Here is a 144,179-nt window from a genome sequence, read left to right as displayed (position 1 = left end):
CCTGGTCACATTATCCACTAGATACTGATCAGAGCTCAAAGTACATGCAGGATTTAAGGAAAGGAAACAGCTGAAACTTCCCAGAAACCCCAGATAGACAGCAGCCTTCAGGGGGTCAACTGAAATACACAGAAGTTTCCAAATCAGCATTCCAAAGAGATAAATGGAGGAAACTCTCACATCTCTTGGGGAGGAATTATGACCCCCTCCCCTGCACCAATGGAGGCTTCTCTAATAGCAGAACTAGTGCAATTCTGTAGTGATAGGAATGAGATCTGACTTAGGGTTTGTCTACCTGGGCTGACTGTGGGGCTCAGGCTGTGGGGATACTTAATAGACATCCAGGCTCTAGGACCCTGTGAGGTGGAAGGGTCCCAGAGTTCAGGCTGCAGCCTGAGCTGGAACTTCTACACCACAATTAGCCCCATCAACTGGCACGGGCCATTTGCAGGTTGCAATTGCAGTGTAGACATATCCTAAGGGAACCTCTGCAAGAGTTATACAGCCCTTGCATGTTCTGAAGTTCAGTTCTATGGGAACTCCCTGTTTACTAGCAGGGATTTGGGGCAAGGCTGGTGAATCCACCATTATCTCAATCATCCATTTTCCTAGGGTTACCATATTTTAAGTGTCCAAAAAGAGGACACTCCACGGGCCCTGGCCCCGCCCCAACTCCGCCCCCTCCCCTGGACGCTTCGCCCCCCCCCGCCCCTCCCCCTCCCCTGCTTCCCGCGAACATTTGATTCGCAGGAAGCCTGAAGCAGCAGGCAAGCTGGGGCGGGGGGGCGCGGCCCAGGCCGGCCCCCCCGGCCGAGCGGCTCCCTTTGGCGGCCGGCCAGCCGGCCTAGGCCAAGAGGCTCTGGCCCCGGCATCTCCCGCCCGCTTGGCTCAGGCCCTGGGGCGCCGGCCCCCGGCCGAGCACCGCCGGCACCGTACCGCCGGCCCCTGGCCCAAGCCCCGGCCGAGCACCGCCGGCCCCCGACCCTGGCCCCACACTGCTGGCTCCAGCCCCCAGCCCTGGGCTGAGCACTGCCCGGCCCGGCACCGCCGGCCCACGGCCGAGCACCACCTGGCCCCGGCCCCCGGCTCCACACCGCCTGGCCCCTGGCCAAGCACCGCCCGGCCCCGGGCCCCGGCTCCCGGCTCCGCACTGCCGGCTCCCGGCCCAGCACTGCCCGGCCCAGCACCGCCGGCCCCCGGCCGAGCACCGCCCTGCCCCGGCCCCCGGCTCCGCACCACCAGCCCCGGCCGGGTGGCCAGCCCCCCGGGCCAAGCACCGCCGCCCCCAGCCGAGCACCGCCGGGTCCAGCCCCGGCCCCCAGCCGAGCACCCCCGGCCCGGCCCCCGGCTCTGCACCGCCAGCCCCAGCAGCTCCAGCCCCGGGCCGAGCACCACCGGTCCCTCCCTCCCTCTTTTCCCGGACATGTCCGGCTTTTGGGGATTTCCCCCCAGACGGGGATTTGAGGCCCAAAAAGCCGGACATGTCCGGGTAAATCCGGACGTATGGTAACCCTAATTTTCCCCACATAATGGAGATGCAAGCCACAAAGGTTACTCCAGTGTTCTAGTCCAGAGGCACTCCTTAATTACTCAGGTTGTTCACTGAGGCATGAGTTTTGGCCTGAGGCAGATATTTCAGGCAGTGTGTGTGTAGACTCAAAGACAATGCTGCCTCCATCGTTCTGTTCTGAAGATTATTTTCACACAAACATAAGGGCTACAGACATTTTTAAATGAAATCTGCAGAACCCCCACTGACTAGGCAAAGTTCCTATTCGCCATTAGCAAGTAGACTCAAGCCCTAATCCCCCAAGTGTCTTCCTTTATTGAAAATACAGAATTTTGAGCAAAGGCAAATCACTTCAGTTAGTGTGTTATAGGTTTACTTTGCTTTCTGCAAACAGCAATTGGTACAGCAATTTAGAAATAATCCTGTCACACAACTGGAAATGATGAAGACACCTATAAAATATGGCTTTGGGCTTCTACAAAAAGCATGGTATGAAATGCAATAATTGGACCAAATTTACTCAGGACAATTCTCAAGAGCTTTCCTACAAAAGCCAGTTTGAAACACTTCTATATTTTAGACCAAGCATAAACAAACATATTGCAGTACTGCTCACAGTATTCTAACACAAGGTGCAATTAACATAAATAGGTTGTAAATAGCATGCTACATATGGATGCAGAACTCTGGTGTTAACACAGGACGTTTTCTGACTTCTTACGTTCTGCTACCTCATGGCACCAGTACATGCCAATGTATGTAATGTATTCAGTGTTAACCCCGGGATATTAGAGTGACACGGTGAGTGTGGTAATATCTTTTATTGGACTAGAGTATGTCAGTGAGAGAGACACCCTTTGGAATTTACACAGCGCTCTTTTTCAGGTGAGACCTTCAGACCTGAAGAAGTTTGTCACGCTCACAGACAGAATTTGGGCCAATAAAAGATATTACCTCACCCATCTCATCTCACTAATTGTACTTAATGGGTATAGCTGATCCATCCCATAGTACAGCAGGTACATTCTAACTAGATGAAATGAACCTGGAACATCTGGAAGCACATTTAATAAAAGTCCCAAAACATACTCATAACAGACTTTTTCAAATCACCAATCAGACGTAGACAAGATTTTTTTGTGCTTTTTCAAATTTTACTTAGACTTTTTTTTGCCTCACAAAACCCAGTCTCATCCGGTTCAGACTTCACCACAAGACGAATGCTGTCTGTTTTCTTTTTGAAAGACACACGTCACTGTGCACTGAAAAAGGGGAACTTCCACAGCCTGTGGTTATGTTGCATGATAAACAGATCTGTTCACACCAATTCGAGAGGCGGCTTGGATCAATAAAAGGCAACAGGCACCAGAGGCAGCAAGCAGACATTTGCGGCTCTCAGGACTATCTCTTCAGAAGTCACATACCAAGACTAAGCAATATGCCAGGATTATTTTTTTCTCACAACCACCCAACCGAACTGAAAGAAGCAGATTGCAAGCTTGGAGAAGGCAAAGTTCATAAAAGGAAGCAAAAGGCTTTGTAAGTATATGTGACTTACTGTCAAATGAAAATGTATTTGGAGTGAAATTAACGTTAGCAAATTGAGAATTCAGAATTAGTGCCATTTCACAGAGTTCACCCACAGCAAAGCATTTTCTGCATAGCATGTTCAATGCTATAAAACGATAACATTATTCTAACAGGGCTTGAATGCCAAGGGATATTGCTTGTAATTACTTGCATAAGTATCCCATTGGCATCAACCCTGGAAGTGAATGATCTGGCCCTAAATGTTTACAAGTCGTAAGACCTTCATACAGAATGCTACCTAACTGTAACTGTGTTTAACCAGTATCATCCATTCATTACACATGTCTGATCATTGGTTTCAGTGGTGCAGATCTGAAAAGCTATTTGAAGTCCATGGTACCACATCTTGAATCTAGCAACAAGTCTAACACCAGAAATGTGACGTAAGTACTGGATTCTAGAAATACATAGTAATTATGAACTAAGGCTAGATTGCCATATTTTGTCCTCACAAACAAGTCTATTAAATTTTTACTCTTGTGTAAAGTATATGATGAATCATAAAGTATTTCTAAGATCAAGCTAATTTCAATTTCCTAGTTACAAAAAGGGTTTTTATAAACCGGGCATCACCACACAGAGGGTACCAATGGAGTTGAAATAATTTTTTATGTTTTCCTTTTTTCCATTTCTTTTTTAATTGTTTATGGGCAGTTCAGTGGTGCTCATCACCACACCTATTCATTAATAGGTCACTTATATTATTAATGAATTAAAGCCTGACAACACCCTTGTGAAGTAGAGAACTATTACTATCCCTATTTTAGAGATAGAGATAACAATGGCACACATAGGTGAAGTAACTTGCCCAAGGCCACAAAAGAAGTTAATGAGTTTTGGAATGAAAACCAGGTCAATCCAGGACTTTAACCACAGACCCTCCATTCTCCTTTTATTTACTTCAATAAAAGTAACTCTGATGCTTCTTATTTGTCCGAGTTAAGGGGCAACAGCATGCCACCAATTTCATGCAAAGTCCACCAAAGATTTTATGAGCAAGCACTGCATTTTCATAAAATTGAATAATCAATGGTATTCTTTAAGTATTCTTAAGAGGCCATTAATTAATTTAATTAAATAAAATAACTAAACAGTCAATATTTTGTTTCTTGTGTTAAGTATTTTTTCTTTTGGTCACCACAGGCTTTCTGCGGAAGAGGTGATGCAATGGTCCCAGTCTTTGGAAAAGCTTCTTGACAGCCAAAGTAAGTGTATTATTTTATCACTACTACTTTCTTATGTTAATCGAGTGAGTTTTCATGCAGACTAAACAAATCTATGCAGCTATAGCATTTTGTGAATAATGCTAAAAACAATGGCCAATAGCCTTTCAGTAATTCACATCTTCACTGTCACATGGCTACCTATTGTAATATATTGCCTTAACTTTATAGCCCATCCTTTCCATAGGAAATGGAAATAATCTCATTAAATTCAATCGGGTTGGATCAGATTCCACATGCCCACATTACTCCAAATAATGCAGATAAGAGTTATGTGTGCACTTGGAGCCAAAGTCAGACCATGCAGAGAAGAACAGACTCCCACTGACTTCAGTAGCCTTTGGATCAGACCCTTCGTTTGCAGTGCGCTGCAAAATATATATATATATACTGTATATTTCAGCAAAATCTTATTACTATAATAGGAGACTTCAATGTGACCTTTACCTTAATTGTATTTATTTTATCCTCCCCAATTTAAGTTATAAATATAACATTATAACTGATTAAGTACTTGTGTTTGCTATAGGCGGTCAAGTTGCCTTCAGGGAGTTTCTGAAGTCAGAATTCAGTGAGGAGAACATTGAGTTCTGGCTGGCTTGTGAGGACTATAAGAAAACCAAGTCTGATCACTTGCAAGACAAGGCGGAAAAGATTTATGAAGAGTTTGTTCAGATAGATGCAGCTAAACAAGTAAGTACAAAGTTAATCTGTACTGTGTTATATATGAAAGATTAAGGGAGTTGGCACGGGATAGAAATGGGGCTGTACCAGGACAAATACATCTTTAATAAAACAGGAAGAGAAGCCATAGGTTCTTATATTTTCATTAGGTCACCTTCTGCCATACTGCCTTGAGCTCGTCAGGTGAAAGTAGTGCTGGTGATTCAACAGGTGGCACTCTTCCCTCTAAGTCAGTGCTGATTTCAGCAAGATGTTAAGAGACAGTTCTAGAGATGCTGTCACTTGAATGAGAAATGAAACCAGCCTGGATCATTTATGTTCCTTAAAGATCCAAGGATACTTTGGAGAAAAGTAGAAGTGTTAGCATAGGCCATATTCCAAACTAGATACCTACATCCTACCAAAAAATCCTGCTGCAATTTTAATTGGATATTTTATTCTTCACTTTCTGTCCTAAATTGTTACTCTCTCTGATCCCAGAAGTGGCTGCATTGCACCAATGAATGGCAATTTCTGTGTATAGTTTGTATACCTTTTTTTTTTTTAAGTTCAATCAATTTTGAATGAAAGGTGCTATTTAAGGATAGATTAATTATTGTAGCTCAAAGAAACCTTGGACAGAGTTTTAAGACTGAGAGTCTGTGTTTCAGGAAGATAAAGTGACAAATACAGTGTCAAAAATTATTTTTTTTAAAAGATATTAACAAAGTTTGATTTTCTCTTCCTAGATCAATATTGACTATCATACAAGGAAAGCTACAGCTAAAAAGGCTCAAGACCCAACTTTCACAAGTTTTGATGAAGCCCAAAAAACTGTATATGTGCTAATGGAGCGGGACTCGTATCCTAGATTCTTGAAATCAGAAGCCTACCTTAATCTTTTAAACAAGCTTCATGTCAACGGTGTTAAGTGAGCTGTTTGATGCCATGGAAATCTGAGGGTAGACTATGCATGTCAATTAACTTACAGCAAAGAGTAGTGCAACTACTGTGCAACTGGGTCTCAGCGTAGAGAATGGAAACTTCAGTCTCTGAAGTGCTGGCGGAAGTGCAGATAGACAATCATACGTGATAAAACCCAACAAGATGAAGGCACTCAAGCTAGGTTTCCAAGCCTGATAGCGTGGGAAGGGGGCTGTGGAGGGGGAGACCCTCTTCTCCTTTATGCCACTAAACTGAAACTGGATACATAGTTATTAATTAATTGTATCGCACTGTGAATTCCCACAAGACAGACAACAGTTTGGAAGAGCTAGGATAATACCCTTGTATCTGAGTGTGATGGGTAAAATAATTGATATTGGGAGAAAAAAATACTTTTAAATTGTCAATTTGTGTACTAGCTACAGAAATGCATAAAACAGACCAAAAAGCCAAATGAAAACTTGTCCAGGCTATGAAATGTTAATAAATGTGTGCAGTTCTAATGTATTCAGTAAAATGTATTATAACTGTAACAATTGAGAATAGGTTTAAGTTATATAAGCTAGATATTACTATTTATGTATTAAGCAAGTAGGTATGTAGCACATTTTTACTATTTAATTTATTGCAAAGTGTGAAATAATGACAAGCAATTCCTAAATTAAAGCTACATGACAAAAGCACAGAAGTTCTATGGTCACTTTTCCTCTATCATAAGAAGGTTTTGAAACCTGAACTAAGGAGGTAAATACTGAGGCACAGCCATCTCTGTTATCCTCTGAAATCTTTTTGTTCTAATATTCTAATTCTTTCTAAATGCCCAATTCTCTTGCACCCATTTTACACTGGCATAACTCCATTTACTTCAGTGGAGCTTATCCTGATTTACTCAATGTAAAATCAGATTCAGTCTTAAAGTTCCTTTTAATTTTTGCACTTCCCCAATCTTAACAGTTAAGTCTTTCAACAACTATTGAAACAGAGATGAGAGAAACCATCTGAGCAGAACAACTGCAGAATTCATACCGCGTTTCACATTGTTGAATTGTTAAATGTTCCAGACCACTCATGCTTACTTATCAAGAGTGACAGTAACTGGTGAGGCTGACCAGCAAATCCCTGTAGTGTTAGTGCTACAGAGTCTTGGTCGATTTTGTGACAGAGTCTAATTTACAATACCAATATTAACAGTAAAGGTCATTTACATTTCATTCTGAATCTTGTGTTAAATTTGCTCTATAAAATGTGCCGTACTATGAACAGATGAACACCAAAGTGGGTAATGATTACTGGGGAGGGGGCCAAAGCAGAAGATCAAAATTGTAATGTTATTAAGTAATTCCAAAACATAATTACTATTGAATCCAGAGTTCAGAGATTTCATGATGGTAAAGTTTATAATGAAAATAAATAACCATGAAAACTGTTGCCAATGAGTTCTCTCTGTGCCCAGGATAAAATCTTGTGTTTCCCTCCCTTGCAGTTCTTTTTTATCTCACTGTTTCAGTTTTTCCGTTTTCCAAAACAGCACAGTCTGGGTTTGACTCACACTGTTGAGGCCAGGGGGTACACACCCATTGCCTGTGCCAAAGGGAGCAGAAATAATTCAGTCTTAGTCACACTTTTGGGGAGAGTAGACTGTGTTTACAGTACCACCCCTTGGGAAAGGGCTTTGGGGGTCCAAAGGAATAGGACAACAGGTAATTTTCAAAGTAAAATAACCAAAAGAAAAACAATTATCAAAATTGATAATTGGAGAAACAATTAGATAGAATTATTAATTACTCGCTTCTCACACGACTAGTTCAGGAAAACTGAATCAAAAGATGGAATTATTGATTATGTTCATTAACGTGACTGCACCTAAGGGGTAAATCACAAAATTCACCACAGATTCTTCTTCCTATACACTATGCCCCAAAATAAACCACTGAACTTGAAACACAGAAAATGTTTATTCAAGTAATAAAAAACGATAAAAGAAACCAACAATTAGATCACAAGGATTATGCAACTGAGATAACTATAGGGAAAGAAAGGTACATAAAATGAATGATACAATGTAGCAACCACTTAACAAGAAATTCTTAAAATATAAAGTAAATTAAAACTATATTGAATGGACTATTATAAAACTGAGTATTAAATTCAAAAAGCTATGAGCATCAACAACAATGGTATTCATTTAATTACTTAGGATACTAATAGCATCAACCGGTTGTTTACCCTCATTAAGATTCACTAGCAGCTAAACATTATTAACATAAATCAACAGCTAAACTTAAAGAAGTGTATCAAATATAAACTTCTTGAACCAGATTACAATAACTATAATTCAATTTCATTATTACAATATCTTAAATGAAGAAAAACAATTTTGATTAAACTAGATAGGTTGGTTAGGACAATATAATTGAAAGTCGTGTCAACTGAAACAAAATCTACCAAAACCATTACTAAAACTTTTACTTTTGGTTTAAGGAAATAGTACTTTGAGGGGTAAGCATGATTCTATAGCTTGAAATTAAGCAGTGTTTAGACATACATGCCAAATCCAAGTGTGTTACTGTGACAACTCTCCTTCTTCCTTGCCCTAATCCCATCCAATGCTGTTCGCTCTACAAGTGCTCCTTCCAAAGTGCGCTGTTCAGCGCTAGAATCTCTATCACACCACATATCAATAGGTTTTCCTTTATGACATGCCACTGCTACTTCTTGGATTGGCTTCTTTTTCCTTCAGTCTTGAACTGTTGGACTCTTATCCACATAGTTGTCAGGACAACTCTTTACATGACCAAATCATCTGAGCCTGCACTCCCTCATTTTTTTACTTATGGATGTGACTTTGAGCATGTCTCTAGCAAACACATTCCGCACCTGGCCTTTCTTGCTTATACCCACTCATCCATCTCAACAGTTGCTTTTCTGTGGAACAGACCATTTGCTCATGTTTCTTCTTTGTTATCCAACACTCAGCACCATACATTAAAACTGGATGAACCAACACTTTATAGACTTCCCCCTTTTAATCGCTGATATCTTTCTCTCTCTCTCTCCATCTGAGAGAGGCATTTATTATCTTAGCTCTAATTTCATCCTCCATTTCTGCATTTTCCTGGATTCTGGAACCCTGATGCTTGAAATTGTGTTACTGTGAAACTTGTTACTGAGACAACATAGAAAGCAATGATACGATAGCTACATGCACGGTGACTATTACAATAAACACTGTAGACTGAATAAGTTACCTATTGGTTTGGTGCAGTTAGGCTAAAGTTTAGAAATGGTGAAAGATAGTAACTGAGCCTAAACAAGTAGTGGTTACAGTTGAAGTTTGAATTCTAGGCAAAGTGAATGGTTTAGAAAAGTTGAGATAGATGTGAAGGAGGTAGGGTGACCAGATGTCCCGATTTTATTGGGACAGTCCTGATATTTGGAGCTTTTTCTTCACCTCCACCCCCGTCCCAATTTTTCACACTTGCTATCTAGTCACCCTAGAAGGAAATGCTTTTATCATTGAGTTAATTTGCATAAGAGACTTTCATATACAGATGGTCACAGACAAAGTCTGCATAATATATAAAAAAACAAACACTAGCAAGATTGATATGCAGAAAAGTAATTAAGGAACACGGGACTCTTAGTATTTGAAATAAGGTAAACCAGTAAAAATTTAAGTTATCAGACATCAAAATGGAAAGAGGGCTACTGTAGAGTGTAACATATCAACACATTAGATAACTCTGTAGTTTGAAGTGCACCGAGCAGCCAACTCCAATAGAAAGGTATTTTAACTGTTAAATGAAACTCTTTAAACTTGGAGTAAGGTTAGGAGATAGGGAACGGACTTTCTTATACATATACAATGTATAGGTTAGAAAGGGGAAATTTAACATATTGAGTGTAAGTCAAAACTCAGTTAAAATGGGAATAGAGTTTATTTAAAGAAATTAGAGGCATTTCTCTCACAGACACACAGAAGCTGACAGTCTCTTTGTAAAGGGGCAGAATGGAGGGAGATTTGCTAACTGTGTACAGTAAAGTCACTCTAGAACAGTGGTTCTCAACCAGGGGTCCGGCGCCCCTTGGGGGGGCCATGAGCAAGTTTCAGGGGTTCCACCAAGCAGGACCCGTGTTACACTTGCTTCAGCTTTCTGCCCTGGGTCCCAGCCCCACTGTATGGGACTGAAGCCTGAGGCTGAAGCAGAAGCCTGAGCAACTTAGCTTCACGGTGCCCCTTGTGGCATGGGGCACAGGGCAATTGCCCTGCTTACCACTTAATGCTGGCCCTGTCTTGTATATGCAGAAAAACAGTTATCGTGACACAAGTGGGCTGTGGAATTTTTATAGCATAGTTGCAGGGCCTCAGAAAGAAAAAGGTTGAGAACCCCTGCTCTAAAAGATTTAGACTTAGGAACTAATTTAACAGTATCAATTAAACAATGAATTTTCACAAAGATATGGTAACAATGATGGCAGCTGAAACTTAATTAAGTACTCATCAAACCAAAGATTTTAACATTAGTTCTTTTAAGCAATAAGCCAGATAATGTAGTAAGCCAAGTGAAGTGAAGCGAGCTCAACACTACACACAAGGTGTGAACACTAATTTTGGCAGTTACAGGTGACAGCTTGCAGTTTAAATTTACATCAAATCAGTTTTAGTTACAATGTTGTCAGATTCAAATCCTATAGCTTTGTCCAGTTATGATCTTTGGAGAGTTTTTTCCCATCCTTAAACTACTATAAAACTCTATTTCTTTCCTACTTCTAGTATAATCTTTCTTTGTATTCATATGGAATTAGGATATGTTAATATTATCTATGGATGTTGTTACATTTATTAATATGGGATTTCAACTCAAGGATAATGGTCTGGATTCATGGAACACAAATCTGAACTACAGAAATCTGAACTACACAAATCAGAAATCTAGAAAGGCAGCATTTTCGCTCTCCCAAGATGAATTCTGGCTTCCTTCAAAGTACAGAAATTCCCCATGGAATTCACCATTGCAGTAAATACTGACTTTAAAATCTTTCCTACACTTTAGAACAAAGTGGGAGTTCTCACCCTTCCTTTTGTTGTCTGAGTCTTGTGGTTTGGTGATGATTTTTTCTTAGTATTTTTGACCTTCAGGAAAGCACTTTCTTTCCTTTGGCTGCTTACATTTGGGATTTTTGGACCTTTTAAGGTTCCAAAACCCAGGTTCTTGTCTATAAATGATTTTAGTTAAAAGAAAATGTCTTGGAGAGCAAAGTCACTGAATACTGCTTACATGAATGGGAGGGCTCAGTGTTTGGAGCCTCAGGATTTATAGTGGAGACTGGCTCTCTCAGTTGAAGAGAATCAAATCTTTTAGTGGAGAGAGAACAAATTCAGAAATGGAGAGAGAACTGGATCTCACTTAGGGTATAGCTGCACCACAGCTGGAAATATGCTTCCCAACTTGGGTAGACTGACACACGCTACCTCTGTTCGAGCTAGCACACTAAAAATACACCAGCTACGCACAGGAGGTGACTCCAGATAGCTGCCTGAGTATGTATCCCAGGCTACACTGCAACTGGAATGATTTTGTTGACAATGCACAACATTAACTAGAATCTATGTCAGTCTCTCTTAGGTGTATTAGTTCTATAGGGCTAGAAAGAGTAAAAACTAACTTTTGTTACTAAACCTAGCAGAGGACTCTGAATACATACAAGGGGCATTTTCAGTGTCTTTCCTGACCATAACTGCATTTTAAATACCTTTGTAGGCTGTTGCTAACATAATTCTGATCCCAGTTTGGATGGGACAGACCTGTTATCTGTGCAGGCAAGTCACGTGTTGTTTGTGAATTGCCTTAGTAATAACTTCTGGGACAATGGTACACCATCTGTAGGCTGCATGCCACCAGCTGTCATGCAACATTTCCAGAAGGTTTATAGAGCTGCTTCTGGTCTGAAGGCAAAGCATTGTCAGTCTGCAAGAAGACACCTCCTTTCAACTGCAGCCCAGTCCAATAAAAATGTTAAAAGACTTGTATATTTGATAAGTGAAATCTGGTTATACTAGTGCTAATGTGGCTAGAACTTTATGAAATAAAACATTTACAATGCAGCCCCAAACCATGTGACACAACTGGTTTGGGGTTTTATTACAGACTCAAGCCTCAAATCAGCTTCATCAAAAGCTGACTATGGTTGAAAAAACTTTCAAACCAGGATGGGCCCACTCAAAATTTTATATAAAACCATTCAAATTTGTGGATTTGGTCACAAAACCAAGGAAAATTTCATCTCTGGGGTTTGAGCAAAACCCAAATGTTAGTGCAAAATTCTTACACAAACTCACAGTAAAAAGAGAAATGCTCAAAACCAAAGTAAACATTCACATGTGCCCCTGCTGACCAAGACAGTGTTACATACATTTCTAAATCCTTCACTTCACTTCTTATCCTTCACTTCAATTATTCTTCCTTTTCTTTTTCAGTTATTCTTCCCATTCACATGGGAGATTCATCTCTAAAAGTCTACTCATGCCAGAGATATTCCAGCCCACTCCAGTCTCCTTAGCAACATTGCCATGTTCTGGTAAGGAATAAACTCTGCAAAAACACAGAGTACTCTCTGTCATACAGTTATAACCCTTGTACTGTATTTCCGTTGCTATAGCAAGGCTATACAAAGCTGGTTGTTTAAACAAAGTCCGAGAGGCCTGAAATATTTTAATGTGATTTAAAGTTGCATCTATACTAACCTGTTTAATAAAAATCAAATGGCTGTAAGCAATAGTTAAATGGCACAATCTCAACAATTTACTAACAGTATGTTGAATTCTTCCCATACAAAGATCAATAGTTTACCAATATGCAGGGCATAATGTTTGCGTTTTGCAATTAATTCTTTCTTTGGAATACTGCCTGGATGGAGATCTGATACTCTGAACTTACAAAAAGGGAAGCAAATATAATTATTCAAAAGATTAAGGACTTGATTTGATTAAATGAAATATCAGTACTTTTTGTAATCTCTGGGTTTGTTTCTAACTGTACATGCATGGAGTCAAATCCATTCCATAATTTGTTACTAACCTCCTTCTGCCCGCCCACCCACACCCCCAACACAAGCAGTATTGGCACAGCTAGTGGTTTCACAACTGTGGGATGTGTGACACCAAGATGTGGCAGAGGCTTCCAAAACACTACGTTACAAACCAGAGTATGGAAACTGTGCCTATTCTGTACTATCCCATACTTAATGGAGAAGTTATCTACAATTCTTAAAAAGTACTTTAGCTCTTCTGCCATAGCAACTGGAGGAAGGGTCAGATAAGTTAGACTAAAAAATACGTCAATGCAAAAGGGCTCTGCAAGGTTCTCAGCATAAATTTTAGCCTCCCATAGGGGATTTACGTGGGTTGGTCCTCTGAATTGGTGTGAATCTCACTCTTAGCATTTAAATTATAGCTAGCTGGATATACAAACTTAGGCCAGAAATGACCACTATGATAATATAGTCTGACTTCCCACATTACATTGACCAGAATTTCTCAACCGGTGTCGGGAATGGGGGAGTGACTCACATCTTTAGCGTTCAAGGTCCAAATTCTCTGTCAACATCTTGGAACACAGTCAGGTAAATGATATAGGCTTATCTTTGATACAATTTTTACATATGGTATAACAGTAAGAATATGTGGGATTTGCAATAATTTATTTTTACTTCAAATAAGGAGTCACTAACCAGGAAAAGTTATGAAACACTGACACGGACAATAGAATTGCACCCAGTGAGTCCTGTAGAGGAGGAAATTAATCCACCCTAGTACATAAGTGAATGGAAAAATCCACTATGAATGTAACATGAAGGAAACCTCTTGCCCTTAGAGCCAAGCTTTCGCAGGCCTGTACAAGAGGTGAGCAAAGACGACACGTGCAACCCTAGTGCCTGCAAACATCTACATATACACACAGAAATGCATGCCCACACACAAACACACACACGCACACATACACATATATATATATTGGGGAACTGCAGGCACAGCTACCCACCCTCATGGGACATTTACCAACCTATGTATCAATATACCTCTTTGCGCGCACACACAGGGGGGTTTACAGGCATGGCAGCCTACTTATTGCATGGGACTTTCAAAGTTTGACTCTAAAATGACCAGAGTGGAATCAATTTTTAAAGAGTATTTCAACATATGACATATTCAGAGATGTCAGGTAGAGCTTCTTTGTCACTCTGTAGAAAAACTGTTAAGGAAATGACACTAAATTGGTGGCTTCCATCACTGTAACACTAAACTTACAAGAGGTATAAAGCAAGGTAAAGATTGTGATTCAATGGTTAGGACAGGGCACTGGGTGTCAGGAAATAAAGGGTTCTGCGTGACTTAGGCTAGGTCTACACTACCCGCCTGAATCGGCGGGTAGAAATCGACCTCTCAGGGATCGATTTATCGCGTCCCATTGGGACGCGATAAATCGATCCCCAAATCGACGCTCTTACTCCACCAGCAGAGGTGGGAGTAAGCGCCGTCGACGGGAAGCTGCAGAGGTCGATTTTGCCGCCGTCCCTACAGCGGGGTAAGTCGGCTGCGATATGTCGAATTCGGCTACGCTATTCGCGTAGCTGAATTTGCGTATCTTAAATCGACCCCTCCCCCCCCGTAGTGAAGACCTGCCCTTAGAGTGAAGCAACTTCTCTATGCATAAGTTTAACCAATTGTAAACTCTGTAAAATGGGGTTAATAATATTTGCAGGCACCCACCATGCAGGATTGTTATGAAGTCCCTTTGTGTAGAAAAAACCCACGTGGGGAAAAAACTAGTAATCCAAAATACTCCCTGGGGGTAATGTGGGCAAGCTAAGGTTACTAAGGGAGTAGGGATCAACATTATTTTCTGAATAAGGAATGTTTACAATTTTAAGGTGGAAAAGTCATACTCATGATGTTAATGTTACATAAAAGTTAATATTAATTTCAGTTTTGAATTTAATTTCCATATTTTAAGGAAAAAAGACTAAACATTAATCTGTCCACAGATTTACTTATGACAAAAACGTAAGCAATTATAGAATCCACAGGAAAAGTAGTGCAAAAAAAGAAACCCTCAATAAAGGATTCTTATTTCCTTTATTACTAGTCCATTAAATGGTAACATAAATCTACAATTAGTGTAACTGTTTTACTGCACAGATTTTAATTTCATGTGCTAGTAACTATTTTTTGTTGGAGATGTTTGAATGCATCTCCAAGTTAGAGTGACAAGAAGTTTTTAGTGATGGGGGAAAATTTTCCAGCATTGTACTGAATGGATTTTGTTCAAACTTTCCAAGACTTTGGGCTACATTCAACAGAAGTTTTGTCTAAATAAGGGCTGCAGGATCAGGCCCTATATCTAACCTGTAATAAGGTATTGATTTTGTAGGTCAAAAATGCTGTTTTGATTTTTAGGATCAGATTTAAGCTTCCAAGTTCAGAACATAAATATATCAGAAGAGAATGGAAACCTCCAGGTCTACCTGTGGAATCCAGTTATAGTCACTGAATCAGGTTAGTGGTCAGCCACATTTCCTATGAAGAAAGATGGTGCAGTGCAAGAAAAGACTCTGACTCAAACAATGATTATTCTTAAACTATCTTCCCAAAGTCTGCTCTACCACTAAAGGAAATATTTTCATTGTTTTCAGAGTTTCTGTAGAGAAACTAATTGTCCTTTTGATGATGGGAAGAACCATTAAAGTGAAAGAAGTGAGGCTACTTCAGTAAAAGCAGATTTTTACAATATGGGTGTGTCACCAGGGCAAAAAGGAAACACTCCCCAGCTCCAAAGCATGTGTTGCCACACCCAGACTTCTCAAGGAGGGTTATTTCTTTAATCAAAGGTTATCAAACAAAACAGAAAATAGTCTTAAAACTCTATCCTTAGCCCCAAGCTTCAGGACCACCCTCGCAGGGGTCTCTGGTACTCCAGCTCCTGGCCTCAGCCAACTCTACTCCCTTCCTGGAGCAACAGCCACAGGGCTGCTTTCCTGAGTCCCAAGCCCCTGGCTCCACAGATCCACCACAGGGCCTAGCTCCAATCCAGTGTGGCTTTCCGACCCCAGGGCTCAGCCTGTCTCAGTCCTTTCTACCCAGCTGCTTACTAGCAGCCTTTTGTAGGCTCAGGTGTAATCTAGCCCTCTTTAGTTAGCTAGACTGGGCTCAACTGCTCTGGTCATGGGGAACTGGGCTTAGTCTAGTGACAGAGTGCTAAATATACCAGTTTTGCAGGATCAGGGCCCTAAATGTGGATTTTGGAGACTAACATTAAGCATCCAAATTTGAAAACTTCATCTGAAAGATTGTTCCCTACTGATTATCAATGGTAATTAGAACAATGTAGCACATTACAAGCATGTGCCAGTCGTATGTAATGAAAAGGCTGCCAACAGAAGCATAATATTAGAGGCATCACAATGTTATGTACAAACAGGAAGGCAATTTAAAGGTCAGTGCACAACTGCAATGTTAGAGCACAGTGTAATTTATCACCTTACCAAGCCAACAACGCTCCCCTCATGCTTGACTGTGAAGCAATGGGCTTTGTGACTATCACCCTTCCTTTGTGGTTGCACAGTGGGTGTGAAAGACACCAAACAAAGAATATATGACAAATGGTGGAAAAATTAAACATTCTTTTCTAAAACTTCCCCTCAGAAAATGGGGGTTTTAGTGTGGGGTGGGGTGATACCTACAAACAAAACTTTTTAGAGAGGAAGTCTTCAGTCACTAAATGAGGAAAGATTACAAAACAAGTTCCTGCTTAATATTCCATGCAATTAATTTGCTGAGGGCTGCTGAAACACAGAGAGAGAAAAAGAGATTTGTGTTTTAGCCCTTTATTGCTTTTTTTTTAATTGCGCAGGACTTCAAAGATTTCATTCACAAAGTTGTTTCTGCAGCTTTTATACATTGAAGTATCAAGTATTGCCGTCTCTCATTTTAGCGGGAGACCTAAGAAGGATAATGACATCACAACAGACTGAACCCAAAGTGCACCTTTCAGAGTAGAGGGGATGTTTATAGACCATTTAAAATATGTATGATTGTCTGTTTAGGTTAAAACCTTTTTAATTCAAATCCCAAACAGTTGGGAGAAAAGTGCTTTCTCTGAAAGATTCAAAATTCCTTCCCCATCAGCAGGGCTTCAGGAAGAGCATAGTTCAGTGTATTTCAGTGTATTTTCTGATCCCTCAAGAATACCAGGAAACCAAAACTTTATATTCCTGATATTTATTTATTTATTTATTTGAGGGGGGAGAAGGTCATGAAACCACTTTTATCATAAAGAAGCAGTCTAAAGGCACTAGTAAAGACAGACCTCTTCTTTGAAGTTCATTTTTAACACGTTAAAGAATTCTTGGGTCTCTCTCTTTTCCTTAGGGAATATCTTCTTGATAAAGCCAAGGAAGGAAGTGACTCCACCAACAACCATCACGTGTAAAAGTTTAACTGTTCGTTATAATGGCAAATTGTCAAGGGAGAAAAAACTGTTTATTTCTAAACTATTGTGAGAAATTTTACTGTTCAAAAGATTCTAAAGGAGCTGGGTATTCAACTCCCTTAAGTTTTGAAAAAAGAATGAGGAGTACTTGTGGCACCTTAGAGACTAACAAATTTATTTGGGCATAAGCTTTCATGGGCTAAAACCCAATTCATCAGATGCATGCAATGGAAAATACAGTAGGAAGATATATATACACACACACAGAACATGAAAAAATGGGGGTTGCCATACCAACTCTACCGAGACTAATCAATTAAGATGGCCTATTATCAGCAGGAGAAAAAAAACTTTTTTAGTGATAATCAGGATGGCCCATTTCAAACAGTTGACAAGAAGGTGTGAGTAACAGTAGGGGAAAAATTAGCATGGGGAAATAGTTTTTAGTTTGTGTAATGACCCATCCACTCCCAGTCTTTATTCAAGCCTAATTTAATGGTGTCCAGTTTGCAAATTAATTCCAGTTCTGCCGTTTCTCGTTGGAGTCTGTTTTTGAAGTATTTTTGTTGAAGAACTGCAACTTTTAGGTCTGTAATTGAGTGTCCAGGGAGGTTGAAGTTTTTTTTATTGTTATAATTCTTGACGTCTGATTTGTGTCCATTTATTCTGTTGGGTAGAGACTGTCCGGTTTTGCCAATGTAAAGTTTAAGTTTTGGGGTTTTTCCCCTTAAGCTCCTTTGAAAATTCCACCCGATATGTCTAGTTAAGAAATCCAGCTGAACTGCTATTGTGTTGTAACTAACAGCCCCAGATTACTGATAAAATTGAGCACCATTTCTTGAAAAAAATACTAAAGCCACTGAAACATAAAACCATTCAGTGCCCCTCTGTGCGAACAAGATAGAAACGCAGCAGTTTTGCAAAGCTTGTATTTAAACTTTAGTTCACATTCAATGCACTAAGGTCACTTGTAAATCAAGCTCCTCTGAAAATGTCAAAAAGCCACGAGGATTGTTCTTAAATTGCAGTGGTTGAAGCATTTTTGCAGAATGTGAGGACTCTATCTGCAAAACATGCCTTGTACCTAACAATAGTAAGTTAGAGCCCCCACGCAGTCACTCTAGTGGAAAAAGGCTGTACTATATTTAGTGCAACAAACTCCTCATCAACAGAAAAGGTCAAGACACTATCCTTAAAGATGCACGGAAGTGATCAACAAGAGAGGTTGTTTTTTAACTCAAGTTAATTGCCAGCTAACACGTTAGTACACGTAGTCTGGACACTCCACGTGTGTGGTTTACTCAAACTAAGCCCTAGGATAAACCAGATGTGTTTGTATCCTGGAACAAATGTTTGTGGAGCATCCCATTTAGCATGTAAACTCAGGTAAACTAATACAATTGAACTGGCAGTTAAGTAAAAAAAAACAACCAGTGTAGACATACCCTACTCATGTTCGTAGTATATTTAATCGCAAATATGTTGCATTGACAGTAGCTGTTCTAAAAATCCAATCAGTTGACACATTTAGTGTCCAAATCTTCCAAACAAGTAAAAGTTTTGTGGTGGGAAAAATGGTTGGTGTGTCTCTTTTTCATCCCTGCTTCACAACTCTTCTACAGAGAGTGAAGTAATGGCAGAATCACTAAATTAATTTAAGGGTATGTGTAATTTCCAGCTGATGTAGGCATACCCACGCTACTTTGGTTGAGCTAGTACACTAAATATAGCAGTGTAATTGTGGCTGTGTGGGCACCAGGATGGTCTAGCTCCCCAGAGTACATTCCTGTCTGAAACCATAGGAACTTACTCATACAGAGCTGGTTGAGAAGGAACTACATCAGCAATTGGTCTGGAACTGTCCTATATACTCTCAGTACATGGCAAGAGGATAGCTGGAGCACATGAGTGGACCATGTGGGCAGTGCTGACACGAAGTGAGAGGAGGCATAGCTCAGTGGTTTGAGCATTAGCCTACTAAACCCAGGGTTGTGAGCTCAATCCTTGAGGGGGCCACTTAGGGATCTGAGGCAAAATCAGTACTTGGTCCTGCTAGTAAAGGCAGGGGGCTGGACTCAATGACCTTTCAAGGTCCTTTCTGGCTCTATGAGCTAGGTATATCTCCATATATTTTTAAAGGCACAGGGGGCTTATGCACATTTGAAATGGAATGCCCATAAAGACTGTCACTTGAACTGACAATGGGTGTCCCAGCGGTTAGTCTCCCCTCAGCCTCAGGTAGACTTTCCAGGCACCTTTTCCATGCTCCTGGTTGCATGCACACATACACACCCCCCAACAGGCTTTGCATCAGGTATGTAGGCATGAAGGAGGCAGGCACCAGTGGAATAATAGAGATCATAATGTCTCACAGGTGAGGGATGGGAGATTAGTATGAGTGTGAGATAGTAGGCTGGGCATCAGTGAACACATTTATCCGTGTGGGTGGGTGTGAATAGAGTGGGCAGCAACATGAGTGAGAATCTGAGAGGGAGATGGGGGCAAGTGTGGGTGTGCACTAGAATGTGAGTGGGGGAAAATGAGAGAGGTGTACATTGGGCAACAAGGGGATAGAGATTAAAAAAAGAAGAGGGGGAAAATATTGAGGCAAGCACATGAGAAAAAACAAAGGGAAGGAAGGAAGAAGGAAACTGAAAAGAAAGTGGAAGCAGGAAGAGAAAGAAAAGTTATATTAGGGAACAAAATGAGATACCATATACAACAGAGGAGAGAAAAAATTGGAATGAAGGAACAGAAAAGGAAGAGGAGGAGGAGAAGCAAGAGAGACAGAACAACTTAATTTTATAAAATACTTTTCACTGCCAAAATGCTACAATAACAAAAAGACAAATGTTTGATTTACACATAAACAGTCTCTTGAGTGGCCCATAAAATTTTGGCTGCCACCTCTTTCAGATTCTCAGATCCTGTGTAGGATCGCTCTCTGAATAGCATACACAAATGGTTCTGAGACCCTAAGGGAGTCATAGCAAGCCATACAGAAGATACTGCCTGGACTACATCTGCATCTCCATCAAGCCTGGAGAGAAAGGGACAAAAGGAGGGATAGTTGGGGCTTGTGAAGAGGAGCGAGAGCAATGTCTTAGAGGGGAGGCAAAGTCACTATGTCCATATCTGGTCAAAATAAATTTCATAGGCTACTTTGTATCTGCCAGTCCAGCCCTGGAGGAGGCAAAGTCAATTGATGTATCAGCTATGACATAACTGTATTTTCCCCAAAGGTGTTCTGTTGTGGTTCTTCTACTGTTTGTTTTCTTTGAAAATTTTTGCAGCACCCCAAAAAATCTGTTGACATTTTCTTCTACTGAATACTTAAAGCCACAATTGATTTCTTCATGGGACTTGGCTTCATGCCATTCCTGTTCCCTTGCACCTACTAGGAGAAAACATGGAAGAAAGGACTCCAATGAACAAGACTATATTAAAAGTTATGCGGACAACAATGTTCTACACATGCTTCAGCTATAAAAAGCTCTGGGTAATATACAAGAATGTCTCTTTCAGGACTGAATTAATGAGCTTGTTCATTATAATCAAGTGACAGAACTTCTCTAAGAAACTCGGAGCACTGATTCTAACCCCATCACTGACCTCAGTTTAAATTAATAACTGATTGACAATTTGTCTGCTCTCATTTAAGATGATTCATGATGACATCTAGTGGTGCATTTGTGTAACAAAAGTGAAAGCCACAGTGTAATTTTACTTGATCACATTACCTGTCAACTAGGGAAGATTTAGTGCACTTATCACTCCTGGTAAAGGATCAAAACTCAAACTGAGTCCTGTGAAAGGACATGGAAAGGCTACATTATGGGTATCAGACAGTCTAGAAAGAAGGGACGAGGGTTAAGATGAGCACTCTGCAAGAAACAATTTTAAAATATTATGTAATAAACTTTAGTGAAATAGCACTACATGCAATCTGTCAGCAATAATGTTTCTCTCAGACAAATGCAAATGAGCATGGGCGGTGCCAAGATGAAGATAATCAATGGTTGGGATGGGGAGGTGGAAGAGTTGTGCAACACATAAGTCTACACAAACTGGGAATTTCCCCGTTTTGGAGAATCCTCGGCTGAGCAGAGGATCCTCTGTGTACTTAGCTGAGGTCAGGATCTGGCTGGGATCAACAGTTCAAAGAACCTGTAGTAAAGTTAAGCTGCACAATGTACTGCACAGTATAACAATTCTGGCTGCACAATATTCTATGCTATGGCATCTACCTGGCAGAGCCGCCCAGAGGATTCAGGGGGCCTGGGCAAAGCAATTTTGGGGGCCACTTCCATAAAAAAAAGTTGCAATACTATAGAATACTGTTTCAAAGTAGCAGCCGTGTTAGTCTGTATCCGCAAAAAGAACAGGAGTACTTGTGGCACCTTAGAGACTAACAAATTTATTAGAGCATAAGCTTTCGTGGACTACAGCCCACTTCTTCGGATGCCACTCTGTATGCATCCGAAGAAGTGGGCTGTAGTCCACGAAAGCTTATGCTCTAATAAATTTGTTAGTCTCAAAGGTGCCACAAGTACTCCTGTTCTTTTTATAGAATACTGTGTTCTCATGGGGGCCCCTGTGGGACCCTGGGAAAAATAAACATTTAAAAACCTTCCATATCTCAGCACAAACCCAGTTTTGAGAAAACTTCCTTTCAAGTCACCTTTACAAGGTATCACTGGTTCTCAGCATCAGCTAGTGCTAAAAGGCACTAACGCTCATTAAAGGGGTTGAACAAATATTTTCCATCAAAACTTTTTTTGGATCGAAAACTAGGGGGTTTTAAAAAGCGGAAAAAATAACGGACAATGTCTGCTTTCCTTAAAAATTTGTTGTGATTTTTTTAATTGAAAAGATGAAATTAGTCTGCCAAAACCTGAACATGATTTGGGGTTTCAGAAGTATGTGGCCAAATATTTGCTGCTTGCTGTGTTTGATTGTTTAAAGAAACAATAAAAAAATTCTGCTTAAAAAAAAATCCAAAACTTTTGAACCACCTCAGCTTGTGACCAAACTCCTGAGCCCATCCAATCAGAGATTTTTCTAGGTTTCTGATACTCTGCTGGCTTCCTTGACTCATATTTGTCTCCATAACTTTGGGTTCATTTAGGTTAGAACATAAGAACAGCCATACTGGGTCAGACCAAAGGTCCATCCAGCCTAGTATCCCATCTACCGACAGTGGCCAATGCCAAGTACCCCAGAGGGAGTGAACCTAACAGGTAATGATCAAGTGATCTCTCTCCTGCCATCCATCTCCACCCTCTGAAAAACAGAGGCTAGGGACACCATTCCTTACCCATCCTGGCTAATAGCCATTAATGGACTTAACCTCCATGAATTTATTTGTTTCCTTGAGACTGGCTCCATGGGGTCCCTCACAAACTGGAGACGGTTACTGTGGGTTTGTCTTTAGTATAGCTTATGTACATACTCCACGAACTGAGCATTTGAGCTTGTTTCAGAATCTGGGATGAGCCTATGTTGTGAAAACTGAGATGCTCAAAATAGCACATGCCTGTGAATGGTCACAGAGTGCTAAAATTAAATTAACCCAGGGGTTCTCAAACTGGGGGTCAGGACCCCTCAGGGGGTCATGAGGTTATTACTGGGGGTCGCAAGCTATCAGCCTCCACCTCAAATCCCGTTTTGCCTCCAGCATTTATAATGGTGTTAAATATATTAAAAAGTGTTTTTAATTTATAAGGGGGGGTGCACTCAAAGGTTTGCTATGTGAAAGGGGTCACCAGTACAAAAGTTTGAGAACCACTGAATTAACCCCTCTGGAGCCTCGGGGAATGCAGGGGACGGGGGGGTCTCCCTTGGTAGGGTTGGGACGGAGATAGGTGGTGTAGATATTGCTCTTCTCACGTGATCTCTCCCCCAATGGCTCTCTTGGCTCTATCACTGTTAATCTAAAGTGGCTAATTTTAAATGAAGCTACCCTCCCCTGACATGAATCTCCATATGAAATTAAATGTAGGGAAAAGGGAAAAGATAACAGCTTGGCTCTTGGTGTTAAATAGCTGTCTGCAAGCCTCAAACTGCTGAATGAGCTTTAGGGTAGGGAAGGCTGTGCCTCCCCAAACAGCCTGGCCCTGCCCCCTATCCGACCACCATCCACTTCCTGCCCCCCGACTGCCCCCCCCAGAATCCCGACCCATCCTGCTCCTTATCCCCTGACCGCCCCCCCCCGCGACTCCCCACCAACACCCCCCCGCTCCCTGTCCCCTGACTCCCCCAACACCATCCACTCCCCCACCGAGTCCTGACAGACCCCCGAATGCCCACGATCCAACCCCCCCTTCCCCGTCCCCTGACCGCCCCCCCCCCCAGAACCTCTGCCCCCTCCCTGTCCCCTGACTGTCCCTGGGACTCCCTGCCCCTTATCCAACCTCTTTCTCCCCCCCGGTCCCTTCTTGAGCTGTGTGGAGAAGGAAATTCTATTTTGCAGAGGATTTCAATAGGGAGGATGGAGCCCTGGATTCTGAGCCAGTCTGGCAGGTGGGTTGTTAGGAGCCAAGCAGGTGACCTGGCAGAAAACCAGGCAGGTTTAACTGAAACCAAACCAACTCCGCAAAACACTTGTATTTCAACAAATGCTAAACTTCAAAGAAACACTTCACCGGAATACTTCTGACCAGCTCTAGGTCCTAGGACTGGGTGGGTTGCTGTGTTTAAACTCCAAATGCTTGGTCCAATCTGCTCCATTCCACAAGCAAAGTATTTGATCTTGAGAAGTATTTTATGAGCCCCGGGGTTGAGTCATCTCTGGCAGCGATGCTTTATCACATGCAGAGAGAGAGTAAATGTCTGCAATGGCAGGGAAAAGCACCTCAGCTTCATTTTGGATTTGGAATATTAACAGAGAGCCCCCAGAAAGAAAACATGGTTTTGTGGTTAAGGAGCTGGTTTGGAGTTTGCGCGATGTGTGCTCAATTCTGGCTGTCACAGACTTTCTGTCTCGCCTGAGGCAAGTCATTTTATAGCCCAGGCCTCAGTTCCCTATCTCTAAAATGGAAATAAATCTTTCTTTGTTGGTCTTGTCCATTCAGATAAGAAGTGTTGTGGGGCAGGGTGTCTGTACAGTGCCTAGCATCATGGGGCCCTGATCTTACTTGTGGTCTCTAGGTTCTGTTGCAACATTAATAATTCCCCAAGAATGCACTCCTGCGCACCAGCTGGTCCTGGATCTCAAGAGATGAAAAGGCAAGTCCAGCAACCTCCATGGCTATCTATATCTTTTCATACCAAATTTCAAGGCAGAGAAATTCTATTAACACCTTCATTGAAACCTTGATTGTGATGGAAACACTGACTGGGCATTAGCTGCATTGGTGCAAACCTCAACAGTGTAACTATAGTACAGAGGTAAAGGGACTCTTCAGTCCCCGGGACACCCTGCCCGGGATTCCCTGCCCCTTATCCAACCTCGCCCCGCCCCCCTCCCCCCCCCGGCCCCGGTCACTTATCCCCTCTCCCGGAGCCTCACCACGCGCTTTGAGACAGCAATTTAAAGCTGAAAGCCACCAATATTTGTTGCTATGATCAGGATTGCAGTGCTTGTAGTGCTAGGAGGTGATTGTTGCACAAGATGCAAGAAGGGGCCTTAACATAATTGTATGTTGCTTTGCAGTGCTCTTTTTGCTTTCACTTAATCGAATAAAGATGTTTTTCAATAAAATAATTGTTTGTTTGAAAGCAAACAACCAGAGGAGAGAGTCAAATGAAAAAAATTCATCAGCAGGGTAGGGAACGGGGGAATGGAAGGTCTCAAGAGGAGGAGGGGTCCCAGGACAGCTACAGATTTGTGTATGTCCAGGGATCATACCCAACCTTTTCCTTTGGAGTACAATGCAGCGGGTGCTGTACTTCAGCAGGGCCAAACTGCAGATGGATGGGTGTTGAGTGCAGTGGGTATTGGGAGTCCACAATGCGGGACTGTGAGGAGGGAGGAGTGTATTGGCGGTGTGGAGGGGGGGGCACATGGGAAAGAGTTTTGCGACAGTGGCTGCAGGGGAGGGCAGGCGCAGAGTTGCTCGGTTTGAAAAGCTAGTATCACCTGGGGCGTGTCCACTTGGTGCTCCATAACTGTGAAGAGCCTTTTCGTGGCTTCTTTCTGGTGTGCCATGTTCTCCTTTCATTCCCTCTTCTCACTGTCTCGGCACTCCTTCAATTCCTTTTTCTCAGCAGCGGAGTGCATCATAATCTGATGCATAAAGTCCTGCTTAGTTTTTCTTGGACGCTTCCTAATTCTTCGCAACCGTTCTGCCACCGATAACAAAGAGGGAGGCTGTGCTCCCAAGGTCATCTCTGTGGAGTTTAAATGCAACATTTTACATAAGCAGTATTGTTTGCAACACAGACAACACTGTTTCAGTGCTTTAAAACCCAGCCAGTACTCACACACCTGTCACTAACTGGCTGACCCCAGGCAAGCACACATAAGCCACAAGACCCCAAAATGGTGAGTAGCCACAGGGCAGGGTAAATCACTGTTCCTGGACCATGCTGTACACTGAGCACAGGGCTCTTGGGGACTTGGGGAGAGCCAGCACTGTAGGGTGGGCCTGATGATCATTCCTGTCCCCACACTTTCCACAGGATGTGATCATTATGGAAGATCTCATTGCTGAGGGTGAGCAGGGAATCAAGGGAGGGTCTTCTCCAAGCTTTTGGCTTCTGCCCTGGCCCCTATGCAGCAATGGTTCCCCTCCCCCACGACGGCACAGTGGCATGGGAAAGTTACTGTTAATGGGGCAAGAAACAAAGCACCTCTGCCGAGGAACCTGCGGGAGCGGATTACCCAGTATCTCCACGAGAGTTTCCTGGAGATCTCTGAGGGAGATTCCTGTGAAGTGAGGGAGTGTATCAACAGCCTGTTCTGCCACTCGAACTAGGCATGAGGTGGGTGTGATGGTGCCCTCCATAAGGCTTTATGGAATATGCTTATGATTGTATATGTGACATAACCGTAATATGTTTTAGGCTACATATGCCATGTAACATATCTATGTAAAGGTTACGAAGAAGTGGGCTGTAGTCCACGAAAGCTTATGCTCTAATAAATTTGTTAGTCTCTAAGGTGCCACAAGTCCTCCTGTTCTTCTTTATGTAAAGGTTATGATCTATTGAATGTATTCATCCTATTTGTATGCATGTATCATTTTTGTACTTGAAGTTATGAATGTTGGCTGTATACTTGCTTGATTTCTAAGTAAGCTTGGTAAGGCATTTGGTCAGCTTCTTTAGAAAGGAATTTGCAAAGTTAAGTGCTTCTTGATTGGGCACTTAAGGAACAATGAATCTTGGAATGCTCCAATCCACATAAGAAGTCTACCTGAGGACATTCAAGGAAGCATGCGAACCATGGCTGCTACCCTGTAAGTTCTGAGTCATGCATGTTTTCTGCAACCCTCTTGCTCCCAACAACTCGCTTCAGCAATTCTCAAAATCAGATCCACTTACAGGGGCCTCCTCTCCTGTTTGCGCTTTGCCAAGAGCCAACTGCTCTGACTGGCTAGGCTCCTCTGGGGTAGAAAAGAGCTCCTGACTGCATGTATCTCTGGCCTCTGAGTCATCCTCTGCCTCTTGTTTCCCCTCCCCCTCTTCATCCAAGATTGCCTCCTCCTGGCTCGGTCTACTCTCTGGCACATGAGCCAACAAATTATCCACAGGGGTCTTCGCAGTGGAAGTGGGGTCACCACCGAGTATCGCATCCAGCTCTTTGTAGAACTGGCAGCTTGTGGACGCAGTACCGGAGCGGCGGTTTGCCTCCCGCACCTTGTGGTAGGCATTCCGCAGCTCCTTCACTTTGACCCTGCACTACAATGTGTCCCGGTCATGGCCCTTTTCTATCATGCATCTAGAAATCTGTCCATAGGTATCATAATTCTGACGGCTGGAGTGCAGCTGGGACTGCACAGCCTCCTCTCCCCAAATGCCGATGAGGTCCAGCAGCTCGGCATTGCTCCAAGGGCGGGATCGCCTGGTGTGTGGAGCAGGCATGGCTACCTGGAAAGATGTGCGGAGACCACTGCACGCATCACCGAGCAAACAGGCAGGGGACTTTCAAATTTGCAAAGGAATGTATGGGGTGGGGCTGATGGTTGGTCACCTGAGGGCAGGGCAGTAGAGTTCAAACTGATGGCCAGAGAGGTGAGAACAGGCATAGTGGGACATCTCCCAGAAGCCAATCACAGCACTGTCATCACCACAGTGTCTACACTGGCACTGCAGCGCGGTAGCCCTGGTGCAGAAAACTCTACGGCTCTCATCGAGGTGGTTTATTTTAAGAGCACTGCATCTGTGCAGTTTCTGCACACTAAGCAGCTTGGCTGTGTGTACACCTCGGAAGCTACAGCGCTCAAAGCTGCTTTACTGCGCACAAATTTGCCAGTGTAGATGGGGCACAAGTCAGTGGGTCAAATGTCAGAGCGAGGGGTGAAAGTAACTTAAAGGACTTACTAGTACTCCAGAGTCCTGCGGAGGGGGAGGGGCCTCAACAGGAAGAGGTGTGGCCTCTACCAGAAGAGGTGGGTCCTTTAAATCCCGGGGCTTTTAAATCAGGATTTAAAGGGCTTGGGGATCTGGCTGAAGCTAGGAGCCCCGGGCCCTTTAAATCACCCCCCGGAGCTACTAGCTGCAGAAGCGGCTGGGAGCCCTGGGGTTTGGGCAGGGGTGAAAGTAATTTACATTTCTTACCCATATGGTCCAATCGCAAGCAACCCACCTCTCCTACCTACTTCATGGATCCCTCCCATTGCATGACATAGATATAGAAAATAAAGCTGCTACTACTACTAAAAACACTGTCTGTAATAAAACTTTAATATTGGAATAAGCCTGAAAAAGTGAAAACTCACTGTCACATTTTTCTCCATGTCTTCCCTCCTCCTCCAGCCAGATTGCCGATGCTAGGCCGTGCTTTCCCCCTGCCTGGCACTCAGCAGCGGCTGTAGGGGCTCCCCTCTAGCTTGCAGCAGAGAGCAGGGAGACTGGCTGAGAGGGTTAGAAGCCGTTTCTGGCATCCTTGTTAATTTAACTCACAGTTGTAGGGGGTGGGGTGATGACCATGCAGGGGCAGTTCTTTTCTGCCCCCTGGATGAGGGGATCTCCAATACTACTATAATACAATAGTAGGGTCCGGTTGCTGGGGTCGGGGCAGTCGGCGGCAGACTGCAGCTGCATTGTTTGTGACACACACATTCATATACATACATACTGTATGTATTACTGTCCTGTGGGGAAGGTGCCACCCCCCCCCCCCCCCGATCCCCAGCAACTTTGAGTGAAATTAACAAGGATGCCAGAAACGGCTCCTAACCCCGGGGGCTGAACGGCACAGGGAACAGCTGAGTTTAAACTATTCTTATGCGGAGGTTAGGCTTGCTTCTCCCTCTCAGCCAGTCTCGCTGCTCCCTGCCGCAAGCTAGAGGGGAGCCCCTGCAGCCACTGCTGAGAGCCAGGCAGGGGGAAAGCAGGGAGCCTAGCATCGTCAGCCTGACTGGAGGAGGAGTCAGACTGCACCTTTTCTTACTGGTCCTCCATACCGGCCCATACCGGCTTACTTTCACTTCTGGTCAGAGCCCTGTAAAAGTAAAAGGAGTGGAAACAGGTATTTCCCAGCCAGGAGGCTGCACACCCTCACAGGTCCTCCCTCGATTGGTTTAACCTGTTCCTCCCCACTCTTCAAAGAATAGAGCTAAACAGGCTTCATTTGGAGCCTCTTTGTTATGTTAAATGCCCAATCAGAGCTGCAATCAGTTGTGGTAGTACTGTGTTTCTGCCCTGCCTGCTAAAAATCACTGAGGCCTGGTCTACACTACGACTTTAATTCGGATTTATCAGCTTTAATTCGAATTTACCCTGCAACCGTCCACACAACGACGCTATTTATTTCGATATAAAGGGCCCTTTAAATCGATTTCTGTACTCCACCCCGACGAGCGGAGTAGCGCCAAAATCGATTTTAACATTTCGAATTACGGATAGTGTGGCCGCAATTCGATGGTATTGGCCTCCGGGAGCTATCCCACAGTGCATCATTGTGACCGCTCTGGGCAGCAATCTAAACTCGGATGCACTGGCCAGGTAGACAGGAAAAGCCCCGCGAACATTTGAATTTCATTTCCTGTTTGCCCAGCGTGGAGAGCACAGGTGACCACAGATAGCTCATCAGCACAGGTAACCATACAGGCCGATAATCGAAAAAGAGCACCAGCATGGACCGTACGGGAGGTACTGGATCTGATCGCTATATGGGGAGAGGATTCAGTGCTTGCAGAACTTCATTCTAAAAGACGAAATGCCAAAACTTTTGAAAAAATCTCCAAGGGCATGATGGAGAGAGGCCACAATAGGGACTCAGATCAGTGCCGCGTGAAAGTCAAGGAGCTCAGACAAGCCTATCAAAAAACAAAGGAGGCAAACGGTCGCTCTGGCTCAGAGCCACGGACATGCCGCTTCTACGCCGAGCTGCATGCAATTCTAGGGGGGGCCGCCACCACTACCCCACCTGTGATCGTGGATTCCGGGTCGGGGATAGTCTCATCAGCTACACCTGAGGATTCTGCCGATGGGGGAGAGGAGAAGGAGGATGAGCTTGCAGAGAGCACACAGCACTCCGTTCTCCCCAACAGCCAGGATCTTTTTCTCACCCTGACTGAAGTACCCTCCCAACCCTCCCAAGCCAGTATCCAAGACCCGGACCTCATGGAAGGGACCTCAGGTGAGTTTACCTTTTAAAATATAAAACTTGTTTTAAAAGCAAACGGTTTTTAATGATTACTTTGCCCTGAGGACTTGGGATGCATTCGCGGTCAGTTCAGCTACTGGAAAAGTCTGTTAACGTGTCTGGGGATGGAGCGGAAATCCTCCAGGGACATCTCCATGAAGCTCTCCTGGAGGTACTCCAAAAGCCTTGCCACAAAGTTTCTGGGCAGTGCATCCTTATTCCGTCCTCCATGGTAGGACACTTGACCACGCCATGCTTGCAGCAAGTAATCTGGTATCATTGCCTGACAAAGCCTGGCAGCGTATGGTCCCGGTGTTTGCTGGCATTCAAGCAACATCCGTTCTTTATCTTGTTGTGTAATCCTCAGGAGAGTGATATCACTCATGGTAACCTGGTTGAAATACGGGAACTTAATTAAGGGGACAGAGGTGGCCGTTCCTACTGGGCTGTTTGCCTGTGGTGGAAAATAAATCCTTCCCTGCAGTTAGCCAAGCGCAGATGGGAAATTGGCCCTGAGCTTTTCGCATTTGGCTAGCAGGGATCTTCCCTGTTACCAGCCACACGGTGGGGGGAGGGGTACCGTGATCATCCCAGAGAATTTATGGCGGGAGGGGGGCGGCGGCGGGGGGGGGGGTTAGTTTGGTTCCTGCAGGGATCTTCCCTGATACCAGCCACGCGGTGGGGGGGAGGGGTACAGCGATCATCCCAGAGAATTCATGGCGGGAGGGGGTGGGGGGTGGTTAGTTTGTTTTCTGCTGCTGCTGGATGTTAACAGAAAAACCGCAGCACTCTACAGGCTATGCTTGGTATGTGGGAAAGGAGGGCGCAGAAGCTGTAAGACAATGGCTTACCATGGCCGCATGCAAGTCGAATTCTGTTGCCCGGACCTGTGATCTCTAGCAGCAAAGCCACAGGCACTCAGCATTAAGAGGCAAAATGCGACCTTGCACAGAAATCACATGTGCTATGTAATGTGATTAGTGTTGGTCACCGTGAAAGAGTATAAGCATTGTTCTGCAAAATGTATCTTTTTAAACAATTCTCTCTTTTTTCCCCTCCCTACAGCAGCTGCAAATTCCTCAAGCCTCCCTCCTCCATCCCGAAGGCTATCACAGATAAGGCGTCGTAAAAAGAAGACGCGAGACGAGATGTTTTCAGAAATTATGGAATCCAGCCGCAGTGACAGAGCTCATCTGAATGAGTGGAAGGAAACGGTTTCAAAGTATAGGAGAGAAGCCAGTGAACGTGAGGACAGGAGGGACCAACGTGAGGAGAGGAGGGACCAACGTGAGGAGAGGAGAGACGCTCGAGATGAGAGGTGGCGGCAGGAAGATCAGAGGAGGCAGGATGCAACGCTGGGGCTGCTGCGTGAGCAAACAGACATGCTTCGGCGTCTGGTGGAGCTTCAGGAATGGCTGCAGGAAAACAGACTGCCGCTACAGCCCCTGTACCCCCCTCCCCATGTTCCGTATCCTCCTCACCCAGACGTGTAAGAACGCGGGGGGGGAGGCACCGTACACCTTCCCATTCCACCGCAGTAGACAGCCCAAGCAAAAGGCTGTCATTTTTTTAACCTTTTTTTAGTGGCCTTTTCCTTCCCACCGATCCTCCTCCCAAATCCCACCCGGGTTCCCTCCCTCTTTTTCTAATCTATTAATAAAGATTAAATGATTTTTAAATGATAGTGACTTTATTTGGTTTGAAAGAAAGCTGGGGGAAGAGGGAGGGTGGGTTCCTTACAGAAAATGAGTCAATAAAGGGGGCGGGTTTTCATGAAGGAGAAACAAACAGATATTTCACACTGTAGCCTGGCCAGCCTGGTGTCTGGCTGCGCGTAATCAGCAGCCAGGCAATTTGCCTCAGCCTCCCACCCCGCCATAAAGGTCTCCCCCTTACTTTCACAGAGATTGTGGAGCACGCAGCAAGCAGAAATAACAATGGGGAGATTTCTTTGGCTGAGGTCAGAGCGAGTCAATAATGAACGCCAGCGACCTTTTAAACAGCCAAATGCACATTCTACCACCATTCTGCACTTGTTTAGCCTGTAGTTAAACATCTCCTGACTCCTGTCCAGGCTGCCTGTGTATGGCTTCATGAGCCATGGCATTAAGGGGTAGGCTGGGTCCCCAAGAATAACTATTGGCATTTCAACATCCCCTGAGACATACCCTGAAATCAGTTGAGATGGGGCACTGTTTCTGCCCAGCCTGCAAAGAGCTGAAAATTACTAAGAGCTAGCCTACAGTGGCAATGCTAAAGCGCTGCCACAGCAGCTCTTTAACGCGGCTTGTGTGGTTGCCATGCAGTGCTAGGAGAGAGCTCTCCCAGAGCTCTAAAAAAACAACAACCCATCTCCACAAGGGACATAGCTACCCCCGCTGGGAGTGTGGTTCCCAGCTTTACAGTGCTGAAACTTGCTGTGCTCAGGGGGGTGCTTTTTCACACGCCTGAGCGAGAAAGTTGCAGCCCTGTAAATTGCCAGTGTAGACAAGCCCTAAGAGACTGATGTGCAGAGGTCACAGCAGAGGGGCAGGTAGCAGAAGGTGACTGATAGTCAGCTGGTGAACGAGTGGCTCGTGCAGTGGAGAGGCACAATGAGTGGCCAGCAGGGCAGCTGGGGGACAGGCACGGGGAGAGTGGTGAGCAGGTGGCCAACAGGGCGGCGGCAGAGAGGCATGGAAAGCAGCCAGCAGGGTGGCTGGTGGAGAGGCGCGGCGAGAGCAGTGAGCAGGCGGCTGGCAGGAGCAACCGGTGAGTGGCCAGCAGGGTGGCTGGCAGAGAGGGGCAATGAGCGAATGCCCAGACAGCAGAACAAGTAAGGTACCTCTTTACCCTACCTACGGGTTGAGGGGAGGTGAACTCTGCAGACGCACCTCTGACCTCTGGGTCAGCACTGACCAAGGACAGCAACGGTGAGTGGGGTACAGAAAAGGGTCGGTCACGTGAAAGGGACTTTTGGGTTGCTGGTCTTAAGAACCTGAAGGGAAAAGGACACTGCCCAACCTACTTGGGGGTGGGTCTTTTACTGATGGTTTATGTTTATGAACCCTGTTTGCAGTGTTTTCCCAAATTAACACCTTTTATTAAAAGTTTATTTTCTATACTCAGACTCTGTGCTTGCGAGTGGGGAAGTATTGCCTCTCAGAGGCAGTCTAGCACTGGTCAATGATTGGGTTTCCCAGGCCCTACCACAAATACAAATAAATAACAATATTCCCATTCCTACCTTGGGCCTCCCCTGAGACCGCCAACAGGAGTGTCAATGCGTGCCAATGTAAGGGTGTAATTTTTAAAAAGGACAACTGTCCACTAGAAACTGGACTGAGACCAGCACATTCATTTCATATAAGCCAACAAGGAACCATTAGGTGGTAATAACATTCAGTCATTAGCTGATTATTAGAAAAAGTGTGTAACTCTTTCTAAAGTCAATTAGGGTTCCGTTTTAGGTATTAATGTATTCAAGGCACTGCAATCTTTTGATGAACACAATATTCAACCTCTTCTTATCTGTAAAATATTTTTCTATTTAGAAAACATCAATTATACACCAATGTTTGAGTGACACTGGCTAAACTCACTGGTGAAAGTTAAACAGCCAAATTGTGCTTTGTGTTGAGCAAGTTTGGTCAGATTGTTCCACTGCCTCATCATTATTTAAATAAAGGTTTCTGAATATAATTGTAAGGCTGAGGTGCTTTGCCTCCTCTCACATTTTGCCTACTTTTTCATGTTACTCTAGTTATGAATTCATGATCCTCTATAACCTGCAGCTTGTGCAAATACATGTTATTTTTGGTCAGGCATGCAAATAAAATTGGGCAATTCATCATTATGATTTATTCTGGCAAATAAGGAGCTCGAGTTACACTGCACAAATATTTGTCCAGGGATCTGTGAAAGAAATAATAATAAGCTTATGGAAAGGTATGAAAAGTAAACAAAAGCAGAATGAAAATACTGTTTTATAACGAATGCATCAGAAAGGGGTTGCATTAGAAGAGTGAATCTTGAAAGGTTCAGAATGTCTAATCAGATAAGCACACTGGCAGGTTCAGACCCCTCTATGAAGCTTATTTGAACTTGAATCTTTGAAATTTCCTTCCTTTTTCACCCCACAAAACTCCCTTCTCCAACACAGTTGGGCTAATCATGAAATACTTACACTCAGAACATTTTTAATCTCCTCTTCACAAAAAGAGGTCCCAGTCATTCAATGAGTTCCATACAGGTAGACCTTTATATCCATGTAGAATCCCACTGAAATCAGTGGAAATCTGCCAAGGGTTCTCTGCCAATTTACACATTGCAGGATTGGGATCATTTTTTCCCCCCTTAAACAGAATCACTGTTGGAATAGACCAGAATCACTGTTGGATGTCCACGTTTATACATAGCAAAGGGCCATACATTGGTAGAGTCATCTGCAATAAAAATAGGCCTGGCACACTAAATTATTATGGTTTGAAAACTTGACTTTAACTTAAATGAACTGGGTTCATGTTTTGCCTACAAGAGACTAAGTAAAACAAAAAAGAGTAGGGATATCAGAGAAGAAAAGATCCAATGAAAAATTAAACATGGGGGGGGGGCAGTCCCCTCAAAATTCTTTTGCATATCAGTGTCTGTTTCACTAAACTGTTCATGTCAAAACCCTGACAGTGTGCTCAAGATAATCTGCCACCCCGTCCCTCTCAGACCTCCTAGAATAGAGCTTTGAAACCAGTAGGGGAGGGCACATCTGAATTTCCTGGGGGACAGAATAAGCCTTCCGATGGTTCAGTGCTTATGGTAGAAGTGGCGGAGCCAAGTGGCAGGTCACAAAGCCACTTATTCAAGGTTGTCCCAGCCTCCCCAATGTCATGACAGATCTGGAGCACAGAGTCATAATGCCACTCAGGGCAGCAGGGGTGGCTAAGCCAAACCCAGGGAGAATCTGCCACCCCAGGCAGTTAATTCTTGAAAAGTGTGGGACTACTCCATTCATTCCTATATGGTACTAACTCAGGCTAAAACTCAAGAAACAGAACTCCTCATCTGCTAACAAAACCACTCTGTAGTGTGGACACAAACTGGTACCACTCAAGTACCATTAATCCTCCAGTTACTTCCCATAATTCCCCATGTGTGCAGGAACAACAGACAAGTCCTCCCACAATTCACTGGGAAAAATTAATAGAGTGGCTCAGCTTACTACAGCACTAAGAACTATGGGGTGTGCCCCAGAAGTCTTAGCACCACACACTAGGGGAGTGCAGCCCCAATGTGGACACAGCAACTCAAGTGTTATTTTGTAGTTTGGCCATTCTCATTTGACTTAGGCTAACTCGAGATGTAGTGTAGAGAAATTGAGTTAACACTGCACTGACGACATACCCTTCTTGCCAACTATGATAACGATGATAAAGGACCTCACACAATGTAAAAACAAGTCCTACTTTAACATATTGCTTCAGAGTCAACCTCTGTGCCACGTATTAAAGTTGATTGGAAATGCACATGTAAAACACATATCATACTAAGGAACTCAGAGAGAACTTACTTTTAGAGCAGAAAAGTAAGACTAACAAAACAATTGGAGATAATCACTTCTTGATCGCAACTATAACATGAATGCGCCATTTTTCAGTGGTGGGATGCTTATCTCTTTTCAACAGTGTGTTTCTAACTTTTTCTGTAGAGTGTCATTTGATCAAGAGATGGAAAATATTAGTCACAAAACTGACCCCGTCAGAGAATACCTAAAGGATTTCAATACAGTAAAATACTTCTTTTCAGTTCATCATTACAGAGGTCACAATAGTGTCAGAATACACAGCCTGTTTTTATCAGTGGTGCATCAGGAGCCCAATGGAACTTTTTTTTTTCATATTAACCACACACACAGTTTGCATATATATTTGCACGAAAGAAGTCAGGCAACAGCACACACAGTGTGGATACAACCAGAGTGTGACAAGACTTTTTACTTTAAAAGAAAACAGGATGGAATTTGAAAACTTGACCCCCTGGCCAAGTGCTACTACTAAATGAAACATTAAAAAGGGGGGGACAATCCAAGAAAAAAATTGTAAGTATAAGATTATGCACGACTCTTTTCAGAATTTAAATTGAATTAGAGTATTTCCTTCAGCATAAACAGGGAATGTAGAGATAAGGGCACAGCCTTTCTGTCCAGCATATACTTCCCACACACACTTGTAAGGTCAGCCTTAGAATGGCAACAGCACCTGTTTTCTAAATATGTACAATGTGTAGACAAATGTATGCCTATGTGAATCTTCTGTATTAAATTCTCAGTATATTAAGATCAATAAAACTCTATTCAATAAACTGAAGAGAGGTTAGAGTGCAATTAACTAAAACTTTTATCATAAAGGTTTCTTTATGGAGACTTCACTGTACAGTCAAAATAGCTGTATACTAAAAAAAAGTAAATAGCTTCTTTACAACCGAACATGGCATAATCTTCTCATGCTGAAATAAAAATAATGTATGTTACAGTTTCATGCAAAATAAAGGCTTAGTTCTTTGATCTATCAAAACATTTTTCTGTTTCACAGGATATTCTCTCATTATAGATAATTGTAATTACAGTCATCCCAGACTTATATTGTTTAACAAATTACTCATATCCTTTCCATCTGTGAATAGCTTTAGATCTTAGATTCATTTACTATCAGAAGTGTGATTAATTCTCAGAATGTTGTGTGACTACTTCATTCATTCATATATTGTACTAACTCAGCTAGGGTCCTGTGATTTGCCTTTTGGGTGATGAAATCTGCTGGAAATGCACAATCCTACATGCTAAGATACTTTTCATGAGTTTACGTGGAAAAGCTTTATAATAAACCAAGGAACAGATTTGGGTAATTTGCACACAACTCCTCTGAACTAAATCCACAAGTGGGGTAAGGGTGTATAGCTCCGTTGTCTTCAATAGAACTATGCTGATTTATACCAGCTGAAGACTGGCCCCTTTGATAACGGTTACATTCATGTGAATTTCAACAGTATACAATACCCTTGGGCTAGTCCAGAACAAAACAAAAAGATATACCAGCGTGTATGTCTCTCTCTGCAGGTCCATATGTGGGGCAGGGCTATGAAGGAAAAGGGAAAGCTGATGAAGACGAACTGTGTAAATACTCAAGACTTGTGATTTAGCACATTTCTGTCATCACATTAATCCAAGCTAGCATATTTCATTAATCTTATCCTTAGCTTCCGAAGTGGATTATATGCATTCCAGCATTTTAAAAGCATTATCAAAGAAATGTTCATATTGTTTCTGAATGAAATTCTATAAACTGACTTGTGTGTTGATACAGTAGCTGAAAACCTACAAGTGAAATTTATTATGAACAGTAATAGTGTTGGGCTCAGATAGAGAATGAAAGTATTAGGATCAACTTTGATCACGTACTGCTTTTAATTATTGGAGATAAGCAGTGCAGGTGGGCTAAGGAGCAGAATGTCCGGGTGAGCAGTCTAGGGACTCTATTTGTAAAAACCTTTCTGAATGAGAAGCAGGATCTACAAATGGTGATGCATAAAAACCCAGAGCCACTTCCTGAATGGTGCTAAGCCCAGCTTCTAATTTTGGGCACCCAATGTTTCACAGGATGGGGCCCACCACAGACTCTCATATGATATGGCACCCAGACAGCCACACTTCTACAGAACTAAGCACTTGGAACTGCATGAGAAACGCAAACACAGTACCAAGTGGGATAAACCATTCTTTACTAAAAATACAAAATTCCAAACTGTGTAAAAAGCTTATTGAGAGAGAGCGTGCGAGCAAGAGATTTTTTTATTGAGCACATAACATTAAAAATATTAAAGTTAAATCCAAAAACCAATCCAGGGCTGAGTGGAAACATAAAATAGAAAGAAGTTTCAATAATTCAAAAAGAGCAAAATATTTAGGGAAAAAAGTGTTTTACAAACAGCCTCACAATTGACAACGTAGGGTAAAATTCTGTCCTCATGAACTCAATGGAGTTTTGTTTTTAGTCTCAGAAAGGCCAACTGCTGAGCATGACAGAGACTGAATTACTCATTAGAAGTGACCTCTCCAGGACAGATCGGAGGCATATGGTAAGAACGGTGTGGGAATCACTACACACAGATGCCCATGAAGTGCTCTTTCTATGGACAGAGAACCTTGACCTCAAGTTTGACACAATTACCATGAGTACTAAAATACAGTGATGTAAAAGAAAGCAATAAATCAATAAAATTGAAAACCTTTGCTGCCTTGCACTTGTTTAGTCATTTACACTTATGAACAGAGGGGGCAAATGCTACCAAACCACAATGTGCACACTTTGCACAGGTGTATATGACTACATAAGCTGCTAAATAGCAAATAACCGGACTACATAATGGAAGCTTTCAAAGAATGACTCAAGTCTTTCTTATCTTCTAGATTTGCTCTGAATACAGCCATGGGCAGTCTGCCCTCAGTGTAACTCCACTGGTCAACTGGCTAGCACCAGATTCTGGTATGGCATACAATGGTATACTGTAATGCTCTACTCAAGTAAATGAAGCCACACTGTAATTTAGGGCAGCAGCAGATGTGACCTCTAATGTAGACAGCTGAAGCCACTCTTTGCACCAGTAGATCGTTCCTGGATTGAAACTAGCATAAGATGCACCAGAGTAAATCATAGTTTATTGCAGCATACCCTGTCTACATTATGAGTTGCACCAGTGCAACTACACAAATTGCTAGCACCAATGGCTGAAACTCACGCAAATCCTCAGTGCAGACAAGGCTTCAGGGGAAAAACATCAAATTCAGCTGAAACTATGGAATTCATATAATAGTGCTACAAAAAGTAATTGTATTTCTTTGCCTGTTATCTAATGTATTATCAGATGATTCAAATACCTGTAAAGGAAGAAGAGAGAACAACATAGTCCTGCTTTCATGAGCTACAAATGTGTAGTTAAGCTCTAGGCCACAGTATTTGTTTAAAGTGTTTATCTTTGCTGATATATGTTCTCCAGTAAGAACAAAACAGTCTCCTTTACAATGGAGTTTTCCATACAGCAACCAAAGAAAAAATATTTGTTATCGACTGCTGCTATAAAGAATTCAACAATGTAGACTACCTTATATTTTAAAATAAAGCCATCTAGGTTATGCAAGAGTTCCACTCCAATGATCCAAAGTACAAATGTATCTGGAGATGAACATTTTTATTACAGCACAGATAAAGGCTACAGCTAAGTATTTCAAAAATGGAGTCTGAAGGTTCTAAATCTTGGCTTGTTCTTTTTTTAAAGTGTTAAGCACCCAGCAACTCCCCCTGAAGTCTGCTTTAAATTTCAGTGGGGGGTTCTGTTGAGTAAATTATTTGTGTTTTGCTTATGGGCAATTTTTGGAGCATATACTACACACATGTAACTATGCAAAGCCATAGAGCTATGAGAATTTGAGCAGCCATCTCAAGGATACTGGCATGCATTCTCTTCGGGTTTGAGGGATAAGGCCTCATATAGTATTATCAGTCAGAGTTGTTATGGTGCTTTGCAAGTAGGCATTTTAATATCTGGTAGAAAACCTAATGGGCTAGATTCTCCGATGGTCTAAACTGATGTAGTTCCATTGATTTCAGACTCTAAGGATATGGCCTAATTATAAGAGAGGTGAGTTTAAGGATTCCACAGTTCAGAATGTCCCCTGGGGCAGTGAAACTTTGCACCATCCTTATTTTGTGTTCCAATATAAAAGCACAATTTAGCCCTAGGATAGGTGTAGGCCAATCAAGCCCTAATCTGAACCAAATTGTAGATTTAAATTACTAGACTAAAAAGAGATCTCTTTGATTATTGGTGGGGACTACAATGTAGTAATCTAATTCTAGACTGATATACACAGAAACTCATTTTAAAGAAAGACCCATTTCATAAACAACATTATCATAGAATCTCAGGGTTGGAAGAGACCTCAGGAGGTCATCTAGTCCAACCCCCTGCTCAAAGCAGGAGCAATCCCCAGACAGATTTTTACCCCAGTTCCCTAAATGGCCCCCTCAAGGATTGAACTCACAACCCTGGGTTTAGCAGGCCAATGCTCAAACCGCTGAGCTATCCCTCCCCCCATATACATAAGCTTATTGAAGAATTTGGCCTTCAGAACGTATGGCATTGCTTAGAGAAGGAGGAGCTGGACAAATAAAAAAATAGAAATAAAAAAGGAGAAAACAACTTTCTTCAGTTCACAAATAATTTTCTAGAATAGATATTTCCTTAATTTCCTCATCACTACATAGTACCCATAGTTTCTGACAGGATCCATATGTCAGAATAAATTTACCAGGTCTGATCAATAATTTGGATTAATATTGACTCAGCACGTCCCAAACATTTGGAGATTCAATAATTCACTCACAAACTCAAAGTTATTCAGTTTAAATCAAAGTCTTGAGCTCTCACATACAAGATCCAAAAGCTACTGAAGCCAGTAGAGAGATTCCCATTGATTTCAATGTACTTTGAGTCAGGCCCAAAATCTCCAAAACCTCTCCAGGCATATTTATAGGGTGTCCCTCAAAACATTTTGAGAGGAGGAATAATTTACTTTTCAACAAAAGCAAATGAAAAACATAAAACCCTGAAAAAAGATTAAGGGAAAAGCCTCATTCCTGTCAAATATTTTCATAAACACAGTGGGTGAATTTAAATAGTTCATCCCGGTTTTAGAGGTCTGACCAATTCCAATTATATTCCCTGTATGTAAAAAGAGGAACACCGTTGGAACTGGTCAGACCTCTAAAATCAGGGTGGACTTTAAGTGCACCTGCTGTACTATATCAGGTTCCAAAACTCATATGTTTTCTTTATTTAGGAGAATGAGCCCAAATATTTGTTGTCTTTGTAAGCTATTCAGAGAAGACGAAAATGGGATCACTTCTAAGTAAGTAGTACTATAATTCTGCAGTCACATAATCCTACAAGATATGAAGGGATTTAGCCTCCTGACTAAAAGAGTCAAGAGGGCTAACGATACAATTTAATGCTGAATATTTACCCATGCATGTTGTCCTCATGGATGCACATATATTGATCACCTGTTATTCATGCTGTTGCTTCACAGTAGAACAATTTCAATATATTTGCATTGTCTTTAGGCTGTGAGTAACCGGATTGTTTTAATTTGAGCTGTTCAGACATAGACATCTTGGTCCAAGTTCACCCCTGGTGTAACCACTGAAGTCAATGGAGCTATACCTGGGATGAATTTAAAACAGGATGTTTTGGGTTTGTTTTTGTTTGTGGTTTTGTTGTTGTTTGTTTGTTTTTTTAAACTCAGCCCCACTGCCAGATGATGAAAATTTGTGCCTTATGCTACCATTTGTCTCAGCTGGACAGGTTCTCCAGCCAATTTATGTTTCCCATGATTCCATAAATTCCTATGTACACTACAACTGCTTAGCAAGAGAAGAGATTGTGGTGCTTGAGAACCAGGGAGCCCAGCCCACAGAAGAGAATTGGGGCATGAGGCAATCGAACTACAGCTCACATGAAGTACCACAATGGCATTTCCAAACTGAAATCATTCAGCCCAAAATTTCTAGTTTTTGATTTTTCAGTAAAGTCAAGTTTTTCTGTGTGGAAAAAAACAAACACCAACCAGCTCTCCTTAGCACTTTGCAAGATGGTGGGAGATAAATGGATTTTAAAAGTGTACAAATAATATATGAGAATCCAAAACAACCTCACTAAGCCAGTAGTCTCACTACTAGTAGTAGTATTTATTCTTTTTATTAAAGTAGCACATAGAAGCAACAAGCAAGATTGGGACACCATTATGCAAGACACTGTACAAACACAGTGAGAGATTGTAGGCTCATCAGGGCAGGGACTATCTAAATACAAAAAAACAGAAAAAGGTTGGAAGGGAAAACAAATCAAGTGACTTGCCCGAGGTCACACAGCTGGTCAGTGGCATAGCGGGAAATAGAAGCCATGTCTCCTGATTCCCAGTCCTGGGCCTTCTGAAGTGGACCATGGTCCCTTAAGTACTTCGTCTTTTCTAGTTGTGCAGTATACATTGGATAGTGGAGACATAACCAGTTCTTCTCCCTCTCCATAAGGATTCTCACTGCAGCAGATCCTACTGATACAACTGAGTAAGTGGGGTTATAGTCAGAAAAGTGGGGAACAAACATCTTAATAGTCCATACTCATTTTCCCCTCAGTGACCTCCATATATTTCCTCAGTTTACAGTAAAACATCATCTTCCCTAAGCGTTAACTTACCCATGGAAAGTAACTAAAAACAGGCTGTGTTTGTTCTGCTTCACAGATTAACACTAGAGGCAAATATTCAGAAATGGAAATAAAATGGCAGTTTTGATGGCGCTCAGGGAGACAGACAAGAACATCATTTATTCTGTATAAGAGTGATAATGCTGACAACAGTAAAAATGTGTCTGTGTCAGTAACAGCAGATATGACTCAGAAGCAGCTCTATCAACGAATAAGCATTCACAGGAACAAGATGCAACTTTTGCAGAGCCACCTCTCTTCCCATAACCACACACTTCAAGTATTTATGTAAAGAGGAGGTCAGTTAGACATGAGAAAATCCCTGCTTGAACAAGAACCAAATGTGTGACCAGAAATTACGAAAGAGCTGAGACCACAGTTTGGTGGTTGCAAAATTTCTACCAAATATAGGAGTTCAATCTATCCAGAAATGTGCTGAGTAACTGACATTCATTTTTCTGCCTAGAAAAGAAGATAGGCTTACGAACAGTAAGACATGGCAGTGGTGTCCTTCCTAGAATTATATCAAAACAAACCTAAGAAATCACCTAAACTACAAAACCAGCAAACAGCTGCTGTGCAGAGCAGGCTTACAAATCAATCCTACTAGTACCCACTATCCACAAACCAATACTGCTTTTAATCAAATATGGATTATTCTTGAACTTTATGGTAATTAAGTGGCTTTAGTTGGGATTCAGTAACTGATGCCAAAATGGAAGGACCAAGGGAGAATGAAAACTCCCTCTCCAGTTTGATTAGAGCCTAATGAACTACAATGCACTTTTTCTCCAATCTCTTACATGGACATGAACATTTAGCATAGGCATTTCTTTCAAGTTACCAGTGGTAGGATACTAAAAATTATAAGACCCGGAGACACAGGTGGTATATTTAAAGTTATGCGGATTTACACCCGTGCAGGATCTGGCCCTTAGAAGTTTATTTTTCTTCAAGATGTTTAGTTCTCTCTGATCCCTCAGTCTTTCACAGAACTGAGAGTTAAGAGAATAAATGCAAGACCCCTAGAAAGCCAGGAAATTGCCACGTAAGAACAAGCATAGAAGAAAAACAATCCATTGTTAGTCACCTCTAAGAATCCTCTTGATTAGTAATACTGTGATTAATTTTAAAGTACAAACAAGTAGGGAATTAAATGGATTTAGTGTCTTTTGCAGTCAAGATTCTATTAGTCTTTCCATCATTTATCAGCTACAGTAGAACCTCTCAGTTATGAGCACCAGAGTTATGAACTGACCATCAACCACACACCTCATTTGGAACTGGAAGCATGCAATCAGGCAGCAGCAGAGACAAAAGCAATACAATACAGGACTGTGTTAAATGTAAATTACTAAAAACAAATAAAGGGGAAGTTTAAAAAAAATTTGACAAGGTAAGGAAACTGTTTCATTTAAATTAAGATGGTTAAAATCAACATTGTTCTTCTCCATAGTAAAGTTTCAAAGCTGTGTTAAGTCAATGTTCAGTTGTAAACTTTTGAAATAACCACCACAGCGTTTTGTTCTGAGTTAAGAACAATCTCCATTCCCGAGGTGTTCATACTACTGAGGTTCTACTGTACAATGTTCAGAGCTCAACCTTTCAGCTGATGGTAAATGTAGAAGGTGTTGAGAAGAAAAAAGTTTTTACATTTTTTGTTATCATACTCAGTCCCAAGGGACTTTAATAATAGTACCTAACATTGCAGTGGCACCTGAAGTCCTAAACCACAGCAGGGTCTCTAGACACAAATCAACCCTACATGATCATCCCTGCCTCAGAGAGCTGACAATCTGAACTGTTAATGCTGTCTTTATTATTCTCCCATTCTGAAGTACTGTACTGCACTGCCTACACGCACAATTTCCATTGACTTCAAAGGGAGTTGTATGGGTGTAATTTAGTGCAGAACTGGGTCCATAGTTATTGCAAGTTATGTTTTTTTCAAAACTGTAAGCACGGGATCTGAGACATCCAAAAAATGAACTTGCAGAGAGCAAAATGCATATAGAGGCATTGAATTATGTGACTGGATTTTAGATAATGAAATTTAGCTTTATTTTTAAACCTAGCATTAGCCACGCAGTTAACTACAACTCTAATCCCACAATAACCTTTCCCCCTTTTGCAAAGAGTGTCATTGGAGGAAGTGCTACAGTGGTCCCAATCTTTTGAAACGCTGATGACTACTAAATGTAAGTAGTTGTGTGTTTGTATGTTGTATGTTTGTACTCCAGCAGAGTTATTTACCAGCAGCTATCTAACTTTTTTAGAAATGTGTGGATAGGGAAAGCTTATGTGATACATTGGTATATCTCCATTTACTGTGTTTTATGGTTACTGACCTCCATTAAAGAGGAAAGTGAATGAAAAATTTTAATGCCAAATCAATCACCACGAATGCCCTTGATGCCCATTGCAATATAATTAGTCACTATGAATCCTTCTGAGAGATAAGTTAGGTGAAGTAATATCTTTTATTGGACCAATTTCTGTTGGGACACATTTTTGAGCTTCACCAAGCTCTTCCTCAGGCCTGGGGAATTAAATACAAACTGGGACAGACCATTAAGCATAAGGGATTCATACATGCTATAGGAGACCACTTAAAATGAAGTGGGCCATTAAGGGTTTAGCAGGCAGTAGGGTGTGTTACAAATTGTTGCAATAAGCCATAAATCCAGCATTTGTGTTAAGTCAGTGGTTTTTAAGTAAAAGCAGCAAAGAGTCCTGTGGCAACTTATAGACTAACAGACGTATAGGAGCATGAGCTTTCGTGGGTGAATACTCACTTCTTCGGATGCATTTTTAAGTGTTCAGCAAAGTTATGAATTTATGTTTCTAGGCTCATCTTTTAAAGGTGTTTCACAGGCTTCCTTTGAAGATAAGGACTGAGAGGTCAAACATGGAGTGATCACTTTGTAAAAAGTGTTCGCCCACGGGTCATAGGGCATTTTTATCTTATTTTTTGTGACGGTTCATTCAAGAGCATAGTGATTGGCTGATTTCACCCCTATAGTTGTTTTGGGACATCTGATGTGCTAGTTGAGGTACACCACGGGTTGATAGAGGCATGTGATATAGGAGCCATGAATCTTGAAAGGTGTGTTCTGGGGAGTATTGATCATTGTAGCAGTGGAGATATGTCTGCAGGTTTGCACTTGTTATTATGGCAGGATCTGATGCCGTTTTGAGTTGGTGTGTCCTAGTCTGTAGGAAGCTTAGTGAGGTTGGGACATTGTTTGAAGGCCCGAAAAGGGGGGTTGGGAAAGATTTCTTTCAGGATGTGGTCCTGTAGCGAGGCAGTGGGATACCCCACAGCCCCGCTGAGGCCCGAACCTTCCCTAATCCCAATGTGGGCGGAGCCACCGGGTCTGGAGCCCGCCCCTCCGAGGTCACGGCCCCCCGACCCGGAAGTATAAAGGCCCGCCTGCAGAGCTCAGGAGAGCCCAGGCTGGCGGAGAGAGCAGACATCCGTGGCCAAGCTCCCGCTTGGGAAACAGCCGCAGGCTGCGACCGGCCTGCTGACTCACCGGGCCGGTCGAGCCTGCCCCGTGCCAGGTACCCCGAGGAGGACTGGCCAAGCCTGCCCCGTGCGAGCTACCCCGAGGAGGAGCCGAGCCTGCCCTGTGCCAGCTACCCCGAGGAGGAGCCGAGCCTGCCCCATGCCAGCTACCCCGAGGAGGAGCCGAGCCTGCCCCGTGCCAGCTACCCCAAGGAGGAGCCGAGCCTGCCCTCCGCTACCTACCCAGAGGAACCAATGCTGGTGGAGAGCACCGACGACAGCAAGACCTCCCAGGTACCATCCGAGGGGGAGTGTGGAAGTAGCCCGGGGGCAGCCGACCCCAGTCTGGCTGCTGCACTGCCAGAGCCGATGTCAGTGTGTCGCGGCCAGGATCCCCACTGACAGCAACGAGTTTCCGTTGCTGCTAGGGCCCCGGGCTGGGACGCAGTGGAGTGGGAGGGCCTGCGTCCCCCCTGCCATCCACTCCTTGGGTGGCAGACTCCCCCTGTATCCCCTGGCCTAGAGAGGCTGGGTACCTGATTGACTATTTGTTTGCTGTCCCGCCCTGACCTAGGGCCTGGGCTGTCCCAAATTGATCCAGCCCCTGCTACAAGGCCTGGGCCACTGACAGACTAGTTGCTTGCTGCTCCGCCCTAACTTAGGGCCTGGGCTGCTATAGACTTTGCCTCAGCCCTTGCGTAAGGGCCTGGGTTTCAGACCTCTTGACTCAGCCCCTGCTTATGGGCCTGAGCCCCTAACTGTGTGCCTGTTGTCCCAGACGGCCACCGGACCAGAGCGGTGTGACTCCCCACAGACCCGCTGAGGGCCAAACCTCGACTCTAACCTACTACAGGTCCCCTCAAGTCAGGGTTGTAGTTTGATGACACACCATGTGGGTTCCAGTGTGGGGGTGGTAGGTGAAAACTAGGGGTGTATGTTCAGTGGGTTTTTTTCCCCCGTGTATTGAAGCAGGTTCTCTCAAGGTATTTGGGTGACCCATTCCATGATTTGATCTATTTTGCTGGTGGCATGTCCTTGTTTGGTGAAGGCATTTATGCGCATATCGCAGAGTTTCTCCTCAGAGAAAATTCTGTGGTACCAGTGCCTGGCTGTAGATACCAGACTTCTTGCTGTGTTCAGGGTGGTTGCTGGATCCAAAAGTTTCTTGTATATAGTCATCTGTAGGGCTCATCATGGAGTCTAGGAAGTTGATGCTAGCATGGGAATGTTCAAGAGAGTTTGACGGTTGGGCAGTGGTGCTTGAAGTTCTGGAGGAAATCTATGAGTAAGTTTAGGTCATCTGTCAAAAGGATGAAAATATCGTTGATGTCCTCATTCTCAAAGGAAACATGCACAATGGACAAACTTGGGAACTTAAATTCATTACTCTACTGAACACTAAAAAACATGGCCTTAAACAGAGACATTAAACAGAAGTTACTAGATCACAAGCCCTGGTTCTCATGGGAGACTTCAATCACCCAGATATCTGCTGGGAGAGCAATACAGCGGTGCACAGACAATCCAGGAAGTTTTTGGAAAGTGCAGGGGACAATTTCCTGGTGCAAGTGCTGGAGGAACCAACTAGGGGCAGAGCTCTCCTTGACCTGCTGCTCACAAACCGGGAAGAATTAGTAGGGAAAGCAAAAGTGGATGGGAACAGGCAGTGACCATGAGATGATCTTGACACAAGGAATAAAGGAGAGCAGCAGAATACGGACCCTGGACTTCACAAAAGCAGACTTTGACTCCCTCAGGGAACTGATGGGCGGGATCGCCTGGGAGAATAACATGAGGGGGAAAGGAGTGCAGGAGAGCTGGCTGTATTTTAAAGAATCCTTATTGAGGTTGCAGGAACCAACCATCCCGATGTGTAGAAAGAATAGTAAATATGGCAGGCGACCAGCTTGGCTTAACAGTGAAATCCTTGCTGATCTTAAACACAAAAAAGAAGCTTACAAGAAGTGGAAGATTGGACAAATGACCAGGGAGGAGTATAAAAATATTGCTCAGGCATGCAGGAGTGAAATCAGGAAGGCCAAATCACACTTGGAGTTGCAGCTAGCAAGAGATGTTAAGAGTAACAAGAAGGGTTTCTTCAGGTATGTTAGCAACAAGAAGAAAGTTAAGGAAAGTGTGGGCCCCTTACTGAATGAGGGAGGCAACGTAGTGACAGAGGATGTAGAAAAACCTCATGTACTCAATGCTTTTTTTGCCTCTGTCTTCACAAACAAGGTCAGCTCCCAGACTACTGCACTGGGCAGCACAGCATGGGGAGGAGGTGACCAGCCCTCTGTGGAGAAAGAAGTGGTTCAGGACTATTTAGAAAAGCTGGATGAGCACAAATCCATGGGACCGGATGCGTTGCATCCGAGGGTGCTAAAGGAGTTGGCGGATGTGATTGCAAAGCCATTGGCCATTATATTTGAAAACTCATGGCGATTGGGGGAGGTCCCAGATGACTGGAAAAAGGCTAATGTGGTGCCCATCTTTAAAAAAGGGAAGAAATAGGATCCAGGGAACTACAGGCAAATCAGCCTCACCTCAGTCCCTGGAAAAATCAGGGAGCAGGTCCTCAAGGAATCAATTCTGAAGCACTTAGAGGAGAGGAAAGTGATCAGGAACAGTCAGCATGGATTCACCAAAGGCAAGTCATGCCTGACAAACCTAATTGTCTTCTGTGATGAGATAACTGCCTCTGTGGATGAGGGGAAAGCAGTGGATATGTTGTTCCTTGACTTTAGCAAAGCTTTTGACATGGTCTCCCACAGTATTCTTGCCAGCAAGTTAAAGTAGTATGGGCTGGATGAATGGACTATAAGGTGGATAGAAAGCTGGCTAGATCGTTGGGCTCAACGGATAGTGATCAATGGCTCCATGTCTAGTTGGCAGCAACATAAACCCTTAAACATTATCCACACATTTCTAAATGCTACCATTGTTTTCAAATCTCAAAACATACTAAAACAGCAGCAAACTGCAAGAAGATTTGTTTATGTGATTAACACAAAAATTAAACATAAGAACATAAGAATGGTCATATTGGGTCAGATCAACAGTCCATCTAGGCCAGTATCTTGTCTTCCAACAGTAGCCAATGCCAGATACTTCAAAAAGAATAAACAGAACAGGGAAATTATCAAGTGATCCATCCCCTGTTGTCCAGTCTCAGAACATGGCAATCAGAGGCTAGGGACATCCAGAGCATGGGGTTGCATCCCTGGCCATCTTGACTAATAACCTATCCTCCATGAATTTATCAAATTCTTTTTTTAACCCAGTTATAGTTTTTGCCTTCACAACATCCCCTGGCAATGAGTTCCACAGGTTGACTGTGCATTGTGTGAAGTAGTACTTATTTTTGTTTGTTTTAAACCTGCTGCCTACTAATTTCATTGGGTGACCCCGGGTTCTTGTGTTACATGAAGGAGTAATATAACACTTCCTTCATCATTTTCTCCACACTAGTCATAATTTTATAAACTTCTATTATATTCTCCCTTCATCATCTCTTTTTCAGGATGAACAGTTCCAGTCTTTTTAATCTCTCCTCATATGGAAGCAGTTCCAAACCCTCAATCATTTTTGTTGCCTTTTTCTCTACCTTTTCCATTTCAAATATATCTTCTTTGAAATGGGGAGACCAGAATTGCATGCAATATTCGATGTGTTAGAGTAGCATGGAAATATTTAGTGGCATTATGTTATTTACTGACTTATTATCTATCCCTTTCCAATGGTTTCCAGCATTCTGTTAGGTTTTTGCTGCTGCACATTGAGCGGATGTTTTTAGAGGACTATCCACAATGACTCCAAGATTTTTTTTTTGGAGTGGTAACACCTAATTTAGGCCCAACCTATTTTATGTACAGTTGGACTGATGTTTTCCAATATGAATTAGTTTGTATTTATCAACACTGAATTTCATCTGCTATTTTGTTGCACAGTCTTGTGAGAGCCCTTCGTAACGCTTTGCAGTCTGCTTTAGACTTAACTATCTTGGATAATTTTGTATCATCTGCAAACTTTGCCACCTTGCTATTCACCTCTTTTTCCAGTTCATTTATTAATACACTGAAAAGTAAATCAGTCAAGGGCCAGATTGTGCTATAAAAGCGCAGCCTTTAGTGGGGTCAATATAGAGTATGACTGTGCAAGGGAAGATCTGGAATGCACTGTGCTATAGAGAGGCAGTTTAAAATTTCAGAAATCACACACAAGCAGCATGAGTGCTTGTAACCACCACCCTCAGCCTGTGGCATGCTGACATCTCTTGCAGAAACCAGAAAACCCTGTGATCTGCATCACTGGAGAAAATTGCTTTTAGAATTAGAGAGCTATGAATCACTCACATTATGTAGATTTTGCCATTGATGAAATGTCTCCGCATTGCTCTCAGGTTGCTGCAAAGGGCCAAGTATACGAACTATGAGAAACTTCACTTGAAGTCAGTGAAGCTGCAACTGCTTATCCCAGAGCTATGTTGCTCTTAAAATATTTACCTACACTAGGTTTTACTGGAAAATATTTCTCACCATTGCTAACAAAGGTGCTACTCAGCAAGTGGTAACAATGGTTGAAACTTCAATGTTCTCATGGCTGCAGGCATTTTAGCCACTGTATCATCAAGCAAAAAGAACAGGAGTACGTGTGGCACCTTAGAGACTAACAAATTTATTTGAGCACAAGCTTTCATGGGCTACAGCCCACTTCTTCGGATGCATAGAATGGAACATCTATTGAGGAGATATATATACACATACAGAGAGCATAAAAAGGTGGGAGTTGTCTTACTAACTCCGAGAGGCCAATTAAGTAAGAGAAAAAAACTTTTGAAGTGATAATCAAAATAGCCCAGTACAAACAGTTTGATAAGAAGTGTGAGAATACTTACATGGGGAGATCTGTCTCCCTCCACCCCTCTCGCTATAACAAACTCCTGGGTATGCTGAACAAATGGCTTGGATCCCCAGGTGCATTATAGCAAAGGTGCACTGTACCCTTAATGTATACCAGAACATAATTTGAAAAAGCTTTTATTTGCTGGAGAGAAAACTGACAGCTCTCTTAGTTACGATGATGGCAGCAACAAAAGTCACCTTTCCTTTTGATGACAGAGGGAAAAAATGGAAGCGGCACAGGAGCCAGCAAACAGAGCTGTAAATAGGGGAGTTTGATTGGGAGTTTGCAAGGGGAGTTTGCAGGGAAGACTAAAAGAGGCAGGCAGAGGAACAGACAGGCTAGTGAAGGGAATGTGTAGTGTTCTGGCAGTGTTTTGCTGCTTGTTGGGGGTTTGCTTTTCTGTGGGTTGTGGTGTTTTGGTTTGGTTTGTGTTTCCCGGACTAACAGGACTTAGGTGGCAAGTCTATGACAGAAGCAGCAGTGGTGGTGACCCAAGCACTGGAAGACACAATGAAGATGACTGGATGTAGAAGCTGCAGTATGTACATGATCCTGGAGGGGGTACGTGAAAAGAGTTTTGTCTGCATGAAGTGCCACCTGATAGAGCTGATGGAAGAAAAGATCCGAGGATTGGAGATGTAGGTGGAAACTCTGGTTGAGTTTAGAAAGGGGTTCGAGCAGATACCCCTCGAAGGGGAGGGAGGAGGGATAGCTCAGTGGTTTGAGCATTGGCCTGCTAAACCCAGGGTTGTGAGTTCAATCCTTGAGGGGGCCACTTAGGGATCTGGGGCAAAATCAGTACTTGGTCCTGCTAGTGAAGGCAGGGGGCTGGACTCAATGACCTTTCAAGGTCCCTTCCAGTCCTAAGAGATAGGACATCTCCATTAAATAGAAATAGATGATGGAGCAAAGACATGAGGAGGCTGAAGGGAAAAGCTCAGACTTGCAGATGGAAGAAGTACCGAAGAACTCTGAGGGGAGACTGCTTGGTGAAGACAGTAGAAGCATGTGACTAAGAGAACCAGGCAGAGGAAAAGGCTAGTGAAGGAGAAATAGAGCTCAGGAACAGGTTTGTGGAGGTGGAAAATGAAGAATGGGCACAGCAGGTGGTCACTGAAGGTGAGAGGGCAAGGAAGAAGAGAAGAGCAGTGAGTCCTATAGGAAGAAGGGAAGAGTCAATGGAGATAACACCAAATATGAGCCCCAGGAGGATACAGGATGGGTTGCAGAGGACTGCAAGGGAGCAGGGCTGGCTTTAGCAAGTGTGAGGCCCAATTCCTGGGGCAGCCCTTCAGATTGCCGGCTGGGGTCGCGGGACTGCTGCGCTCCGCTGGAGCTCCAGCCGGGAGAGTGGGGCCCCCGAAGATGACCGCCGCCAGGGTGAGTGCGCGGGGCCTGATTCCGGCAAATCGGCCTAAAGCCGGTCCTGCAAGGGAGAATAGGAATCGAGAGGACTTGCAGCCAGAGGGAACGGGATAGACCGGAGAATGGCACCATCACCAGGAAAAGGCAGGTCTACATGATTGGGGACTCCTTACTGAGAAGAATTAAACAGGCCTGTAACCAGAGCTGATCCAGAGAACAGAAGGGTGTGCTGTCTGCCGGGTGCAAAGATACGGGATGTGGACCTGAGGCTGAAGAGGATCCTAACGGGAGCGGGAAAGAATCCACTGATTGTCCTTCATGTGGGAACAAATGATACGGCTAGATTCTTATTGGAATGAATCAAGGGAGACTATGCAAGGCTGGGGAAGACGCTTAAGGAATTTGAGGCTCAGGTGATCTTCAGTGGGATTCTGCCTGTTCCTAGAGAAGGGCAACAAGGTGTGACAAGATTATGATGCTCAACAGATGGCTCAGGCAGTGGTGCCATAAGGAGGGCTTTGGGATGTATGGCCAGGGCTGGCTGCAGGCACCAGCCCACCAAGCATGTGCTTGGGGCGGCGCCTGGAGGGGGTCGGCGCGGCGGAGCCCCGGCCGGACTCGCCGCCCTCCCCCCGGCGCTCCGGCCAGTCGGGGAGAGCGGGGCCCCAGCCGGGCTCGCCGCCCTCCCCCCGGCGCTCCGGCCGGTTGGGGAGAGCGGAGAGATGCGGCGAGCTCACCGCCCTCCTCCCGGCGCTCTGGCCGCCGGGGAGAGCGGAGAGCCCCGGCCGGGCTCGCCGCCCTCCTCCCGGCGCTCTGGCCGCCAGGGGCTCTCCACCCTCCTCCCAGCGTTCTGGCCGCCGGGGAGAGTGGAGAGCCCCGGCGCTCCGGCTGGTCAGGGATTGCGGGCACGCGGCCGAGCTCGGCACCCTCCCCTGCCCTAGGGCGGCAAAAAAGCCAGAACCGGCCCTGTGTATGGCCACTGGGAGGCATTCATGGACAGAGGACTGTTCTCTCTGGATGGACTTCACCTGAGTAGGGAGGGAAATAGACTTCTAGGATGGAGGCTGGCATAACTAATTAAGAGAGCTTTAAACTAGGAATTTGGGGGAGATGTACAGGTAATTTCCACACCGGATTTTAACATTGAGAGGGAAGAAAACAAAGTAAGAAAGGATACAGCCGTGGGTAGGAGAACGGACATAAGGAGGAAGGGTAGTGTAGATCCCAGTCTAATAGGTGATACTGGCAGTAGAATATCAATGCCTAATCAGGTAAAGAATGTGAGTGAAGCCAAACAGCAAAAATTAAGATGCTTGTACACTAATGCTTGAAGACTAGGTAACAAAATGGAGAAATTAGCGCTACTGGTGCAGGAAGTGAAACCAGCTATTATAGGGATAACAGAAACACGGTGGAATAGTAATCATGACTGGAGTACAGATATCGAAGGGTATGTGCTGTTTAGGAAAGACCGAAATAAAGGCAAAGGTGGTGGAGTAGCATTGTATATCAATGATGAGGTAGACTGTAAAGAAATAAGTGATGGAATGGATAAGACAGAGTCTGTCTGGGCAAAAATCACATTGGGGAAGAAAGCTACTAGAGCCTCCCCTGGGATAGTGCTTGGGGTGTGCTATAGACCACCGGGATCTGATTTGGATATGGATAGAGACCTCTTTAATGTTTTTAATTAAGTTAATACTAATTGGAATTGTGTGATCATGGGAGACTTTAACTTCCCAGATATAGACTGGAGGAAAAGTGCTAGTACTAATAATAGGGCTCACTTTTTTCTGGATGCAATAGCTGATGGATTCCTTCACCAAATAGTTGCTGAACCAATAAGAGGGGATGCCATTTTAGATTTGGTTTTGGTGAGTAGTGAGGACCTCATAGAAGAAATGATTGTAGGGGACAACCTTGGTTCTAGCGATCATGAGCTAATTCAGTTCAAACTACATGGAAGGATAAACAAAAATAGATCTGTGAGTAGGGTTTTTGATTTCAAAAGGGCCAACTTAAAAAAATTAAGGAAATGAGTTAGGGAAGTAAATTGGACTGAAGAACTTGTGGATCTAAAGGCGGAAGAGGCCTGGAATTACTTCAAGTCAAAGTTGCAGAAACTATCAGAAGTCTGCATCCCAAGAAAGGGGGAAAAAATCATAGGCAGGTGTTGTAGACCAAGCTGGATGAGCAAGCATCTCAGAGAGGTGATTAAGAAAAAGCAGAAAGCCTACAAGGAATGGAAGATGGGAGGGATCAGCAAGGAAAGCTACCTTATTGAGGTCAGAACATGTAGAGATAAAGTGAGAAAGGTCCAACTCTACATGGCTTTTGGCCTTGCAAAGGGAATTAAAACCAATAGGAAAAGGTTCTATAGCCATATAAATAAGAAGAAAACAAAGAAGGAAGAAGTGGGACCGCTAAACACGGAGGATGGAATGGAGGTTAAGGATAATCTACACATGGCCCAATATCTAAACAAATACTTTGCCTCAGTCTTTAATGAGGCTAATGAGGAGCTTAGGGATAATGGTAGGATGACAAATGGGAATGAGGATATGGAGGTAGATATTACCACATCCGAGGTAGAAGCCAAACTCAAACAGCTTAATGGGACTAAACCGGGGGGGCCAGCTAATCTTCATCCAAGAATATTAAAGGAACTGGCACATGAAATTGCAAGCCCATTAGCAAGATGTTTTAATGAATCTGTAAACTCAGGGGTTGTACCGTATGACTGGAGAATTGCTAACATAGTTCCTATTTTTAAGAAAGGGGAAAAAAGTGATCCAGGTAACTACAGGCCTGTTAGTTTGACATCTGTAGTATGCAAGGCCTTGGAAAAAATTTTGAAGGAGAAAGTAGTTAAGGACATTGAGATCAATGGTAATTGGGACAAAATACAACATGGTTTTACAAAAGGTAGATCGTGCCAAACCAACCTGATCTCCTTCTTTGAGAAGGTAACAGATTTTTTAGACAAAGGAAACGCAGTGGATCTAATTTACCTCGATTTCAGTAAGGCATTTGATATGGTTCCACCTGGGGAATTATTAGCTAAATTGGAAAAGTTGGGGATCAATATGAAAATTGAAAGGTGGCTAAGGAATTGGTTAAAGGGGAGACTACAACGGGTCATACTGAAAGGTGAACTGTCAGGCTGGAAGAAGGTTACTAGTGGAGTTCCTCAGGGATCAGTTTGGGGACCAATCTTATTTAATCTTTTTATTTCTGACATTGACACAAAAAGTGGGAATGTGCTAATAAAGCTTGCGGATGACACAAAGCTGGGAGGTATTGCCAATACAAAGAAGGACCGGGATATCATACAGGAAGATCTGGATGACCTTGTAAACTGGAGTATAAGTAATAGGATGAAATTTAATCGTGAAAAGTGCAAGGTCATGCATTTAGGGATTAATAACAAGAATTTTGGTTATAAGCTGGGGACGCATCAGTTGGAAGTAATAAAGGAGGAGAAGGACCTCGGAGTATTGGTTGATCACAGGATGACTATGAGTTGCCAATGTGATATGGCCGTGAAAAAAGCTAATGCAGTCTTGGGATGCATCAGGCGAGGTATTTCCAGTAGAGATAAGGAGGTGTTAGTACCGTTATACAAGGCACTGGTGAGACCTCATCTGTAATACTGTGTTCAGTTCTGGTCTCCCATGTTTAAGAAGGATGAATTCAAACTGGAACAGGTCAAAGAAGGGCTACTAGGATGATCCAAGGAATGGAAAACCAGTCTTATGAAAGGAGACTCCAAGAGCTCAGCTTGTTTAGCCTAACCAAAAGAAGGCTGAGGGGAGATATGATTGCCCTCTATAAATACATCAGATGGATAAATACCAGGGAGGGAGAGGAATTATTTACCTTCAGTACCAATGTGGACACAAGAACAAATAAACTGGCCATCAGGAAGTTTAGACTTGAAATTAGACAAAGGTTTCTAACCATCAGAGGAGTGAAGTTCTGGAACAGTCTGCCAAGGGGAGTAGTGGAGGCAAAAGACATATCTGGCTTCAAGACTAAGCTTGATAAGTTTATGGAGGGATGGTATGATGGGATAGCCTAATTTTGGCAATTAATTGATCTTTGACTATTAGCGGTAAATATGCCCAATGGCTTGTGATGGGATGTTAGATGGGGTGAGATCTGAGTTACTATAGAGAATTTTTTCCTGGATGTCTGGCTGGTGAGTCTTGCCCACATGTTCAGGGTTTAGCTGATCACCATATTTGGGGTCAGGAAGGAATTTTCCCCCAGGGCAGATTGGCAGAGGCTCTGGGGTTTTTTTGCCTTCCTCTATAGCAAGGGGCACGGGTCACTTGCTGGAGGATTCTCTGCACCTTGAAGTCTTTAAACCATGATTTGAGGACTTCAGTGGCTCAGATATAGGTTAGGGGTTTGTTACAGGAGTGAGTGGGTGACATTCTGTGGCCTGCGTTGTGCAGGAGGTCGGACTAGATGATCATAATGGTCCCTTCTGACCTTAAGGTCTATGAGTCTATAAAAGCCTTCCCCTTTTCCCAGTTAGACCATGATTTTTTGATGTTTAGATGTTTTTCACTTTGATGTAGAGCTGAATTTTTAAAAATAATTATCACCCTTATAACAGATGTATACGTGTTGTGTGATTTTAAACCAAAAGAAGAGGAAAATTTTTCTTTGATATTCTGCTCTTTCTGCACATGTGCAGCTCTCACTGATGTTAAGGGAGTTCTGAGCATGTACAAAATGAATATTTAAGTCTGAAACTTTTATATGTCACATTGAGTGGCCAGTTATCCCCTAAATATTCTTTTTAAACCATTCTATTAACAGTCTCACATTTTATGTAAATATAAAATAAAAAGGGCCAGAAGATTTAAAAGTAGTCCATAGGTGCTGGAACTAAGAGTGCTGCAGCACCCCCTGGACTGAAATGGTTTCCATTATATACAGGGTTTACAGTTTGGTTCAATGGCTCTCAGCCCCTCCCCACTATAAAAATTGTTCCAGCGCCCCTGAAGTAGTCTTTGATACACATACTGACCATGGGTAGTACCTTATCGCATGAGTAGCCCCATTGTCTTCTGTAGGATTTCTTGTGGAGTCAGGAACTATTCAACATGAGAAAAAATACCCAAACTGGTCCATAATCCTCGTCTAGTCATTTTTCACTCAAAGCTAAGCAAAACCTGTTTGACAATTATCTTCCTAAATGCTATCATTTATAGTTTATAAAGTTTGACTTCTGAAATATTTTCAGATGGGCCTATAATCTACAAGACCTACCTGAAGACAGAATACAGTGATGAGAACATTGAATTCTGGCTTGCATGTGAAACTTACAAGAAGATTGAATCACGGAGGAAAAGGATTTCTGTGGCCAGGAGAATTTTTAAAAATTACATTCAGCCCCAGGCGCCTAAAGAGGTGAATTAACATTGCAAGAACTGCTCGTCCCTCCCTCCCATGTGTGTACACACACACACACACACACACACACCTGTTTATATTAAAAACATGCATGTGGTATCTGTTGAAACTGAAAGCAGCAGCTTGCAAAATGCAACAATAAATACTTGGCAATGGCACTCACTGTACAAAGCAGTGTAAAGATGTTTACTTGATTAGTAATTTTCACAGCACCTTTGTGAAGCAGGTAAGTATTTTTAACCTCATTTCAGATAAGAAACTGAGGCAGATAGGTAAAATTCTTTGCCCCAGGCCACAGAGGGAGTCAGTGCCAGAACAGAGTCTAGAACTAAATTCCTGGGGAGGGGAGGGGTCCATACTTTTAGGGCATTGTACAAAGCATGTTGATGCCAATGGGAGTCTTTCCAAACACTTCAGTAGACTTTGAATGTGACCCTTACTTAGTCCAGTACCTGGAAATTAAGTGAAATCTCTACCCAGTTCCATCCCTTTTGAGAGTTGGCAGAAGCATGCTAAAAGACCATCAAGTTCCCAAAAGCACTGAAGAAGTAAGAAAAATGGAAGTAATTCATTCCAAATGGTTAAGCTACTTTCAGTAAATCAATCCTTAATAATCCTCTAATAAAAACATGGACAATTTTTAGGAAAAACAGACCAGATTTGGCTGTATGAACAGAGATTAATATTAAAGGGTGGTTCTTTTCTGTTAAAACACTATATAAACATGACACCCAGCAGATCATTTCTAGGTGTCTTCAGAATCATATCTTCTCACGTTACTGACAAAAATAAATTAATCTCCTTTTTATTCATTACCACTGCAAGTCCAACACAGCACTGGTAGAGTGAGGCTAGATTTTTTTCTGGCTCATGCTTCAGCAACAGAATTGTTAACTAAATTCAAAATGCACAATACAAATTGCTGGAGATGTGAGGGCTAGAAAGAGCTCAGTTTGATTCTCAGATGCCAGGCTAAGGTTGGAGTAGGGTGACAGTTTACAGCTTTGATTAAGAGACAACAATATTGTCACCCCTGAAAGTTGAAAATTCATGAGACTGGTTCAAAAATTCATGGGATTATTTTAAACATGATGAGGTGTTTGAGAGTTTTTTTGTTTTGAGGCTTTTGGGGGGGGGGGGGGGGAGAAAGAGAGAGGATGGATTGGTTGGCCTCAGGGCCGGCTCTAGGATTTTTGCCGCCCAAAGCAAAAACAATTTTGGCCGCCCCGCCCCCTTCTTTAATTACCCCACCCCCAGCCCCGCCTCAACTCCGCCCCTTCCCCAAATCCCCAGCCCTGACTCCTCCCCCCAGGCTCTCAAGCCTAGGAGGGAGGGAGGGAGAGGGAGAAGTGGCGCGTGTGCCGCGGCCACTCGGAGTCTCCCCCTCCCTCCCAGGTTTGAGAGCCTGGGAGGGAGGGGGAGACTCCGAGTGGCCGCGGCCCGGGCGCCGCTTCTCCCCCTCCCTCCCAGGCTCTCAAATCTGGGAGGGAGGGGGAGCAGCGGCGTGCGAAACGTCCGCTCGGGATCTCCCCCTCCCTCCCAGGGATCAGCTGTTTCGCACGCCATGGCAGCAGCAGCGGAGGTGAGCTAGGGCGGCCAGGGCACATTTTTAGGGGCGGCATTCTGGCACCAGCCATGTCGTCCCTAAAAATGTGCCACCCCAAGCACCAGCTTGTTTTGCTGGTGCCTAGAGCCGGCCCTGGTTGGTCTGCCTGCTGTTTTTTTATTTGAGCTTTTCATGGGCATTTACAGGAAATTCAATCACAAATATACAAAAAAAATACACATGCTTAGAGACGGATAACCTCCCTTTTGCTTATCAGTATTGACAGCCTCAAGCATTGAATAATCATGAGTCAGTTCTCAAAATCATGAGATCAGCATAACAAAATTTTTAAATAATAAATTGTGAATTCTTAGTTTGCCTTCTGGTTTTGAGTCTTTGGGAACACGCTTCCTGTTTTCAAGTTTTTCTCTGCAAACATGAGGGCTTGAAACTTTCTTTTTTAAATGGAAGCTGATGGTGATCTCAACATAGTCTGTATTCAAAACAAAACAAAAATGCAATAGTATTAGGGAATGAGTAGATTGCACTTTAAAAAACACCCTTGGTACAGCAAGGTCTCCACACATCAACGGTTACACATTAATTCACATGCCTCCAGCTCCTCTTTCAGTCTCCAATAAGTGCAACTTAACAGAGCAAATCTAAGTACAAAATGTTTAGTTGAACTGTAATTGCCTTGGTCAATCTCCTAGATTATGGTGAGGTTCAACTTTTATTTGCAGTACCTTTCTATCAGAAAGGTAAACACCACCAGTACATTAAGCTCTTAGACATCCACAAAGCTTCCACTCATCCACTGCAAATCCTCATCTGACTCCTGAGTCTCTTATACAATAACCCATTTCCTAATCAGGATTGATGTACAATATTTGTTGTAAAATATTCTGTGACTTCAGAAGCCTGATTTTCAAAAGTGATGTGATGAGCACCCAATGGCTCCCACTGATTTCAGTTGGTCAGAATGTCTGAAAAACAGGCCTTCAATTTAGATAAATAAATAGATATGGGAACCTAACTTTAAGTGGGGGGAGACGAACACTTTTATACCAAGATTTTTAAATACTAGATTTTTATTTTTCTTAATAATCTCTCTCCTGTAGCTCCTTTTCAACATAGAGAACATGGTGCCAAAGTTGATCATATGGATGTAAGGCATAGGCTGCAGCCTACCAAGCTTCATCTTTGCAGTACCCTATTTTTCTCCTCTGTATTTTTGTTGTAACTTTCTTTAATATTGTTTTCTTTTTCAGATTAACATTGATAGTCCTGCCAGGGAAGCTATTATCAGGAATATTCAAGAACCAACTCAATCCTGTTTTGATGAAGCTCAGAGAATAGTTTACATGCACATGGAAAGGGATTCATATCCCAGGTTTCTTGGATCAGAAATCTATCAGAAACTCAAACACAGGCCTTCAGACTGACAGCAATGACTCAATACATTAAAGAGGGAGATTAAGGATTTAGCAGAAGAGACTTCCTTCTGGTTTATTAATGTTTTCAAATGGTAAAAGAAGAACAGAAGAAATCAGGCAATGGATGAATTTTCCTTACAAAGAATGGTAGTTTGTTCTTATGCAGATATTAGAGCTGAACATAAAATACTTTCCACCCTCCACCTCCTCAGTGAAATATTTCAGCTTTATGTCAAAAAATTGAAAGCCACTTTTAGTTCACCTCAGTCTGTCTGGAATTTAAAAAGTCATTACGGGGAAGAAACCTAGGACCCCACACACTTACCACAATCCATGGGAAATTAGCTGCCTCTTGTCCTTCTCCTACCAGTCAGGGAAGACTAGTTCCACATCTTCATCAACATCCATCACTATCCAAGGGAAGCCACCATCTGTGTTAGAAATAAAAGTGCTGCGGTTTAGAATGATAGTTACTGTACCGTATTGTAAACTCTATAATTCACAAACTAAAATTCAGCACATTGCCCAGTTAATCAGCTAAACAGTCTCAAGTGTAAAGAGAAACACATGCACATTACATTTGATTACACAAAAAATACATCAGTTTTCAGCAGGCTCCAAGGATAGTTGTAATTGTATCCGGGCGTATTTAAGCTACTGTGCATTTTGTGCCCAAATGCTCTTGGATTAATAAAGTAAGATACAAAGCAGGTTGTTAAACCTTAGAGGAGAGATATGGAATGCTTTTGTTTAATAAGTCATGTTGGGAACAGCTTCATAAATCTGGCTAGCCAGGTGCAGATGGTAGAAAATAAACACCTAGATTAGTTCTGCATGACTTGTGTTTTCACAGCGCCGTACGACGTTTATTATGGATAGCCCTATATTTCATGCCACTCACATTTTGGCAGATTCACCTGATCTGCCTGTTCACTGCACTATTCAAAGTATAGCTTTTGCCCCTTTATAATTAGATTGTTTACATCACTATCAGGCCCTCACACAACAAACGTATCCAAATGAAAACATTTCTTGTAAATCTTTCATATATAAAACCTAGAGGGGAAATAATGGACTACTGTGAGCTGTTCATTAAAAGAATAGGGCATGCTGCTAGTTTGGATAAACAGAATACAAATCCTTCTCTTGGGTAATGGATTGGATTAGTGAGGGGTGCTATCCCCAATTATAAGATAAGATACTACTAGTTTTCACCTGAGCGTTACATGTTCTAATGTCTAAACTAATTATAAGCTCTCTCACACACACTAAATCATAAGTGATTCTGTTTATAACTAAAGCTTCTCAAGTCTCTTTTAAATCAATATTTTCCAATATAAAACATCAGGCTGTAATCACGTCCAATCTGACAAACTAAGCATTGGTGATCTGTATGCATTTGGGAGATCTTCAACAGAAATCTAGGTGCTACAGGGAGAGTTGCTGATGTTGTAGGTGGCCTTCTCCATCTGTACCGACCTAATGCCCCAGCACTGTATTGAAGCATATTGTGTTGTTGAGGTCCCAGCATTCAGAGCAAATGTAACTCCCTTAGTTTGCAAAGGCTTTGTAGAGATCCCAAGACATGCATTGCACAAACAGGAATGATACATTTGTGTCCTGGCCAAATTCCAATGTTGGTAAATTACTTTCAGCCTACACACAATTCTCACACAAATAGGTGTGGCATTATCGCTCCCTTGTGTCTGGGTGCTGCATTGTGGTTGCAGTGGCACATCCTCCATGTTATCTCTTAGCTGTCTCTTCTACTTGACTGTTTCTCCTCCTGTATGACACACTAAGACCCATCCTGCCGTTACTGTATTGGGTATTCCATTCTTAATAGCCCATAGCCATTATCATAGGTCTATCATTCTCTGGATACTCCCCCTAGTCCCCCAACTCCATATTTGATATCCGTAAATCAACGGCCCTCTCTCCTCCATGGTCAACAACCAGCCTGGCTCAGCATTTTATTTGAGAGAGCCTATCTGCTTCCTTTTCGCTGTTAGGAACTACTCTGTATCTGCCATGTGTCCTCAGCTGCTGCTAGTCCAGCTCCTTTTGGCCTCTGCTCAGGCTAGTTTTTCATTTGGGATTCATGTGGGCTACTTTGAAACTATCTTTTTGTTAGTAAAACTATGCTCCAAGAGGGAGGACTTGCTAATCTTACAACAAGTGTGTCACTTTTAGTTTGGGGTGGGTATGGACCAGTTTACATTTTAGGGAGATCACCTACAATGATTGCTTCCAAGTTCATGGTACAAGGAGCACACTACCAAGTTTCTGAAAGAGTTAAATGTACCATAACTGATACCCATAGTGGGGTTGCTTACAGTAGTGCAGTGAGGCTGGGGCCATTCACAATACAACATCCCTCACACTTGGGAAAGAAAGTGGTCCATAGGGATGACTATGAAAAGTTACAGTTAATAATCAGCATTATTTTTTGGCCTAAAACATGCTCATCTTACAGTTATTTTATTCAAGATACATTTAAAATTCCTCTTTCTAGAATGAAACTTTAGGGTTTGTCTATTTAATATTCAAGTGCAGAGACTTCTGTCAGGAAATGACTAAAGGTTTCGGAGTTTATTTCTTTTCTCTATTAAACAGCTTAGTCCTATGAACTGGAAACATGGCAATTTATTTCTCTCTGGATTCCCTTTCCTCATTAGTGGATGAACAATCACAACGCTTTTCATCAGGTCGTACGGTTCATAATAACAGTAACTAATGGCAGCAAGAACAAACCACTGACTTCATGCATTTATCATTGTCAGTAGTAGCACTTGAACAGCTAGTTTAGATATACTTTCCATTTGCGTACAGCATTCAGAAGTATATGTCAACATTAATCATTATCAGTTGAAGGACTACGTTAAGAAAGAAAATGAAATCTAAAAACCTGTAACCTTAGTAGTCACTTCTCCCTCTTTATTCTTCAACTGTTTACTTAACAGGTAAGAACAAAAGTAAAAGATTTGAAGTGATAAATATGGCAAATATTCAAACACAATGTAAGAGATTAATAAGTATGTCAAGTTAAATTCAGGTCACACAACCAGCTAAATGGATGCTGTCAAGATTAAATATTTTAAAAATCCTTATCTCTGATACCAGTTAACGCTTTAAATTATTAAATGCTAACCTAAAAGCATTAACAATCAAGTTGATATTTATCCTCCTTATTTAGGTGGCACTTTCTGCCAGGCAACTGAAAAGAGCTGTTATCCTGTTTTCTGAGTATTCATCTTTAAATATAGAGCAGTCTCCTTGTCTGTTGCAAGGGCAACTGTGACACAGCCCCCATTTTGTGTTCCTCTCCAATGTAGAATGTTATCGAACAAGTCACCATGAAGCCTAAGCAGGCGCAGACACAGCGAACTGATCCTGCAGTTAAATTAGGTGTTGATTGTTTCTCACTGACCTACCATACATTAAGTAGTACAGTTCACTAGCATGGTGCCACCACCACAGAGAAATGTTAAATATATGGTAGCTATTTTCTTAAAATAATAAGAACATTTCCATTTGGGGAAATCTCGTCATTAACTTCACTTTCAGGCCTAAATGAAAATTCTATCACTTATTCCTCCTCTTTAAAGTGACATCTTCAGGGTCGCCCAGATGGGGGGGCAAGTGGGCAATTTGCCCCAGGCCACAGGCCCAACAGGAGCACCCACGAGAAGGGCTGAGGCTCCCCCTCACCCCCGCCATCCCCCATCCCCCCCCGGCACCTCAGCGCACGCGTCCAGGAGCGTCCCTGGACAGCGCTGCAGCCACGTGCCTCCGGCGGGGCCTGAACTCCTCCCCGCTCGGAGCCGCGTGGTAATGGGGCGGGGCTGCGAGCTCCGGGCTGAGCGGCGCAAGCGCCGGTCCCAATGGAGCTCACAGCCCCACCCCCTTACCAGGCAGCTCTGAGCGGGGAGGGGCTCAGGCCCCGCCGGAGGCACGCGGCTGCAGCGCTGTCCAGGGACGCTCCTGGAGGCGCGCGCTGAGGCTCCAGGAGAGGGGGTAAGCGGCCAGGGCTGGACTGGGGGTTGGATAAGGGACAGGGAGTCTCGGGGACTGAAGAGTCCTTTTACCTTTGTACTATAGTTACACTGTTGAGGTTTGCGCCAAAGTAGCTAATGCCCAGTCAGTGTTTCCATCATAATCAAGGTTTCAATGAGGGAGTTAATAGAATTTCTCTGCCTTGAAATTTGGTATGAAAAGATATAGGGACTAGATAGCCATGGAGGTTGCTGGACTTGCCTTTTCATCTCTTGAGATCCAGGACCAGCTGGTGCACAGGAGTGCATTCTTGGGGAATTATTAATGTTGCAACAGAACCTAGAGACCACAAGTAAGATCAGGGCCCCATGATGCTAGGCACTGTGCAGACACCCTGCCCCACAACACTTCTTATCTGAATGGACAAGACCAACAAAGAAAGATTTGTTTCCATTTTAGAGATGGGGAACTGAGGCCTGGGCTATAAAATGACTTGCCTCAGGCGAGACAGAAAGTCTGTGACAGCCAGAATTGAGCACACATCGCGCAAACTCCAAACCAGCTCCTTAACCACAAAACCATGCTTTCTTTCTGGGGGCTCTCTGTTAATATTCCAAATCCAAAATGAAGCTGAGGTGCTTTTCCCTGCCACTGCAGACATTTACTCTCTCTCTGCATGTGATAAAGCATCGCTGCCAGAGATGACTCAACCCCGGGGCTCATAAAATACTTCTCAAGATCAAATACTTTGCTTGTGGAATGGAGCAGATTGGACCAAGCATTTGGAGTTTAAACACAGCAACCCACCCAGCCCTAGGACCTAGAGCTGGTCAGAAATATTCCGGTGAAGTGTTTCTTTGAAGTTTAGCATTTGTTGAAATACAAGTGTTTTGCGGAGTTGGTTTGGTTTCAGTTAAACCTGCCTGGTTTTCTGCCAGGTCACCTGCTTGGCTCCTAACAACCCACCTGCCAGACTGGCTCAGAATCCAGGGCTCCATTCTCCCTATTGAAATCCTCTGCAAAATAGAATTTCCTTCTCCACACAGCTCAACAAGGGACCTGGGGGGAGAAAGAGGTTGGATAAGGGGCAGGGAGTCCCGGGGACAGGGAGGGGGCAGAGGTTCTGGGGGGGGCGGTCAGGGGACGGGGAAGGGGGGGTTGGATCGTGGGCATTCGGGGGTCTTTCAGGACTCGGTGGGGGGGTGGATAGGGGTCGGGGCAGTCAGGGGACAGGGAGCGGGGGGCATTGGTGGGCGGTATCGGGGGGGGCGGTCAGGGGATAAGGAGCAGGATGGGTCGGGATTCTGGGGGGGGGCAGTCAGGGGGCAGGTAGTGGATGGGGGTTGGATAGGGGGCAGGGCCAGGCTGTTTGGGGAGGCACAGCCTTCCCTACCCTAAAGCTCATTCAGCAGTTTGAGGCTTGCAGACAGCTATTTAACACCAAGAGCCAAGCTGTTATCTTTTCCCTTTTCCCTACATTTAATTTCATACGGAGATTCATGTCAGGGGAGGGTAGCTTCATTTAAAATTAGCCACTTTAGATTAACAGTGATAGAGCCAAGAGAGCCATGGGGGAGGGATCACATGAGAAGAGCAATATCTACACCACCTATCTCCTTCCCAACCCTACCAAGGGAGACCCCCCCCCCACCCCTGCATTCCCCGAGGCTCCAGAGGGGTTAATTCAGTGGTTCTCAAACTTTTGTACTGGTGACCCCTTTCACATAGCAAACCTTTGAGTGCACCTCCCCCCCCCCTTATAAATTAAAAACACTTTTTAATATATTTAACACCATTATAAATGCTGGAGGCAAAACGGGATTTGAGGTGGAGGCTGACAGCTTGCGACCCCCAGTAATAACCTCATGACCCCCTGAGGGGTCCCAACCCCCAGTTTGAGAACCCCTGGGTTAATTTAATTTTAGCACTCTGTGTCCATTCACATGCATGTGCTAGTTTCAGCATTTCAGTTTTCACAACATAGGCTCATCCCAGATTCTGGAACAAGCTCAAATGCTCAGTTCGTGGAGTATGTACATAAGCTATACTAAAGACAAACCCACAGTAACCATCTCCAGTTTGTGAGGGACCCCATGGAGCCAGTCTCTAGGAAACAGATAAATTCATGAAGGTTAAGTCCACTAATGGCTATTAGCCAGGATGGGTAAGGAATGATGTCCCTAGCCTCTGTTTGTCAGAGGGTGGAGATGGATGGCAGGAGAGAGATCACTTGATCATTACCTGTTAGGTTCACTCCCTCTGGGGCACTTGGCATTGGCCACTGTCAGTAGACAGGATACTGGGCCGGATGGACCTTTGGTCTGACCCAGTATGGCCATTCTTATGTTCTAACCTAAGTGAACCCAAAGTTATGGAGACAAATATGAGTCAAGGAAGCCAGCAGAGTATCAGAAACCTGGAAAAAATCTCTGATTGGATGGACTCAGGTGTTTCATCACAAGCTGAGGAGGTTCAAAAGTTTTGGATTTTTTTTTAAGCAGAATTTTTTTTATTGTTTCTTTAAACAATCAAACACAGCAAGCAGCAAATATTTGGCCACACACTTCTGAAACCCCAAATCACGTTCAGGTTTTGGCAGACTAATGTCAGCTTTTCAATTTAAAAAAAAACACAACAAATTTTGAAGGAAAGCAGACACTGTCCGTGATTTTTTCTGCTTTTTAAAAACCCCTAGTTTTCGATCCAAAAAAAGTTTTGACGGAAAATAATTTGTCCAACCCTTTTAATGAGCGTTAGTGCCTTTTAGCACTATCTGATGCTGAGAACCAGTGATACCTTGTAAAGGTGACTTGAAAAGAAGTTCTCTCAAAACTGGGTTTGTGCTGAGATATGGAAGGTTTTTAAATGTTTATTTTTCCCAGGGCTCCACAGGGGCCCCCAGGAGAATACAGTATTCTATAGTAGTGCAACTTTTTTTTATGGAAGGGGCCCACAAAATTGCTTTGCCCCAGGCCCCCTGAATCCTCTGGGCGGCCCTGGACATCTTCAGTTTAGGCCTCTTTCCTCCTCTTCAGAGAAACAATCACTGGACAAGAGCAAACAAACCCTAAATGAAATTAATAATTTAAACTGCCAAAGTACAGACAACTAGGAAGAAAAGAAAGGAGCAGAGATAAAGTACTGATCATCCCTTTAATATTGCATGCAGTTTTCATCAGCTCTGCATTCACAGTAGGTGACTAGGTGCTGATAAATGGAGGGTAGCAAACAGATGGTAAAACAGGTCAAAGAGATGCCAAATAAAGAATTGCTTAGAGCAGTAGCTGAAGTTGACAAGAAAACACTTGCAAGGCTAGTACAGACAAATTTTAAAAAACAGTGCTAATGGATGATAAAGTAGATACTAGCAGTTCTTTATAATATACTTCTGGAACATCAAAAGCCTTCACAGAATAAACAACCTTTTTCTCTCATGTACTTCCAAATACATTTATATTTTCATATTAACTGTGAATATTTAGTTCTTCTTTAAAGTCCAGGACACTGTGGCCAGTTTATTACTAGGTCAGTAAGAAATGATTATGCTGCATTTAGTGCCCTAGACAGAGGCTTTATACATTTGAATAAATATTATGGACAGAGCTGTTCTGTAATTAACTAGACAAACAGGAACATTTTGGAATCCACAGCCTTGGAGTACAGGAAAACCATTGTATCATTCCATGTAGAGCTAGGGATACAGTACAGCAACTGTGGATGTCCTTTGAAGTGTTACAGCTGTATCATATTTGGTTGAGTGCTGAACAGACACAGGAAAGGAGGAACTGGGTGAAGTCTCTGACAACCAAAAGAGAACATTTTATTGCACTACTTCAGCCACACCTTCAACAGGCTGTGGACTTTGGTCTCATCCAGGCATGGACTGCATCATCCTGTGTGTTTGTATACAGCCTAGCACAATGGAGTCTCAATCCGGATTCAGGCCTTTTGAGTGCTAGCAGGATCCCCTTAATATATAATAATTAATAGTGAGGATGGCCTGACTCTGGATAGTCACTGGAATTTTTGAATGTGGCCTCTGCAGATTCACCTTGTGGGATGAACCCTCTTGTTCTACTGAACTTTGGGATACTTCTGAAAAGTGTAGTCCCCACTGGGCACTGCACATGTTCTCTCACCGGACTGAACGTCTACAGTCAAAATTACAGAAGGGCCATGTAATCCCAGATGCCTCAGTTCCTTCTGCTAACCCAAGGGGTCTAGGAGAGTAGAACTCAGAGGAAGAAGGAAGGCTAGTGGACAGTGTAAATATTCCAGGGAGAACACCACTCTCAAAGCACACATCACTATTGTTAAGTGTAAGCAGGATGTGAATGAGCTCTCCCCTGACATCTAGTGATGAACTGGGGGAAAACAATCTCAGGAGCAGACCATATTTGCATAAACACAGCTACTCTGTGTAGGTGACCAGCAGATAGACGTGCTTTGCCAAAGGGATCAATTTTGGCTGTTTTAGGTTGAAATTCACTTTACTATTGAACATAGGGATCAAGACACGTTATCCTTACTGCCCTAATTGAGGAGGTGTCCCTACTTTGAACCTCACTCGCTAACCAGATGGTAGTGATGCCAAATCCAAGCAAAGGACAGAACATGTGGACAGGTATTCCTACCTGGTGGCAGGGACTTGGTTTAAAGGGTCCTAGAATCCATTTGCTCATCCCCTTCTAGTGTGTAACAAGAGAGCTGACTAGACTCAGTTTAGAGTCCTGGTTCTCTCTCAGTAATCACTAAGGTGATCTAGGGCCTATGCCTTACGTCTGGTATGGAGATAGTACTGTGATGAAAGAAGAATACAGAAGAGGTAGCAACAGAGGGTTTCCCCACTGCCCAGTGAAATCACTAAAAGTCTGAAGTCACTAAGAACAGGAATAAGTGATAGAACCTCAGAGCACACCATTGCCTCTAGAGGCAGCAGTGATGGTGGCAGTGGGGAGCGGAGTTTTCCCAGATTACTAAGTGGGGTCTGAGCCATTTCTGTTTTGTGATGTTAAGCGGAACCCCTCGATATTGAACCTGGTCCTTCTCACTCCAACATCTCCCAGCAAAAAGGTTACATAAATATTTTTTATAAAGCCTAGCAAGCAATACAACCCCAGAGAAAGGGAGCTAAGGAGGTTTAATTAAACTAGAATTGCAGAACTACCCTTCCAAAGTGAGTATCAGATCTAGAGGCCAAGCGGAGAGAGTAGTGTATCATTATCCTGTGATGCATGAGGTAGGGAGAAATTGTTCCAGATTGGGATGTAGACTCAAACAGTCTTTCTGAGTTAGCAGAGCTGATGATGCCAGCAGTAGATAGGTCCAAGAGATCTGTATAACAGCTTGCCTGGCCCATGTTGGAGCAAGCAGTATGATCCAGGCTCTGCCATGTTGTGTCTCACACACACACTATATCTAAAACCATCCATGGAATCAATGAAGAAACAAAAAAATCCCTTAGGTCTATCCAAATTGAAAGTATCAGTGGTCAAGTCTCAATCCATATTTGCTCTGGAGCAGGACTGGGGACAGTTTGCACTGCTATTTGTCAAAATGTTTGCGAATGGGCCCACTATTTGAACAGCAGATCAGTTATGATCTATTTCAAGAACTATTCATGTTTTCCTGTAGACTGCAACTGAAGTCCTCCACTCACCTGGCAGATATAGAGTAATGGGATGCACTTTATAAGGTAGGCACCAGTCTCATTGAGCCATGCATCCCCACAGAGATTTTAGAATCAGGCAACTTTAAAAAAAAAAAAAAAAGTAAGACATGGCTGTTCTGTTATCTATGACCACTTGAACAACATGGCATAAGAAAGGTATTATGGCCCACCCACTTAATACTAAAACTCTCAATTCCAGAACATTCCTCCCACATTCCACTGATTAAACTGTCAGCTCTTGGTGTATTCCTTAGTTCCAACCAGAAGCATCTGTTTTGATCACATTTGGGACTGAAATGAACTCCCTGCCTTCCTGACAGGATGAGAAATCCATCAATCAGAGAAGACTGGGATGGCTGTCACCAGTGTAAAGGGAAATGCATTGATGGACCAGAGTAAAAAATAACAGAACACTCTTGCTGGCTGTGTATGTTTACAGAGACTCTACATTTGAGCTAAGCACAACAGAAGCTGCCTGGTGATCAATTGTCATCAGAATTATCCTATGTACTATCAACATTGCTGACAAGAATCTGAAACATGCACACACACACCCCTTTAACCTTGCAGGAACCTAAGCAACCCATGGAATTAGATGTTTTTCAAATAGGGTGATTCTATTAGTAGATGTTTGAAACTACTACAAATCAGGAGAGGAGAGGAGAAAAACACTTGATTCAGAAAAAGCTGGCACTGCAATAAATCAGTATTTTTTCTTCTTGAAGCAGAGCTTATGAATTTTAAGTCTTGGGCTTCAAGCTCCAAAGAAGTAAATTCATCATTCAAATATCAGAACAGCAAAAAGCCAAAACTGATGATCCCTTTAAAATACATAGGAAGTTTTTAAAGATTTTTTTAAATAACACTAGAGAATAATTTTATGGCCTAGATGCCCAAGATAAAAAAAAATCTAAAAACAACAATTCCTAGGAATGCAAGGCACAAAAGCTGTGGGGGGAAAGAGCTCATGTCATCTGGAAAAAAAAAAAGTGATGTAGTTCATTCTATGAAAGTTCAGATTGCCAAACATAGCTTCAACCCATATTTGTGAGTATGTAACAGTCACCCTAAGATATTGGTTATTACGTCTATGTGGCTATTTCACCCGGCTAAGCAAAATAATCCCCCAAGTGCCATAACTAAATCCCAGAAACTCCTAATATCTCACCATGATAAGCAATGATTAACTACTGTCTCCCAGCATTCTTTACAATCAGAAACATAAAACTGTACTGATAGTGAAGTATTTTCTCATAGCTTCTTTGTTAAACCAGACACTGATGACGCTAACGGGGGGGGGGGGGTGTGGGGGGGGGGGAGAACTTCTGGCATATTGCCAAGAATGCTATATACTTTTGGCTACTTCACTTAGAACATTTTGTAGTGTATACAGTAACGGTTTCTATGTTTCCATTTTAAGGAAATATTAAGTAAAATAGCTAATAGTTGACCCATTCATGCATCCCCAATGATACTACCAAAACATCCAGCGGCAGGTCCAGGCACCGGCGCTCCAAGCGCGTGCCTGGGGTGGCAAGCCGCGGGGGGCGCCTTGCCGGTCGCTGTGGGGGGTGGCAGTCAGGCAGCCTTCGGCGGCTTGCCTGCGGGAGGTCCGCCAGTCCCGCGGATTTGGCAGCAATTCGGCGGCGGGTATGCCGAAGCTGTGGGACAGGCGGACTTCCTGCAGTCAAAATAAAAATCATAAGAAAACCCATAAAGTTGTGCACGGAAAAATTAAACCATATAGATTTGTGAGGGGGTTCTCTTTACCTACTGATTATTCCTTTAAGGGGAAAGCCACTGTGATAAATGAAGGGGTGGAAGTAGCTCCCTTTTATGGACACCCAGCCAGTCAGTAGCTATAAAATCCCTCTTAGAAGCTGTTCTCTAATTGCTTTACCTGTAAAGGGTTAAAAAGTCTCACTGCTCTGCATAGGTAAAAGGAAGTGAGTGGGCACCTGGCCAAAGAGCCAATGGGAAGGCTAGAACTTTTTAAGATTGAAACAAGACTCCCCTTTTATCTGTCTCTTGTTGTTCTTGGGGAGAGGCAGACGGAGCAGTTATGCTCTGAGAAGCTTGGGCCAGATATGAAAAATCATCAGCATCATACCTAGAAACTATTTATCTAAAATCCCAGATATATAACTAGATCAGGAAATGTCCAGGAAGATGCAATTAGGTTTATCCCTTTTATTTCTTTATGGCTTGTTGATTCCTCTGTGCTAACCCCAGGTGCTTTTGTTTTGCTTGTAACCTTTAAGCTGGATCTCAAGAGAGCTATTCTTGATGCTTAATCCTTGTAGTAGTTCTTTTTTTAAATCTAGCAAAAGCCTAAGTCCTCAGATGTATTTTCTTCCTTTTTTTAATTAATAAAATTTAACTTTTTTAAGAACAGAATTGGATTTGTGTGTCTTAAGAGGTTTGTGCACATGTTGTTTAATTAGCTGGTGGCAACAGCTGAATTCCTTCTTTTTTCCCCCTTCTTCTTTCTTAGCTCTTCCCCAGGGAGTGGCGGTGAAAGGGCTTGAGGGTACCCCACAGGAAGGAATTCCCAAGTGTGCCTTCCTGGGTTCTCAAAGAGGTTTTGCACTTGGATGGTGGCAACATCTACCAATCCAAGGTCAGAGAAAAGCTGTAACCTTGGGAGTTTAATACAAGCCTGGAGTGGCAAGTATTAATTTTTAGAGTCCTTACAGGACCCCACCTTCTGCACTCCAAGTGCCAGAGTGGGGAATCAGCATTGACAGCCACAGACTCCCCAGATTTTGGGTTGGAGTATGTTGCAAGCTGAAAATTTAACCTGGAAAAAACCACAAACAAATAGGGGCAGCGGACAGCCCCTTCTTTTGCTGCCTGAAAGAGGACTCCACTTTTCATCTCCTCCCTGCCTCTCCTCCTCTGGCATTCTACTGGGCCAGCTGTAACTCCTCTCCTTTCCCTTTTTGGCATCCTCCCCACCCCCAGCATTCTTCAGACCAGCACCTGCATGGTTCTGCACCCTCTTATCATTCCTTCTGCCACAGCAATTCCGTTCTGAAAACTGAAGATCATGGGGGAAGAAAAAGCTCAGGGTTCCTTTTTGTGCCCACATGCATTGCTGCTGGTTGTTTTGGAACCAGGACTGCCTTGTGGTTCTCTTTCTGCCAGAGTTTGGCTGCTACCCAGTATACAGACACACAAAACAAGGAGCGGGGAATATGAAGCCTATGCAGATAAGGACAGGAAGTGCAGTCAGAATGTTCCTCCTACTTAGAGTGCCCAATATTTCAGACTTGCTATTTGGGACGGGGTGAGGTGTAATAGGTGCCTATATAAGAAAAAGCCCCACATATCATGACTGTCCCTATAAAATCAGGATATCTGCTCACCCTACTTCTGGTGGTCCCAGATAAAGCTGGCACATGGCAGCTAACCCTCCCTGATTATAACCCAGTGGCTGCCCACTGGAATTCTTGCTATACACCTGTCAAGAAAAAGCTACTTGACTTTTTAAGGAAAGAAAAATTTGTTCTCCATGCATGGTTTTAGTCAGGGCCAGAAAGGAAGATACAACCTACTGCAAGGAAGGCTCTTTTCATTAGGCCAAGCTCTGGAATTCTTGTATATAGTTGGATTATTACCACTAGAGCCTCACATCGAGAAGACTTCCTCTCCATGGAAATGGGGTTCACCCATCTGGTCCCCCTACAGAAAGGAATGTGGAGTAGACTGAGTGGGCTACTGTGGAACCAGGTCTAAACGGAATTTTACTGAGTGTATCTGGTATGCTAAGGTATATGCAAGGCACAAGCACATGTAAATTAGTTTTCTGGAGATTAGACTACATCCAGTGACTGTCTACTTTACATAAATGTGTTGGTTATCCCATTTGGGATGGATGCATTAGAAATGCTTACATAATTACATCTTTATGAATACAAAATTCATGTTAACCTTAGGTTAATCAGCACCAACAAAAAAGGAAAGTTAGTAAAGAGACTGTGCCTCCTCCAGGTGCAGCCAGGAGAGTTAATTGGCCCAGCTAGCCACCTTAACCTTTTCAGGCCTGGTGTGGGGTGGACTTTCCATCACAGTGTCCAATACATTTTCATATAAATTTTTGCTCATGTTACTCCTGTGCAAGACACATCCTCAATTCTACCTTTTTCTAAAATCCTCATACAAGATTTTCTCCCCTTGGTTATTGCAGCTCCCTTCTTTAAAAGGTCCCCAAATCTTATTTCTTCAGATTCCAGCACACGAAGAAGGTTTCTGCCCACTATCTCACATGAGCAAAGGAGAATACATTGCCCCTTCATCAAATAAGTTGATTATTTCCCAAGCCAGTTCAAAGCTACCTTTCTTTTCAAATGCTCATTGACTTGCTCCAGGTTTTCTCCCTGACTTGCTTTCTTCACTGCTTCCCCCTCCTTTTCCTCTTTCTTTCTGATTTAGCATTGGCCTGTCTCTCCATTTTTGTTAGTGGGTGATCTTGCTGCTACATCTAGAATACATCCCATCTCTCTCTTCCTTATGAGCTTGCCAATTTCTTCTCCCTTTCCCTCTTCCCCTCTGCCACTGAACTCTAAATGCATATTTAAGTCTGTAAAGTGTTTGGGGATTTATTTGTAAGGACACTATACAAAGTAAGACCCCAATCCTGTAATCTGATCTGCTCAGGTGGACCCTTTGAACCTATTTGAAGACCCAGTTTCTTCAGTGGGTCTATGCATAGACACTAGGGTACACTCACACAGATCCTATTGCAGGATTGAGGCCCAAAATACCATGCTGTCATGTAAACACAAAACACAATTCCAGAACTCAAAACCCTGAATCCAGCAAACATTCCATGGAATATATTACAGTGGGTGCCATTCTAGCTATAGTTATCACAGATGCTGCGAAGTAATTGCTAGCAACATGAAGTCTGATATCAAATTAAAGTTTCACTCAATTAACACAAGGATGATAGACCACAGAAGACTATGCTCTTGTGTTATCATACACAAACATATTGATTTTTACAAAACAGCTACTTTACATTGCTAAACATTGCAGACTAGGCAATCTTCATCTCTAGACTCTAATAAATAAAGTTTAATTTGCCATAAAAATCAGAACAATTGGTGAAATAATTACATTCACTCTAGTGTTACTTCACTAATAAACTTGCCTAGGTATAATGTTATAAAAGGTTTGAGGGTTTGTAGAGCCTGGTCTGATCAGAGGCCAGATCAAACAGTGAAGATGACATATAACAATCAAATTATCTACCCTGGTAGCTGAAAGGACAAAATAGTTTAATAGAGCACACTAATTATTTGCCCCCTAGCGGTTTAACCTGGTTTGACTGATCGTTATCCAGTAGTATACCAAGCTAATGTAACACAGTATCTTAAATACTGTAGTTATTTTCCCCAGAATAGTGTAATTATGTACTTTAATAATTCAGTTGATCTCTGATTCTTTCTGGTTTCTAGCAGCCCATTTGTCTGTTAATAACTTTTCCATCTAGCACGCAAAGGTTTACTGTCAGCTCACTGGGTTTCATAAGGGCAGATCTTCTGAGACTAAGGTGGAAGACCTCACAATCCAAGCATTGCTATGATTTAGAAAGAGTTCCTGGTTGTGGACATCATTGTAGCTAATCTCCACCATTATTATTAATTTGCATTGTAGTAATGCTTAAAGTCCCCCATCGATGATCTGGGCCCCATTGTGTCCTGCACTAGAAAAACCTATAGAAGAGGAACAGAGGGGGCTGGAAAATCAGCTAGAGACTTACCTTGCAAAATGTCCAGAGAATCACATCCTCAAAAGGGAAGCAGTTGTGCAGTGTATGGAGGATACTAGGACATCCTCGGACCATTGGAGATAGATAGCCCTCAATATGCGGACAAATCCCCGTCACCTTCTGAAGGATCCTTGTGCCATTGGCCAATTTCAATACAGCAATAGTGGGAACACTTCAGAGCTTGGACTTCTTCTGAGTTATTCATGGAGTAAGCCTGAGACAACAGGAAAAGTGGCTGGTCCTCTGCCCCATCTTCTTTGTGCCCCAGGCTTTACCCACAAAATCCAGCAGAGTATCAGTCCTCCAGAGAAAGTTCTACAGGCTTTGGGGAGGGAAAGAATGATTCAGGAGAACTGGGGCTCCTCCTCCTTTGCATACCATGCCCCCACTGGCTAGCAGAAATTGAATGGTACAGTCTAACCCCAGAGAAAAGGGTGGGCTATATTGCTAGTTGAAATATATAGGCAAGTTACCAGTGAGTTTTTTCTATTATTCCCAACTTCTTATGATGAATAATCAAAGAAAAACACTCACATACAGGATGAAACATTTATTTAAATATTTAATAAGTGACGGGATTGGGAGAACCCCAACTTTCAAAATAAAAACATATCCAAAATAACCATATTACTCTGGCAAGCTATGTCATGCCATGCCTTTTTGCTATAGATGCTACAATCTGTGTCTTCCTATATCAGAACATAGTTTATGTACTTTTTAATCTGTACAGTATGTTGTCTAAAATCATATCAAATGTAATCAGTTTATTTATGCATACATATAAATAATTAGATAAGGCAACTGCAACACTAACTCCTCTAAATATATATCAGAATTAAACTTCCAGTAGATCACTCATTCCAAAAGATTGTTGTTTCAAACTTGCATAAGATGTTGCTCTTAGTACCTTGTTTTAGGCATTTAAAATGAGTTCTAACACACATTTTTACAGGAGGATAGTTAGGAACCAGAGATACTAAGTATAAACACATTTCCATTTTAAAGATCAAAAACAACAAGAGCCAAATAAAAGAGAAAAGGGAATCCTCACTACTTTTAAAAAATTCCCTTTTAGTCTAAACAGAAAGCTTGCAAACATTTCACAGAAAAATTAAAATCCACTATAGTTTTGGGACAGGTGCTTCCCCATTTCTCCACCCACCCCAACTCATGCTGTCCATTAATGCAAGTAGCAAAGACTACATGGCTACAACTGAGTCTAGGAACGAGTATACTTGGCCCAGATGTGTAATATTATTACAAAAGCAATAAAAAGAATACTTATGATCAGTACTGTAAAGGGACCGATTTTGATCCCATGGGAAGCATCAGTGTAGAAACTCCATACTCCTTTAGTGCTTGATGAAGAAGTGGAGAGGCTTGCACTGCAGTTATTTTTCCTTTGTTTGACACTCCATCCTGCACCCTTCGGCCAAACAGCTTTATCAGAAGATGCACCGACAACGGCACCACTTGGAAGGACAGGCATGACAGAGCGTGTAGGAGACAAAGCCCTCACAGCAGCCGTCAGCACAGAGATTCACTAACCAAGCAACCAGCTTCTTCAGTGCCTGTTATTGAAGGACACTATCAAGAAGCGGCAACACCAAGTCTGCTAGTCATTTATATACAGCTAGTTAACAATGAGAGCTATTTCTGATATTGTGTGCATCAGAAAATGCCTTGTTTGTTTATAAGCTCTGCAGTTGATTCCTGTACGTTAATGAGTGGAAAATCTTAAGAATTGTCGCTGATACTTTAAAAAGCACATGGAGGTGAAAAACAATGGCACTCGGTTACACTAGCTAGATCCTGTTTAAGGCAATAGGGGTTGCAACCATGTCATTCTGAGCAGAATTTACACCAAAATATATTAACATTATTAATGAAGAAGTGACAAAATACAGGGCCCTGACTTATGCCATTTGACTTGGATGGAGTTATGTAGAGTGTCCATCAGGACAAAATTGGGTCCATATTAGAATCAGAGGTACATGAGGCATTTTATATTCAGAGGGCCAAATTAGGAAGTGTGTGGCATTGATGTAAGTTAAACATCTATTGTAAATTGGCTAGAAAGTAGCCCCTAAGCATTCAGTAGATATGTCAAAAGAGAAATTTCCTGAGTGGGTGGAAGGGAGATATAGAAGGTAGAACAGCTAACAAAAGGTATTAAGAGTATGTGAGAGAGTGGTGTGGAAGTTGGAGGGAGAGACAGAGCTCCTACACTTTATCCCATATCATCGTGTTAGATGCTTTTCATGTAACATCTCCCTTCTGGCCTCTCAGGGAAGTTGCACCATTGTGTGTGGCAGGGAGAACAAAAGTTACTCTATTTTAACAGTTACACTGATGTGTAACTTAAACCACCGTTTACAGCAATGCTGTGCTTGGGGAACTGACTTCCATGAGTTTCACCCACTTATACTTAATCCAAGTTGGGCACAAAATCTGATTAAGATCCGTTTAATGGGGATGTGGGTAGGAATAGCTTTCTTTGGGGGAGGCACAATTCTCATTTACATCAATGGAAGTTACACATTCAGTGAGGGAACCATATTCCCCTATGCTTTTTGGTAATGTTTAGATGAAAGACATAAGGTATGCAGCTTTTGTAATACTTTCTTCCTGGAATAATATACTTGTACACTACAGGCTATATCAGGGGTCGGCAACGTTTGGCACACGGCTCGCCAGAGTAAGCACCCTAGCGGGCCCCGGGCCAGTTTATTTACCTGCTGACGCGGCAGGTTCGGCCAATCGCGGCCCCCACTTGCCGCGGTTCGCCGTCCCCGGCCAATGGGGGCAGCGGGAAGCGGCGCGGGATGTGCTGGCCGCGGCTTCCCACCGCCCCCATTGGCCCGGGACGGCGAACCGCGGCCCGTGGGGGCCGCGATCAGCCGAACCTGCCGTGTCAGCAGGTAAATAAACTGGCCCGGCCAGCCAGGGTGCTTACCCTAGCGAGCCGAATGCCAAACGTTGCCGATCCCTGGACTATATTAAGAAATACTGAATAGCATTTCCTGTTCAGAATCATGGGTGAAATATAAGGGTTTGGGTCAAAAATTAACATCAGCAGTGACTGTGTGTGACATACCGAAGTGTTAAGATAAACCGATCACATCGGGGTAATAGAAGATATCAAAGCACTTTTAGCGCTGGAAGTTGCAGTATCCATAATATGTCCATATGATCACTACAGTCTGTGAAACAGAAAGACAAAAATTCCTTAGTTTAAACTGTTAACTTTACTGCCTTAGTTTTCTTTATTCCATAATTGCCTTAGCTTTCCATCACTTCTATTACAAGCATTTGGGTAGGCAATAAATCCAAAATAATCTAATGGATTTCAGATAATATTTTAAGTAGTTTGGGTGAAATTCAACCTCCATGTACATAACAAGAATCAAGTACGGTGTAGATTCTGATACTTGTGTGACTGGCAGTAGTGCAAAACCACAAGAAGGCGAGAAATCCACAGGAAACAGGGAATGAAATTCCAGCCCTAGCGTACAGGCAGAATGCAGGGCATGGCATAAAACACAACATATGGAGCTGAACACCCAACACTGCCCCTTCATTCTACCTCAGGGTAAATTAAGATAAAAGGTATTCTTTAAAAACCTTTTAGCTAACACCTTTAAAAGCCCAAATGGGGCTTTTGGACCACTGGATCCGTGTAAGTGTAGATCCAGGATTTCCTTCCCTAGCTCACCCCCATTAACTCCTTCCATTCTGGCCTATTCAAAACCAATGCAGACTCTCCTTCACAGCACAGCTTTGTGAAGACCCCCAGCAGCAGTTCCACTAACCTTGTGTGCAGAGAACCTATGGGGTTAGGGTTACCAATTTTGGTCAGCTGTATTCCTGGAGTTTTCATCACGATGTAATCTTTAATTAAAGATTAGTCTTTAATTCCTGGAGACTCCAGGACAACCCTTGAGGCTGGGCAACCCTACTATGGGTACTAGAGAAAGCCTTGCATAGATCCTCCTCACTTGGATGAATACTCAAAGTTCACTATCAGACACTATTTGTGACATAACTGTTTTTATGATTAACAACATCCTACTCCCCAGTCAGAGGGGCAATGGTGGCCATATTTTTCTCATCTCCTGTTGTTTTCTAAAGCCATATTATTTCCCTGTCTCAGACCCACCTTTGAAAACTTAAAACACAGCTCCTTGACATGCTCAAATTTCAAATGATTTACTGGGTTGTTGTAGCTCAGACTTATGTGGTTATTCTCTTTTAATCTTATTTAGTTTTCTCCATTTGTGTATTTGATTGGCAGAATACTGATCAACCAATCAGGTTACTCGCAGTCCTGTCTGCCTGATAAATATTCAGTGAGAATCACTGAGCTGCATCAGTGGTGTTCCTTCTTAGTAAATCTTTAAAAAGCTGGGGCTGCCGGAGGTACAAATTATTTCTGCCTTCCAGCCATTATGAGCAATGCAGCTTTATTTAACATTTCTTAACAACGCCTCCAACATCCTGTAAACTGGTCATGTATTACTCTTGAATGAATGTATAAATAATTGGATATTAATTGCATACCTAAAACCTGTTAATAAAGGCGGTTAGTCATAATTAGCTGAACTGGAGCACTCTATTTATAATATGTTTGCACCTGTTCTATTCTACTACAGTTTGTATGTAAAAAATAAATAAATAGACAAATGCAAGAAAAACACGTTATTGGATTGATAAAATGCTCTGGAAGCATTATTAAATGGTATTCTGCTCCTGTATCGAACATTGGTAGATTTGAAGATTAATGGGGTGCATTGCATATCCAGTGGGTAGTACAGAGAATCAGTTTAGGATCCTGTACCAGAAGAGGATCCAATTTTAAGGATAATTCTACCCCTTTCCCACCTCACACATAAAGACAGAGCTATACACACACAAATCCAAAATTTCAAAATTAGGGGCAAGCCCGAAAAGCCAAGGGTGAAATTCAGGCTCCCCTGAAGTCAATGGCAAAATTGGATTCAACCCCAGATTTTTTTTTAAAAAAGTGTTCTTGGGCACTTTGCTGCCATTTTGTTCACAGTGTTTTTTTAATGACAGTTCACCATAAGCCAGTTGGCAAGGGAGTGGCTCACCTTTTCAATACTGGTTCCCATCTGAAACTATCTAGTTTCAAATAAAGTTCTTCAGTTACCACATAAGCATTCACTGCTGCCCACCTTTATTACAGTAAAGCCTCTTGTAGACTTACCACTTCCAACTTCCCCCTTTCCCACATGCATAAATATTGTTTCATTAAAAGATATGTAAACACAATGAAACTACATGATGTAATGTTAACAGGAAATAGAACAGCTGGTCTAGGTTAGCTCACTTGAGTATTTTTAATCAACTTTTCTAAAGAATTTCTAATTTTTAAATAAATCCTGGTAGTCTCCCCATCTCCAATTTTACATTTTTTTAGTTGATATTACATGATTGCAGCTGTTGTTAAATTTAGGGTTAAGAAAAATAAAACCCCAAACTCACATGGTTTCTCTTTCAGATGACAATATACCCTGCAGCTATAAGAGGATAAATTAATAGGTACATTTCTCACTTCTTTTATCCTATTTCCTTCCATTCCAAAACTTAGTTCGCAAAAGGTCTGATGGTTAGGGACGGCGAGTTGTATGGGCCCATGGTGCCCAGGCTCCAGCAAATTCAGGCCCCGGGGGCCTGGATCCACCAATATTCGGGGCTGGGTCTCTTCCTCGGCCCCCACCTGCCACCCCCGAGCATCCCTGCCTGCCTTGACAGCAGACAGCTGCCTCCTGCAGCTCTGTGCTGCACTCCCTCACCATCCACCCGCTGCTGGCTACAAGGGAGTGGTGCCAGGGGCAGGCTGAGGCAGCTTCTGCACCTGCGGAGGGCGGAGGCACATGCCAGCACTCTCCCCGGCAGGCAACTCCGAGGTGGGGGCTTAACCTGGCTGGACCTCCTGAGCAGCAGCAGCCCTGGGGGAGCTTGGGTGAGTGTTGTGCCGGGGGGGGGCTCCTCCCTTCCCCTCCCCTGGAGCTCACTGCTGCCAGCAGGGAGCGGGCTGGGAGGGAGGAGTCCTCTCTGGCCGCCTGCCCCAGCTCCAGGGCAGCCTGCCTGCTGCACCCCAAACTCCTCATCCCTGTCCCAGCCCCATGCCCTGCACCCCCTCCTGCACCCCAACCCCCTGTCCCAGCCCCGAACCAGCACCCCAAACCCCCTCCCACCAGCACCCCAAACCCCCTCGCATATCTCCCCTCCTGCACCCCAACCCCCTGTCCCAGCCCAGAGCCTGCACCCAGCACCAAGACTTCCTCCCAGAGCCTGCACCCCAAACTCCCTCCCAGAGCCTTAGGTAGGTGGTGGGGGCGGACTTGGACCCATTCTGGGCACCACCAAAAATTATACAAACCTGCTGCCCCTGCTGATGAGATAATGGTAGTGTTGTAAATAAACCTTCCAGATGCTGGTCACTGGTAAAAAGTCAGCATTTGACAACACTTACCACACACTGACTTCTGAGACGCAACCCTCCCTCCACTGCCAGCCAAATTAAAATTAGGAAGTACCTGTTGTAACCATGGCCCCAATCCTGCCAAGGGAATTGCACAGGTGGACCCCTAAAGTCAATGAACTTCCATATGGGTTCAGGGGCCCATCCACATAATGCTCTGTCAGGAATCAGAGCTCATGGGATAGGTTTAGGCAAATATTGAATTTTTAATAAAGACCACTGAAAATACCACATTTAGGAAGCAAAGAAGTTAGGATAATAGCTCATGAAAATGAGACAAGTTTGTTAAGCTTAGTGCTTAACAACCCTGCAACTCACCAGACTATAAATACTATAAAAATATTACCCACACTTATTTTATACCTTAATATCTTCTTAATAAAATAACCCCCTCTATAGTAACTATCAACAATCTGTTTTTGTTTGCAGGTTGTATGGAATTTTCTTCTTGGTTTTTGGGCCATTAGGTCCAATTTTATTTGAATTACTGCCTTAATTGTACAGCGTCTCAGATAACTTCACAGGATATTTTATAAACAAATCAAATAAGGACCCAACCCTGGTAGCATTGAGGGTCAATTTATCATTCACCTTGGAGAGAGGAAAGAGAGACTTATGATTAAGATTGTGGACTGGGACTCTGGGGACCTGGTCTTGTTCTTTGCCATAGACATTCTGCTTTGACATAGACATTCTGTGTTACCTTGGGCAAGTCATTTAGTCTTAGTCTTTATACCTCATCCCAAAGGAGCTCTGAAGAGAAATATACTTATAGGCTAAGGTACTAATGCATCAGACCTTGAACACCCGGCTCAGTCTGGGTGGGTTTGAAGTTCAATGGCTTATCCATTTCGAGGAGACACAAGCAAAAGGAGGGCTGGGGTCTGGGCTTCTGTAGGGATGGACATCTGGAGGCTACATGTGCTCTGGGAACCTGTCCCTAGGGTCCCCTGTCACCGGCAATTAATTCACACATTCATTACTATGAAAGACATTTTCTCTCCTTGGAGATAATTAACAGGTTAGCAATAATCCTAGCCTCCCCCCAGTGCATCTCCCTCACTGTTACCAAAACTATCCCAAAGAAAGGACAAGAAATAAACTAAACTTCCCAGTGATTGGAAGACACTGAGTCATGCTATTTCTTACTGCTTGATAAGCAAACAACAACAGTTTTTCTGCTGCTCCCCAGCACCACAGCAGCCAGGAGGAACCTACCCAGAACTGCCATTTCCAACCACCTAGGAACCTTCTGATCCCAGCATTCCAGGCCTGCTTCTTTGAACTTAAATCATTCTATCACTCAGCACTGTCTCCTGGTGTCCCCAGCAACAGTAACAGACCCGATTAACCTCTTCAGTGCTGGAAAATAAGATTACAGCAAACATGAATTTTTGGTGGAGAGACACACTCAGGCGAGCAACAAAGCTCATCCGTGCTAGACAAACAAGTCTTAAAAATCTTTAACCTAAAACTGATAGGTATAACTACTACTAGGAGCCAGATTAACGATTCCCACTTCACCTCAATAGGATCTATGTGGTAGGAGGGGGATTACTTCCATATAGACTGTGGTTGTAGAGGTGGGGAAATTGGTATTTTCCAGGATAACATTTATCTTGTTGGAATATAGTTCTTTACAAGACTGTGGGCTTATGCACTAACTTGGAGGTCCTTATTCAGGCACACAACTGTAGGTGGCTGCAAAATTGACACTGCCAGATTTGGGGGGCTGAAACGATAGTGCTTCAGTGAGCTGGAGATAAGGAGAACCTTAGAAATATCATGCCTGAGAACAGGCAGGGTTCTTAGAGTCTCCAAATCTTCTCATTTAGAGCTGGCAAATACAATACAAGAGGAAAGACTCAATGAGTTAGAGCACAGAGCTAGTATGTGTTTGTGACAGAGTGCTGTGCCTGATTAACTAACAAGCTACTTATCCCATTAACAGTGGGTTGAGAAAGGCACAGGAAGGACATGCTGGAAGGGAGAGGCAGACAGGCTAGGAAAGCCAGAACCAGTTGGGTGTAGCTCAGCCTGAACAGCTATATGCAGTAAAATTCACATTCGGTTTTCTCCCTTAGCGTGGCTGTATTTGATATGAAGAAATGTGATGTGGCAAATAAATTACAACCTCTGCAGTTGCAATGGGTACGTGCAGCTGGCAGAACATACAGTGCCAATCAAGTTGCTCGTGATCTTCTAGCCATTTGATAAATATTCATGAGGAAGTATTGTGATGCGTCACTGGTGTTCCCTTTTAGTAAATCTTTAAAAAGCTGGTGCTGCCAGAGGTAGAACTTATTTTTGCCTTCCAGCTACTGTGAACAATGCAGCTTTATTTAGTATTCCTTTAGAGACTCAGAAATCCTGGAGATGCGTCACAAATTACTTATATATAAGTGAATAGTTAGTTTTATACCTTTAAACAGTCAAACGTGGCCCTATATAAACTTATTTTTTCTTTCAGCTGAGGCAGTTGCAAGCGAAATAATTTTAGAATAATCTTACTAGTATTCGTTATGCTTAGATACTGACTTGAGAGTACTCTATAAATATCTTTAATTACCATTCTGACTCTCCACAACACGTTGGTAGATTTTAAAACAAGTGTGTTACAATGTACAAACAGTGTGTAAGAACGAATTGAATTCCCAAGCAAGCTAATTGATGTCAGCCAATTTAGCATCCCATATGTGAAGGAAGTTATGCACTTTTAGAGTTGAACCCAAAAAGCCATGATTTCAATACATACATCTTGAATCCAATTTTCAAAATTAGACAAACCCCGTGCATCCAGATTTTTAAAATTGCCCTCACATGGACACTGTCATTTTAGGTATGATGTGATTTGGTTATCTTGCACCTGGTCCTACTGGCCAGTTTGAAAGCCAGCTGTTCTAGTTTTCATTGCAAATTGGGAAATAAAAAAGTCCCTCAGCTGGCCATTCAATATCGACCACCTCCACCATAATACTGGACCTTGAGCTATTGATGCTGCCAGAGTCCTTCCCCATATTTGTAAATACCATTGCTAATTATGAGCACTTCAGTGGACACTTTGGGTGCCCAGCATCTCGGGGAGGGAGAGGGAGGGAATCAAACCACTTATTTAGATACTGTCATGTGGATTTAGCTGCCTAATTTCAGACACACAGGTTTGAAAATTTTGGCCTGAGGGATTTGCCCCCTGGTCACACAGTGAGCTACTATCCATGCAGTGGCTAGAACCCCATATTCCTGAGTTTCTGCCCTGTATTCTATCCTTGAAAAGGGGAACAGTCATAATCTACTTTAGCTGCTGAGGGTGAGTAAACAATTCACTTTGGATAATTTGTTTAGTGAATTTAGTTCTCACACACTTGTGTCCTGTCTGCAGACTCCAAGTTTTAAAATTTGTTCCTATTCAGATATTCAGTATTACCAAATCACAAATCATCTATTCACTGTTTATGCTCTGATATCAGAGCTGTATGATTGGTTACCTAAGTCACATGGTGGGGATCCCAAAGGCAAGAGGTGAGAGCTTGGAACTAAGTACTAGAAAAGGGAGTCTGGTCCTGATTGTACAGGTTAGATAAACTACTGCCAACCAAAGTCACACTTAATTTTGTAATGAAACACTTTATAAAGTTTCCATTCTACAAACATTTACATTAACAAAATTTTGCTCTCATTCTGTTCACAAATAGTGGGCAGAAAGTTAGCTTGTGCGGCTCGAAAGCTTCTCCCTCTCACCAACAGAAGTTGGTCCAATAAAAAAAAAATATATATATTACCTCCCCCATCTTGTCTTTCTGACATGACACAGTAATGCAGGGAGCAAATATCTGAGTAAAAGATGCCAGTTTGCACAGTAACTTTTCAGAGCAGAACTATATTTCATAGAATTCCAGGAATATTACCAAGCAGACACACTATACCAGGGGTCGGCAACCTTTCAGCAGTGGTGTGCCAAGTCTTCATTTATTCGCTCTGATTTAAGGTTTTGCGTACCAGTAATACATTTTAACGTTTTTAGGTCTCTATCTATAATTTTATAATATATAACTAAACTATTGTTGTATGTAAACTAAATAAGGTTTTTAAAATGTTTAGGAAGCTTCATTTAAAATTAAATTAAAATGCAGAGCCCCCCGGACGGTGGCCAGGACCCGGGCAGCGTGAGTGCAACTGAAAATCAGCTCACGTGCTGCCTTTGACACATGTGCCATAGGTTGCCTACCCCTGCACTATACCTTGTCCCTCAGATGGCATGGTGATGGGCCTGCAGTAACCTAAAAAGAACAGAACAAGGAAAACCAACAACTGTTCACCTGTGTTGGCACACACTAAACAAACTCAGCCTTCTCACATCTGGTGAATTAGTGAAGCACTAGATGCCAAGATAATCTTGGAATAAGTTAAAATGTGAACATACCCTGTGTAATAAACTGAGGAGGAAAATCTCCCAGCTCAGAGGTGCTCAGCTGACTGCTACAAAAACAGGTATTCTGGTAAATCAACTGCTAGGCATATTTAATCATAGCTTGAACATTAGTATGTGAGCCCCATCACTGAGAGGAACAAACAACAGCAATGCTCAAAGTAGGAAAGAATCAAACAGACCACGTAATAGATTTGACAGAGATTCTACAATACTAGCAAAAGTATTAGAAGACAGTTAACAGTTATTAGGCAGCATTTGTGATCAGCCCAGGAGCCAAACAGCTACTAAACCTTGTATGTTACTCAGAATAATATAGGCCCTCGTTCAACAAAGTATTTATGCACAGGACTAACTACGCATGTGAGTATTCTCACTAAGCTCAAGGGGATTACACACATGCTTGAAGTTAGGCATGTGCTTAAGTTCTTGCTGAATCAGGACCTCTATGGTCAGTCCTTTGGATGGCAAAAAGCTGCCCTATGTTGTCTTCATTCTACATATGGTGGACCTGGGCAACAGCAACAAAAAATTATTTGCAGAATGGATAACGCCACTCTAGTCACCATAACCAAGAAAATCTCCATAAATGGGAAAACCTAGGAATGGCTTTTCATCACACCATTTTCAATTATTTCTTTGTATTTTAAAAAGGCTTTTACTGGCAGGTGAACAGCAAACTTACTCATGAGTTACATGAGTGATCAAAACCAGGGACATGTAGTTGATGTACAGGTAAATGTTATAATGACTTAATGGTTTCTATTGGCACGGCGTTTTATATGCAGTGTAGTGCATATGTGAGTGGTTCAAGACTTATAACTCAGAAGAAAGGTATGTTTTTGGTATAATACATGAATATATTAATGTGTATGTACTCATTCTGGCATTGCTATCTAAGGGTAGATACACTAGAAGCCATTTTAACAATTTGATATTTTACAGGAAGTGGCTGATGGGACTGAAAAAAGTTGAGACCCCCCAGGATAAGTCATTCAATTCTATGCCTGTATTAGCATATAAATAATGTCTTGCCTGAGTGCAGCTCTTTGTGGCTTTAACTCTGGATCTATTAAGGAGGGGAAAAAATAGCCTTAAATTTGGATCTCCTCTTCAGGCCACATCTGGACTTCAAAAAAGGGATTAAACAATGAAGTGATACTAATGCATTGAGTGTTTATATCTGGGAGATTTAAAAAGTTAAAATGTTTAACGGAACAAAGATTTTCACTAAAAAAAGGGAGTGAGAGCAGTTAGGAGTGACATGTGGAGGTTTGCTTTCATTTTGAAGGTTTGTTTATGTGAGAAAACAGGAATGTGAAAGGAAGCCAAGCTTTCTTTGATGACTGGTTTCATAAATTTATTAGCTGAATCATAGACATGGAGACAGGATTGAAAATTCATCAGCTATTGGCACCGAGAGAGATAAATAAATGTTCTATTCCTTCTCTCTGTTTAAAGTCTGTGCTAAATCCTAACTCCTTTTTCCTATTGCCAATGACTGCCTTTCTCCCAATGAGAAGAAAACAAATGGGAAATCAGTAATAAAAAGGTAAAAATCAAAGGGCATACAATAAATAATAAAACAACCCTATGACAACTCATTTGGGAATCAGTTTAAAGATATTTTTCAATTTCTCATAATCAAAACCCTAATTATTTCCTCAACCTCCTATGTACAGTTCACCAGCAAACGTGACAGAAAAAATAGACCGTAGGCCAAAGCCATCCTGGTGCAACTTCAGTGGAGTTACAGAAGGAATGAATTTAGCCCCTGGGGTTTACTGTGTATAAACAACCCCTGAAACTATTACCCACATATCAAATGTGAAATAAAGGTAACTTTTGTTTGTCAATGCAGTTCTAATCAGGAGGATTAAAATAACAGGCTGCCATGCAAATAAAAAGGACAATGCACATGATCTAGGGTTTGGCACCAAGGGAGAACATACACAGTGTTCTTTTGTAAAATTGCTCTGTGTTTATTCAATCACTCAGATTTAAAAAAGTATCCCTTGTCACTGAGCCATACTATTTCCTATTTTGGTTAGGAAGAACACAACAAAATCAGACAATCTGCCTCTACCAGGAGCATTATCTTCACTCTCTCTTCAGAAAGCTGTTCACATGGAACCTTCTGTATCTTCTTCCTTTGTGCATTTCTGTTCCCTACTGCTCCCCACGCCCCTCGAGGCCTACACTACACTGGAAAACATTTGCCACTTCAGATGTACCAGCAAACCCTCCTACTGTAGATAAAGCTTAAAGGAGCAAGTGTGCGCTTGTTTCAGTGTTACATACACTGTTACATACACTGAATACATATAGTGTTCCCAGAGTGAATTAAGCTATCCTGACAAAAAGTCTTTTTTGCCAGTATAACTGCATCTACACTACACTACTACACTTTGCTGGTATAGATAAATTGTAAAATGTCATACCCCTAACTGACAATACTATACCACCAAAAGTTTCCAGTTTCTAGCCCCTACCCAATATAACAAGGACCGCCTGCTACATCTGACAGAATCCAAAATGCAGCTGCCCTCATTCAGCTCAAAACAAGCTAGGAAGGAAGTAAAGCCAACACACTTTCTCCACAATTGCCAGTTGGTGGTACCTTCTCTACCCGCTTGGAAATTTCCTTAGTGTGAAATAGATATAGGGTGTCTCTGGTCAGGGCCGCCGACAGTGGGTTCAGGCCCCGGTGAAAAAAAATTTTCGGGCCGCCCAGCAAGGGCGGACCTGTTAAACAGGGCTGACAAGGGGGGGGGGGGGGAGAGAAAGCCGGGCCCCCTTCCGGACCACCAGGCCCCGGTAATTTGTATCGGCTTCCCCCCCACACACACCCCTTGTCGGCCCTGCTGGTCACACAAGCTAGCCAGGAATGGCCTTCACAGTACACCCCATTATAGCCAAATAGGTAATAAATAAGTGAAGTGGAGGATTTCCATTTCCCTCCCCACCCCTTCTGTTTAATGTTATTTGCAGTTTTAAAACAGGTCTTTTCCTTCTCTAGTTTCTAGAGAAAAAAATAAAGACAAAATGTGTCTTCTGCGATGCATAGTGTGCAGTAAAATACTATAAAAGAGAGAAAGCTCTCTCTCTCTCTGAGGTAGGATCAGAAACAAACAAAACTTGAGATAGGCCATTTCCAGCCACCTTTGCACTCAACACAGTACCAGTGGTCATTGATGACTGACTCCATGCTGGACTCTTTGTGTATTAAGCATGTTGTTTATTCTCATTCTTTAAATGAGGAAATGTAAAAATGATGTTTTATTCTGAAAAAATAACTTTACAAAGATCTGTAGCTTGTCATAGATTCAAAGATTTAAGGGCAGAAGGAACCTTCTAGTCCAGGGATCGACAGGGTAAGTACCCTGGCGGGCCGGGCCAGTTTGTTTACCTGCCGCGTCCGCAGGTTCGGCCAATCGCGGCTCCCACTGGCTGCAGTTCACCGCTCCAGGCCAATGGGGGTGGCGGGAACGGCACGGGTTGAGGGATGTGCTGGCCGCTGCTTCCCACTGCCCCCATTGGCCTGCAGCGGCGAAACACGGCTAGTGGGAGCCACGATCGGCCGAACCTGCGGACGCAGCAGGAAAACAACCGGCCCAGCCCACCAGGGTGCTTACCCTGGCGAGCCGTGTGCCAAAGGTTGCTGATCCCGGTTCTAGTCCAATGTCCTCCATACCGACCATACAACTTCATCCAGGGTTTCCTGGACCTAGTCCTATTTTAACTTGGTTTTAATCAAGAAAGTTTCATTGGCTTCACTCCAGCTGAGGATGTAGCCCATAATCTTGATAAAGATTTATTTTCTTTTTCCTTTAATTCACAAACAAATCTTGTTACAGTTTTGCTATGGCTTTGACATCCAGAGATAGAAATGCTAGAGTGCAAGATGTTTTAGACCAGATTGTTCAAATTACTTTCCAGCTTTATAAGTGAACCATTACTTTTCTGCTTCACTGATTTTTGTTCTGTCTATCCAGATACTACTTCTGTGATGCAGGTCCAATGAATACAAAGTTTTAAAGGATATATAAATATAGATGGTCAAATTTAATCAAATGAGATCAGAGGACAGATAATTACCTGAGCCCTATGTTTTGGGGTTTTATGGGATTAACATGCATTACTAGAGTGGTTATTGGATCTTGTAGTATGCGGTTCCTTTGCACATTTTCCTAACCACATACAGTACACCGCATGTATAGAGCAATAATGGTACATGCTTTAGACTGTAATATATTCTCTTCAAAATATTGGCAAACAGGTAGTGTCAGATTGCACTTTGGTTTACTTAGAGATATGTTGTCAATCTGACTATTTTTAAAAATGACTAACTTCAAAAAAATTCCAGGTTCTAATAAAACTCTCTTTAAATACTATGCCTTATTTTTTTAACCCTTTCATAAAAATGCATACGGCCTGCTTTCTCCTGTTGACATCTATGGGCCTGATCTAATATACATTTATAGTCAACAGGAGCCTTATTATTGACTTCATTGGGCAACCTATAAGAATATTCAGCAAGGAAGAAACTGATTGTCACCACTTTGTGTATGACAGTTTCACCATTTCTGCTTTGTATTTACTTCAATGCAAAAAGTAAACAAGCAAAAAACAAAAATCACAAAAAACAACCCTAACTGCTTTCTGTTCCAGTTATCTTAGGTGTTATAAACTCAGAAAGTACAGCATTTTCAGAATGTGTGATTTTCAAACTGATGCTGGCATTTAAATAATTCTTTATTATTTATTTCAGATACTTCATATAGATAATTTGTATCACCCGTATGCAGGAGATGGTGGAATCTGGAAAAGGGAGCTGCAAGTGCAAGCAACAGGTGGATGTCTATTACATTTCTCCTACAGAAGAATGCCATGAACACTTAATAATACCTACCATATGCAAAGATGTTCCAGTTACAAGTCCATATGAGAAAATGAAGGCCTCTCTGTTGCTCATGCTATATTTAAAGCACACAAACTCAACCTTTTTTATAGTCCCCACACATTCATTGATATAATAATCAATAAAAAATTATTTCTGACTCATCTAAGCTTGGTACTTTCCTAATTTACATTCCAAACATCATTTGGGGACTTGCCCAACATGTTAGAGCTCTTAAATATGTAATCTTTTACAATCTTTCTACTTTGGAAGTTTATTTTTTGTTGCTTTTAAAATACAAAAAAAAATGAATCTAATATCTTTGTGCCAAATTTACACCATTTATGTTGGCATCTGTGCCATGGTCTGCACTAAGGTCCACCAGGAGTCATATAAGGAATATGGCATAACCCCTACAGAGGGGGCCACGTTGCCAGCCAGTGCAACTCAAAATGTGCCAGCTGAAGAAAGGACATGTCTATGGCAGCTAGGAGCCAGCGGGGAAGATATCCTTGTTCAATGTATGCCTTGAATTGCCTTCTTTCAAATGAATACCCTCCACCCCACCCCAGCACAGTTAACAAGGCTAGCACAGGGAGGTGAATGTATCCCTCTTCCTAAAGTTATCATCCTTAAAAAAAGAAGTTTCATGCTAAGGGATTTCTTAGGTAAAGAGCAGTAACTGAATTTTGAGAGTATATGTAGGAAATCTCTTGTATGGCACTGGGGAAACCTGCCAGTCACACTCTAGGGATCAGCTTCACAAGCCCTGCTGCGCTTTATTGCTTTAATAAATTACTGAGCAACCAGTACAATCTGTCCCTCTAGTAACGTGTCTCCCTACTCCCCTCGTTAATTTCTTGAGCAGTTATGGAAAAAGTTACAATCAAGCCTCTGTCAAAGAATAATGTGAAACACAAATATGAGGAGGAAAAAAACAGGATCAAAAATATTAAAAATAAATGTTTGGAGCAACCTGGTGTCTGGAAACCAATAGCTTTGCTTTCCATGGATCAGATCCAGTTTTGTGAGGTCTGGCATACTGAACGTCACTCAAACTAGTGCCAGACAAATTTTGCCTCATTTCAAACACTGCAAATTTCAAAGTTGGACTTTAACAATACTGAGTTTGCATTCCAATTAGAAGATACTATCTATGCTGCTAACCTTGGAATCAAATGTGATGAAGTGTTCATCGGGGCAGGGGGGGAAACAGCTCTAATTGAAACTTCCAAGGTTTGGCTTCACTGCATTAACTTTCCTATGTGGAAAACTCTCACTCAAGCGCTTAAGCCTATAGCATTTCTAAATTCTGCCTGCTCTCAGTCCCAATGATTGTCCTAACCGGACCGCATGACTGTCTAATGGATATATTTTTGTCAATTTATCCAGCTACACACTCAACTAGCAGAAGAGTCTGTCCTATCTCGGAGACTCTCTTTTTGCCCCAGCACCCCCACGAACATGATACAGCCAATATACAAAAACCTGTAGGAGAACACTTCAACCTCCCTGACCACACAATAGCAGATGTAAAGGTAGCCATCTTACAGCAAAAAAACTTCAGGACCAGACTCCAAAGAGAAACTGCTGAGCCTCAGTTCATTTGCAAATTTGACGCCATCAGATCAGGATTAAACAAAGACTGTGAATGGCTATCCAACTACAGAAGCAGTTTCTCCTCCCTTGGTGTTCACACCTCAATTGCTAGAAGAGGACCTCACCCTCCCTGACTGAACTAACCTCGGTATCTCCAGACTGATTCTTGCCTGCATATTTATCCTGCCTCTGGAAATTTCCATTACATGCGTCTGACGAAGTGGGTATTCACCCACGAAAGCTTATGCTCCAATACATCTGTTAGTCTTAAAGGTGCCACAGGACTCTCTGTTGCTTTTTACAGATCCAGACTAACACGGTTACCCCTCCGATACTCAGATTTTACTGATTATTCTGAAGTTACTCATCTTGCTGATGCTCTTGCCCTGTTTTTTATTCCCCCCCCCCTTCCCTGAAGCACTGAATCATGAACATCATGATGTTCTTTTGGGTTATAGTTAAGTGAAAGTGCACCCGCTTAAAAAAAAGTGTTGGAGATCATAATTATGCAGTTTTCATAGATTTGTACATTTTTCTGAAAGTTTTCAGTTTCGTTATGAAATCTGAAATACTGAAAGCCTTTTTGAAGCAAGGAAAACACAAACTATTACTTCCATAGACTGATATGTTGCTCATGCTATACACAGGGTGTAATGAAGTAATCATAGCTGTCTTTTTAGTCCTGCCATGTGAAAAAGAACAATGCCATCTTTTTTATTTGCAAATGCAACTTCCCTTTTTAAATGAATGCTTTTTGCATTGGTAAACATGCATTTGCAAAAGCCATGAGTTATAGCCCCATAGCTAGCAAACAAAAAGCTTGAAAGCCATTACATCAGATTTGTTAAACAAAGAGAACTTTTCTGTCCATACTCTGTCTGTGGCAGGAGAACAACTATCTGTCATTTCTCTAAGTGGTTGAACATTCGTAATCACAAGGTCCGTGCCTCTCTACTGATCAAAAATGGAAAACAAAAAAAGGGCCTGCCAATGATCGTAGCTGAATTCTAAATGAGAGATGATCCCAAAGCAGAACCCTGATCTAACTCCACTTGAACTTCGAGGTAATACAGATCCAGATCAAAACTCCACAGCTCAGGCCCATCTTTGTTTTCTAAACAGAGGATAGGACATGGGATATATGATGCACTACTGTATTTTAATGAGGCAGCTGTCAAGTGATAATGGCTTGTTTTTTTATACTTGTGGACATGCAGGCCAATGTTTTCAAAAATAGGTGCCAAAAATTAGGCTCCTAAATCCAGCACCTAATGTATTGGCCTGTTTCTCAGAAGCACTGACTATCCAGTAGCTCCTACAGACTTGAGTTTAGCAGTCGGCATCATGACTAGGCACAGAACATGATTTCAGTGGGACTACTGGAAATTCTGCCCTTTCTTAAAATCAGGCCACTTGCAATAGAACCTCAGAGTTACAAACACCTTGGGAATGGAGATTGTTCATAACTCTCAAATGTTTGTAACTCCGAACAAAACATTATGGTTGTTCTTTCAAAAGTTTACAACTCAACATTGACTTAATTTGGCTTTGAAACTTTACTATGCAGAAGAAAAACACTGTTTCTTTTTTTTTTTTTAAGTAATTTACATTTAACACAGTACTGTACTGTATTTGCTTTTGGGGGGACGAGAAGGGGGGCGTGTCTATGCTGCTGCCTGATTGTGAACTGGTTCCAAATGAGATAAGTGGCTGACTGGTCAGTTTGTAACTCTGATGTTCGTAACTCGGAGATTCTACAGTAGTTCAAAGAACGAGGAGTACTTGTGGCGCCTTAGAGACTAACAAATTTATTTGAGCATAAGCTTTCTTGGGCTAAAACCCACTTCATCGGATGCACGCAGTGGAAGATACAGTATATACACAGAACATGAAAAAAATGGGTGTTGCCATACCAACTGTAACGAATTAATTAATTAATTACCCTCGTTACAGTTGGTATGGCAACACCCATTTTTTCATGTTCTGTGTATATATATTTTCCTACTGTATCTTCCACTGCGTGCATCCGATGAAGTGGGTTTTAGCCCACGAAAGCTTATGCTCAAATAAATTTGTTAGTCTCTAAGGCGTCACAAATACCCCTCGTTCTTTTTGCTGATACAGACTAACAGCTACCACTCTGAATACAGTAGTTCAGTGGCTAAGTATGGATTTTTTAAATCAGTTTTTTAAAAACATGGCCTTTGTTTCCAAATAGAATTAATTGACAAGGCAAATGAAAATTTTACTCTTATTCAGGCTTCTAATGGACATGTGTCCACTGAACACAACGACCTCATAATTTAACGAGAGAAAACTTTCAGCCAGGAAAACAACTTACCCATGAAAGCTTATGCCCAAATAAATCTGTTAGTCTTTAAGGTGCCACCGGACTCTTTGTTGTTTTTATGGATACAGACTAACACAACTATCCCTCTGATACTTTCAGCCAGGAGAAACCTATTGCTGAAGGAGTAGGGCTACCTAACTAAAATAGCATTTCTGTCCTACTCACTGTATAAGCTGCTAAATGGACAGTCTGTTGCTCAGTATTGGTAATCAAATAGTTTCAAACCCACTCTGCTTTACTGCATTCCATGTGTGTGATGTTTTTCTACATCTGTCATCTGCTGCCTATCAAATGCAACAACTACATTTTGTCCAAGGAATAATATTACTACCTAGCAACAGCAGCTCACCCATGTATATTGTCTGTTCCACTCTCCTTTCTGGTCCTGTCTCTTATTGACTTATTTTCCTTTCATCTTATTTTAGCCCTCAAAAAACAAACTGTAGTCTATGTCCTAGTATCAAGCTAAGGAACAGAGCCATTTTGGAACAAAAGATAAGGCTGCTTCTCATAATATTCTGAACCCAATACCATCTTGCCCTGCATCTTGTCCAGATTTATTGCAATGTTTAGTCTCCTCCTGGAAAACAATATATTATAGACAGAGAAGCCACCTGAAGTTTAGCTGCAGCATGTAAAAACAAGGAAAAGGACTATTAAGCAGATTCCTGGGTATTTCTGTCCTGCTTATATTTTATGTAAGAGTTCATTGTTAATCCAATTCTCACTATTTTATTTGGTTTAACACGCTAATAGACTCCTTGTTCCTTATCTTACTTTTCCCTACCATAAAAGAGGACCCTTTTCCTTTTTCCCTCTCCCCTATAAAAACTTCACTTCAGCTACACTCCATTTTTACACGTTGGGGAAGATTTACCCTTCATTGTAATAAATTATTATTTGTATTTCAGTAGTGCCTAGGGAATCGAGGTCCCATACAAAATAACTGTGCCTGCCATGGAGAGTTTATGTTTTAACTTTAGTTTCCCTGCCATAACCCAGGAGATTCTTGCTTCCCTTCCTCCTGCCTCCCTCTAACTCCCTTCCCCCCCCCCCCCCCCGCCCCCGCCTTGAAAGTTGGGAAGCATGGGTTCAGGCAGCCACTCCATGTGACCCTAATCATTATCTACCCATTCCCAGCCCGCTCTAGTCTCCCTGCCAATTCCTTCCTCTGTATTTCCCCCACAATGTCCTGACCATCCCATATAGGTTTCACCTTTCCCTCTCCCCTTAGCCCCATATGTCTGGCTCAGATCACCAACATAACCTGGATTCCAGGGGGGCTGGTTCATTTTTGGGGAAACTGTGGTACAGGGAAGGGGTGGTGAAACTCTTATTCCCTGTAGGCTGTGGATTTTCCAAACCCACTACAGCTCTTCAAGGAAAACCCCTCTGACTGGCTGCTCGACTCCCATTCCCCACCCCCTGAGGAAGGACAGAGCTGCTACCCTCTCCCCAATTCAAGCCAAGACCAGCAGATCCTGCTAGCTCTGCATCCTCCACTGCTGCCCCCACACCGTGCCTGGGAGAAGGGTGGTGAACACACCCCCACCCTCCCTGCTACTGGCCACAAGGCCTGGGTTGTGGGAGCAGGATGAAGAGGCCTCCATTAATACCACCTTCCCAGAGCCTGGGGGCAGGAGGGTGAAGAGCCTCCTATTGCTGCTACCTATCCTTGAAGGGTTTGGGATCTAGAAAGCAGTGTAAAGAGGCTGCTGTCCTGCTCTTTAAGAGGCCTGAATGATGGGAAAGGGTGTGCTACGCCACCTCCCCTTCCTGCAAGGCCTGGGCAACAGGGCAGGGCAGGAGGGAGAAAGAAAGTGAGGGGGGAAGTGGGCCTTGATTTCCACCCCTGTGAAAAGGCATGGGATTAATTGGAGATTTCTGTGTGTATATAAGAGCAAAATTAACCAAGGTAGCCTGTGCATGTATGTTCAGGAATTACAGAATTAGAGGAGCTGTGTGGGTAATGACACTCCTGGGCTAGCCCCTGGACAGGGCTGGCCTTACCATGAGGCAAACTGAGGCGGCCACCTCAGGTGCCAGACTGGGGGGGGAGGGGCATGCCACTAGGACCCAGGGTGTAGAAAATTGTGTCTGCTGCTGGTGCATATGTATTCTCTCTGCTTGAGATGCACCAAGATGGTGGAGTGCTGTGCTGGAGGATGGAGGGCACAAGAAACACAACAGGCAGGAAGGAGAAAAGGTGAGAGAGAATAACAGAAAGCAGCAGGAGCTGAAGGGAGAGAGAGGAGGAGGATCCTCTTATGTACCTCTCTAGCACCCCCAGGAGCCTGGACTGTTTAACACCAGCTTCTCAGGGAGCTTCCTGTTTCCTACTGCTTCCCTGAACCCACATGTGGAGAACAGGTACTCAACTGAAGTAGTAGGAGCCAGTTAGGCCCTTAAGACACTGATATATCTGCTACTGGCCTGCTTATTTGGCCCCTTCAATTGAGTGTTGAGAGCCACTATAGCTGGCACAGAACAGCAGTCCTGAGTGAAAGAAGAAAAGGTCCCTCTGGGGCAGCATTCAGAAAAAGAAAGCAAGCAAAGGAAGCTTTTCTATCTAAGCAGGAAGGAGCTCTCCTGAGATACATAGACACAAATATCAGGGGGTAGCCGTGTTAGTCTGTATCTACAAAAACAACAAGGAGTCTGGTGGCACCTTAAAGACTAACAGATTTATTTGGGCATAAGCTTTCGTGAGTAAAAACCGAGTGGAAATCCATCAACCTCAACAAAAAACTTGCACAGATACAGACAGACATCATCTTCCTCTCCAAATGCAAACAGATGGACATCATAGACACAAATGTTCATGGTGAGCTTTCCGGCCCCAGTGAGGATGTGAGTGGTGAGGAGATGCCTGATCTTCCAGTTAGTCAGAGTGCAGGTGACCTGGCAGCTACTGCAGCATCCATATCTCCATCTCAAATGGATGTAACCATGCACATTCCTGAAGAAAAGTGTAGATCAGAGAAGAGTGTGGTGGAGGCGCAAGAAACAGCTGCTGCTGAGTTTAGTTCCTTAAGTCTAGATGATCCAGGATTGTGGACCCACTTGAGCAGTAGCCTTAGGGACTTCCTTGTACTGCATGGGCCAAAGCAAGTGAAAAATGTCATGTTCCCCAAAGACAATGAAGATAGAAGTTTTCATCCAACACATTACTGGCATGAAATCCCCAATGGTGACAAAGTGGAGAGGCCTTGGCTTACGTACTCAAAAACCCAGAATGCTGCATACTGTTTTTGTTGCAAACTCTTCCAATTTAATGTTCCAGCCACATTGGGTTCTAAAGGAACAAAGGGCTGGAAAAATCTGGCTAGAAATCTGGCATGCCATGAGAAGGCAGCAAATCACCAGAGAGCATTCCATAGGTGGAAAGAGCTTCAGATGAGACTAAGGTTAAAGGCCACCATAGATGATCAGCATCAAGAGAAGATTGCATCAGAGTGTCTTTACTGGCAAAATGTTCTGAAAAGACTCATTGCCATTGTGAGAATGCTTGCTACCCAAAACCTAGCACTGTGTGGCACTTTAGATCAGTTGTATGTGCCAAACAATGGAAACTTCCTTAAAATTGTGGAGCTGGTGGCTGAGTTTGATGCTGTACTCCAGGAGCATCTAAGAAGAGTCACCACCCAAGAAATGTACACACACCACTACCTTGGAAAAACAATTCAAAATGAGATCATATAGTTACTGGCAACAAAATTCAAACAGAAGACTGTGGCAGATTTGAAGTCAGCAAGATATTACTCTTGGACTACACACCTGACATCAGCCATACAGAACAAATTACTTTAATGGTGCGTTTTGTAACAACAGAACCTAGTGAAAATGTCCCTGCAATGGTGACTGTCAGAAAGCATTTTCTAGAATTTATTGACATTGATGATACTACAGGAGCTGGTATGACAAATGTGCTTCTTAAAAAGCTGAAAGATACGGGAAGTGCGATAGCTGACATGAGAGGTCAGGGCTACGATAATGGTGCCAACATGAGAGGAAAGAACAGAGGAGTGCAGACACGGATCCAAGAGTTAAACCCTCAATCTTTTTTTGTCCCATGCAGTTCTCATTCATTGAACTTGGTGGTCAGTGATGCAGCATCAGCTTCTAGTGAGGCTGCTGAATTTTTTAATGTATTTTTCTTGCATCAACTCATCAATGGCAAATTTTGAAGCAACATCTGGGAACATCCTCTCTGACACTGAAAACACTGAGTGCCACATGATAGGAAAGTCGAGTGGAGTCGATAAAGCCTATCAAACACCAAATTGAGAACATAGATGATGCCATAGTTGCCACTATGGAGGATAATGCTATGACAGGTACTGTTCGTGGGAGAACTGTGGCAGAGGGAAATGGAATCACCAGAAACATCATAACTTCAAATTTCTGTGTGGCTTAGTGTTGTGGCATGACATACTGTTTGAAATAAATGTTGTAAGCAAGAGAATCCAAGGTGTTGACCTTGATATATCTGGAGCAATGGAACAACTGGACAAAGCAAAGTCATACTTACAGTCTTACCAGTTAGATGAGGGATTTCAAAATGTTCTGAAGAGTGCACAGAAGTTGGCAGAGGAACTTCACACTGAAGCTATTTTCTCACCCATTCAAGAATACAAGAGTCACCGAAGAAGACGACATTTTGATTACGAGGCACGGGATAATCCCATAAGAGACCCCAAACAACAATTCAAAATTGAATTATTTAACCAGGTGCTAGATTGTGCAATACAGTCAGTTGAAGAACATTTCATGCAGCTCAAGGAACACAGCAGTATATTTGGGATGTTGTATGTTATTCCAAAACTCCTCACTATACCCGAAGAAGACCTACACCAGCAATGCAGGGCACTAGAGACAGTGTTGACACATGATGACATGCGTGATATTGATGCAAGTGATTTAGGTGATGAACTGAAAGCTCTTTCAAGATACATTTCAGCAGGATCAACTCCAAAGGCTGTTCTGGAATATATGTGCACAAATAAGATGACCGCCCTCTTTCCAAATGCTTTTGTTGCTCTGCGCATATTTCTAACACTTCCTGTAACGGTTGCCAGTGGAGAACACAGCTTCTCCAAACTGAATTTAATAAAAACACATCTACACTCCACAATGACACAGGAGACGCTGGTCGGCCTTGCAACCATCTCAATAGAGCATGAACTGGCCCAGACTGTGGACCTTCAGGAAGCAGTTCAAATCTTTGCAACCAAGAAGGCACGGAAAGCACTACTTTGATTATTCAAACACATAAAAATGCCAGTGTTTACCATACAGATAAGAAAAGTTTCAATTGCTGTTCAGGCGTTTGAAAGTTAAGTGTTACTTAAAATTTTTAAACAAGACATTTTAAGTTGTTAGTTCTCCTTTATTGGGGTAGGAAGCAGAGCAGTACCATGAGAGGAATAGAACAGGAAGAAGGCAGAATTGAGACCTTTCAAAGTTTTGGCCCAAGCATCATTTGAGCTCCCCACCTCAGGTGCCAAAATGTTGTGGGCCAGCCCTGCCCCTGGAGATAAAAATCACACTGTTATTGAGTTATAAAGTTAATTGAGTATGAGAGAATAATAGAATTAGTTTGAGGCACCTGAGTGCCTGGGAGGAGATCCGACTCAATTGGGGAATCCTGCCTTTGCATGTAGAAGGTGTACAGAATTAATTGGGAAAGCCTGTGTATGCTTTGGGGTGATGGAATTAATTGCGGATTGTTTAGGGGCAGAACTGATACAGTTTGTGTTTTGCTAGGGTGGGGAGAATGAGGGAAAGGTGACAGGAAATCTTTTCTCTGACCCTCTTAATTTCTCCCAATTAAAATCTAAACTGTTCTTTACACATTTCCCACTCTATCTTTCTTCTTCCCCTTTGTCTTCCTCTTACACTTGCCATTTCCCCTCCCTTTCCTTCTCATTTTACAATAAGAAGGAAGATAAAATTAAAGATGATGGAGAGGACATGGGAGACAGGAGTCAACTTCCAGTAACACTCATTCTTCCATAAATCCGCATGAGAATACCTGCTCATTATGCAGGAACTCCCAGTTCCCTCTCACTTACTGTGGTGGGACTTCTCAGTGAATTGCTCAGTGACAGAAGGTAGAAGCTCAAGCACCAGCCCTCTATCATTAAACTAATTTTGGTTTATGCCAATTAATGCAAATTTTATGTTGGCAGGTACATAATAGGGAGCTAATTTCTGCTTTAACTATAGGGTGGAAACTACACCTCCATAACATTTGGGGCAGCTGGGAGAAGACAGACATGTAGCAAAAAGCTAATTGCATGGAGAGAAAAAAGTTGTGTCCATCATTTTTAAGACATGAAAGACAAGAATACCACACAGAACTTTTCAGACACTTCATGTGCATCATTAGTAACTAACAAGAGGGGAGATGATGGGCAAAGTCATCACCCTGTGTAATCTGACACAGCTCTCTCTCTTCAGTGCTGTTTTATTCTTAAACCACGATTGTGGTAAACCCATCTTTGGTACACAGATTTCTTAGGAAACCAGCCCTGAGCTTTATAGACACACACTAAAGGAAATCACTACAAAAACTGACTTGCTTTCCCGATGAAATAGACCAATTCTGCCTTGCTCCTCAACGTGAGGCTTAAACAAACATTTTGGACTATGATGTAGAATATTATTCCACGTAGTGCAAGGCTCTTATCCCCAAAATATGGCAAATGTTTACATGCAGATTACCAAGAAAAGGTCATGAAATCACAATCAAGAAGAATGTTATCCTTGGTGGATTAAGCCTATCCTTTGACTCATTCTCTGAACATTAATATGAGATGATCAAAACTTGCTTTCCTGCACCATACAATTGAAACAAGAGTACAATTACACCTTACAACAAAAGTAAACTATCTTTATATAAAATTCCCTGGTACCATAACAAATTGTATTAGCTTCAGTCACAAATTATTCAGACCAATTGTTTTTTCCATTGATTGCTATCTTATTAGATTTCTGTACAGGGCCGGCTTCAGGCATCAGCCGACCAAGCACGTGCTTGGGGCGGCACGTTGGGGCAGGGCGGCGCTCGATTTATTTATTTATTTTATTCTGCGGCGCGGCGCTCGGAGCGGGGGCGGGGGCTTCGGGCGGCACGGTGCTCGGGGGGGGGCTTCAGGCGCTGCTCGGGGGGGCGGGCTTCGGGCGGCGTGGTGCTCGGAGGGGGGACAGGGGCTTTGGGCAGTGCTCGGGGGGGCTTTGGGCGGCATGGTGCTTGGGGGGGCGGGGCTTCGGGCGGCGTGGTGCTCAGAGGGGAGGGCGGGGCTTTGGGCGGCGTGGTGCTCGGGGGGGGCTGGCGCGGTGCGGCACTCGGGGGGTGTGGGGGCTTCGGGCGGCATGGTGCTGTGGGGGCGGGGATTTCGGCGGCTCTCACGGGGGGAGGGGTACGGCAGGGCGGCTCTCTTCTTTTTTGCCTGGGGCAGCAAAAATGTTAGAGCCGGCCCTGTTTCTGTAAAGCTGTTCTTTGAGGCTGTGTTTCAGTCTTCAAGTCTTCCGTAATGTTAAAAATTATATTAATTGGCAAATAAGAAAAACTTGCACCACACTATCTTCTTTCGCCTCTTTAAGCTGCCAACATTTTAATACCCCCTTACAAATGTTTACCTTTCCTGAAGAAATCCAGAAGATATCTTCCAGAAGTATTAAAGTGCACTAAACGATTTCAGATTGCCCTCACAGGTAAATAGTAATACACCTGGCCAACTATTCACCCTAACTACTGGATGTCATGCATCTCTTTTGACAAATGCACTGATCTCTTACCTCTAGTGGTAACCAGATTAGATTTTATCTTCTATGCTTTATTGCACGCATGCACTGTTGATTTCACACACACTAGTGAACAGCATTGCCTAGAAGCACAAGGCAGGTTCCCATTACCCCCTAGGATTCCTTGTTTTAAGAAAAATTGTTTTTAAAACCATCTCACTTTACATGTTAAATTTTACAAAATGATAAATAGCAGGGAAGAGAGATTTATGATACTAGTGATAAAGACCATCTATCAATGTAAGTGAGGAGCAATGAAGGCACTTGTAATGACACACCAAGCGGAAGGCAATGATCAAAAGGAGTTTACACTAAAATCATAGAATATTAGGGTTGGAAGAGAGCTCAGGAGGTCATCTAGTCCAATCCCCTGCTCAAAGCAGGACCAACACCAACTAAATCATCCCAGCCAGGGCTTTGTCAAGCTGGGCCTTAAAAACCTCTAAGGATGGAGATTCCACCACCTCCCTAGGTAACCCATTCCAGGGCTTCACCACTCTCCTAGTGAAATAGTGTTTCCTAATATCCAACCTAAGCCTCCCCCACTGCAACTTGAGACCATTGCTTCTTGTTCTGTCATCTGCTACCACTGAGAACAGCCTAGTTCCATCCTCTTTGGAACCCCACTTCAGGTAGTTGAAGGCTGCTATCAAATCCCCCCTCACTGTTCTCTTCTCCAGACTAAATAACCACAGTTCCCTCAGCCTCTCCTCTTAAGTCATATGCCCCAGCCCCCTAATCATTTTCGTTGCCTTCTGCTGGACTCTCTCCAATTTGTTCACATCCCTTCTGTAGTGGGGGGACCAAAACTAGACACAATACTCTAGATGTAGCCTCACCAGTGCCAAATAGAGGGGAATAATCACTTCCCTTGGTCTGCTGGTAATGCTCCTACTAATACAGCCCAATATGCCGTTGGCCTTCTTGGCAACAAGGGTACACTGCTGACTCATATCCAGCTTCTCATTCACTGTAATCCCCACGTCCTTTTCTGCAGAACTGCTGCTTAGCCAGTCGGTCCCCAGCCTGTAGCGGTGTCGGGGATTCTTCTGTCCTAAGTGCAGGACTCTGCACTTGTCCTTGTTGAACCTCAGATTTCTTGTGGCCCAATCCTCTAATTTGTCTAGGTCACTCTGGATCCTATCCCTACCCTCCAGCATATCTACCTCTCCCCACATCTTAGTGTCAGCTGTGAGCTTGCTAAGGGTGCAATTCATCCCATCATCCAGATCATTAATAAAGATGTTGAACAAAACCGGCCCCAGGACTGACCTCTGGGGCACTCCGCTTGATACTGGCTGCCAACTAGATATCGAGCTGTTGATCACTATCTGTTGAGCCCGACAATCTAGCCAGCTTTCTATCCACCTTATAGTCCATTCATCCAATCCATACTTCTTTAACTTGCTGGCAAGAATATTGTGGGAGACCATATCAAAAGCTTTGCTAAAGTCAAGATATATCACATCCATGCTTTCCCCATATCCACAGAGCCAGTTATCTCATCGTAGAAGGCAATCAGGTTGGTCAGGCATGACCTACCCTTGGTGAATCCATGTTGACTGTTCCTGATCACCTTCCTCTCCTCCAAGTGCTTCAAAATGGATTCCTTGAGGACCGGTTCCATGATTTTGCTGGACAACAGCATGAGCTACTCCATGATTTTGCCACTACCCTGAGCTGAAAGACAAATCAGAAAGAGGGTCTAGTAAATATTAGTGCAGTAATGAAATAACATGCCCTTTCTCCTGTTCATTTTGGGAATGCAGCATGTAATAGTATAGTTTGATATTTTATTAAATACATTTATTAAAAGTATTAAATACATTTTCAGATCAAGAAATAAAGGTATAAAAAAATCCTTTATTCTCTTGTTAAGTGAAGCCTGGATTCTCTTTAAGCAATCACTTCTGGATATATTCCCTAAAGTTATGAGGATAGTAGTTACTTCCTTAAGTGACGTATCTAGCTATTCCCTTTGGACAATAATAAATCCTCCTCTGCAAATTCCTGGGGTGAGCTCTCATTTTGAGTAATAGATTGGTGATGTCTTGTTTATAGCCTGTTCTTTTGTTTTGGCTAATGTGTTGTGTGTTCATCCTTAGGTATTTTGATTGCATCTGTCGGTATAGATGATTTTTGTATCATATCTTATGGGAACTAATTATTATGTCTGTTTAAACTGTATCCACATCTACTATAAGCTGGCTGTATTCTGACTAGTTTGTCATTGTTAATTTCTAAACTATTTATAAAACGTTTGTGATAAATGAGAGGGGGGATAGCTCCCTTTTGTGGGCACCCAGCCAGCTAGTTGGCTGTGGAATCCCTCTTGGTGGTTATTCTCTACTTGCTTTATCTGTAAAGAGTTAACAAGCCCACAGGTAAAAGGAAAGGAGTGGGCACCTGACCAAAAGAGCCAATGGGAGGGCTAGAACTTTTTAAAATTGGGAAAAAACTTCCCTTTGTCTGTGTGTTGCTGTTCTCTGGGAAAGAGGGGAACAGTTACGCTGTGAGAAACTGAAAGCCAGGTATGAAAAACCATCAGATCTTACCTAGAGATTGCTTATCTGAAACCCCAGATATAAGTAAACTAGGGAATGTCTAGGATGATGCGATTAGGTTTATTTCTTATTGGCTTATGGACTTCTCTGTGGTAATCCTAATTGCTTTTTGTTTTGCTTGTAACTTTAAGCTGGACCTCAAGAAGGTTATTCTTGATGTTTAATTTTTGTAAGTGGGGTTTTTTAAATCTAACAAAAGCCTAAGTTCTAGATGTATTTTCTTTCTTTTTGTTTTAAATAAAGAACAGGATTGGATTTTTGGTGTCCTAAGAGGTTTGTGCATATGTTGTTTAATTAGCTGGTGGCAATGCTGATTTCCTTTGTTTTTCTTTCTGAGCTCTTCCTCGGTGGGGGTGTGTGTGAAAGGGCTTGAGGGTACCCCACAGGAAGGAATTCCCAGGTGTGCCTTTCTGGTTTCAAAGGGGTTTTTTGCACTTGGGTGGTGGCAGCATCTACCCATCCAAGGTCAGATAGAAGCTGTAACCTTGGGAGTTTAATACAAGCCTAGAGTGGCCAGTATTGATTTTTAAAATTCTTGCGGGCCCCCGCCTTCTGCACTCGAAGTGCCAGAGTGGGAAATCAGCCTTGACAACTGTGACGGGTTGGATCACAGAAACCCCCTTGGGAGCTGCCACCCGATGTGCAAAGACTACCCCTGCTCCTGTTTTCCCTGCCAGCTCAGGACTCCAGCACCCTGTCTTGCTGAGCCAGACACTCCCGTCTGGCTCCAGACACAGACCCAGGATCTGAATCTCCTGTCCCAAAGCTGCAAGTTTACCTGAAAACAGCTCACAGCTTGTCTTTAGCACTCAGATGCCCAACTCCCAATGGGGTCTAAACCCAGATAAATCCGTTTTACCCTGCATAAAGCTTATGCAAGGCAAACTCATAAATTGTTCGCCCTCTATAACACTGATAGAGAGATATGCACAGTTGTTTGCTCCCCCAGGTATTAATACATACTCTGAGTAAATTACTAAATAAAAAGTGATTTTATTAAATACAGACAGTAGGATTTAAGTGGTTCAAAGTAGTAACAGACAGAACAAAGTAAGTCACCAAGCAAAATAAAATAAAATGCGCAGATCTATGCCTAATCAAACTGAATACAGATAATTTCCTCACCAGTTCCAGAGTGCTCCCTTTTACAGGCTAAGCTCCTTTTAGCCTGGGTCCAGCAATCACTCACACCCCCTGTAGTTACTGTCCTTTGTTTCAGTCTCCTTCAAGTATCCTGGGGGGGGGGGGGTGGAGAGGCTCCTTCTTTAGCCAGCTGAAGACAAAATGGAGGGGTCTCCCACAGGTTTAAGTAGACTCTCTCTTGTGGGTGGAGACCTCCCTCCTATGCAAAGCCCAGCTCCAAGATGGAGTTTTGGAGTCACCTGGGCAAGTCACATGCCCCTGCGTGACTCAGTCTTTGCAGGCCAACGCCATTGTCCACATGGCATCTTGCATGTCTCCAGGAAGACTTCTCATGTGGATTGGAGCATTCCAAGATGCATTGTTCCCTAAGTGTCTCCTGATCAGGTACTTAACCTGGCAAATTCCTTCCTAAAGAAGCTGACCAAATGCCTCACAAAGCTTACTTAGAAATCAGGCAAGCATACAGCCCATATTCTTAACCTCGAGTAGAAAATGATATATATGTACAAATAGGATGAATAGATATAGTAGACCATAACCCTTACGGAGATATGTTACATGGCACAGGCAGCACAAAACATATTCCAGTTATGTCATACGTACATTTATAAGCACCCCCTCCCCATAAAGCCTGAGTGGGAAATCAGCCTTGACAACATTAAACAAAGAATACCAACCAGCTGTTTGTCAATAAATAATAATCATACCTAGAGTTTATACCATACTTCAGCTGGAGCTCTCAAAGCACTTTACAAAGGTGATAGGTAACATTCTCATTTTACAGCTGGGGAAACTGAGGCACAGGGTAACAGTAAAGGGACCTGTGCAAGACCACCAGCAGGGCAGAAGCCAAGGACTAGAACCCAGCTCTCCTGAATCCTGGTCTACTACCCTAACGACTATGTCACACTGCTCCCCAAATTAATCTCTCTCAGTTATGATAAAACTGTCATTATCTGAATTGCTCATGCTTGATGCATCAAATGATAAACTGCACTAGGATGATAGTCTAGGATAGCTTAAACATATCTATTCAATTTACTAAATGTCTAATTTATTAAAATATTTGTAACTATAAAACTATCTAAAAATATTCTAAAGTTCAAAAATTCCAATAATAGGAAGGGTCTAGAACTTTTCTAGCCTTACAGTATTATCCAAGTGACCTACTGTGCACCGTAGTGTGTTAAGGAACAATCCTGCTAGCACCAGTCCAGCAGTTACCCCATGAGAACAGACCCTTGCTCCCACATGGAACCCAACAGATTCCAAATAGAGCTCTGGGCAGCCATTGCAATTTGCCAGAGAGGGTTAGCTTGTAGGATCAGGGCCTCTACGGTAACAGCAGCACAGTGAAGTTTCTGGCTAAGACGCAGGTTTTTACCATTTCATCATTTTAAATATTTCTGATATTGATGTTTTAACTTTACAGGTTGGATAAACTGATGATTTCACATTTAACTCCTTTTATTCTGAACGATTTGAAAACACTGTGCAACTGCTGTACATAAGCAGCATAGTCCCACTGAAACACCCCTTTGCTAGAGTGGAGCTTGTACACTGCACAATAAGAGTAGTTGCAGAAATTTAGAAAGTACTCTACCCCCTACCTATGTACTTTACAAACTGATCTTACAAACTGTAGCCTTTCTAGTCTTTAAAGTATTCCAATGTGATGGTACCATTATTCAGAATAAATCCCTTAAAAGTCTCCTTCAGCCTTCCTATAGCTTCTAGTTAATAAAATAAAATTATAGACACAAAATTTTCAACCACAAGCATAAAGCTGACATAAGAAGAGAGAGCATGAGGAAAATTCCCTGGAAAAATAGATAAGATACTATTTCTCTTTCTTCTGAATGCTTAATTCTCAACAGGTCAGTTTATGGGCATGGATTAACTTCCTAAATCTTAAAAGACTATGCTGCTTGTCCCATGAGAAACATGAGCCCAGATACCCAGCTACAAGTACAAAAATACTTTAAGTGGCAAATGTATACAACACATCAGCTACTACTGCCTTACTATTTGTGTCCTTCTATAACCAACACAGCAGGGGAATAAGCAATGAATCTTTAGTAGCCTGGCTAACTAAGGAAAAGTGACAGGTGATAAAAAGTGTCAGATCTCCAAAGATTTGAATCTTCAGTAATGCTATAGGTGTCTAATATTTACACTGCTACACTCAAAGCAAAACATATAGCCAGGATGAACATGTTTACATTCTCAGGCACTGAAAACTTCCTTCGTGTAAGTGTTTGCAAACAGTTCTGAGATTTGACTTCTGAGGCACCTGCTCCCTCTCCTTTAAAATCTCAGTTCAAGTGTATTCTCAGAATTTGCACTCTCCCATAGCTTCTACTGTTATACATGTTGGGGGAAGGGGATTTGCTGGTTTCCTAACAGCCTATGTCTGACTCTATAGCAATGATCCCAGCTGCAGAGTTTCTCTTATTTCCAATCCAAGTCAGGCACAGTTAAAGATAAGCACAGCTCAGGCCATTCTGAGGATTATGTTGAGGAAAGGAAAGTAGAGCTGCACCTACTCTGTTCATTAACAGCTCCTACCATTCTCCCTCTTCCCTAGCTAGGGAGGTTTGGTGGTGGTATGAACTGTGGTAGACAAATTTCTTGAAGTTCTGATACTTTTGTTTCCTCCTCCCCCTTAGATTCATCTGTGATCCAGAGAAGAAAGGCTTTCAAGGTTTTGCATTACAGGAAAGTGGGGTTATTGACACACTTCTATCTAGGGATCATTGAAAGTAAAACTCTTGAATAGCAAGGGTGGCAGCGCCTTTTCTTCCCCTCTTCAAAAAGGTTTCAGAGTAGCAGCCGTGTTAGTCTGTATCCGCAAAAAGAAGAACAGGAGGACTTGTGGCACCTTAGAGACTAACAAATTTATTAGAGCATAAGCTTTCGTGGACTACAGCCCACTTCTTCGGATGCATATAGAATGGAACATATATTGAGGAGATATATATACACACATACAGAGAGCATAAACAGGTGGGAGTTGTCTTACCACCTCTGAGAGGCCAATTAATTAAGAGAAAAAAAACTTTTGAAGTGATAATCAAGCTAGCCCAGTACAGACAGACAGTTAGATAACAAGTGTGAGAATACTTACAAGGGGAGACAGATTCAATGTCTGTAATGGCTCAGCCATTCCCAGTCCTTATTCCAACCGGAGTTGATTGTGTCTAGTTTGCATATCAATTCTAGCTCAGCAGTTTCTCGTTGGAGTCTGTTTTTGAAGTTTTTCTGTTGTAATATAGCCACCCGCAGGTCTGTCACTGAATGACCAGACAGGTTAAAGTGTTCTCCCACTGGTTTTTGAGTATTTTGATTCCTGATGTCAGATTTGTGTCCATTAATTCTTTTGCGTAGAGACTGTCCGGTTTGGCCAATGTACATGGCAGAGGGGCATTGCTGGCACATGATGGCATATATCACATTGGTAGATGTGCAGGTGAACGAGCCCCTGATGGTATGGCTGATGTGATTAGGTCCTATGATGATGTCACTGGAATAGATATGTGGACAGAGTTGACATCGGGGTTTGTTACAAGGATAGGTTCCTGGGTTAGTGTAATATATTATATGCATATAATACAGTGTTAATGAATACATTTATTACTAATAAATGTGGCGTTTTGTCTTATTCCCCCTGAAAAGATCCTGTGCAGTACTTTAAGTACAACAATAGGAAAGAGAAAACAGAAGCAAAGCTTATCTCCCTTCTGCCCCAAATAAAGTCTAATAGAAGACCTGTCAGCTTGTGTAAATCTGCATAGCTCTGACTTCATTGGAGTGCCTTCCAACAATTTATACCATCTGGTAATCTGGCCCTTAATCTCTAATTCCCAGATAGCAGGCTAGCAATTCTTGATTGGATTTACTGAAAGTGCATGCCTTTAAAAACAAACAAAAACAAGAAAGCTCCTGCACATTTCTGGATTGTCCCCCAAAAGTAGACTGTGATATAAAATCTGTATTGGCTTGCATTCTGCAGGCATCTTTGAGAAGAGCTATGCAAAATGTCCAAAAGTTCATTTTAAAGGGGGGGGGGCATTTTAATGAAGACTATTGCCGGAGAGGAGATTAAAGACAATCTAGGCATGGCGCAATATCTCAATGAATATTTTGCATCGGTGTTTAATGAGGCCAATGAAGGGATTAGGGATACTAGCACCACTACAGAGGGGCGTTCAGAATGGGGGATTACCGTATCCGAGGTAGAAACAAAACTTGATCGCCTTAATGGGGCTAAGTCGGGAGGACCGGACGATCTTCATCCGAGAATATTGAAGGAATTGGCGCGGGAAATAGCAGGCCCGTTAGCGATAATATTTAATGAATCTGTAAACTCGGGGGTGGTCCCGTTAGACTGGAGAATAGCTAATGTGGTTCCTATTTTCAAGAAAGGGAAAAAAAGTGATCCGGGTAACTACAGGCCTGTTAGTTTAACATCTGTAGTGTGCAAGGTGTTAGAGAAAATTCTGAAAGAGAAACTAGTTGAGGACCTGGAGGTTAGTGGCAATTGCGATAAATTACAACATGGTTTTACGAAGGGCAGATCGTGCCAAACGAATCTGATCTCCTTCTTTGAGAGAGTAACGGATTTATTAGATAAGGGGAATGCGGTGGACCTAATATACCTGGATTTCAGTAAAGCGTTTGATACTGTACCCCATGAGGAATTATTGGTTAAACTGAAAAACATGGGGATCGATATGAAAATCCAGAGGTGGATAAGGAATTGGTTAATGGGGAGAATGCAGCGGGTCGTATTAAAGGGTGAACTGTCAGGTTGGAGGGAGGTTACTAGTGGAGTGCCTCAGGGTTCGGTTTTGGGACCCATTTTATTTAATCTATTTATACCTGACCTCGGAACCGATTGCAAGAGTGGGCTGATAAAGTTTGCGGATGATACGAAGGTGGGAGGCGTTGTAAATTCGGAAGAGGATAGGGATATCCTGCAAGGAGACTTGAATGAACTTGTGAATTGGAGTATCAGAAATAGGATGAAATTTAATAGTGAAAAGTCTAAGGTGATGCATTTGGGGATGACTAATAACAATTTTAGTTACAAGATGGGGACGCATTGGTTAGAAGTAACGGAAGAGGAGAAGGACCTAGGGGTCCTTGTAGACCGCAGGATGACTATGAGTCGACAATGTGACGTGGCGGTGAAAAAAGCCAATGCTGTCTTGGGATGCATTAGGCGAGGTATATCTAGTAGGGATAAGGAGATCCTGCTTCCGTTGTACAAGGCGCTGGTGAGACCTCATTTGGAGTACTGTGTGCAGTTCTGGTCTCCCATGTTTAAAAAAGATGAACTCAAACTGGAACGGGTGCAGAGAAGGGCCACTAGGATGATCAGAGGAATGGAAAACCTGTCATATGAAAGGAGACTAGAGGAGCTTGAGTTGTTTAGTCTGACAAAGCGAAGGCTGAGAGGGGATATGATTGCTATCTTTAAATATATTAGAGGGATTAATACAAGGGAGGGAGAAGAATTATTCCAGCTTAGTACTAACGTAGATACAAGAACTAATGGATATAAACTGGCCGTGGGGAAGTTCAGGCTTGAAATTAGACGAAGGTTTCTGACCGTCAGAGGGGTGAAATATTGGAACGGCCTTCCGAGGGAAACTGTGGGGGCGACGGACCTGTCTGGTTTTAAGATTAAGTTAGATAAGTTTATGGAGGGAATGGTTTAATGGTAAAACATAGTAGTCAAGGAAAACCAAGCAATGGCAGGTAAATAGCATAATGGCTAAAAGGGGTCAGGATGGAGACTCTTGCCTATATGCTCGGGGTCTTACTGATCGCCATATTTGGGGTCGGGAAGGAATTTTCCTCCAGGGCAGATTAGCTGAGCCTCTGGAGGTTTTTCGCCTTCCTCCGCAGCATGGGGCAGGGATCTCTAGCAGGAGGGTCTCTGCCGATTGAAGTCACTAATAACAGGATTGGGGACTTCAGCAGCAGAGTCCAGGGAAGGGGTAGGGACGGTTTTATGGCCTGCAGCATGCAGGGGGTCAGACCAGATGATCATAATGGTCCCTTCTGACCTTAAAGTCTATGAGTCTATGAGTCTAATGGCTCTAACATGACTCTCCCTCCTCAGTATAAATTAGCTTAGGGGTGGCTCTTTGCATTGGCAGTATCCTCTTCATTGACAACTGCCACCTCAACCTCTACACTGAGACCCAGTATCTCTCTCAATCAGCCTTTGTTGGCACCTGCTGTCTTCTCTTACTGGATAATTCTAAGGCCTATGTTATTTTGGGATTTCATCCATAATATCTCTTAGGTATTGTTACTCCCTGGAGTTACCTTACAAAGGTCAGGAAGCATGGCATATGAGCTGGAAATGATTATGTAATTTTCTTAATCAAAAAGTTAAAATCCATCTTATAGTGTGTCTACACTGAACAGAATGGAGTATTTTATAATAGTGTATACAGAAATATGCTTTTTTTAAAATTATATTTATCTTTGGTGAAACTACTGTTCATAGAAGGTGGCAGATGCAGGAGTTCTATTTATCCACAGATCAGGAACATACAGGGTATGTAGACAAAGCTTCCCCATGCTCCTCTAGTCATGTTTGTCAGCTAGGACCTAAAGGGCCGGGGCCATCTCTGAAGAGGAAAGAATAGTTCTTTAAGTTGGATTTTTCAAAACCGTAGTACTGATTAAAAACAGATAGGAAGATGTGATTCGAAATGGAGATTAAACTCATGCCATATAACCTTGTCCCCATGCTATAATCTCCCTCCTTATTATGGGAGGTTTCTAAGAAGTGTTTCACATCTATGGGTATTTAACGAATTCAGCCTATTAAAAAGGGAGACCTTTTGACCCACAGAACAGATACAGCAAGGTCAAAAGTAATGCAGTCTTCATTTCCCCATAGATATGCCTCAATCTTAACTTGAAGGAAGCAGTTTAAGTAGAGTTAGATTTATCCCTGTTTATTCAAGGTGTCATTCAAGTCACTTCGGCTGTGAGACATCTACCTGGGGGTCAGATGCTGAAAGGATTCTTAAAACAAATCCTGCATTTCAATTTGTAAGGGCTGGAAGGAAACTAAATGTTCCTAGACAAGTTTGAACCTCCAAGAAGAATCCCTCTATAGCTGCTTCCTTCCCCACTGCAAAGGGAGATCCAGGACCCTTTTTCTTTATCCTATATATCTGTGGGAGTGCTCCTGGGCTTGTTTGGGGGTGAAGAGCATGAGGGAAGACTTGCTCCCACCCTCATCTTTTATCCACAATCCTTTGTGAGCAAGACTAAGATTAGTTAATGCATCGTGCCTCAAACACAAGGCAGAGGCTGTGGCTATACTACAGCTTAAGATGACATAAGTTATGTCACTCAGGGGTGTGAATTAGCCAGCCCTCTGAGCAATATAATTTATGCAGATTTAAGCGCCAGTGTGGACAATGCTATGTCAGTGGGAGAGCTCTCCCACCAACATACCGCTCATGGGGGCTAGAGCAATTAAGCTGACAGACGAGCTCTCTCCCATCTGTTTAGAGCAGCTACACTAGAGAGCTTACAGCAGCACAGGTTCATTAGTGCAGCTGCACCACTCTAAGCTCTCTAGTGTAGATTTAGCCTCAGTTCGCCTGGGGGTGTGATGCAGCATAAGTATGGGCGAGAGTCTACAGGTTACTCACTTACCAGGGCCGGCTCCAGGCACCAGCTTCTCAAGCAGGTGCTTGGGGCGGCCACTACGGAGAGGGACGGCACGTCCAGGTATTCGGCGGCAATTCGGCGGACGGTCCCTCACTCCACCTGTGAGTGAAGGACCTCCCGCCGAATTGCCGCCACAGATCGCGATCACGGCTTTTTTTTTGTTTGTTTTTTGGCTGCTTGGGGCGGCCAAAACCCTGGAGCCGGCCCTGTCACTTACCCCTTCCATGGAGACGCAAATATCCAGACTGCTAGGGACTGAGCCTCTGCAAGCATGGACATCTGGGAGCCATAAAGATTGAATGGGCTCTGGGAACCCATGTGAAGTCACTAGAAGTTGATCCTTCCGACCTTCCCATAACACAATCATTATTGTATCAACACTACGGTTGGTCCACAATTGGACTCCTAGGTGCTAGAGTAATACAAATAATAAATATCACCACATTTTCTCTTCTTTGACTTAGTTAACTGTTTAGCGACAATTTTTCTTCTCCCTGCTTCCCTCTTCATTACTGTAACTTTCCCAAAGAAAGGACAAGAATCAATACAAATTTCTCACTACTCCATAAGTAGATAGGAGTAGCTTTTCTGTCCTTCCTTGGAGTAGCACCTCATCTCAGCAACCAGGAAGAACGAACCTATGACTATCAGTCCCAATTGCCACAGAATTTTCTGAGTACACCCTTGTGGGTCTGATTGTCCATTGCCTTGCACCCTGAAAAAGCATACAACACACACCCATGCAAAAATAGGTAAGAAATGTGTAAATCAAAGAGGTATCTTCCAAAACCAACTTCTGGAAACTCAATGACTAAGAAAATGGCATCACTCCATGGGTATGTACGCACACACACACACTCCATTTACTTCTGTGCCTGTGATTTTAGCCTATCATGTTAATAAATGCATAGATGACAACTAATGGGGAGACGTTCCACCCTCCAAGAACATGAGCAGAAATTAAAATGTGAATCAGCTAGAAAAGATAAAAGCCAGTGTAATTAGAGATACTAAAAACTGTAAATTTAGAAACAGCATAATAACAAAAGCAATTATACTAATATACTGGGAGATAATACAGACTAATCATTGGAGGTTCTTTTGAGTCCAAATTATTCTGATGCAATATGGTCTCCAGATATTAGTGTGCTGAGTGGTAGATTTGAGGTAAAATAAGCCCTAGCAACTAGCTACAGAGCTTAATCACAATTTAACAATTAGCATTAAATATTTTTATATAATATGCCTTTGCTGTAATTCTTAATAGAGCTATATACATAGTTATTCAAATGATCATGTTTGATATATCATTAAAGTGCTATTTTACATCATAGACAAAGTATTGTATAAATTAAACTATGTAGAAAATCAGTTATGTAAAGCACTCTGTAATAGACTACTGCATTCTGAGGAACTTTTGTTGCCAAGTGAACCATAATCACAAGAGTTACAAATAATTTGGACAGTGATCAACAAGTTTATTCTTCTTACATTGCAGATACCTTTCTTTTTAATTCAGGGTTTGTCATTTGCACAAACATTTGCCAATGGGGCCCATGCCCAGGGGCCCCAGCAAAATGTGTGCCCTGGTGCCCCAACCCTGCTCCCCAGCAGGAGTGCTAGGCAGAGTGAGGCAAGCCCCCACACTCCGACCCCAATCCCTGGCAGGAGCACAGGGGGGCAACTACAGGTGGAAGGGGTTGGGAGGGGCCCTGTGACGTTGCACTCCATATGTTTTATGGAAATATGCTTATGAGTATAAATATGATGTAACTGGAACATACTTTATGCAAAAGCTCTCTCGTAAGGTATCCTTACAAAGTTTATAATCTACTGAGTGTGTTGATCTTATTTGTATGTATGTATCATTCTTGTAGCTAAAATAAAAATATGAAGTATTACTCTGAGGTCCTATTGTAATTATGCAAAGTGTGGGCCATTAATGGTGGCTTAGGACCTTGATGGCTCCCATTGACTAGGACAGTTGGTTGTAAATGGCTGTGTCTACTTGCAGCCTTCCTGTGTTCCTTTGAGTCAGCCCAGGAAAAATGGAGGCTTGGGGTCTTACAGTGGCATGTGACCATGTCACATGATACTGGACTCCATCTTAAACCTGGTGCTTTTCCATTTAGAAGGAGGGGTGGGGACCCAGAGAAACAAAAGATTCCCGCCTTGTGCCAAAGCTATAAAAGGGGGTAGAGCAGGACAAAGGGGCTGTCAGTCATGAGAAATCCCCTAGTTAGCACCTGAGCTGGAACAAGGACTGTACCGGGGAAAGGATTGGGCCCAGACTAAGAATGAGTCTAGTCTGTGAAAGAAGTTTATTGGAAATCTCTGAGGGTGATATATATCTGTATTCAGTTTCTTAAATGTATTAAGTTTAGACTTGTGTGTTTTGTTTTATTTTGCTTGGTAACTTACTTTTTTCTGTCTGTTATTACTTGAAGCCACTTAAATCCTACTTTTTATACCTAAACAAAATGATTTTATTATTTACTAACTTGTGGGAGTAAACAGCTGTGCATCTCTCTCTATCAGCGTTATAGAGGGTGAACAATTTGAGTTTACCCTGTGTAAGCTTTAAACAGAATAAAACAGATTTATTTGGGGTTTGGATCCTATTGGGAGCTCAGTATCTGGGTGCTGGAGATAGGTGACTTGCTGAGCAATTTTTGGTTAAAGTCTGCAGCTTTGGGGGTGTGGACCAGACCTGGGTCTGTGTTGCAGTAGACTAGCGTGTCTGGCTCAACAAGGCAGGGTTCTGGAGTCCGAAGCGGACAGGGAACAGGGCCGCCTTTAGCAAGTGTGGGGCCTGATTTGTGGGGCTTGTACTCACCGGGCGGTGCTCCTAGTCTTCAGCGGCACCTCAGATTGCCGTGCTCCGGCCAGGGGCACGGGGCTTGCTGGGCTTGGGCTGGCGCTCTGGCACGGGGCTTGCCGGGCTTGGGTCGGTGCTCCGGCCGGGGGCCTGATTCGGGGGAATCGGAGGAATCAGCCTGAAAATGGGCTCAGAGGTAGTTTCAGCACATCAGATAACATTCCCAAGGGGGTCTCTGTGACAGAACCCGTCACAGGCCCCCCACTTGCTCTGGCCTAGAGCCCCACAAAATGCTAATCCGCCTCTGTGCACAAATGTTTCAGACTCTTCTTAAATATGAAGTTTATGCAATGCACTGCCTTGGGGAATCCTCAGTATCAATGAGAGTACTGAGGGACTGAAGGAAGGATGCCTGGAACTCATAAAACTTAGCTTTTCTATTATGAGGCCAACTCATAGATGTCAAGATTCCCATTTAAATGTGAAGGTGGAATTTATAGTATCACTTTGTGGTAGTACTTAAGCATTTCTCTCCACAGCTCCCACATGATTTGCAAAAGCTGGGAATGATCATTATCCCACATTATGAATGAATAAACTGAGGGTGAATCTTCTAATATGCACTAAGGATCATCAGATTCAAGCTATTTCACACCTGTGGGGTGTGATACAATGGAGAATTGGCCATGGAAAGAGTGAAATATTCCATGTTCCTACTTGATCCCAAAATCAAATCCAGAACCCTACACTTGGAAAAGCTTTGATTTTGCAAGCAAAATGCACACATCCATTACAGTTTAAGTAACATTTCATTAGGATTTTAAGGTCTCTTTATGTTATCAGCTTTGTCTGTGTTTACATGCCCTCTTTCAGCTAAATCACTGAGAATGTAAATGATGATTTGCTACCATGACAAGCAGGAGCCGTTTGTGATGGATATACAAGCTGATCATAATGGTCTTTCTAAACATTTATTGTGCATTGTTTATAATATTCCTTTTCCACTTAACATACACAGCATTCACAATCCAGCTATACAGTTTCAGAGTAGCAGCCGTGTTAGTCTGTATCCGCAAAAAGAAGAACAGGAGGACTTGTGGCACCTTAGAGACTAACAAATTTATTAGAGCATAAGCTTTCGTGGACTACGCATCCGAAGAAGTGGGCTGTAGTCCACGAAAGCTTATGCTCTAATAAATTTGTTAGTCTCTAAGGTGCCACAAGTCCTCCAGCTATACAGTGTGCTTTTTTTGTTCTGATAACAGCAGATTACTCTCCTCCCCCCCGCCCCCCACTTATATTTTTTAACTGATCATTTAAACATTTTACAAGTTAACTGAACATTAAGGGTGTGTCTGCATCTGGAAAAAAAAGCCCATGGCAGCAAGTCTCAGAGCTCAGGTCAGCTGACTCAGGCTTGCAGGGCTCACTCAATGGGACTAAAAATGGCAGTATAGATATTCCCACTCAGGTTAAACCCTGAGCTCTGAAACCTGGCAGAGGGGAGGGTCTCAAAGCCCAGGTTCCAGCCAAGCAGGAACATTTATGCTGCTCTTATTTAAGCCCATTGTGCATTCCCTGTAACCCAAAGTCAGTTGATCCAAGCTCTGAGACTTGCTGCCACCGGGCGGCAAGATGTAGACATACCCCAAGTAATTCTGTTGATCTGAACTGATCGTTAGCTCAGTGTGCAAAAGTATATTGAACAAAGGCACACTTAAAAAGAGATGGGCCTAGGTCACTGTGCCACTTTAATTCTCCAACTTGGGATTAGCTGAGGGCCTCATTGAAAGTTATAATTATTTATAATACCCCATATATGTGCATGGAACTATGTAGTCAAATAAATTCTAAGGCTGCAATCCTGCAAAGGCTTGTGTACGTTCTTAACTTTAAGCATGTGAGTAGTCCCTTTGCTACTGATTTCAATGGGCTCTGGGTCTATGCAGGACTGAGGCCTAAATCTCTCCCCAAAGAGATGAAGAGTCTAAATTCTTGATCCTGCAAACCAGGCCTTAGTAATCAATTTCTTCTCCCACTTGAACATCCTCTAGCAAGAAATAGTATATAGAAAAAGACAACCCTAGGACACATACATCTCGATTCACTTGTAGGCTAGATTTCCCAAAAGATGTGTGTATTCCAGAAAATCTGCACATGGATTCTTGATGGACTATGCAAAGATAAAGTTCTTCCATGTAATGTGTACATTGAAGGTAACAGCCTACGGGAGTTGGGAGCACAAAACTGCATAAAGCCAAATCCTTACAATGCTCTACAATAATGCCAGGAAATATTTAGAAGTAGCCTGAACCAAAGGAGTCCCTGAGTGTGTGAACTGCTCCCATAGTTGCTACATTAACATGACAGGGCACCGAGGACATATGCTGTTCATCTAGAGCTTGACAGTTTTTTATTTGAGAAACAGCAGGGGTATAATTTGAACACCCACAGTGTTTTCTACATATGATTCAAGATTCTGCACATCCAAAGCAGGCCTGACTAATAATCTCACAAATAGAAACTACTGCACTTGTATACATTTCAGTAAGCATTTTGATTGCCTCAGAGTATTTTTCCCTCCAAGTATTTTTCCAGCATGAGCTCTTGTAATTTGTTTGGGGTTTTTTTTTTTTTTTTTTGGATTGAGAGATCTAATGAAGTTTCATAACCAAAATACTGCCTCCACCTTTACAAGGAAATATTAAGTTAATTGAAGTAGAGGATGGTCATACTATTCTCTTTTTACTACAAACTCAGTGACTAACAGCCAATCATAATATAAGTAATGCACTGTGCTAGCTTCCCTATAATACTCTGCCAATCTGCACTCTGTTCTTAGACCCACGTATGTGTGAAATTCAAATTTTCACTTGGCTAAATGCTCACAGCAAAACTCAAGGGCTTCCGTGAAGCTGTTTGTGTTTCTTCATTTGTTTTTAATTGCAACAGTCTAAATACAAAAATTGAAGCAGATTGTCTTTTACATTCAGCTTATGCTGAGCGCAGTGGGTGAGAGCTCTCAGGGAGTCAGTTACAGCCCAGCCTTGGTGCGGTTTGGAGCAACCACTAAGGATTGCCAGAAACAGTCATGATTCAGCCACTCCCCTACCCAGCCCTGACATGCTCCCTGTCCAGGGCTGCTGAAAGAGAAGCCAACTGTATGCCTGCTGCCAATTCCAACACATTGTAATAAACCCAGCCGAAGAACTGCAGGTGGTTTCCACTTCCTTTGCATTATCGGAGTAGCCCAACAAAGCAGATCAGGACAGAGAGACTCTAGCCCCTCTAGTCTTAATCCTCTGGGAAAGCTAGCTTATAAATCAGTGTCTGAAACAAAACCAGTGTATGGTAAGTAACTACATTATTTCTCTTTTTAAAAAAGTCTTAACACACTGATCTCATGTTGTAGTTTCACTGTGGCCTTTTAAAAAAAAAATTACATATCACAATGTAACTCTATTCAATTCTTGCTAGAGAAATTGCTCCTGCACCAAAAGAATTAAAAATTCTGCAAATTTTACTTGTCAGATAAATGTGGAAGCTCCAGCATGGTATTGGGAAGCACAGGCCACTGGCTGCACAGAGATGGGAGATCCCTGTGCAGCTCCCCCCTGGGACACAGACTCAGCTGTGAGGCTGCACCCAACCCTGACACAGCGCAAGGACCGGGCCTGCCCCAGAAACACCCCCAGGCCCTGCCGCTCCATTTGGGCAGGCAGGCTCAGCAAAGCAGGATCCAAGTGTAGAGGGATGAGTATGGGGGATACAGTTGTGGGTTGATAGGGTTCTGCGTGGGGCCATCTGGGTGCAGGTGGCTCAGTGGGGGATCTGGGTGTGTGTGTGGGGGAGGTCTGGATGACAGGGGCTTGTTGGGGGGGTTCTGGGTTCAACACTAATGGGACTCTGCAGGAGGGTCCAGGTGCAGGTGGTTGGGGCTCAGTAGGTAGCGTCTGTGTGTGTGGGGGGGGGGGGGTATAGAGCTCAATGAGGGGTTCTGGAAATGGGGTTCTCAATAGCAGTCCAGATGCTGGGGGAATGGGGCTCAGTGGGTGGGGATCCAGGTGTGGGTGGCTCGTAAGGGTGGGCCAGTTGCAGGGGGAGTGGGGCTCATTGGTGGGGGTTCAGAGTGCGGGGGGGGGGGAGAAATGAGGCTTAGCAGGGAGGTCTGGCATCTGGCTATGAGGGGGTCTGGATGCATGGGGGTTGGGCGGATGGGAGAGCAGCTCCCTGTACAGGGATCCCTCCCCCTGCAGCTGAGGAACAACGGGTGCAGAAAGCGGGGATGAGGAGAGATGGCAGAGCTGCCTGCAATGAGGGGAGAAATCGGGGAGTGGGTCTGACCTGGCCCCAGATGCCATACAGGGGAAGAGGAAGTCCCGTCCTCCCCAGCCCAATTGGGACTAGCAGCTGAGCCCAGCGCAGGGTAGGATCCACCAGCCGGGTCTTCCCAGTCCCTCCTCCTGCCCCACAGTGATTTACCTCTCTGCTGGTTGCCTTGGGCACCCAAAACATACTGCTGGGGAGGATCACATGACCGCTCTTGTGGCTTCCCTATCAGAAAATCTTTTTTTTTTTTTTTTGCAGAGAAGCAAAGAAATCTGGGGGCGGGAGGCATAAATTCTGCACTTGCGCAGTGGTGCAGAATTTCCCCAGGAGTACAGAAATGCAACTCTTAAAAGGTTTAATTCCACATCTTCACTCTACAGACAATTCATTCAAAACAGCCTGCAGAGCCAGGAAAGACTTTAAAATACATGATGAACAAGGAAGCCACAAACAGATGTTTCTATAGAATTAAAACAAAGTATTTGAGTCTGGCAGCTAGTGGTTTCTCTTATTCCCCATTGTCAAGGTTTGCTTTGTTTCACTTAATACAAAACATCTCTCCTCTGCTCACATTCTGGCAGCAATTTGCTGAATCTAGATCCCTCTGGAGCTAAATGCCTGTCAGGGAGGTCACTAGAAACCAACGTCAGGTGTTCCATTCCCAAAATCAGCTGTGCTAATGCTCTGCTCCCAGATTATTCCAGCATGCAAGCAAGGGAACCAGCTTGGGACCTGAATTCAGATCCACAGCTCCGAATCCAGCTACCTAGCCCCCATTCCTACTTACAGTGACTACACCCATCTGCAACTAGATGTGTGTTGGGGTGGGAGAAGGGAGCACACTGGAGTTACAGACCAGAGCCTCAACTGGTGAAAATCAGCATAGCTGCACTGAAGTCAGTGGAGCTATACTGTTTATATCAAAGGTGATTTAGTTCTAAGTGTTTTGTTTCAGGCACAGATCAATATTGCTCAGTACATATATGCTTTTGTTTGCTTTCTTAGCCCTTTATGAAATCTTTTCCTTTTCCCAGTATGAACTATTTTCAAAATGACATTCAAATTGTCCGTAAATAAGTAATTCTTCAGTTGTGACAGGGAAAGCAAAAGCTCAATGAGTAAGCTCCATGACTCCTTATTTGCTCGAGGAGCAATTACAGAAACAGAGGGAAAATCCCATGTCAAAGAATGTAAGCAAAGTAATCTTTATTCAAAGGAGAGCCATAGCACATGGCAAGGAGACTGGAATCTGGCTGTCCAGCCTTCAGAGATCATGCCATACAGTAACATGACAAACTATCTCTTCAGAAATGAACACAAAGATCTTCTCATCAATTAAGCTGTGGATCACAATTAAAAGAATGATAATTCTTTGTTCAAGGAACCAAAAAGTTAGAGAGAGGCAGAAAGCCAGCAGTAATAGCAGCTCCAGAGCAAGCTGCAACAACTTTTATGAGGCTGAGCCACAGAACACTTAGTCAGTCATCTTCTTGAGGCTGTATCTGTATCATTGGTTCCTACACGATTTTGTTAAATATCAACAGGATTATCAAATTCTCACCTATGGGCAAACAGGAGAGTAGCCATAGAGTGAAAGATTGTTTTTGTTGTTAGATGATGGCTCATATTTAGGAAGCAAAAATTAGGGTACAGTTGAATAAAATGCCACCAGTTTTCTAATTTATAAAACAAACTAAGAATTAGGATACCAAGAAAAGGACTGGACCTCTCTTTGTCCATCATCCTAGTGTAAATGCAAATATCAACCAGCTAAGAAAACAAAACAAAACCCAAACAGGTTCTTCTGGCTCAGCATGAGGTTGGAACAAAACAAACCTTTGTTTCAATTCCATATTTTGTTTGTTTTAATAACTACAAATCAAATAAAATGGGCAGGCTGAAGCCTTAGTAAGAAAACTCAAATTAGGAAACAGGTTTGAAGCATATGGAGAGGTTGCGTAATCTACCTGCACAAGCGCCACTGCACAGCAGAAGAGGAAACAAGAAACCAACCACCACATCCTTGTTTACTTACAGCCAACTGTTTTAGATGCCCCTAACAGAAACATTTGTTTTTCAGCTGGGGTGGGGGAGAGGAGGGAGTTGCAAGTACAGATGCTGCTTCTTGTCCAGACTCCCTTTCTTTCTCCGTGAAATCTGGGACAGGCAGGATGAAAAAGATTCACAGCTTGAACGATCTGAGTCAAATAAATTCTGTAACAAAGGGAAGACAAGAAAACCACTTGTAGAGAGTAGGCCAACTCACACCTATGCAAACCCATGCATCTTAAGGAGTTACTGAAGTCAACCAGCTGGGTTTCATGGTTGTAATTGAAATCAGATTCTTGCCCTTTACCAGCAAATACACACTGCATATGCCAGGATGGTAAAGAATTAGTGCCAAAATGTTCTAAAGCTTGTCTGGACACAAGTAGCTATTTGAGTGTCCATTGACAGGTGTAAGTTGGGCGCACACAAGATATTTGAAGATTTGGTGTTGGTAACAGTCACGTGTCCCAAGCATTTTGCATTTGCTTTGCTTCAAGAGAGAGTGAATTTAGACCTCAGGCACTCAATTGGTATTTTCAAAAGCAATCTGGGTACTCAAGGACTATTCCAATAAAGCAAGAGGAACATCTAAGTCAGGAGGAACAGGTTAAGGTACTCAAGCAGCAGCCCCTCAGTGGCTGCCTGTCTCACAGTGTAGATTAATGCAACCATACTCTAAGCAGAATGTAATCACCAAACAAAGTGCTAACTCTGAGCAAGCAGAAGAGAAAGATTAATAAAATTTTTTGGAAGCTTGAAGGTGAGGCCAAAGGTTGGCAAGGATGGGGTACACCTATAGAAGCAATATGCTGCCAGCATAGCGATGGCAGTACAGCTCCAAACACCTGTTCTGAGGACTTCACATAGACCCTGAGCAGGGAGAGTGGACTAAGAGAACCCTATGGTAGCCCACACAAGAGAACCCTTGATATCTGAAGCTGTTACAAAAACATTAACTGCAGATGCTTCCAGTCAGACCCATCCTTTGTAGAATTTTGCATTTTATTTCCTGCCCCAAACGCAGAAGTGAAACTTTTCATCATGACTACAAATCCACTTAGCTGACTAATACAGCAGATGTTAAATCCTCAAACAGCACTTAATTATCCTGTACTTCAGTATTCTGAAGAGAAAAAAAAACTCGTCTTTAGAATATAAGAAGACAAATATTTAGTCTACACACTACGTCCTCCCTGAACTAAAGCTTTTGAACCAATCTTAAAAAAATATACCTGTAAGCTGTGTGGATACAGCTAAATCTCTTCATAGTACCTGACATGTCCATCCAAATCAATATTAACTAAATCCACTCCAGTAAATTGGCATTTAAAGATTTTTTGCAGTTGAGGGGCATGTTTGGTTGTTACAACATGTGTCACAATGCAAAGCACATGAAGCAAAACTCCCCACAGATTGGAAAGGTGGATTTCAGCACCAAAAGTTTGATCTCCTGAAACATGCAGATCAATCTGAAACGAGAAGTTTCAGAAACTTAAAAGGTTCCATTTGCAAATTTTCCATCCAAATGCTTGAAATGCTCTTTCTACAAGAGAGGATTCCTTCACTTCTAAGAATAAACAAAAATATTTAGCTTTTTCCTGCATATCTCAGGACTATCATCTTCACAGGTTCCAAAATGCAGTTTCATTATTCTACATTCCAGTGATGCTAGTAATTTAAAAAAAGCATTAGCCAAATTCTAACTAGTTTTTATGACAGAGACCATCACCATGGTTTCTGTACTTTCAGGTGTTTTGCCACTCAGAGCAGAAATCATTTTTGGTTCTCACACCCCATATCCCCAAGTGGATCAGTCAAAAAAAGACCCCATACCCACACCAGACCGGACAAGCGGCCAAATGTTTTGGCACCCTCCTCTTTAGGGTGCACACACACACATCTCACACACAGAGACTCGGATTTAGTGCCTCTGGAAGTTAGCACCCAGGGCGACCTCCCAAATTATCTAGCCCAGGGGTGGGCAAACATTTTGGGCCAAGGACCACATCTGGGTGGGGAAATTGTATGCAGGGCAGGGGCAGGGGCTTGGGGTGTGGGAGGGAGTGTGGGGTGTGGAAGGGGGTGCGGTGTGCAGGAAGGGGCTCAGGGCAAGAGATTGGGGCAGAGGAGAGGTGTGGGGTATATGAGGGGGCTCAGGGAAGGGGGTTGGGGTGCAGGAGGGGTGCGGAGTGCAGGGGTGTAGGAGGGGTGCGAACTGTGGGAGGGGGCTCAGGGCAGGGGGTTGGGGTGCAGCAGGGAGCTCAGGGCAGTGACCTGCGGTGCAGGAGGGGTGTGAGGTGCAGGCAGGGGGCTTAGGGCAAGGGGTGTTTGGGCTCCGGCCCAGCGCCGCTTACCTAAAGCAGCTCTGGGGTGGCAGTAGCGCACACCAGGGCCAGGGCAGACTCCCTGCCTGCGTGCCCTGTCCCCGGCCCCACTCCAGGAAGTGCTGCGGCCCCTGGGGGGGCGGGGTGGAGGGCTCTGCGTGCACTGCCCCTGCCGTGCCTCCGGGTACCTCCCCCAAAGCTCCCATTGGCCACGGTTCCCTGTTCCCAGCCAATGGGAGCTGCGGGGGCGGTGCCTGGAGGCAAGGGCAACACACGGCGCCCTCTGCCTCTTTCCCCAGGGGCAGCAGGGACATGAAGCCGGCTGCTTCTAAGAGTGATGCAGGGCCCATGGCCCAAAGCCCTGATGGGCCGGATCCGGCCCGCCAGCTATAGTTTGCCCAACCCTGACTTAGCCCTATAGGCCAGGCCTATACTTGCATCTCAATTACTTCTATACAACCTCAGTTACATGGGATCACATCTTTGACTATATAGCTTTATCATCAACCTATGTTGCAAAATAAGATTCACTGAAATTAGTTCCAAGACTTTTTATTGCTAGATTATTCAGAGAGACAATCAAACTCACACAAAAGTCAGTGCTAAAAGAAAACCTCCAGAAAAAAAACTCATTGTAATTTAAGTAATCACATGTTCAACCATTCTGTGCAAACACTGAAGGCTTCTGCAAGGGCTTTGTTATTGCAGAGAGTTATCATATAGTCCAGCCATGGACAATACTAAAGGATAGGAGTGAAAATACAACAAAAATAGAGAGTTATAGCTTCAGAGGGTGTAAACCAGTGTAGGTCAACTCCATGCAGATTTACACCAGAGGACAATCTGAAGCTCTCAGGCAGATGGCACTTCATAAAGAAACATTTTAGTGACTTACAACTTGCACATTTCACTTGACTGTGAGTAGTTAATCAATAGCTCTAGCTGACTGTTTTTTGAATTAAGTGTACTATTATACTATTTTTGAAAAGATACATTAAGTTTTGGTATTCCAGACTAGAACATGCCCAGAGCTGTTGATCTCTAACTTCTTTTTCCTTCACTGTAAACTTGGCACCTCGAATAAGTTTAGGAGGTCTTCAGAATGCATTATGAAAGCCCAAAAAGTTAATTTTCAAAATAAGGGTCAACAGAATCATAGAAGGGACTTCGAGAGGTCATCTATTCCAGTCCCTGCACTCATGGCAGGATTAAGTATTATCTACCATTACTGACGGGTGTTTGTCTGATAATTTTTCTCCCTCCTCCTCACAGCAACCTTTTATGTACTTGAAAACTTATGTCCCCTCTCAGTCTTCTCTTCTCCAGACTAAAACCCAATTTTGAATTATACTGGACAATGACCATTACTTTACACGTGTATAGTACTTTCCATCTGAATGTCTCAAAGCACTGTTGCATTGTAGATTTTACTGCGTCTATCAGTCCTGGAAAGAAAAGGAAATTTAGATATTTAAATGGTCAGGTTAAACAAGCCACAATTTGGTCTCCATCCCCAAATCAGAACTCCTACATGTAGGTTTCTGAACACTAAGAACCAAATTCTTCTCGCCTTATTCATGCAATTAGTATCACCTTACTAGTGTGAGTAAGACAAGTAAGATTTTTCCCTTGAGGGTCATTAGATACTATTGTGTTCTTGTTTCATTCAGCTATTTAAACAGCTTACACTTCTTTTTAAAATGCCTGTTTTTTCCTACATCTCATCTTCACGTGCCTGTACAGTTGTTTTTCTAAATTGGCTTTTGGATATATATAATTTTTTAATTAAATATCTTATTAGAACTAATGGCTCATGGCTCTTGCAATCCCTCAAGAGTAACTGAAAGACTCAGCAACAGGTGTGAAATTAATCTATCATAACTGTTGTATACTAGCAGCCTGTTTAGAGCATTAATATTTGTTTGAAATAAGGAACATTAGGTACAGAATGTAAAAAAGGAATAGTAATTCCTTAAAATATGGAAGAAGTTATCCTTCCTTCTTAGTGCAGAATAACACACCATAATGATAATTATTCTGCTAGGCAACTGCTTTGTTATTCATGGATTTAAATGATTTGAACACAGCTGCTAATCTAGTCAGGCATCAGTGGAGGATAGCATAGATGCACAAGGCAGGGGGTATCATTCTAAAGAGAATTTTTGTTCTTGTCTCCATCTTTTTTATGGTTTGCATGCGACTGCTACACTCTTTCCTGATCTCTATATGTATATGTTCAAAATATCCCCAAAGGATTGATATAAATTTTCATTTTCCCTTAGTTCGTTCCAAAATCCACTATTATCAGCAATGTCAGTTCATTATTCAGATACAAGTTTTGTTTGGCAAGTCACCAAAAACTAAGACTGATTTAAACACTAAAGATTTAAGTAAACAATTCTGCTTGGGCGGCAGAAATGCTGGAGCCGGCCCTGGTAACAGTGTATGTTTATGTCATGGGGCCCACGCACCACTAGGTGCCTCTGCCTGGCCATCCTGGGTATTAGCTCAGCCAGGTGCTGCCCTCCTCAGGCAATGACCTTACCCATCATCTTTTTTCACCTACTGGGTCCCTCTCACTCCAGGAATCACAGCCTCCTCTTTGTGACTTGGCCCTATAGCCACGCCACTACAGGGTTCCTCCTTCTGGGGAGGGGGTGGAACAAAGTCTTTCCAGAACAAATCATCCCAGGCAGTCTACTGTCCTTTGCCTGATCTATACCAGGTCCTCAGTAGCTGGTAGGGGAACCCAGGCCCACCTTCTACTCCGGGTTTCAGCTCAGGGGCCCTCTAATCAGCTGCCATGGTTTGCACTCCTATCTTGCTGCTTTCCCCTGAGCCTTTCCTACCCTTTCTGGTCCTCCCTCTACTCTGAGTTTGCCAACCCAAACTCCCTCCTGCTAGGGAGCAACTATAGGCTGCTTGCTGCAAGCCCCACCTTCCCTCACCCAGGGAGTGACTACAGCCCACTTCCCTGCAGTGCCTAGCTCCTGGGCTTTATATAGGCCCCTCCTGATCCATGCTTATTCAGTCCTTGGTTTCTTTGCAAAGATTGCCCTCGAGGTTGAGTTGTGGCAATGGTTGGTCAGAGGTAGAGCTGTCCACTAAAAACTGGGTTGTCTTTCCTTTACAAAATTCTTGTGCTATTATGGGACTCTGCAGCATGGACCCAGACAGAATTCCATGCTCTGAGCCTGTGACTATACATCACAAATCAAACACCGGGAAAAGAGGAGGTAGCTGCATAATTACTCCATGGCTTTTAAAACCTATTATCTAATTAGGAGACAGCATCCACAACTCCTTTCCCATGATCCTTGGGGATGGTGTGTGAGAAGCCCCGTGGTTTGCCACTGACCAGCAGCTCTGAAACAGAGCTGTCAACCAGGAACACAGCATTGTTCAACAGGGTGCTGTCTCCATAGTGGCCATTGAAAGTGAAGGAGACATCAACAAGCCAATCCACATGGCTACTATTTTGTGATGGGGGTACTCACAAAGCCATTACTTGGTTTATCTCTCGCCCACAGCAGATGCTTGCTGGGTGACATGGTTTGCTGTATCTCTGGGGCTTTAATAGTGGCTTTGATCTTTGTTTGGGAAAAAGAGGAGCCCCATGATTTATGGAGGTCTCCTCAGAACGGCTTCTTGTGCGGCTCTACAGATACCCAGTCTACCTTTCTAGAATTTATTTCTCCCCAAGTTTACTCACAGATCCCATTTTCTCTTCCTTGATATCAGCCATAATTAAGCTATGTATACTACCTTTCAAGGCAACATGCTATATCTTAATGTTTCCTTTTAAATTCTATGTACCGTATATTGGATTATTTACGATATGTAAGTGAAGAATGTTGAATACATTGTTGCTTTCTGTTTATTAGGGGCATGTTGTTCTCATTTCTAAATACTGTTCGTAGTTTAGTTTGCTGGCTCGTTGTTGTTTTGATAAATGTTGTCCAAATACTGGGCTAATAAACTTAAATTATTTTTTAACTATCACAAAAAAGATTCTCAACTACTGGCTTCTATGGGGAGGTGAGTTGCAAAACCCTAAAATTACTTAGGCTTTGTACATAATCCTATTGGTAATTAAATAAAGACGAGGAGAGCCCATTTTCAAGTGTGGATCCCTTAAGACACTCAAATCTTTCATTTAGATATTCAAGCGATCCTTTATAATGAGCGTGATCAACCGGAGTACGTTAAAAGCAAGACTTGGATGTGCTATTGAGGCATCCAGTCTGAAAACTAGACCACAATCTGGATTCATTTATAATGTATTTAAAAGACAGTTGGCCAAAATTTTGTCATGACGTTACATGCAGACTGTTGGAGTTCTTAGTGCAGTTCTAACGCAGCTCTTAGCTCTGCACTGCAAACTGTTTGTGTTACACATAACACCCCAGGATGTTTGCTGAGCATGAAACTATCTGTAACCATTCTCTCCAGCATTGTGTATTTAGCTGACAGGACTAATAGCTTTGAGCAAGTCCAACACCAAAATAACCATACAGTATGCCTCCACTGATTTCAGTGCAGTTGCTCCTGATTTACACACGTGTAAATGAGAGACGAACGATAATCACCATGTCCCACATGTTTAAAATATCTGGCAGCCACTGCTCTCCGCATGGAAAAATTCACATTCAGCCTATTAAATGCTGGAGTTTGTTAGTGTTAATAGGTTTGTTTAAGTGCTTGGTCTAGTAACCTATTAAAACTAGTGCTATCATTTATAACACTGATCCAATTCAAGAACGGCTTGGCCTCTGGGACTAATGTAGTTTCATTTTGAGACTCAGAAGATATTTTGGTTTGCATAAGGATTGAATAGATCACTGATCTGTCAGGCTACTTTGAGCAAATGCCTTTCCCAACCTTCTCTAGGTCAAAATCCATACAGTGAACCAGATCCTGGCCTCTGTCAGTACTGCTGGAGTGGGGCAAAAGCAGGTCAACATGGAAAGAAACCCAACTTAACCAGCTGGAAGGGGATTCTCCCCATGCAAGAGAACATTCAGCTGGTGTAGAGGCAGTAGCACCAGCTCTATTTCACTTGGCTGCCTGGCCTTGGCCTCAGCCTCGGGGGCACATCATCAGAGATGCGGCTGGATGAGTGGAGTGTAGCCAGAGAACACGTCTCTGCTCCAGTAACCCCCAGCTGGTGTGAAGGCCCCACAGGCAATAGAACTTTTTCTCTGTCACACTGACTGTTTGTACCAGGCATTAGCACACTTTCCTCAAGTCAAACATTGTGAGAGAGCATGAGGCGACACTCACATCTTCTCTCCTAGTCACAATCCCATTTGCAGGCTCACACTGTTCTAGTGCAATGTATATATGTAGCACTAACAGGAAAGTGAAAGCACCTTAACAAAATCATCCATACAGAAGTCAGGTAATAAGCTTTAAAAATGAAATCAATTTTTTACAAAAGTGAATCCTACTGTGAGCTTTGCATCTACATCTCCTCCCCCTTGCCCTCACACCTCCCTGCAACCCTCCCCATCTACCTCACTCTCCCTTACACACAGACCTATTCAAGTTCCTGCTTTGGCCACGAAACTCCTATTTTCAGCTGCTTCCTCAACTTCTCCTGCTTAGGAGTTCAGTCCTGATCTGGAGAACACAGACACATCTCTATGATTAGAGCCACTCTCAGCTATGTCCCTGTGGTTACAGTCCTCCAGGAGCATGGCAGAGACAGAGACATGGCATAGAGAGAACATAGTCCCTCAACTCACCCATGGCCATAGTCTTGGAGCTAGGGCTAGATTGACACTGGGCAGTTCCTCTTGCCTTCCCTCCAGGACTATCAGGGTCTATGAGTAACAGCTAGGGAACAGAAGCCAAAGCCAGAGAGATCTTCTCACCCTCCAGGTCAGGCAGGAGCTGGCAGGGCAGCCAGAGAATCCTGTCTTACCCCCCCTCCAATCCAAAAGTAATGGAGCAGTCAGAACAAGACGCTTGGCTAGGGGTGATGCCAGAGCCCCCCAGGAACAGCAATTCCTATGTTACTAAAGCTCAGTTCATGCCATAGCTCATCAGTCTTGATTTCTGGCAATCAGGTCATTTGCTGGCAGTTATGTAAATAAGTCTGTGCATATTCATTAATATGAACATTAGTGTATTGAGATTTTTCCAAATAAACTCTTCAGATTTCTGAACCTTTGGTGGTACCTGTTGTGCCCCTCAAGCACCCCACTGAGAAGCCTCCAGCTTCCTCAGGTTAGCTTTGTTCCTCCCTCCCATTGTAGCTGCAAAGTCCCCTTATAACCCCTGCTTCTTTACAGCAGATACGAGAGCTGGGTGAAAATTTTTCAGTGAATAGTAAATTTGCCAAAAAATGTATTTGCGGGGAAATAATAACTATTTGCACGTTCCACTTCAGTTCAGCAAGTAGTTTCAGATGGGGGAAAAAAGGGGAAACATTAGTTAAAATGGTTTGTTTTGGCCATTTCAGAATAGAATGTTCCAACATTTCATTTTTAAACATATTTTTGACAGTTCATTACAAAATTTAGCTAATTAAAATGGTTGGAGAAAACTCCTGAATACGCACACGCACACAGATGTAAGAAAACGTTTGTTTCCTCACAACTTCCCCTGTTTCGGGGAGTAAAACCAAAACCAATTTCAATCCAAGTTTGAACTGAACAAAGTTTTTTGGTTTGGCCCCCTGTAACAATGCGGTTCTGGCGGGACCCAACTGAGAGTGCCAATTCAGGACAAATTGCTTAAAACAGGGCAGTTACAGCCCTAAGCTGGAGTTTTTCCACCTCTAAGGCAAACCAAACCAGCCAGACTAAGAGGACTTTGGTCTCACCCCACTGGCTAACCACAAGTCACACAAGCAATTCCCTTAGACACTCCAGTTTCCCAGTATCACCACCAGTGCCACACGTTATGGGGACAAATGGTTATGAAAACCAATACCCCAGTAAAAGAAAAAAGGTTCTCTTGATCCCAAAGGACCAAGCCCCAGACCCAGGTCAATATACAAATCAGATCTTACCCACAAATCACGCTGTTGCCAATCCTTTAGAATCTAAAATCTAAAGGTTTATTCATAAAAGGAAAAAGATATAGATGAGAGCTAGAATTGGTTAAATGGAATCAATTACATACAGTAATGGCAAAGTTCTTGGTTCAGGCTTGTAGCAGTGATAGAATAAACTGCAGGTTCAGATCAAGTCTCTGGAATACATCCCCAGCTGGGATGGGTCATCAGTCCTTTGTGCAGAGCTTCAGTTTGTAGCAAAGTCCCTCCAAAGGTAAGAAGCAGGATTGAAGACAAGATGGAGATCAGGCATCAGCTTTTTATAGTCTTTTCCAGGTGTAAGAACACCTCTTTGTTCTTATTGTGGAAAATCACAGCAAGATGGAGTCTGCAGTCACATGAGCACGTCCCTGCATACTTTGCTGAGTTACAAGGCGTATCTGCCTTCCCTCAATGGGTCAGTTGTATAGCTGATGGTCCTTAATGGGCCATCAAGCAGGCTAGGCAGAGATAACACCAACTTGTCTGGGATGTTTCCCAGAAGCATAGCATAAGTTTGAAATACAGACAGTATAGAGCCAATATTCATAACTTCAAGCACAAAATTGATACACACATATAGACAGCATAATTATAACCAGCAAACCATAACCCTGTCTTAGACACCTCATTTGACTCCCTTTATACAAGATGTGGTGCCACTACAGGACTTTGGTTGCAACCATGTTCTATATGGTCCCAGTTCAAATTAATAACGTGACACCCCCAAAACAGAAAAATCAATTATCCATTCAGCTCTAATGAATACTTAGAAGCAACTATAGAGGAGAAAGTGCCATCATCTACAACTGCTGTACACAGTTTGAGATCTGCTGGCTGGTTTTGCAACCTTAATTTGTCCCCTTTGCATACACGTATTATAATAGTCTTTCATACTATTTTTTCCACAGAACCCTTGCCACCTTCATTGCATCAAATGGACCAATATGAATCATGTTGTGTAGCAAAGGAGAAGGCTCTCATATAATGCACACACAAGGGAGCCAAATTAAAGTTGCATGGGCAGCATTCGGTTTGGTGTTTTCTAATTTGAGAGTGCTTAACTTTGCAACCTTTTAATCCTCAACTTTATACTTCCTAATTTTTTATTGTTTAATTTATTGATGAGAGCAATTAACCTTAAATAAATGTTCATGGATTTCCTTCATTTAATAGAAAGAAAATTTTATACCTGTCCTGCTTACATAATAAAGCACACATTTGTTGTCCTCGCTGTATGTTTTATTGCCATTGTTATCTGTGTGAAGTTCCATCTCACCACTCAAAGCCAAGCTGAACAATATACTGAAAGTAATTAAACTAAACTGTATTCAAACAAAACATGTTTGTTTTCAATGCAATATCAGTTTTACTGCAACTTCTTAATTACATCCTTTTTTGTAATAGTATAACAGAAAACTGAGTCAGGACTCCATCAGGAAAACTGAAATGAAAGATCCCCGTCCCCAGGGCAATCTGCCTGTGAGCTTTTGGGGACCCCAGGCTCCAGTTTCTCCAAGAGCTGTCTGGGAGCAAGCCAAGAAATACCATTTCAATTCCTGTAACAGGCTGTTGAGACTTGCCCTTCTGCAAAAAAATGTGATCTATTGATTTTTTGAAAAATTGGGAATTGGGAAGTCATCCCATAGGAAGGAAATTGGTTTTTCAGCCACCTCTAATCTTTATCATTCACAGAGTACTGTCTGCCATGATAGAGAAGAAGGAGTAACAACTGGCTGTAGTGGTTGCAAAAGGGATTATTGTAGAGGCATACAGCCATACACTCCCATTACACTAGCTCTCAGACTAACACACACGCCCTGTGCTGCCTACAGTCATCACAGAAGGTATCCTTAACTTAGAACAAATAGTTATTTAAGGGACTGTTGACTACACTACAGGCAGATAACATGGTAAAGAGGGTGCCTATATCTAGATTTGATGAACAGATCTCACTGTTGATGTCCTTATTCACACCCAATTTCACAAATATGTCCTTTTTGGAGAAACAAAACAGTTCACCATTTGAACAAAGACAGAGCTGGTGCTTTGCATAACATAATTTAGCCTCAAACAAGGTTAATCATATCTCTGTATCCTAGCTGATGTAATACAGTTGAACATTTGTTAAGAAAATGCAGAGTTTAAAATATACAGGTTCGCGCTAAGCTGTTTGTTTTCTGTATTGACAAAAGGTGTAACAAATAAGAGAATGTTCTGTCCTTTAACATTTAGAACGTTTTCATAGGCCCCACTTCAGTTAGGTTATCTAGGGAAGGGAGGAAAAAAAGCAGACCTTGCATAACCATCAGGAACAGTACAGCAATCCCAGAATGCTTAGGGAACAGGCTGTTCCCATTTGCATCCTAGATTAAGGTATTTGCCTTTAAAAATTAAAACAAAACAGCCAAATGTCACAAGGTGCTAGAGTCAGGGGGAAAAGATGGAATAGTGCGTAACCAGTTTGTTGCATAAATTGATAGTATTTTTATCCTTTCACTAGAGCAAATACGCAAATACCCATGTAATGACACCACTGTAAGGGGACATAGTCCTGGTTTATCTACTTTTTGTTGAGCTTCAGCTCTATTTTTGGAAGCTTTATAAACTGACTCCAGTACTTATGTAAAACAAAGAAGAGTGACTGAAAAGCTGAATGTGATTAGTAGCCAGAGAGTTGCATTTAGTTTATTTAAAAAAAAAAAAAATCACACAGACAGAAGATTTCACTTTTATGTGAAAAATCCTTTTTTACAGGGGGAACATATTTTGTTTTCTATTAAGAAGAGAATGTGCACTTTTAATTGCTTTAGCACAATTGTGGGTTAAACAGACTAAATTTGGATACAGGAATCCTTTATTCTGATAATTTTGGATTTGGATATTCTGTTAATAGCTTTGGAGTTGGAAAGTACCAGTTGACCCCCTCCTATTTTTGATGTAGAAAGGATCTCTTAAAAAAAAAAAAAAAAAAAAAAGACTATGCAAGCATTCACGGCCACAAGTAATAGTAGTAAATAAAGTGATGGAGGCTTCGTGGCCTTTGACAAAAGTTCTGATCCATGTTGTACATAAGCCTTACGATGCAAAGACTTCCTCCCTTCCAGTGGAAGTGCTTGCCACTTTTGCCATATCAAATGTGCCCCTGTTTAACATACAGTTTCATCCGCTCTTTTGTTGAGAGACTCCTCGGATTAAATATCTGATACATTCAATCATTCTACATAAATAACGAGGAGTCCTTGAGGCACCTTAGAGACTAACAAATTTATTTGGGCATAAGCTTTCGTGGGCTAAAACCCACTTCATCAGATGCATGGAGTGAAAAATACAGTAAGCAGTATAAATATTACAGCACATGAAAAGATGGGAGTTGCCTTACCAAGTGGTGGGTCAGTGCTAACAAGGCCAATTCAATTAAGGTGGAAGTGGCCTATTCTCAACAGTTGACAAGAAGGGGTGAATATCAAGAGAGGGAAAAGTACTTTTTGTAGTGACCCATCCACTCCAAGTTTTTATTCAGGCCTAATTTGATGGTGCCCAGTTTGCAAATTAATTCCAGTTCTTCAGTTTCTCATTGAAGTTGTTTTTGAAGTTTTTTTGTTGAAGAATTGCCACTTTTAAGTCTGTTATTGAGTGTCCTGGGAGATTGAAGAGTTCTCCTACTGGTTTTTGAATGTTACAATTCTTGATGTCTGATTTGTGTCCATTTATTCTTTTGCATAGAGACTGTCCGATTTAGCCAATGTACATGACGGAGGGGCATTGCTGGCACATGACGGCATATATCACATTGGTAGATGTGCAGGTGAACGAGCCCCTGATGGTGTGGCTAATGTGGTTAGGTCCTATGATGGCGTCCCTTGAATAGATATGCGGACAGAGTTGGCAACAGGGTTTTTTGCAGGGATTGGCTCCTGGATTAGCATTTTTGTTGTGTGGTGTGTAGTTACTGGTGAGTATTTGCTTCAGGTTGGGGGACTGTCTGTAAATGAGGACTGGCCTGTCTTCCAAGGTCTGTGAGAGTGAGGGATCGTCCTTCAGGATCGATTGTAGATCCTTGATGATGCGATGGAGAGGTTTTAGTTGGGGGCTGTAGGTGACGGCTAGTGGCGTTCTGTTACTTTCTTTGTTGGGCCTGTCAGGGCTCAAGGGGTGTGTCTGTGTAGATTTGTTACTGTGCTTCTTCAGGGAGTTTTTTGAGCAGATGGTGTAGTTTCTTTTGGTAACCCTCAGTGGGATCAGACGGTAATGGCCTGTAGACTGTGGTGTCAGAGAGTTGACTAGCAGCCTCTTGTTCATATTCCGACCTGTTCATGATGACGACAGCACCTCCTTTGTCAGCCTTTTTGATTATAATATCAGAGTTGTTTCTGAGGCTGTAAATGGCACTGTGTTCTGCACAGCTGAGGTTATGGGGCAAGTGATGCTGCTTTTCCACGATTTCAGCCCATGCACATCGGTGGAAGCACTCTATATAGAAGTCCAATCTAAATTTGTTAGTCTCTACGGTGCCACTAGGACTCCTCGTTGTTTTTGCTGACTAACACGGTATAACGGTGCAACAACTCACCCTGCGGCACCTCCTGCTGGTCATCCAGGGAATTAGCTCTCCAGCCTTTGGAGCGCCCTCTGCAGGCCCAAGTCTCACCTGTCGCTGGTCCTGTGTCCCTCCCGGATCCCAGTGCTCCTTTCCCTTGGGTGCTGCCCCCTGGCAGTACCCCTTCAGCTCTCTGGGTCTCGTTTCCCAGGGGAACCCCCAGCCCCCTACCGCCACTTCGCCTCAGTGGCTACTGCCAGTCACCATCTGGCCCCCACTCACTGGGGCAGACTGCAGTCTGTAAAGGCCATGCATCACTGGCGGGGGGGTTGGACCTGTTGCCTCTGCCTAACCTTGGGCTGTCCCTCTGCAACCCCAGTACCTGCCTTAGGCCTTCAGCTAGGCCTGCAGCCTGGGGGTTTTCCAGGCTGGAGCTCCCCAGCTCCCCTAGCCTTCCCCCAGCCCTGCTCCACTGTCAGTACCCTGCTCAGCTCCCCAGCAGCCAGGCCCTTCTCTCTCTACAGGCAGAGAGAGAGAGAGAGAGTCTCTGGGCTCCTGACTCACAGCCTCTTATAGGGGCCAGCTGGGCCTGATTGGGGCATGGTCCCAGCTGTTACTTCCCCAATCAACCCAGGCTTTGCTTCGCAGCCTCAGCCCTATCCCAGGGCTAGCTTTGACCCTTCCAGGGCCGGAACAGGTGACCACCCCGCTACACGCAGCTACCACTCTGAAACCTGTCATTCTACATAGCGCCCTTCAACACAAACAATCCCAGAGTTCTATAATGATATATAGAGAGATCATTTTATCCACCAGTGAAATACAGTCTTCTCGGGTAAAGCACAGCAGCCATTTAAAAGTATTTGGGGGCGCCGGGCGGGGGGGCAGGGAATGGGAAATGAGGAAACACATGCCAGATCCTAAACCCGTTGAAGTCACTGGAAAGACTCCCATTAACTTCAGTGGCCTTCAGATTAGGGTCTAGAAATAAACCATATACCATTGAAATTACAAGGGGAATTAGGACGTTAGAATGTAATTAACAGCTCTCAAATGAGGCAAAGACTCTGAGGTTAACATCTGTGTTTTGACAGAAAATGCCACAAGCTGCAGCAGTTCTATCACTCCTCCAGAAGATGGTGCCATCAGCAGCAGAATACCCTTTGTACCATGCTAGAGCATTAGTTATTAAGCAGTAGTGTCATTGGATCACCACCCATGTGCCTCATCATGGCTAGGCACTGTGCCCCCCAGCCACTATGCCTCACGTTTCCCAAGGTGGCTCTGGTGGCTCATGGTTCAGCCATCCGGTCAGGTCACTATGAAAGTCAAACCAACCCCAATACCCTCTCTGTGGTAGCTGGGTCCAAATTCACAGTCCCAAAACAAACACAAATAAATGAGTCTTTGCTCCAGCCAAGCTTAGTTCTCAGTCCCTGTCATGTATTATCCACCCACCCTCTGGTTCAGCTCTCAGACCTCACTCTTCCCCGCAGGTGGAGCACTCCGTGCCATGGCCTGGATTAACAACCAGTCATAGATCCCTGTGAAACTCAAAGAGTCCAGTGTCAGGCCTCTAGAGTCTAGGCATGATCAGACTGGCCACACTCCTGTTCGGTTCATGACTCCAACCAGGCTTGTCTCCCCAGCTTTGAGCTCTCCTTCCTGCCCATCCTCAACTGAGTGAGCTCTCCCCTTTTTAGCTCCTTCCTACAGTTTCTCCTAACATCCATCACACCCACTACAGGTTTAGCAGGCAGGGCTGACTGTGCTCACTGCAATTTGTTACCCATTCCAGACCATTTGGGGTTTATATGCCCCAATCACAAGTAGCATCTCAAGGCCTCGATCAATATCAGGGCCCTGTTGTGCTAGACTTTGCACAAATGCATAAGGATAGCTCTCTCTGCCCTCAGGAGCCTACTTCAAGCATGAAGTCAAGGCAAAAATGCCACCTACTGAATCAACACCATCATCTGTAGCACACTGGTGTTCCTTATAGGTTTCCCATCCAACCTTCTAATTGATCCATCTCTATTTAGCGACTGATATCTAACAAGAGCACAGCACAAGATAGTATAGCTGCAAACACAGAACTATTGGTAGGAAATACTTCATTTACAGACACACCTATGCACCTTAGGACACATGTATCACAGGCAAAAAGACATGATCCAACCCTCTCAAAGCCTTAATCTTATTCTTTCACTTTTTTTAATTATTTATGAAACCGTTCTGCCAGGTGGCAGATGGCAGCAACAACGGCCAGGTTCAATAAGCCTATGGGCCTTTTCTAAAAATAAAAGAACTGGATGGCTTGAGCCACCATGCAAAGCCATACTTCCACTTCTGACTCCAGAAAACTAAAAGGTAACCTCCCTGGTCACAAGTCCAGGTTTGCCTCATCCCTGCCCCCACTCCCAAGCACACAGGAATCCTCTTTAACAAAAGCCTGAGAAAACGCAAACATTTACATAAAATAAGCATAGCAAAACCAAACAGTATAATCCATCTCCACAGGGTTTTAGTTTGCCCCACGGGTAGAGGGCCAAAATCTCAATACCCACCCACCTAAAGCTCAATTATTAGACCAGCTGGGTCTAGGGGTGATCAGGGTGAATGCTAGTGGGTGACTCTCCCTAATTGTCCACTTCAATCCAGCAATCCCTGCTACACTAGGTCCTGCTTCACTGCCTCTGGTCCTGCAGAGTCAAGTCCACTCCATCACTTCTGGTCCAGTCCAATCCTATCCTGTAACATCGAGTTTGTGCTGCTGCCAGTCCAGACCGGCAGAATCTACTCCACCACTGCTGGTCAGGTTACACAGAGTCTGCTCTGCAAAGGATTTCAGATCTCTGGTGGGGAACGAAGAGCACCACGAGATAACTAGACAGACTCTTGGCCCTCTGGACAGAATCCTTGGTCTCTCAGAAGTCTTCACCTCTCCCTCCTGTCTTAAATTTTGGGCTCCATGCCCTTTTAGGTCGGGGGACTCACTTTACCCCAGGCTATACCACTCATAATTTCTCCCTCAACATAAAAAACCCATTTACATCTCATGGATCGGTAACTGGTTAAAAGATAGGAAACAAAGGGAAGGAATAAATTGTTATTTTTCAGAATGGAGACAGGTAAAGTGGTGTCCCCTTGGGGTCTGTACTGGGACATATTCATAAATTATCTGGAAAAAGGGGTAAACAGTAGGGTGGCAAAATTTGCAGATGATACAAAATTACTCAAGATAGTTAAGTCCAAAGTAGACTGCGAAAAGCTACAAAGGGATCTCACAAAACTGGGTAACAACATGCAGATGAAATTCAATGTTGATAAATGCAAAGTAATGCACATTGGAAAACATAATCCCAACTATACATATAAAATGATGGGGTCTAGATTAGCTGTTACCACTCAAAAGAGATATCTTGGAGTCATTGTGGCTAGTTCTTAGAAAACATCCACTCAATGTGCAGCAGCAGTCAAAAAAGCTAACAGAATGTTGGGAATCATTAAGAAAGGGATAGATAATAAAACAGAAAATATCATATTGCCTCTATATAAATCCATGGTATGCCCACATCTTGAATACTGCATGCATATATGGTCGCCTCATCTCAAAAAAGATATATTGCAATTGGAAAAGGTTCAGAAAAGGGCAACAAAAATGATTAGGAGTATGTAACAGCTTCCATATGAGGAGAGATTAATAAGATTGGGACTTTTCAGCTTGAAAAAGAGATGACTAAGGGGGGATATGATAAAGATCTATAAAATCAGGACTGCTGTGGAGAAAGTAAATAAAGAAGTTTTATTTACTCCTTCTCATAACACAAGAATTGGCGGTCACCAAATGACATTAATAGGCAACAGGTTTAAAGCAAACAAAAGGAAGTATTTTTTCACACAACACACAATCAACCTGTGGAACTCTTTGCCAGAGGATGTTGTGAAGGCCAAGACTATAACAGGGTTAAAAAAAGAACTAGATAAATTCATGGAGGATAGGTCCATCAATGGCTATTAACTGGATGGGCAGGGATAGTATCCCTAGCCTGTGTTTGCCAGAAGCTGGGAACAGGCGACAAGGGATGGATCACTTGATGGATTCTCTCTGGGGCACCTGGTATTGACCACTATCGGAAGACAGGATACTAGGCTAGATGGACCCTTGGTCTGACCAAGTATGGCCATCTTATGTTATTTTCCAAAAGCAGAACACAACCAAACTCCAAATAAACCATAAAACATACAGAAATGCACTGGGATAAAATTAAATATGTAAAGCCAAGCCTGCCAGAATTAGCTTTTCCCCTTCGTTCCCATACTCTTTGGCACATCACACTAGCCTTTTAATTCTGGAGCTAATATTTATTTAATCTACAGAGGCATAGATAGATAAATGATTAGAATTTTATTTTTTTTAAAGTCAGTTTAGAGAATTTTCTTTCCTGAAGCTCTTACAATAGCAACTGAATAAAACACAAACAATTCAAAGGCAGAAGCATAGGGGGGAAGAGTCAGAATCTTCAGTCATCCAGGTAAGGGAAAGACGGGTAAGGGAAAGAAAGAGGCAGGATTTAGCTAGCAGAAGAGGAAAGATGCTTAGAGCACAGTAAGAGGAACTGATGCCCACATGCAGCTATTTACCAGTGCATTAGTTTGCAGAGTAGGAGGGAATCTTCCCTGATTCAGAACTAATTTATATCTACTCATCCATAACTATTTTGCTTCTATAATAATTTCCACTCCCAAACACAGACATTGCTCTCTTTAAAGGAATAGAATTGTGTGGATTTAGTGTTGTGAAAAGGGGAGATTTTTAGCTCTGGCTAGACCCACACATAGGCTGTGGTGAGAGCAGTGCCATTTTCCTCACACAAATCTGCCTATAAGCTTCAGTCCTGACCTGTAACACCTTCATCATTTCCTGTATTTCTCTTCAACAGACTGTCAATTGTGGGAGAGTTTTGTAATGGGAACAAACATCCACTAGGGTCAGGAATAAGACTACCACAGTCATTTCCACATGCTACAGAGCCAAAGGAAAATTTGTCCTCTCTAATTTGTCGCATGGATCTGTATTGCATATACTGCACTTTTCAGTGTGTCTAGCCTGGGAATTCCATTGGTGCAAAGAGGGCAGAACCTGCCACTGAGAGTGACAATAGCAAAAATTTTGATCTCCATGGGTGAAAGGTAAACTCATTAAGGGCCTGATCCAGCTCTCATTTAAGTCAATGGCCAAACTCCTACTGACTTCAGTGGGGTGCAGGTTCAAGACTAAGACGTTCTATCACCTGCCTCTTTTCTTGACCCCCCCTTAATAATGGGCTAAAATTCATACAAATACACTGAAGTCTAGAGAAACATGTGGAGAAAAAGATTTGAAGTTACATTTGCAGTTGGCCTAAACTGCCACTTCCTCATGGATTTGAAAGGTGTTGTGTCAGCATTCACCAGTGGTGAATTAGAACTAACTGGGACAAATGATTTTTCTCAGTTACAGAAATGAAACTCCTAGTCACCAAAATCCAATTCCCACAGAAGTCAAGAGGAGTTGCCCCTGTGTAACTGAGCATAGACTGTGGTCCATAACATGCTGACATTTTGGAGAGATTTAACAGAAAAATAGTGACTAACCGTGCAGACTTGAAGACCAGAAATAGCGCACACAGCAAGTTTCCACATTCTGCTATATCAATGCAGCTGACGGCTGGTATTCAGCTCCAGTCCAGGACTTCTCTGCCAATCAATAACCAATTAATTATCTGGTGGTTTTCAGATTAGACTAATGTCTGGTAAGAGAAGAAGTAGGCCAAGGTTAAGATGACAACTCATTTTCACCTTTGTAACTGGTATGTGTTTCATCTTTGGAGATGCATTCAGATTCCACAGAAATGTAAGACTACTGTGCTGTTTTGCCACCCCAGCCTAGGAAAGCTAGAAATCAGGGAAAGAGAATAGTTTCTAACAACAAGAGTT

The 144,179-nt window shown here is 42.9% G+C and overlaps 2 protein-coding genes and 1 long non-coding RNA gene across 6 annotated transcripts; 2 read left to right on the top strand and 1 right to left on the bottom strand.

The window, feature by feature from the left end:
• The first annotated feature begins 2,769 nt into the window (after window positions 1-2,769).
• RGS1 (regulator of G protein signaling 1) lies at window positions 2,770-6,614 on the top strand. The gene is made up of 5 exons (XM_005306870.5): window positions 2,770-3,049; window positions 3,403-3,483; window positions 4,244-4,305; window positions 4,853-5,016; window positions 5,736-6,614. The coding sequence occupies exons 1-5, from the start codon at window positions 2,805-2,807 to the stop codon at window positions 5,919-5,921; spliced, it is 738 nt and encodes a 245-aa protein (XP_005306927.2). The 5' UTR covers window positions 2,770-2,804; the 3' UTR covers window positions 5,922-6,614.
• Window positions 6,615-36,001: 29,387 nt separating this feature from the next.
• On the top strand, window positions 36,002-61,480 carry RGS13 (regulator of G protein signaling 13). 4 transcript variants are annotated; one of them, XM_065554439.1, is made up of 7 exons: window positions 36,002-36,244; window positions 38,197-38,280; window positions 38,612-38,687; window positions 41,042-41,110; window positions 44,602-44,663; window positions 57,498-57,664; window positions 60,485-61,480. In XM_065554439.1, exons 4-7 carry the CDS (start codon window positions 41,046-41,048, stop codon window positions 60,656-60,658), a joined length of 468 nt encoding a protein of 155 aa, XP_065410511.1. In that variant the 5' UTR covers window positions 36,002-36,244; window positions 38,197-38,280; window positions 38,612-38,687; window positions 41,042-41,045; the 3' UTR covers window positions 60,659-61,480. The 4 variants fall into 4 exon arrangements, with proteins under 4 accessions (XP_065410511.1, XP_065410512.1, XP_023965338.1 ...); XM_065554440.1 differs by lacking the exon at window positions 38,197-38,280; XM_024109570.3 differs by lacking the exon at window positions 38,612-38,687 and having other exon boundaries at window positions 36,003-36,244.
• On the bottom strand, window positions 59,097-124,492 carry LOC135973055 (uncharacterized). The gene is made up of 4 exons (XR_010589759.1): window positions 124,281-124,492; window positions 105,227-105,364; window positions 60,975-61,080; window positions 59,097-59,706 (listed from the first exon to the last, which is right to left on the bottom strand). It is a non-coding gene; the product is annotated as an uncharacterized LOC135973055 (long non-coding RNA).
• Between the last annotated feature and the right edge of the window lie 19,687 nt (window positions 124,493-144,179).

This window comes from Chrysemys picta, chromosome 8, assembly GCF_011386835.1.
Source record: "Chrysemys picta bellii isolate R12L10 chromosome 8, ASM1138683v2, whole genome shotgun sequence".
Taxonomy (NCBI): Eukaryota; Metazoa; Chordata; order Testudines; family Emydidae; genus Chrysemys; species Chrysemys picta.
This window is presented reverse-complemented; position numbering and strand designations above follow the sequence as displayed.

What these genes read in the sequence shown, in the direction of transcription:
- RGS1 (XM_005306870.5), top strand. Translation starts at nt 2,805, where the DNA reads ATGTTGCATGATAAACAGATCTGTTCACACCAATTCGAGAGGCGGCTT. An exon ending in AAAGCTTCTTGACAGCCAAA is followed by an intron (nt 4,306 to 4,852) that starts GTAAGTGTATTA and finishes TGTTTGCTATAG; the next exon opens with GCGGTCAAGTTGCCTTCAGG. An exon ending in AGATAGATGCAGCTAAACAA is followed by an intron (nt 5,017 to 5,735) that starts GTAAGTACAAAG and finishes TTCTCTTCCTAG; the next exon opens with ATCAATATTGACTATCATAC.
- RGS13 (XM_065554438.1), top strand. Translation starts at nt 41,025, where the DNA reads ATGTTTTCTTTATTTAGGAGAATGAGCCCAAATATTTGTTGTCTTTGT. An exon ending in GAAAATGGGATCACTTCTAA is followed by an intron (nt 41,111 to 44,601) that starts GTAAGTAGTACT and finishes CCTTTTGCAAAG; the next exon opens with AGTGTCATTGGAGGAAGTGC. An exon ending in AGCCCCAGGCGCCTAAAGAG is followed by an intron (nt 57,665 to 60,484) that starts GTGAATTAACAT and finishes TTTCTTTTTCAG; the next exon opens with ATTAACATTGATAGTCCTGC.